This window comes from Lupinus angustifolius, chromosome LG04 (assembly GCF_001865875.1).
Source record: "Lupinus angustifolius cultivar Tanjil chromosome LG04, LupAngTanjil_v1.0, whole genome shotgun sequence".
Taxonomy (NCBI): domain Eukaryota; kingdom Viridiplantae; phylum Streptophyta; class Magnoliopsida; order Fabales; family Fabaceae; genus Lupinus; species Lupinus angustifolius.
Genome location: NC_032012.1, coordinates 8,089,008 through 8,229,903, shown reverse-complemented (window position 1 = coordinate 8,229,903; position 140,896 = coordinate 8,089,008). Strand labels below are relative to the sequence as shown.

Below are 140,896 nucleotides of genomic sequence, written 5' to 3'. Positions count from 1 at the left end.
CACTACAGGCAATAGTTGTGAGTCTGTGTCTGTGGTGATGACTGGTCAAAATCAACAGCAAAACCCAACACCTCATCAGCATCCTCAAAGGGATGCTAACAATCCAGCTGGGTAAGTAACTCCCTTTTTTTCTCTAAACATGTCTCTATCCGATATGTATTTTTTTTACTGATATGTTTGATTCATATAGCTGACCCACCCGATGTAATAAAAGGCTTTTATTCATGTTGTGGTTGTATTAATTATGGTGTTTTCACAAGTCCTTGAATTTTATGTTCTGCCAGTCTTCTCGCTATCGCCGAGGAGACCCTGGCAGAGTTCTTGTCCAAGGCTACCGGAACTGCTGTCGACTGGGTACAGATGATTGGGATGAAGGTACAATCTATTCAAGGCTTTGTAATAGTTGTAGCTCGTGTAAAATTTACATACTTATATTTTATATATATTTGTATGTCAGCATTCATTTACCTGGTTTGGTTTTGTTTGTTACCTTATAATCTGTTCTACATTGTGTAGCCTGGTCCGGATTCTATTGGCATTGTTGCTGTTTCTCGCAACTGTAGTGGAGTAGCAGCAGTGCCTGTGGCCTTGTGAGCCTAGAGCCCACAAAGGTTTGTCGCTTTCTCCATGTTGGATTATTTCCTCATTCATTAACAATGAAAGAATGTTTCTCTCCTGACTTAATTGCGTGATTATTAATCTTAGGTTGCTGAGATTCTTAAAGATCGACTGTCATGGTATCGTGACTGCCGATGTCTTAATGTGTTGAGCATAGTCCCCACTGGAAATGGAGGCACAATAGAGCTCATGTACATGCAGGTCTAGTATTTATTTGTATCATCAAATGAAGCTATACTCAAATTGTAATTAATTTCTATTCACTTCCTATGTTGTGTTGTTGACATGTAAAATTTGATTTTTCTTCTTCTTATCAGACTTATGCGCCTACGACATTGGCAGCAGCACGTGACTTCTGGACACTCAGATACACTAGAAGTTTGGAAGATGGAAGTGTTGTGGTACTGAGAAGACTGTACCCTGTTGTGTCTTATGCCAATGCATTACGAATCATTAAATGATTAATTCCTTTTTAAATTACAAAACAGTTTAACGTATTCACAATTTTATGCTGGCAGATATGTGAGAGATCATTGACTACTTCAACGGGTGGCCCTACAGGACCCCCATCTTCAAACTTCATCAGAGCTGAAATGCTTCCTAGTGGTTATCTAATCAGATCTTGTGATGGTGGTGGATCCATTATTCATATTGTTGATCATGTTGATTTAAATGTATGGAACACAATACGATAATTTTTTTCCTTTCAACTTTTGTCCCCAGTTTCCTTAGCATTGTTACTCGAATGCAGGTCCGGAGTGTCCCTGAAGTATTGAAGCCCCTCTATGAATCATCAAAAATATTGGCTCAGAAATTGACTATTGCTGTCGGAATACTTTCTTATTATATCAATTTCGCTTCCTTAACTACGTCCAAATTCGTTAATTAACTTTTTAAAATTTACAATATAGGCCTTGCAACATATAAGACAGATTGCACAAGAATCAAGTGGAGAAATTCAGTATGGTGGGGGGCGTCAGCCTGCTGTTTTGAGGAAATTGAGTCAGAGACTTTGTAGGTTAGGTCCTACCATACTTTGTGTCACGAATCAAACAAAGCTACAACATTTGAATTATTGAATGCGTATACTAACTTGATGTGACTAAGTTGTATTTGTTTGGCCAATTATTCGTTCACATTCTTGCTAAACTTTAAACCTATTCTTAATCATTGTATCTTTATTAAAGACGACTATTTTTTATTTACTTCTTTAGGGGGTTCAATGATGCTGTGAATGGGTTTGTTGATGACGGTTGGTCTCTGATGGGTAATGACGGGGTAGAAGATGTGACAATAGCCATAAACTCATCTCCGAACAAATATTCGGGGTCCAAGTACAATTCGTCAATGTTCTCGTCAATTGGAGGTGGAGTCCTGTGTGCCAAAGCGTCAATGCTGCTGCAGGTACTTCAGAATAAGAAAATTCAATGAACTATTCCTCATTGTATTCTTAAGGGGAAACTAACCTAGAATGTTCTGGATTTTCCATATATTTATTTCTTTTACTATGGTGGTATGCAGAATGTTCCTCCTGCTTTGCTTGTTAGCTTTTTGAGGGAGCATCGGTCCGAGTGGGCTGATTATGGGGTTGATGCGTACACTGCCGCATGTCATAAGTCTAGTCCTTATGCAGTTCCTTGTGCAAGGCTGCTGATTTCCCCACAAACCAGATCATTTTGCCTCTTGCTCATACAATTGAGCATGAGGAGGTACTAATCTTCTCAACTTCCGAGATTACCTTCATTCTGTATTTTCCTTATTATATTCTCATTCGTCACTAATGCAATGGTGCAGTTCTTGGAGGTAATTCGATTAGAGGGTCATGTGTTTCCCCCTGATGGTGTAACTTTGGCACCGGACATGTATCTCTTACAGGTAATGTGTGTGAATGTCTGAGCCATCTGTCTGCTTATTTTAATCGTGGAAGCTTATAGCTAAAGTTGTGAGTACTTCTTTCTGACGTTTCTATTATGCAATATGCTGTTACAGCTGTGCAGTGGGGTTGATGAAAACTCAATTGGGGCGTTGCTCAACTTGTCTTTGCTCCTATTGATGAATCATTTGCCGATGATGCTCCTTTACTGCCTTCTGGTTTTCGTGTCATACCATTGGCTCCTAAAACGGTTAATAAGTGACTTTTCAATAAATTTCGTGATTCTAAAGGAACTTCATTTTGAACTTTTGCCACTTTAGTATTTTCAGAGCATTGGATGTTTTCGCAAGCTGACTTACAAGATGTTGTATCTGTTTCTTTATACATCTCAGGATGCTTCGGCCACAACTAGGACATTAGATTTAGCATCAACGCTTGAAGTAGGATCTGGTAATAATCGTCCAGCCGGTGAACCTGACTACAGCCTTAGGTCAGTCCTTACTATTGCATTCCAATTTACCTTCGAGAACCATCTGCGAGACAATGTTGCTAGCATGGCTCGTCAATATGTGCGGAGTGTTGTGGGATCGGTTCAGAGGGTTGCCATGGCAATAGCTCCCTCTCGACTCAGTACCCAGCTTAGGCCAAATTCTCTTCCTGGCTCACCCGAGGCTCTTACTTTAGCTCGATGGATCTGTAGAAGCTACAGGTTTGCCTTCTTTTAATTTCTTTTGTTAAAGTAGTATTTTTAAGGGTAGTTATTAAAGTTTTGTTGGTAACATTCATCATTTGTAGGCTAGTGTTATCCATAATTATCTTAATTTAGTTTATGACAATTAGAAAGTTATCGGGCGTGTTCTTGCACTGATAACTTATATCTTGTATGTAGCCATATATATTTGTATGAATGATCATGCATTTCCCTGATATAAATTCATTTGGCCTAGAGGGTAAGAGAAATTGTTAGGTCTTATTGTTTCTGGACTAACACTATGAAATGTTTCTTTCAGGATCCACACTGGTACCGAACTCTTCAGAGTTGAGTCAACATCCGGTGATGCAATCTTGAAGCAACTTTGGCACCATTCGGATGCAATAATGTGTTGTTCTGTAAAAACAAATGTATTCACTTCTACTGCTCTTGAAATTTCATCTTGGTGAAATGAATAGTTTTGATTATATCAGAAAGTGCCTTTCTTTTTGCCAAATAAACTCCATTTAGTATTCTACTAAAACTACTCCCGCAGGCATCTCCGGCGTTCACCTTCACTAACCAGGCTGGACTTGACATGCTTGAAACCACTCTAGTTGCCCTTCAAGATATAATGCTTGAAAAAGTTCTTGATGAAGCTGGTAAGAAGGTTATTTGCTCTGAGTTCTCCAAGATAATGCAACAGGTTAGTTTTTTACTAGAGTGTTTCTACAAATGCTGAGACCGATAGCCGATGTTTGAATTTACAGAAGATTATCCTATCTAGAATTTAGTTAGTTTCGTTTTATTTGAATTTTTCTACGATTTATGTCTTGTTAGTTGTTATCTGGGTTATCATCTTATCATTTGTAGTGGTCTGAATCTTTCTGTGTTCAAACCATTCAATATTTTTATTTTCAGGGTTTTGCATATCTTCCATCAGGAATATGTGTATCCAATATGAAGAGGCCAGTGTCTTATGAACAAGCCATTGCATGGAAAGTTGTGAATGATGATGATTCCAATCACTGCCTTGCCTTCATGTTCATGAACTGGTCTTTTGTCTCATAGAGGATACTTACTATTATTATATCTATTAAAGTTATATTCAGCACTTAATTTCCAAATATTTCCACATTATTATATTATATTAAGAGAAAACATGTATATTAAAAGTGTTAAAGTTTTATACACTATTAGTCTATCGTTTGAAATTCAGATACACTATTTTCGAGCCTCTTGCCCTATTCTCCCACCCTACACACACTATCACTATTAGCTTATTTTTTAATTAATTTGTTTTCAATTTATAATCATACATATTAGAATCTCAGTGTTTACTATTATAGTTTAAAAACACAATTTATGGTATAATATTTGTTACACTTGAACAGTAAATATATTATTTCACCAAAAGAAAACTAAGATGATACTACCTTTATCTCACTCTTCACATGCACACGCAAATACACTTTCTCTCATACTCTATTTAACAACACAACAAATGAAATTACTTTTATTTTTATTATTTGGTCACTGTTTGGTTCCTTCAACATTGTTTAAGGTGTCAAAGATTTGGGATGATATCGTTTGTTCCAAAAGTGTCACTTCATATGCTACTACTTATAATTGACTAAGAAAATATTTAATTATTAAATTTTGAATTCAAATATATTTTTTACTAGAGTGTTTCTACTTAAATTTTGAAAAAAGTAGTAGTTCAACATTAAAAATAATATTTTCACATTTGGAGAGGTATTGAATCTATATATATATATAAATGATTTTTTTATGTTTATTGTTATTATACATTATTTTTATGGTTATTGTTATTAAATATATAAATAAAGTCACATATATAACCTTGTGCAATATTTTTTAAAATTGAGTCAAATAGTTCATGAACTTTAACTAAGCCGAAATCGAACTAAAAAGTAACTCATATCGAACTCGAATTGAGTTTTAAACTGAACAAATCTTTATCAAACTTAATCGAGCTAGAGCTCGATTTGGTTTAGCTTATTTTCAACCCTACCCATGAGTAACAAGGTCATTGTTTATGGGACAAAGTTAAAAAAGATATAATGGGGAGGGAGAGATGGGTTGAGAAAGCTAAAAGTGAATGGGCTATTTGACTTTGGATGGCCATTATAGTTGATTTTGGGCCCATTAGAAATTTTATATTTCATATCACTTACATTATTGTCTTTCCAACCATGCTCTCTTCAACAACCTCAATACCATGGTTGCCATAACTTGGGCTCTGTTTTGTTTGAACTGTCTTTTATGGTTTTAGTGGAAGGTGGTCTAATGTAGCAATACTTAATCTTATATTTTGTTTTCATACACAAAATAAGATAATGTAAAAAAAAGGTAATTTATGAATGGATGAATCTTCTATATTAAAGAGGAAAGTATATCAAAAGCAATAAGAAAAACAATGTTATGTGACATTTTTACCTCTTAGTTATAGTGATATGACACTCCTATCATTAAAATCAAGGACAAAAACAATTTTATTCTTTAATACTGAAGATTAATCTCGTTCTTACAAACTACTTAAAACTTTGTTGAATATTATATTCTAAGCATATGTTTACCCCTTTTCTCTATCTCATGGTATCCCACCATTTATTTAAGTCACAAACTTTTTATCTTATATTTGTCGTAATAAGTTTAATTTGACTAGCACCTAGAAAAGTGCCCTTTTAAGATAAATAAATTTTACTAAGTGCGCACCTTAACTTTTTCATAAGATTTCAGACATTAATCCCACAAGATAAAGCATAATATTTTAGCAACTTTTAGTTCAAGCCCTCAAAAGTGGAGAGATGCATATGCAATATTGGGTATGTTATAAAAAAAAATTCACTCCTCTTAAAAGTAGGACTTAGTTTATTATGTTAGAATCGACCTTAAAGATAAAAATGGAAAATGGGAAATCTAGCATAAAAAGTTACTATTTTAAACTCCAATTAGCAAATTAATAGTTTTTTGTACTATCAAGTATAATCTCATATTTTTTGGTAAAGAACTAATTCTTTTCGGGGTTCGTGATTGTCCCTTCCAATAAGTGTCACTCCCAAGATTAACCTTGAAAATCTAGTTAACCTTACACCACTAGACTAACGCCTTGTTGGTAGCAAATTAATAATTTATTATGCATATACATGTGATGTGTCAACTATTAATTTTATATCACTTGATAAAGTTATTTGCATTATGACTTATATATCATGAGTTTCAAATCTTGAAAACAATATCTTTATTTGTAATAGAGATAATTATTTCCTGAAAAAGATTAATTCTTTGTGTGGAAAAGTGGACCACTTTTTAGTAGAAAAAATTACTTAATTTACTATGCATACTAAAGAAAGGTTAATTAGGATGTGCCAAAAGAAAAAAAGTGAGAAATGGCAAAAGCGAATAATAAGTGAATGATTTATGCGGCAGGCATGTTTATCATCTTTATCTCAACTTGCACTTTATATCTCCAACCATATAAATAAATATATCCATATTTTACGTACTTTATTCTATTTCCAATTTTATACCCTTTTTGTACCCACTTGTTCATTATTAACATTATAAATATTACTTAATTGCTCTTTGGTACTTGTCTTTTCTGATATAAAAGTACGTACGTACTTTAACTATTTTTTTAATTTGCCCCATTTTATTAAGTAGAACTAAACTAAGTACTCCTTAGACAATATTATTAGCTTTTGCAGTGTTCTAAGCAAATTGCAAATTGCATCTTAGTACACCTTTTATGGCATAAGTTTGATTTGAATTATTGCTATATGTTATCTAAATCTTTCACCACTATCTCCCTTTTGTATTAGTTATTTGTTTCATCAAATAACACCCATTTTTATTTATTAGAAAAAAAATGTATGTACTGGTCGGTATATTATTCACTATTCATATTTAATTATCATTAATTTTTAAAATAAGTAATACAAATAAATGATAAATAATACAATGAATATGTATAAGTCTTTTTATTGATAATACATATATATTATATTCTATACCACCAAATGTTTTGATAAGCCTTTTATTTATATCTTATAACTTTATCATTTTTATGTTGTAATTGATCTTCTAGGCAGGAGAATCTTTTGTACTATTACTAATGTTTAATCACATAATAACAAAAGGAATAAAATATCTTCTTACACTAGAAGATAATTTATTTTCTTAAATCTATTCATTATTCGACATATGTATTATTTCTCTTCTTTTCATGAGTTTAATTTTAAAATATATATTAAAAGAAAATTAAGGCACATGTTAAACCTTAAATGAACTTAAGGAGATAAATTATATTGTGATATAACAAAATACTTTATTCTAGTAGACAAAACAGCTTTCTGCCAAAAATTAACATGAGGATAAGATAACTTTCTAGAAACTTAAACAAATCTGTAAAGGAGAAAGGAAATGGTAAGAGACAAGAGACCACTAATCTTAAGCACTCATCGTAGCTGCAAAAACATTTCCACATAAACATATAATTCTACATAGCAATCATTTAAAAAAAATATTGTATTGGTCTAGTAGTTAAGACCATAGTAAATTTTCCAGGAGGGTGTAATATATATGCATTGATTGTATAAAGATTTATACACAGACAATGCATCATTTTCCATACATTTGGATTACATTTTTTGAATAGTTTGATTTCTGGGAGCGATACTTGTTACGAATAATAATCATACATCCCGAACGGATTAGTTCCTTACTCAAGAGAATAAGAAAATACCATTGATAATACCGAAATTAAAAGAATACATGTATTATCTATATTATATATAAAACTAAAATTTGAAATAACTTCCCTGTGTAATTTTCATTTCCTATATTGCCCTTAACATTATTTAATTTTTACAAAAAAAACTATATAATCTCAATCAACTACCACCAATACATTAATTAACTATATATCTCACATTAAATTAAACATTATAATAAACAAAAAAATATAATATATAAAAATTGAATATGTAGTATCACACAATATTTATCTGTACACACTAGTTAGTATAAACTACATAGTTAATATAACATTCAACATATAAATTATGAATAATACATAGTATAAAAAACTCTTACAATTAACCATGCATAACATATCCTAAAAAAACACTTGAATTATTCAATTTGAACTCATAAACATTCCCTTTACACTCACAAGTAGTGAGAGAAGAGAAGAATGGCACCATCATGCACAAAGAAACAGAAACTCACCACAAGAAATCCTTCCTCCAATTAACTTCATCATTGCTGAAATAAAAGCCATCTTTTGTAACCATCCAAGAACACAACCTATAAGTAGCACACCTATTAGTATCTCTAGAAGCTTGAAATGCATCAAAACTCTTCCTTATATTTTCCCATTTCATAGTACACTTCATGTAATTACTGCTCCAAAAATTGAGCCTCATGATCCAGCTGAAATCATCATGTTCTTGTAAGGCTCTACCACCAAGATCTGTTTCCTCTGAAGAACACCAAATTACTAAAGGCAATGAAGAGTTCTCATTGAAACCATTGATAACTCTAACATGGTATTCATGTGTGCTGAATAAATATTGTATTTTTTCTAGTGTGGTCATTGATATCATAATGGTGGAGGCAAAGCATAGTATAAGGAAATAGCTTGCAATAAATTTCATTTTTGGATATTGAATCTCTTCACTTATGTTTGTGAGGCTTTATATTATGCCAGCAAGTACAAGTTTGTGGTGGGTGGACTTTATTTGAATAATATAAGAGAAGGTTATGATGAAAGAGAAAAATATCGTCATTAACTTTTCAAAAAGAGTAATACAAATGAACAATGATGTAAAAATATTATATCCATAATGAAATATTCTAGACAAATTGTTAGTACTTATAGTGATTAAAACTGTAGATGGCAAAACGATGAATGTCCCCGGCATGCCCATATAACCCATATTTTTTGTGAACAACGATCTTATTCCAAACCATTAGGATGGTGATGCTAAATGGCAAATATTAAATTTAACTCTAAATAAATGCAAAACTAAAAGGCAAACATAAGCCATTTTCGTTTCAATATAAAATAATTAATTTGTTGGTTATATTTAATCTAGCCTAACTTAAAATTGATCATACTAGAATCAATATTTCTAAATTTAAATCAACATTTAACATATATTACAAATTGATCATGTAATATACATTATTCATACTTTAAATGTCTCTAAAAAAACACTCAAACTTAGTAAAAAAAAAGTAGTCACAAAATGATCACCAAATTTATTGCAATAATGGAAAACTTCGCTTGGATGTAACATGTGAGAGGGTAAGTGCATTTCCATTAAGAATATTTAGTGATCTTAATATGCTTAAAATAATCAATGATTGATCCAACTCATATTCTCACTTTGTAAAACTCATCTTATCCCTCAATGAATTGCAAACAATAGAAAATTCAAGTACAAACAGAGAAACATTTAAACAATGAAAATAATCACATCATATGAACAAAAAGTTTGAGTTTGAGTTTGAGTGAACTTAAGTAAACAATTAAATTAGCTTGGGATGATTAGGGATGGCAATTGGTACCTAGATTTCCAAGTACCCACTGATAGTACTTCCAACAGGATCTGAGTAATAACATACCCAAAATCGTATGTACCAGACTCATAGTTGTGATGTTATATTCTTGTACAATGATATTATATTTATTAATCCAAAGTTATGAAGTAATATTATGGATGGAGACTGTGACGATTCTAAGATCTAGAGGTAGGGTGTGCAACATAGGTTAAAATTAAAATAATAAATATCATCAATTAAAAAAATATTGATGTCAAAATTACAAAATTTAAATATATTTAATCAAATAAAATATATATTTCATAACTAATCTCTATGTGATTTCATATTTTGAAATTGTTGAAATATATTTACTTCGTTGTCAATGTTGTTAAACGCTTCTAATCAATTATAAGTCACTAGATAGTTATTCATTCATGCATCTTCCATTCGATTACACAATCTATCTTTTACAATTTTCATAGTTGAAAAAACTCTTTTAAAATTGTATTGTTAACTTCAAAAAAAGATAAATTAATGAGAAACAATGTGTCTTCCACCTCTAATCAATCTATCTTAAGATTATTTATTCATTTCATAGAAGCAAATTCCACAGTATTATGTATATCAATGATATACGTCTCAAGTTGATTATCAAACATCATAAAATCAGTTGAACAAAAAATCATGTGGATAAAACTTTACAAATTCAATCAATTTTGTCATATCAAAACTAGAGAAGAAGTCAACTAGACTCAAACAAGACATACAAAGAAGCAATTGAGTATTTGTCTTGGATATTCAATTATGAAGTTCCTCGAGTTGCATATCTATAATATTATAAAATAATTCAATAAAATAATTCAATAAAATAATTCAATATAATAATGATTATTTATTTTTCACAAAGCATGTCATGTCATTTACAGAAGAATAAATTTTGGGCTTGTAGAATTTTAAGTATGAGTGTAATATATATGCAATGCTTAAATATTTATATTCATTGGATAATCTATCATTTATTTGACTTTTATTTTAAGAGTAAATGATGATTAAATATGGATAATGAATAATGCAATAATAATGTATAAAACTCTTACACTCTTAATATATAAATTTTTTCTCTATAAATAATATAGATTTTCCCCCCAAAAAGTTCTATGTAGGGAGATATTAGAGGTTTGATATGTTTTATTGTCTTATTCTAAATTATATGTTTTATTCAAAAGATTTATATTTAATTGACAATTTAAAATTACGCACTTATATTAATTATGTTTTATAATTGGTATTATCATTTTTTCTTTTTTTTATTGTCTAAAATAACATGCATGATTATAAGAACATGGCAAACATGTAAGTTGGTTTCATGTTTTTTATAAATATTTCCCGAGTTTATGGGTACCTTGAATCTGCTGGGTACTCAAGGACCGTGAGTAGCAGATCCAGTAGGTACCTACACGAATCTGAATTCCAAAATAGTTGAACATACGAGTTTGAGTAATGCACTATTTGACCTCATCCAAACTTATTGTCATCCCTAATCGTGATCCATTTTTTGCAAAGAGGCAAGGGTAGGGTTAGTGGGCTTTAGTTGCGCCTTCTTTGGAAGAGTCATATTTGTAGATATATTTTGGGACCCATATTTTTAAATTCAGACCACAACAATTTCTGAAAAATCCCATAACACTCTTTAGATGTAAGATACTTACATATCTAAATATAAAAAAATGATGAATGATAATATGACAACATGAAATTGGATACTTCCTAGCTTAGTCTTATTTATTAGTATGGCTCATTGTATTATTAAGTAAATATTCTTGGGAGCACATTTTTGTCATGAATTATAATTGATCAGAAAAATAATCAATAATTTTAACTTTAATATATTTTTCTCAATAAATCATAGCTCATAATACATGAAATAACCTATATCCTAAAACATAAGTCTTACTATTAATTTGACCTTATTTTTTCTTCTGAGTTGAGCATTAAAACTTATATAATACTCACATTTATGAGTATTTTTACTACATTCAATTTTAAGAAGCAAAAGTCAATGAATTAATGGCAGTAAATGTCTTGAGCCTGATAGCATTTCCATGCCCAAAAATGTTTGTCATACAAAAATTAAATTGTGACATTTTTATCACTATTTAAATTTAAACAATATACAAAAATAATACCCTTTTTAAATAATCAAGTCTATCCCCAAAAAAAACAAAAATTATCAATTTTAATATATTAACCTTCATTTGAGTCTAACTAAAATAGATATTTTGTAATGAAATATAATTAATCTATGTAATAATATACCGCCTTACCAAGAATTAGTAAACGCTAGTTTCACAAATGCAGACCAAAAATAATAATATTAAAGACACATTAATTAATTTCCCACAATTTTACATTCTAATATTCTACTCATAGTAATTAATTTCCAGCATATCTATCATCACAAATTATTTTTCTTTTAAAACACGTGATCATTTATTTCTGCCTTAATAAATAATGGCAGAACCTATTTAATTAATTAAAATAATTTATATATATATATATATATATAAATGAAGATGATGATATTCATCACTTTATTCCGCAATTTTGAAGCTGATTTTGCTTTTGATTCCTTTCGATTCGATCTGACTATAATTTTCCCTGATTCTACCTCTAGGTTTTGGTTTCTCTTCAATTTCCAAAAATTCATCCAATTTGATTTGGGGCTAAACACGCTAGGGTTTTGATTTTCTGATTCTTCAAGTAATTCATCATGTTTTGGCGTATGGCTGGCTTGTCTACCGCGTCTCCGGTCAGTTTTGAAACTCTAATTCTCGTTCCTAATTTGATTTTCAATTTAATTCACTCTATGTTGATCTTAGTAAAGTTTTTTAATTTTTAATTTTTTGAATTAGTCAATTTTTAATTCATTCTACGGTGATCGGAACTTTACAATGGGTTGCAGCTTTTGGCATTGTTGTGGTTCATCTGTGAAGTGTTAAATGAAATATGTTTTTGATACTAGTCTTCAATCTTATGTTTTTAATTGGTCATGATCATAGAGTGATACATTTTGATGTTTTTGACAGATTGTAGTTACTGTTTCATCAAGTTTAGAATTGAGAATTTTAGCAATCTTTGATATTGTAATGAAACTAATATTAGTATGATTTCAATATTTTTTTATCAAGGGCAATGTTGGGGACTTAAGAGTATGGAAATGATAATTGGAGCAGTCTAGTGGGCCCACGAGTTGTCTTGTTTGTGTCATGCTAGATGAGTGGTAGTGTGGTACTAATGTTTATCTGATCCATGTTGGTCATGGTTTTTAATGTTGTAAAAATAGGATAAAAATGCGGAGCTTCCATGTTTTAGTCAATAACTTTGATTTTTGGAGTGAATTGTAATTTTTCCAACCTTCAAAATGTTATAAATACAATTCCTTTTTGGTTCTAGTTTAAAAATTCCTTTCTTAGAGGCTTTTTTTCCACCTCTATCAGAAAATGGGTCTTTCCTTTCCTGTCACCTTGGAACATTTTCTCCTGACCCATTTAAAGGTTTTGTCGGCATAAGTAGGATGAGAACTTAGGGCAATGCTATGTCTGTGCAGTTGTATTGTGTATTTTGTTGTAGAGAAACACACACATTTTTAAGGGTGTCCATTTTTATGGCATGTTTTTAAAGTCATCTTGGCTCCATAATTCTTTTTTTTATATAAAATTTATAGTTAGGAGGACTTTCTAATCCATAGAAAAGAAAAGCACATTAGAGAAGAGGTAAATAAAAAAATAAAGTGCTCAATTCTTGTGCATAAACATGTGGGCATGTCCCTCATAATGATCCAATGGACTCGAAGCTATCTTTCACTCTTGTTCACGAAGGGTGATAGTAGGCTTCATTAGAGTAGAAGGACAGATATATTGTTTATTTTAATTATTTTGGAAAGCATTTGCGAAAGTTTTGCTAGTTGTCTGTGTAAAAATGCAGAGTAGAGATGTAGATAGATAACCGAATACATGAAGTATGAGACTATGTAGAATCTAAGTTAAGACTCCTGTGATGAATGATGGTGGAATCAATTGTACATGTAAGTGAAAGATGATAATTTGTCTTTGTTCCAAGTTTCCCACTATTTGAAATGGATGCCTGTGAACAGTACTCGTATTCATGTCGCGGGGCTAAGAATGGGAAATACTTGGTGTTTTACGACTATCCTGAATGGAGAAGGATTGGAAATAATGTTTTAGGATATTGTGGATTATGTTTGTTTTGTTTGATTGCCAGTTGAGAATGAGATATCAAATTAGTATTTTTGTCTGCAGGTAAATTGCATGGAACCTTGATTCTACACCTTTAAATTCTAGAGTATAATTTTGAAATACATTTTATAAACTGTTTCTTTTGGAGCTAAAACAGTTTTACATTTATTTGATTTAACTTCTAAAATGTAATTTAGATTCCTAGTTTTTGTGTGATTTTAATGTTTATTTGATGTTTATGTTGCAGGTGGAGACCATTTTGGATAGGGAGAATTTTACTTTGGATGACCTACTTGATGAGGATGAAATTATTCAAGAGTGCAAAGCTCTTAATAGCCGCCTTATAAATTTGTAATGCTCTACCATTTTCACTTTCAAGATGTAATTCTTATCAGAAAGTATTACTGCATATTTTCTAGTTGGTTTGCCTGTTCTGTTTTTGTCATGCAGAAGTTATCCCCATGGAAGTGAATTATAATAGTATTCATCATCCTAATTTATGATCTGAGCTTATGAATAAATACTCGAGTTAGTATTTGTAATAGAAATTTGCTATCCGAGTTTAGGACCGGCTATGCATAGCTTTGAAACATAGATAAAATAGGCAGGGTTTATGGATTCTTAAGTGGACAATTTCCCCCTGATGGAAGTAGAAACTCTGGAAATTTGTAGTTTTTTTATCTATTAAACACTAGAATATGTTTTTCTGCTCCCAAGGTTTAATTATATATCTCTTTAGCTTGGGTACTAGTTGCTTTGTTTGTTGGATAGCTTACTCCCTTGCTACTTCTTTTCAACCGTGGAATTATAATATTACTGACTGGGTAACTATACCTGTCTTAATTTATTTGGCATTGAATGAAGTATTATTTTGCCTGTTGCAGTTTGTCTGGAAGACCGCAGGTTGAACAATTGATACGATACATTGTTGAAGAAGCTCCTGCGGATGCTGAAAAGATGCGAACTTTCAAGTAAGTTGCTCAAATTAAGGATTGATTAAATTTGTATTTTGCTCAGTATTTACAGTTATACATGTTAATGCTATTATTCTGTAACAGGTTTCCTTTTATAGCTTGTGAGATATTTACCTGTGAAGTTGATACCATACTCAAAACTCTTATAGAGGATGAGGAAGTAAGACACCAGAACTTTTAATCCATCCTTTTTTACTTGTAATATTTTTTTGTAAGAGCTGACTGCATTCCTTCTTCGCAGTTGTTGAATTTGTTGTTTTCCTTTTTGGACCCAACTCATTCCCATAGTAACTTATTGGCTGGATATTTTAACAAGGTACCGATTTATTGAGATTCAATGTTCATGGCATGTTTGGCTATGCTGTAGAATTACTTCTGTTGTGGGTAGGATTGAGCTTGACAGGAATGAACTCCTTGACTTGAGTTACTTATGCTTTCTTTCACTCCAAAATTATTTGACTTCTTAACCAATTCTGTCTAAGTTAGTCAATACTTATGCTTTGTAATAAGAACTTAGAATTCTGTATAATTTTCTTTCCTTCTCTTTTTATGCAAGTGTATTCAATTTTTATTTCCTTTAACAAGTACAGTGACCCCTTCTAATTACTAAGTTCTCATGGTGCTAGGTAGTTGTATGCCTGTTGTTACGCAAGACAGTTCCTTTCATGCAATATGTTCAAGTAAGCCCACATCTACTTTTCAAGTTATTCTTTCAGAAACATCTTTCTTACCATGGCTCACATATGGTTATTACATTACATTGAACTGTACTGTGCAAATGATTTTTTCAGAACAAGATGCATTTTCATTTTACAGTGCTATTTAGTTGGACTGAAAACTGTAAATTTTCTTATTTTCCTTTTTTAAAAATGTATTATTTTATTATATAGTGAAAATTATGAAGTATCTGATATTTATTTCACAATTCAAAAGGTAAGGTATGAACTTTTCAGTGTTCTGTTATGCCTCCATTGAGTTGCAATTATCAGTTGGCTGATATTTTCTCTTCATATCTATCCAGACCCATCAGGAAATTGTGAGCAAACTTGTTGACTTGATTGGAATTACATCTATCATGGAGGTTGGTTTTTGACAAAATTTATTTCATAATTTAAATCCTGTATTCATTGGTTAATCTTTTCTCTTGTTTGCTCCATGTTCAAAATCTTTTGTTTTGCTTGTATTTGTTGATGATACACATGCATTGGCATTAAAAATGTTAAATCTTAAAAAACCATTTACTCTCATTAATGACTGAATTATATGTTTGCTTGCTTGTTTGTGTGTATTTGTAATTTAAGTCATATTTGTTTCTGTACTAAAACCAGGTTTTGATACGCCTGATTGGTGCCGATGAGCATATGTACGTAAATCATGTGGAAGCAATGCAATGGATTGAAGAGACTGATGTGCTTGAAATGATTGTGGACAAGTTCAGTTCTTCAGTAAGTATCATGTGGAAACTCAGATATTTTGTTAATATTTGTAAATTTAAAAACGTATTGCTCAGTTTTGATGGGTTAAATGTAATATTTTTTAAGATTATCTGTGATGTGAATAAGTAGTTTCACATGTGTATTTATACACCGTAGCTATGTTAATTTCTATGCTCAGGTGTGCCATATTATTTTTAAGCAAGTTTCATTAGTCACTGCCTTTTCCCCCTACTACTTTAGTTTATTCTAAACATTTTATGATAATAATTAGTGTTACTTGCACCATTCTAAATAATTATGGTAAAGAATGGGGAGAATATCATACCACAAGTCTATAGATTAAGATATCTTGGGTCAAGCACAAGATGATGGAGAAATTGACGGAGATGTGAATCACAGGATTCAAGTGGGTTATATGAAATGGTAGAGTGCTTCAGGTGTCATTTGTGTTAAAAAGCTACCATTCAAGCTTAAGGATAAATTTTACCGCACAACTTTAAGACCTACAATGTTGGACAATAAAATGTCACAAGAGAATACATGTAGCAGAGATGAGAATATTGTGTTGGATGAGTAAGCACATTAGACAAGGTGTTGGTTTAGTGGTGTAAGACCCTCCTAGATCCCCAGGATGACCAAAAAGTCAAGTATACGATTCCTGTGAGCGACACTTGTTGGGAGGGGCAGCCACACCCCCCGAAAGGAATTAGTTCCTTACTGAAAAAGGGTGAGGAGAAAACACTAGACAAGAGAGGATTAGAAATGAACGCATCAGAGGAAAGTTTGAGTAGCTCCTATTGTAAAAAGATGGTAGAGTCACGCTTTAGGTGGTTTCAATGTGTGTGGAGGAGGCCGGTAGAAGCTCTCGTAAGGGGAGTGGATCAAATGGAAGCTAGTTCAATTCCTAGAGGAAGAGGGAGACCAAGAAAAATCATAGGGGAGATGATAAAGAAAGACTTAGATCTTAATGCTTTGTCAATGAGCATGATTTATGATAAAGCATTATGGTATCGCTCGATCCATGTAGCTGACACCACCTAGTGAGATAAAGGCTTGATTGTTATAATATTTAACAATACTCTTCTTGAGTTATATACACCACTTATTTTCGAATAATGAAGTTATACCCTCATCATGTTTTTCTATATCTGACTTATATTCTCTTCAAGGGGTTAATTTTCTACTTGACAATTCTGTTTATGGAGTAATGGAATTTCATAAAAAAATTGAACCAAATCTCAATGTAGCATTGATTAAATCACAAATATATAAAATAAATAAAGATCAGCAAAAGCACTCTAATAAACTATGGAAGCATGCACAAAATCTTTACATTGAGAGCAAGCTATCATTTAGAATGAAATCATAAAGCATATATGCGATATGTCTAAACTGCCAGTGTATACAGGGGAGCTGTGAGTGACTGATTTCAGAGTTTGGGGATGTTGTCATTGATTAGTTTCAGTGTTTTTAATTGTAGTGAAGACTAAGAATATACAGCCTTGACAATAACCTTGTGTGCTCTAAGTGATGTATTTGGTTGGATTGGAATGCTCATATTTTAAGAATAGTTTGCCGTCAATATAGTGGTTGAGGTAGGATTGTTGTTAGGGCTTTTCTTCTCTTTGGTATTTTTACCACAGTTTAATCTATGCCATAGGATTGAATAGCTTTATTGCAGTAGTGAGCATTGTAACTCACTGTATATTTTTTGATCTACAGGAGGATATCCTCTCTTTTCATTATTTTTACTATTACTTTCCTTCAAAATTTCTCTTTTAAAACCATCAAATCTATATGAAAATATACATGCTTTAGGCAGCTCTGAAATTTGATATTTTCCTAGAAAACATTAATAAAAGAATGGTGCAAGTATAATATATGTAACCTTAATCTCTTCATAGAGAAGAAGATAAGGCCAGAAAATACATTCACTATACATTATTTTGGTGTGACTTTTACAGGACTGTCCAGAAGTACATGCTAATGCAGCAGAAACTCTGTGTGCCATTACACGATTTGCTCCAGCAGGGCTTTCTGCCAAAATCTCCAGCCCCAGGTATATCCCTCAGTTTTTTGGGGGGTGTAGGAAATACTAGGAATCTATCCTACATCAGTTTTTCATGGCCTAAAGTTGGTGCATCCTTTTCTTCTTTGGCTAATATCATATTCTATTTGCAGCTTTATAGGAAGATTATTTCGGCATGCTTTGGAAAATTCTCGCCCAAAATCCGTTCTTGTTAATTCTTTATGCGTATGCATATCTTTGCTAGATCCTAAGAGACATACTTCTGGAGCCTATCATACATATAACTGCCACATGACTATTGGATCCACAGTAGCTGCAAATCCTGAGACTGTTGAGGGCATGCTAGAAAGCCTAGGTAAGACTTCCTTCTTTGGCTAATATCAGTTTTTTTTGATGTACCAAAAAAAAATTAGATAGAAACTTTTACCATCTTGTTAGTAATAGTATTATGATATGAGTTCTATTTAATGTTAAATAGCTGCCATAGTGCCAGATTTCTGGGAAACCACCACTGCTGCCATGGTGTGGTAGCTTTCTCATGCCAGCTGGAGTATTCATGGTGGTTTTAGGAACTTAGGATACCGTGGGAACGGTAAAAGGGGTAATTGTGGTATAGCAGTTAGAGTGGTTATTATTTGTTAGAATACAATCGGGACATGAAAAATTAGTCTAGTTATAAAGGGGAATAAGAGGAATGATTTGATAAATAGGGGAGAAAGGGAAACCCTTGGAGGAGATTTCTCCTTGTTCTGTTCACTTTCTATTCATTCACTCATAAAGTTCGTTCTTTTCTTTCTCAATGTCTAAATTCTATTCTTGGGTTCATAACAGGTGACCACAATTAATGGTCATGTTGGGATGGTGATATGTTGCTACCAGAGCTTAAATGGCTGAGGGCTAAGATATAGATAGCCCTGTTTAGGTGTAGTTTGGAGTTTTATCGCCTCCTTTCCTCTATTGCATCTTTCCGTAATTAAAAAACAAAATTCATTCTTTTCAAGTAGATAGTAAACCATGCCAAAACGACGTTTACACTCACATCTAACATGTAAATTCATATTATACTGAATAGCGTGTTTCATTCCATATCAGTGGGTTCAATTCATAACTAGACTAGATTCATACTTTATGTTATGTTGCATTTTGATTCATGCGTGTTTGGGCATGCATGCTTGTAGGTTTTGTAACTTTGTTGTGGTTGTTTCAACCGGAGAAAATAAACACTGATCATGCTCTTATTCTGCAGGTGATCTACTGAAGCTTTTAGATGTTTCTTCTGCTGAAAATATATTGTTAACTACTTTTGGCAAGTTACAACCACCTCTTGGAAAACATCGCTTGAAGGTAAATTAATTATTTGTACTTACTGCGTTGCATTTATCTATTTGAGTCTGTTGGTAATTCCAGGATTGGTGCTACAGCTGTGAACATTTTTGTTGTAATACCACATCAGTGCCAGTTTAATATATTTAATATTCATTTTTGAAAGCTCTTGGAAAAAATAATATTGCAGTTTTGCTTTAATGTTAACCTTACACATGTTCTTTCAGGTTATAGAGTTTATATGGGTATTAGTAACTGTTGGTAGTGAAGCTGCTGAGAAGAAATTGATTGATCTTGCAGCAGTGCAAAGAATTATAGACTTGTTCTTTGAGTAAGTTTTGCAATTCTGTTATCTTGTGCTATAGTCATTTCATCCCATGCCCTGATGTACTGTTTCAATGTTGTAGGTATCCATACAATAACTTTCTGCATCACCATGTAGAAAATATTATAATGTCATGCTTGGAGAGCAAGAATTCTTCTCTCGTGGAGCATCTTCTCCGTGATTGTGATTTTGTTGGGAAGATTATTCAAGCCGAAAAGCATTTCACATTGGAAGCTGATGCAAACAAGGTACATGATCTTTTTTACCTTGAATTTATATCATTGTGAATTTATTTGTTTTTTCTTGTCTTTAATTTTTGACGATATCAATATTTTACAGTGTATTTTTTAGGATGGATAAATATTTCAATATTCCAATGTGTCTTTGCAATTTTTATGCAGGCAACAACTCTTGCTGAGGGAAAATCATCTCATCGAATAGGAAACATAGGACACATAACCCGTATTTCTAACAAACTTGTCCAGTTAGGGAATAACAACAGTGTGATTCAGGAACATCTACAGGTCTGTTACTATGTCTCTATCAAGTTTTGTGGTAGGACTTTTTGAGTGTTTAAACTTCTATTGCTGTACTGTTTGATACCTATTGATCAATTCTCTTCATTTTCAAACTTTTTAAATTGACAGGGAAACACTGAATGGAAAGATTGGTATGCAGATATTCTATCAAAGCGAAATGCTGTAGAAAATGTCTACCAATGGGCGTGTGGGTATGTTTTCTTAATTAACTAGCATCCACTTTCTACCTGTGGCTAATCGGCATTCACACTGTCTGAACGAGACCTGAAAATTACAACTTTGCAGTTCCTTTTGAATGAAACTGTACATTTTAGAATTAGGAAGTTGTTGTATACCATGGGTGGTACTGTAAGGGATGTGCTAGATACCTTTAAGACATGAGCAGAATTGCATAAGTTATATGCTTGCAGATTTGTCATGTGAAATACATGTTTTGAAGCAACAACATCCTTGCATGGGGTTTGAGCTTTGACCATAATCTTGACCTGTTGCTGCAAAAATCTCATCATTGTTGGGGTTATGATATTCCGTAGCAGCTTCATTAGTTGAGTCCAGGAATGGGTTATACCTCTTTTATGGATAACTTCAGTATAGCTCATTACATGTGATTTTGTATATGCTTTAAGAGGCTCATCTGATGACTTAACTTTAATTGTTTTGCAGGAGACCAACAGCATTGCATGACAGGAATAGGGACAGTGACGATGATGATTATCAGGATCGGGACTATGATGTTGCAGCCTTAGCAAATAACTTAAGTCAGGCTTTCCGTTATGGCATTTACAATAATGATGACATTGAAGAGGTACTTTCATTTTTAAGGAGCACCTGTGTATATGCTGCTTAACATGCCTTTTGTGTCTCATTTTCTATAGATCTCATCGTAAAAGTAGACAAATTTGGAGTTTCCATTGAGACTAATTGAAGGTTTATTTTATCAAACCTCAACTGTAATTGATTCCTGATGTGTGTTGCCTGTATAAGGCTTTTAAGGTAGATTTCGTCCAAATGACTAGTAGATATTAGAGTTTAGTAATACATTAGACTATTCTAGTTAATCCATATGCTCTACACTATTCTAGATGTTCTAGAATCTAGACAAAGCAAGTACCCGAAGCAGATCAGATTCAGTCAGTTATGACAATTTAGAGTTTTCTGAATTTCAAATCTCTCATTTCTCTGTTTTCCATTCTCACCTTACTTAATTTTCTCGCAAATTCTCTCATTTTGTCAGGTATCAGGTACTCTAAAAGAAGTATGTGAAATACTAGCAAAAATGAATTGTGTGGGGGTTTCTAGTATTAGAGGTTTAACTGAAAATGTAATGGCTCAGTTATGGGTTAATAATGACTTAAGAATGTAATATCTCAAATCTTTTTGTTAGGTAGTAAAGACCACTAACCATATCAGAAAGCTATTTTTAAATAACTTATCTTTGCCATACTAGACAAAAAAGAGTAAAGTGTAAAGCATGTAGTAGGTAAAGCATGTAGTCATGCTTTGGTTTTTTGAAATTTGCTTGGCTTTCAGGTGCTTTTATAGGGATTATGTTGCTTGCCTAATGTTCTCAAATTCTTTAACTTAAGCTGCTACTTTTTATGTCAATTTACTCTGCAAATTTTGTCCAACAAATAACCAATTTGTGTTTATTTGCACATTTTACTTACGGAGTTTGGTAACCACTTTCTTAGTGATCGGTTTTACTATCTTTGTTTCCTCATCATTTCATAACTATTATGTTTTGTTAATGAATAACCAATTTATGCTTTTTTTCACATCTTAGTGGCTGACTATGACTTTCCTCATCACTTCATAACTTTTCTGTATTTTTTTAGTAAGATCAATTTCTGATGGCTCTTGCCAATTTTAGGTTTTGAAAACTCTTTGATTATGATACTGTTTTATGTACTAATGGTTTGTTACTCTTTATTGCCATGATTGTCATTTTATGGTTTTAGTCATTGGTTCGCAATTCCTGACCTGTATATCTTATGTTTCAGGTTCATGGCTCCCTTGAACGAGATGATGAGGTAACCTTTTATTTTCCTCTTAATGTGGAGTCTTGGGGGAAATGAATTTATAATTGATGCGGAAAGTTAATTCTTGGGCAAATTTTCTCCTGTAAAAAACTTGACTGAAATGGAAAGAGTAATCTGATTACATTCAATATTTGTCTCATTAGTATACTAGTATATAAACATGATTTAAGATAGAGTATTATGATGCCGTTTGGTCCATGTAGCCAACCCCACCTAGTGGGATGAAGAATTGGTAGTTTTACTATATTAGTATCAAGAAGGATTCGCTTCACTAGTACATTGTTGTTGCAATATGCTGGCGTTAATGTGTGATCTGTTTCCATATCACGTGACATTAGCTAAAGACCACCTGTCCTTTCTAATGTTTAAATTTTTCTGGAGGGTTCTTGAATTGTTGTGATGCTTTTGATATAGACCTTATTCCCATAGTAAACTCTTTTCATTAAAAACCTTTTAAGAAATTCCTTTTATTGTAGTTTTCACTCATTGCTTGAATTAGTTAAGATGTTCATAATGATAGTGGATATTCTAAATCAGAAAGGGACTAAGAAGAAGAAAGTCCTAATTAAACTATTGTTCAAGGAATTGAATAAATTAGGAAAGGAACAGTATGCTATAGAATTAACCTTTTAGTTTCAAAGTGAAGGGAAATTGAGTATATATCTGGTGTTCATGAGCACAGGAGCAAGAGATGGATTTGATACCAGGTTCCCAAAGATATTTTGCCATCATCAATTTCATCTGTACAAATTTTGCAACAGGAACTACTTGTCTGCTTGATTCTTTTGAATGTAATATCACCGAGCGTTGTTTATGGGTTATGTGCATCCCCTTCATTTCATTATTGATTAATAATAGATTTTCTTATATTTTTGGTCTCCCACAAGCCCACTTGGGCGTGTCTGATGTCGTAGCCCTGGCCACAAGATGCTTTCAATGCCCCTACTTAAAAATTTACCCACATGAAGTTCAGGTTGCCAACATGAGCCACACCCTGTGGTTAGATGGTGTTTTAATCCAACTAGTCTGCAGTAGCAGCACATGATGTTTTTCTTTTTCTTTTCTTGGGTGATTTCTCGTGCTTATCTTTATCATTTATGATCATAATGAAGCATCTTATGTATATGTTCTGCAGGATGTCTACTTTGACGATGAATCTGCAGAAGTTGTTATATCTTCTTTGCGGTTGGGAGATGACCATGAAAGGCGAGTGGTGTCCCTGAAAGTTGTTATATATTCATGACCTCGTGTCTGTTGTAAGTTCTTTAATTCTTGCTATACATATACCTGATATGTTGGCTTGACATATGCAGTGGCTCTCTTTTCACAAATTCCAACTGGTTCGATTTTGAGGATGATAGAAATGAAGTAGCCAATGAACGCTCAACTGGTTCCGTTGCTTCTCCATCACCCAATGCTGAGGAGGAGGGTGCTATGATTGCAAGTGGAGATGGTGATGTTGTTACTGGTGGTGAAGATGAGGACTTAGCTGACACAGCATCATCTTCGCCCGAAGCAGAGCCAAAATTAGAACAAAGTGGAACTGATATACCGGTTGAGTGGGTTGAATGGAGGGAATCTTCAGATGCCAATGACCCTTCTGATGTTTTGCTCAACAGAGAACTGGAGACAGAATCAGAGAAGAATAATCCCGATACAGATGAACCATCATCTCCATCACCCGTTGCATTAGCAAAGGATGTAAACATTGTTGCTGAGCCATTAGCATCATCTAGTGTTGCCTTAACAAAGAATGAACCAGTTGCTGCTGAACCATCAGCATCCGTTAACGAGAACCCAAGTATTGAAACCTCTGAGCCAACTCACACAGGAAATGAAAATCCAACTTCATTTACACCCAGTTCTGCGAATGAGGCAGTGGCTCAAGTTGGAGGAGATGACAACAATGATACAACAGAGGTCAAAAAAGAGGTCGCAAATTAGTAGCAAATGTAAATTCCTGTGAATCCGCATCGGTAGCTATGCAACATATTAGCCAGGTGGGAAGATATATTCTGGAGTATGGCTAGGCATAGTATTTAGGACCTCTCTGCAGCTGGTTTATTTTCATAGGAACACTGATTTTTTACTCCCACCTACTTCTGAAGCTTTTTAAATAAGGCTTTAGCTCATGCCATTAGTAGCTACTGCCAAATTCTTCACCTGTCCATATCAATATTTAGTTTATCCAATTAGGTGTTACTGATTTTTTCCCTTGATGTTTAACTGTTTATACAAATACATCTCGTTGTTCCAAGTGTTTAGGTATGGAAATAAGTTCCTTGTCTGACTTGTTTGTTCGGTCGAAAGTAACCTGTGATGTTCCCTATTGAATGGGAAGTTCATTCACTATCCAATTGTTGAACTCAAACTCGGGTTATGTCGATTTTTTAGCATTGCAAAGCTTGATGGCATTGCTGATAGAGATTTGTTTCAAAAGGCATGCTGAAAATGAGAGAATAAAAATGAAAGGGGTGATTTGTAATTATGACTTGAGAGGAATAACATTTGTTACGGATGTTATATTTGACCTTCAGATTCTGGAACTTGTAGTTGTATTGATATCTTAAAGTATTGTATAAGTTTTTTTTCCAAATCAAATTTAGAGCAGACTATCTAGTACAAGATTTAAGGAGTAGCACTGAATACTCTTGCATTGGCGTTTTTTGTGTTGCAGCATTTCACAGACATGTTAACATTAAACAGCTGAACTCTAGGACCCTATAAACGAAAGAAAAGCATATAATACAAGTAATTTAGACGATCTTGCATTATTATTTCATTCCTAACTTCAACTTTTCTTGTAGTTCACTATTAACTATGCTACTTTTATCTTGCATCTAGCCACACAAATCAGACAATCATATTCGAGCTGAGATATCCAGCCATCCTGCTTTAACTAGTGCCACAATCGAAATGCTTTGCTACATGTAAACCATCCCACCTTCTCATTGAGGATGAGGACTCTATTGTAATGATCACTTTACAAATACTCAAATAAATAGGTGTAGTAAAATCTTATGAGTCTCTACTAATTTTCGCCTACGATCGCATTACATTAACAGTAAATGCCCGATGAACCATATGTAAAAATTACATCACCGATGAAACACAATTGTTAAACTTCTTTTCTTTTGTAGAGCATCACAGGTCTCATCATTTCATTGAAAATAAAAGCATTGGAAACTAGAATCCTGGTTAGTCGATCATCAATATGTTGTTGCTTGGTGAAGGAAAATGCTAGTGATCAAAGCTTGTGTTGGCATCTTCTACGCGTCCCTTTTCTTTTTCCCCTCTCCATGTCTTGACCGTCTTGGTGCTTCATCCTCGCTTTCACTATCTTCGTTCTGATCATCCTGATTTGCCTTGTATCCTTGCTGGTATTGCATGTCATCATCAGGTCCGCCAGTTTGACTCTGCATGTCCTGACTCCTGCCCTGCTCTGGTCCTGAGCCGTGCCTATCGTTCCGGTCATTAGTTCTTTGATCTCTTTTGGGGACCCGGTTGGCATTTTGAGGTGGGGGCGGGGGTGGGGGAAACATTGTAGGCATGTTGACTGGCCTACCACCTCTTGACGGATTTCCACCACCAACCCCCATTCCTCCCATAAAGGGAGGGCGTCCGGGATTCATCATCATCCCAAACCCACCACCAGGAAACATCCCAGGTTGTGTAGGTCGCCCACGAAACATCATGGCTGCTGGGGGCCCTCCAAAATCACCAGAGAACCTAGGACCAAATGGAGCAAAAGCACGGGGCCCCATACCGAAGAGATCTGGCATACCAAATCCATCAGGTCCATAGGGTAATCCATCACCCATCATTCCTGGGTTAAAACCTGGCATTCCAGGCATAGGTCTGGCTCCACGCCCAAGAGGCATGTGAGGCGGCCACATCATGCCTCTGCCCCTTCCTCTGCCTTGACTAGGTGGCCCAACACCTTGACCAAAGCTCTCCTCCTCTTCGTCACTCTCTTCCTCTTCTTCTTCTTCATTGTCTTCAAATGGTACAATATCTGGATTTTCTCCTCCATTATCTGGATTTACTCCCTTTGCTTTCTCTTCTTCTCGTTTAGACTCTGCTGCAATTGACATAGCCTGCAATTATTATGAGAAAGAAAGCTGAGATTAATCCAATTCTTAAAGCATTACAGTTGAATAGTGCAGTTTACTCCCAAATCCATCCATTAAAATAGTTAAGTCTTCTAAAAGCATTACAGGTCAATAATGCAGTTTACTCCTAAATCCATCCATTAAAATAGAAGTCTTAACAGATAAATAAACTTCACAAATAACCGAAGTTATAATAAACTTAAGTTGTGTCATTAGGACACTATTATGAGGTGATTAGGAAATTCTTTATAGTCAAGTTAGAAGTTACTTCTAGTGCACCCAAAGTTATAAATGTCTTCTCATAGTTTTAGCATAATTAAACATAGGTTTTAGTGTTTTGATTATTCAGAGTCTAACTAGTAAATATATTTTAGATTTTCCCTCTATATTTTCCCTTTTCCTATCCAACAAGCACTGGTGATTATGGAAATAATATAGCTTCAATATTTGACCCTCCACAACTTCGAGAAAGGAAGCCCGTACTAGCATCTGTTGTCCATACTCAGCATAGGTTAGTTTTTCAATCTGTGTTGACCAATATCCATGATATTAGTTGGCTATTAAGGAGATTCAGGACAATGCCCCTGATCTAGCATGTTAACTTTATCTCCATAAAATTTCTCTAACATGCAAAAGGTTCTACATAGATTTCTAAACCACAAGGTTGCAGCCTCTTTCTAAGAGAAGTGGCCTTGTCCCACAGCAAAGGAAGAAAGAGGCTGCTCACAGAAAATTTCCAAAAAATATACCTATGAGCTTTTACTTTTCATCTGTATTCTCATAGTTGTTCTTACTGCTCTCTTCTCTCACGACTTAAGGCTGACAGGTTTTGACAATATGCTAGTATTGTCACGCCATTGAACCTTTCTTAATGAGTGTACTGGGCAGAATTAAATGATGGTCACCAACTCACTGGTGACAATGTTATCTGAGCATTGTGCATCTTTTCAAGATGTTTTAATTAGCAGATCAGGTTAGACCCTCAGATTATTGATACCAACCTAATGATTACATTTTAAAAGTTTCTTAGCAAGAAAGCTTCACCGTATATAAGAAAACACAAAATCACAGAAACCCAGAGCTACTCAATTTCCAACAGCAACAAACCAAATCATTTTATTTTTCTCCATCCATAACTATCTCTAGCAGTTTCTATTCACAGAAACAAGACGATGATGATTCAAAGAGAACATACCATGAGCTCACTGTCTGGCTCCAGATAAAGCAAGGATGCTAATTGCTCACCAATAGAGGGCTCCAGCTCTTGACAATCTCTACTTATCTGCAATTATATAAGTGGAGAATGTTTTTAACCCAACATGGAAGCATCAGACAAGATAAGCAGTGAATTAGACAGACAATTTGGCAAATAAACAAAATGAACACATATATACATCAGATACACAAAATGAACAAAATGTGATGTGACTTCACCATTTGATATATCCCATTTTCTATATATAGTACACGCACACCTACACATAAAAATGGCATTTCTTCCATTCCTTGAGTAGCTATAAAATTTAGGAACACTAAAAAATGATTTGTTTGTTTGGTCATGTCATCTACTATCACTATCGCCTTTTGCAATTGTATGTCATTAAGATCTAACCTAAGTTTTTTCTAATGGTAAAACACCCTAAAAATTATTCGTTATTAGTTTCCATAATTGGCATGATTCCAAACTGAGTAGCTAGAAATCAATATTCTGTCGCATCACAACATTGGTAGAGTGGCTAGTTTAACTGAAGCATATCAAGTGAGAACACATGGTTATTGTGCAAAATGAGAACTAATCATGACCATTGGATAACAACTAATGATTGAGATTATTTCATTTATTAAAAAACCCATGTCAAGCCATTTTTTCCTCTTCCTCTGCATTTCTCTTTTCACTTTATTCCCCTTTTCCACCGTAAACCCCAACGCCAGTTGCAAAAAATAGGTTTGAGAGAAATCAAGGTACTGAGGTTCCAAATCAAAAGAGGAGTAGCCAATTGACTCATGACAACCAGAGAGAAATGAGTCTCTGATAACATATCAAGGTTCCATCTCAAAACCAATTGGCAATGAGAGGAATAACCCAACGTGTATATAAACTACAACATGTATCCAAACACACACATATATAGATATATCAACTCTAACTTGTTCAAATGCCAAACAATTAATAAACTCCATCTGTTTATATATTTAGGTAGAAGTAGGATTCCCTATTGATTGGTGATGCAAAATGGCACTGAAAAGAGCCAAAGTAGCAAAATATAAAATATTAACCAAGATAGTATGGTAAAATTCGAAGTATAGCTACTAGGGGAGGTGGGCCAGGCTATCATTTTCGTTAGGATCATATAAACAGCAGCATGCATCAAACTCTTGCTATACTCAAGAAGGTACCTAGTCAAGACTCAAGAACAAAGCAAAATAACAACTATTTCTACGCTTTAATTAGATAACATAATACCTTCACTGGTAAGTTCTCATTGTATGGATTCCGTAAATGGCGTGTTTTGTGGAACGACAGTTCACATAACTGCAAATAAGAATAAAATTAGACAGAATTTAATTTAATATACAAAATTTCCCAATATCATCACAGTTTTCAATACTGGTTCATGACTGAATTTCATCCCGTTACCTAATTTGTTGGGGGATAGAAAAATTATTATTATATAAGAAGAGTAAATAAAAGAAAGGACAAAGAAAACAAAAAGTAAACACGCCATAAGAAACCACCAGACAAACGCATCCAAAATAGAAAAAAGAAAAAATGAGACCACAAGTCAGTTACCGAAGTTAAGAAACAATGCTTGTAAACAGTTTCAAAAAAGGGACCTATTATACTATTACTTAGTTTGACAGCTGTTTCATGAGTTGTTTGAAAATGATTTCATTTGTTTTCATTTCAGATGAAAGGCTGAACCTTACTACTGAACGGAGTTACTGGCCAAAGTGTATTTTTATTATCACAAAAAAGAAAAAAAAGTAGAATCAAATATCTAAATGGCCATTAAGAAAGTTGGGAACCACATGAAAATGTGAAAAGCAAGGGTACATGAAGACAAAGTTAGAGAATATTAGTTTTTTTTTTCTTTTCTGTTACGGTGAAAGTGAATCACACGTTATAAATTTATAATGACACCTATGGGCTACAAAAAGAAAAAAAAAACTGAAAGAAAAAGAAATAACTGGAAAACACAAGATTCCACAACTTCTTCACCATATGAAACTATAAAAGTAGTAGGCCATGAGAGAGTAGATGGGAAAGAATACTTCAAACTGCAAACTACAAAAGTAGTACGTTTACAAAGTTTATGATCTAGGTTCTCACAAAATAAGTTCCCTGGTAGATGTTGAATAATAGCAACAGATAAAGGCAGGTAGTGGATGATCATTTTTGCAGTTAAGAGAATGATTTGGTATGAGACGTTTGATTAGGTAGAGGCTTGAATGATACGAAGTCAGCAAGACACAAATGCGCGGGAAGAATTTTGACAACCTTTATGAGAATAAAACTGCAACGTGTGCATAGAAGAGGGAAATAGAGGGTACAAAATTCAGACAAGAGAAACAGCTTGCTCAGTCAAAAGTTTCTTAAAGGCCATTGCCAATATTGTCATTCACAGAAAAAGTAACTCGTGAAAATTAATAGAAGTTTTAATACCTTTAACCATTTAACAGAGAAATTCCGCCCGTAATGTGCAGTTCCATGAGCATATTTCCAGTTTCCCCCGGAAACAGAACCACCAATTCTGGATGTCATCTTTGCACAACCCTGCCAAAATATAGGAAAATTTAAGTCAAGTGGCTTGGCCACACCCGAAGAAAAGACATGGAAGGGATCTGTTTCATTTTCTTCTTAAAAAAGTAGCTTTTCAGTCCTCCATTCATAAAGTTAAAAATGTTAAGTGATGACTGGCAGCATTTAATTATTTGTGTCAAACATAAGGAGTAATATATCCTTCAAGTAACGTATTAGATACACAAAATACAAATCTGAAATTATATGAAATGCCCTTGTTGTGGAATTAAATTATTAGCAAAATACCAATACCAAAATACCATAAAGGGAACATCATTTATTAATGATATTGAATAAGAAATTGTCACATTAATTTTTTAGTTCGTTACAAATAGAGTAGATCAAATGGAGGACAACTTAGATGAAGGACTAAGAAAAACTCTTGGTAAACCTATTAAAAAAATATTTAGGTCTAAATAGCCTCTCGAAAGATTTGTTTATTAATAGAGCATAGTGACATCATTTGATCCATGTAGCCAACACCACATGGGGAGAAAAGACTTTGCTTATTGTTGTTGTAGTAACCGAAAATTTATTAAGGGAAATTCTTTTAACCTGCTATTTTAAGTTTCACACCCAACATGTTTTCAGATAGGCCATCCGAAAGGCATTTTTTATTTTCGGATAGGCTATCCCAAATTTTTACACTTTCAGATAGCTCATCCAACGAGTGAAAAACATAAAACCCTGGGTGCGAAAAGAACTTCCCATTTATTAATGCTAACATTGGCAAGCGATTTCTTAAACCATAATTGATCATATAGTAAGCAACCATTATTCAAATCTATTAATTATTTCGACCCATGAAGTCGACCACACCTAGTGGGATAAAGGCCATTTCAAAAGGTGTGGAATATTTTCAATTCCACCTGTCATTTTGACAGCAATGTGACCCGTGATCTAAATCTGTAAAATCAAACAAACCTTGCCAAGTGATATGCAAACTACAAAGCATACCTGGAAATGTCGAGTTCGATTGACTGAGAAAATCAATATCACATTTTCCACAGAGTCAAAAGCTTCATTTAGTTTGGATTCGTTGCTCCTTTGAGAAATTCCGCCCGTAATGTGCAGTTCCATGAGCATATTTCCAGTTTCCCCCGGAAACAGAACCACCAATTCTGGATGTCATCTTTGCACAACCCTGCCAAAATATAGGAAAATTTAAGTCAAGTGGCTTGGCCACACCCGAAGAAAAGACATGGAAGGGATCTGTTTCATTTTCTTCTTAAAAAAGTAGCTTTTCAGTCCTCCATTCATAAAGTTAAAAATGTTAAGTGATGACTGGCAGCATTTAATTATTTGTGTCAAACATAAGGAGTAATATATCCTTCAAGTAACGTATTAGATACACAAAATACAAATCTGAAATTATATGAAATGCCCTTGTTGTGGAATTAAATTATTAGCAAAATACCAATACCAAAATACCATAAAGGGAACATCATTTATTAATGATATTGAATAAGAAATTGTCACATTAATTTTTTAGTTCGTTACAAATAGAGTAGATCAAATGGAGGACAACTTAGATGAAGGACTAAGAAAAACTCTTGGTAAACCTATTAAAAAAATATTTAGGTCTAAATAGCCTCTCGAAAGATTTGTTTATTAATAGAGCATAGTGACATCATTTGATCCATGTAGCCAACACCACATGGGGAGAAAAGACTTTGCTTATTGTTGTTGTAGTAACCGAAAATTTATTAAGGGAAATTCTTTTAACCTGCTATTTTAAGTTTCACACCCAACATGTTTTCAGATAGGCCATCCGAAAGGCATTTTTTATTTTCGGATAGGCTATCCCAAATTTTTACACTTTCAGATAGCTCATCCAACGAGTGAAAAACATAAAACCCTGGGTGCGAAAAGAACTTCCCATTTATTAATGCTAACATTGGCAAGCGATTTCTTAAACCATAATTGATCATATAGTAAGCAACCATTATTCAAATCTATTAATTATTTCGACCCATGAAGTCGACCACACCTAGTGGGATAAAGGCCATTTCAAAAGGTGTGGAATATTTTCAATTCCACCTGTCATTTTGACAGCAATGTGACCCGTGATCTAAATCTGTAAAATCAAACAAACCTTGCCAAGTGATATGCAAACTACAAAGCATACCTGGAAATGTCGAGTTCGATTGACTGAGAAAATCAATATCACATTTTCCACAGAGTCAAAAGCTTCATTTAGTTTGGATTCGTTGCTCCTTTGAGTTGCCCATACTCCTTGTTGCACAGATAACTCAAGATTTTCACGATTGCAACTTTTAACAATAAAATACCTAAGGTTTTTAGGGAAGAAGTATATCAGTCTAATTCATATATGTAAGATAATAATGCTTCAATTGAAGCAATACTTATATAGGATGAATACTCTAAATTTGAGCACGAATCCCTCATCAAACATATCCATCTTTCACTTCTGGACCAATACATGATAATGTAGTAATCTCATATTGGTAGCAGGCAGTTTATTAGAATCATGCAGTGGGTAATAGTATTTCACATTCTAGCCACAGAGGATCAATACCATAACAATATTTGTCAGTAATAGAAGATGACTTGATAAAAAGTGAAAAGACCAGAACACATATAATAACCTAAAAGAGTTATAATGTTAGTTATGAAGCTGCTCTGACTTTTTTAACCTTAAACTTGACAACCTTATTCTTTTCAGATACAAACTTCCTTCTCACTTTCAACATGTCAAACATTACTTTACTTTTTTACATTATGGACTGCAAATAATTTCCTGACAATAAATTTTATTCAACACTAAGCAATTAAGAACTTGATGCTTAGCTTGTCAAGGTATCATAGTTCCACAATGAATTAGAACATAGAAGCAAGAAGAAGGACTTTGTACGGTTTGTCCAATTAAGTTTAAATCCTTGAAAGACAAAATTAGTGATAAAGAACATGCAAGAAATCAAATAACATTGATACGAGTGAACAGGCAAATAACAACAGAATCAAATATATGTATTGACTGCTAAGTTGATAACAGTAATTTTAGGAGATACTAACTACACAAGGCAAATGTTGGCATAATTTACCAAATCACAATAAGTTTAATATGTTATATTCACCATGCTTATGGTATTTATATAACTGCATGGACATACTAACAACATATTTCACCTAGCCCGATTATAAACTACAAAACTCTGAACAGACCTAGATATTCCTTGAGGTAAAGGGGTTGCAGTTCTATTGGCTTGGTTGGTCTGGCCATTAGCAGGACTTTGCATTTGGCTCTGGTTGACCTGCTGCTGAGACTGTTGAACTTGTAGCTGCTGCTGGGCATTACCTGGCTCTGCTACCAATGGTTTTGCAGCCACGCCTTGATTTGTAGAATTAACTCCTTGAGGAAACTGAGATCTTTCAACTTGTTGATTATAGCTAGCACCCCTTTGTTGGAAAAATTTGTTGGGGCCATTATAATTATACAAATGTTGGATCTTTTGAAGGACCTCTTCAACAGGAGGTGGAGGTCCAGGAGATTTTGCATGTCTATATCGGCAATCAGGCCCATTGGGACAAAATCCTAACTTGTACCTGCCCATGCAGAAATATAAAGATATTAAGATCACATACATACATGTTGATAATTATATCATAAGCAAAGAGGCTAATGTCATACAAATAGAAGTAATCAAACATAGGATGCAAACATTTTTCTTTGATAAGAGAGGGAAATGATTAACAGAAGAGTGGGGCAAAAAGTAATTAAATGAACATAACAGCATAATAGCATGCCGTCCTAGACAACGCTGAAAAGAAAAAAGGAGGAGAGGATACATAACCCAAGCCACATCAAACATATAATCCTTCGAACCAATACTTTTGAGTACCCATCAAAGAAGCTCCCTGTAAAACTTCATTACTCGGAAACAAACTCATTCCCTCAAGAAAAATGCACCAAAATCAAAACTATCACAAACATTGTGCACAACTCTGCAGAATCTAACCTACCTTTCTTTCTCAAAACCCATGAAATAAGTCATGAAGCACCTCCAATTGTTTGGGCAAACCCACTGCTTAGAAAATATGCCAAAGATGTCATTCACAAAAAGTTAAGCATGTAGAATGGAATGCATACAAATAAGAATAAATATCCCGAACATTTGATCTCTTGCACAGACACTACTTTCCAAGACCCTATTGAAACTTATAAAATAAAAAACTGTCATTTACAATATCAACATCTTTCACATACCATGGTGAGTACTCAGCCTCATGGTATGATCTATCAACAAGGGGAAGTGAAAACAAACTTTTGATTCATGAATAATGACATAACTCACCAATGAGCTTGTAGCTCAGTTTGAAGTAATGATCCTCAATTTGCACTAATGAGGTTAATGACATAAATAGTCCTAGTGTATCACTAAAGCTTGTTGGCCCTGTTGATAATGAGCTCGGCTCCCTTAAGAAAGGCCCCAGATCTGAGTCTTGTGAAATAGGAAAAAAATGACTAGGAAAAGTTTTGCCCCCTTAAATGGGTTAGCCCGAGTCTAAAGTGGTTTCCACATAATCAGACCAAATAAAAATGGTCTTAGACTCTTAATGAATATGATGGGCAATTTGTTATAGTGCACAGCAACATCATAGAAATCAGAAACAAATTATGAGGTAACTTAAACATGAAGAGACAGAAAAATATTTTGTGCCAAACAACTTAAGAGCGTGTAATCCTTAATCCCTAACACCGGTCACTAAAAAAGCTCACAATCAAACAAAGAACAGTGCAAGCACATAGCGTCAGGCATCAGCCACACCACAACAAGAACAACAAAACCTTCTTTTCCTGAGGTAGGGTACATGGACTAAACAAAGTCATAATTTTCAAACTTTCTATGATTCTATAATAAATCATATCTAAAGATAACAATTAATATCTAAATCTCTCTTAATAATTTGCCTATACAAAGCTCTACATAGCAGGTCGTGAGCTTGGCTAGGTCAAGCAATCGACAACCAACCTAAAACTTCGTCGAATCTCGATACTCAATCACACAACAAAAAACGATTGAGAATGAAAGAGAGAAAAAAACATACATGTTACACTCCTTGATATCTTCATTGGTGTGTTTATAAACACAATCCTGCTCCCGGCACTCTCCATAAAGCCGAAAAAACCGGCACACCGGCATCCTCGCCTTATCATACTGATGAAGGAACCCGCACGCGTCTCCCTTCATGCACAGGCTTCGAAGCCAATGCCTGCACACCGTCTGCCGGAAGCTCCGCCGCCCTTGGACATTGGCGGAGGGGTGGTCGGAGGCAGAATGAGGGGTTATGGCGACGGCGTTGCCGTTGGGAATGGAGGAAGCGACAGAAGAGGCATCGTGGTGGATGAGAGGAGCGGAAGAGGAGGGGACGGTAGTGGTGATGGAGGGGAGAGGAGCGGCGTCGAGAGTGCCCTCGAAATCGAAGTTGAGGACTCCGTCGGAATCCTCCATTGAATTTGAATTTGGAGTGAATTTGAATTTGAATTTGGAGTGAATTTATTAGGGATTTGAAGAGAGAGTGTGTGTAAATGGAGGGAGTTTCTCACTGTGGGAGGAGGAAGGAACCCAACATAGGAGGAGTTACACACCTTTTACATTTTTATTAACAAATATTCATTATAACTTCACAATTATCATAACATTTATAATTAATTTTGCATTTAAAATGGTCTAAAACTATACTAAATCTCGGGTATTGTAATAAGACAAATATCGAAAAGGTTTGTATGTGAATGATACTTGTTTGAAAGGGTAATTGCACATACAAAAAATATGTTTTACAAAATTCAGATAGGTTTTCTATTAGAAATATTTTGGTTATTTAAAAAAAATCAGATATGTTTGGACCAATAATAAGTATTTGAAATCTAATTCAGCTAAACATTAATTATAAAAAAGTTTATGATAGAAAATCAAGTTTACATAAGTTTTGAGGTGGTTAGGAGTGTGTGAAATTAAATCAAAGAAGTTTCAACAAAATTGATTAAATGTGTTAAATTTACCTTTTTTGTAAAAAGTAATATATATTTTACTAAATTTAAATCATTGTTTATGTGATATAATAAGGTTAGATGGTTAAATTGCAAGATATAAATTATGTACATTGATGTGTAAAACGTTCACTTAATAAATTGATTTCTTTTAGTGTTAAAGTCTTAATAACAAGAGAAGTAATAAGACATGCAATTCTCATCATTTTCAAATACAGATTAGTTACATTAGACTGCATGAAAAGTTTACTCTTTTAAAGTCTTAATCCACTATTACAATTCTTCAGCAAATTAGCACTATCATCTATAGCAAATAGAAATACAGACAAATTGTATAACAAATGAATACTCAGAAATACATAAATTATCTCACATCACTACACAATAGTGAAATTACATTGTATAATCTGAATACAGTTGAAGATTCACCAGTCTATTCCCAGTTCTCTTGAAATAAAGAGTTTGTCAATGTATTGAATGAGTGTTGTAGATGCTGTGACATAATTTTGCATTTGGACTTTTGCTGATGCCTCTGAAGAAAAATATACCAACAAAAGGAATACAAATATGAGCATCATAAATGCATACAAACATAAGGTTAAACCTAAGACATGCAAGTCATGCAATGGCAAATTGGCAACTTAGGTACAAAAAATGATGAAATATTAACCATTCCTAATTCGCTGTAAGTAGGTTTCAAGTAGTCGTTTTCTCTTCCTCCCTGTCCAAGCAATAGAAGGCTAGGACCAACTCCGTTTTCAGGATTTAAATTTCGATAAATGTGAAATCGAACTTAATTCTAGACTTACCATCTTCATTGAGTTTCCTCAAAAGCTGTCCCTTTGTAGGAAGGGCATACATCCCAGCAGAAACAGCCTTCCTGATAGCCCAACCATGATAAGGTGCAAATACTTGTCCATAAGCCTTTGAAGCTGGAGCTTTAAGGGAGTTTCCCCTGTCAAAATATATACAACAACTCACCTCATTTACTATCAGGGCTAACAAGACGTCACGTGACATCCACTTCTGTATTTAACTTTTTTTATAAAAGAAGAAAATTCATGTGGACAAAGAGAAGATGAACACTAAGATGTTATGGTGACCTTAAGATAATGAAATGCAAACTGGAAACACAATACGGCACAAAGGATATCCACAAATGAACAAATTGTTCTGCTATTTTTTTTTACATTCTCATTTTCATCATAAATGTTATAATAACAATAAAGTGGCAAGCCAACAAGCTTGCAGATCAATTGGCACTAATCTCTATCCGAAGAGATTTAGGTGTGAAAACGTTGAAAGGTTTGATTCATTGCCAGGCACCTATCTTCTCCCTACCCAAGTGCTTATATCTCTATTGGTACAGGAAACAAGACTAACAAAGAAGTGGTAAACATGAAATTTCCATTCCTCTTTTACCAAGCAAAAAGAGATAATACCAATTGGCTAACAAGTGTTTTAAATTGCGGTTGCGGTCGCGATAGTGGTTGCGGTTATTGCGATTGCGGTCATTGTGACCGTTGCGATGCAGATTGCGACCATTGCGGTGGGAATTATTTTGTGAGAAAAAACATATTTTTGACATCGATGCGGTCTGATGCAGCCTGATGCGGTTCCGTTGCGGTCCAAATGCGGTCTAATGCGGTTGAATCGCGGCCTGTTGCGGTTGCATCACTGTGAATCGGGATCACACCGCAATTGCGGTGTAATGCGGTTGCGGCGGTCACCGCAACCGCAATATTGCGGCCCATCGCGCGATGCGGTCCGCAATTTGATACACTGGCTAACATCCTTTTCCCCTAGACTACCTGACACTGAAGAATGAAAAGTAACCTATCCTTTCCAATTTCCATCCATTTTTGATTGCTCTCTATTTTCAGTCTTGGAATTGTTCAACACATAACATAGAAACAGGCATGAAGGAAATTTAAACAGTGACCAGTGTACATACTCTGTAACCAGAATTTGCTGAAAGAGTACTCTGACCATGTCAAGTCCGCGCTTTACTCTGAGAAGATTTCTTGTATGGCTACCTGCGAACCTGACAGAGTTAGCTTGTACATCGAGCTCAATCATAGAAGGTAAGGTCTGAATGGACTTGGATGCTTCTGCTAGATCCTTAACCTATTATTATCACCAAACAATCAACTAGAAACCATGGCATAACACAGATAAACCATATCATGATAACAATTGCATGAAGCATACACTATTCTGATTTGATGTACCTTTGCTACGTAGTCCATCTCAGCGAACTTGAAAGCGATGCCCAAGCAACCGAAGAGAGGAGAGAGGAGAGAAGAAGCATGTGAGAAAGGACCAACCTCCACCGCCGCGCCGTTGTCGGAATCTGCTACAACGGTGGCGAGGGAATTGAATGCGTGTGAGATTTTGACAAGAGTTGTGTCTCCACTATTGAACTGTGCCATAGAACCTAAAATGAAGGATGATAATTCCAATTCCAATTCCAATTCCAACAGGGAAGTGCTTTTTGTGTGGCATGAATCTGATGCTCAACAAATTTGTTGGGTTGTTTGGATCCGTAAAAAAGATATTTAATCAAAAAGGAATATATAAGAAAAAGTTGGAATAGTTACATAGAAAGCATGATTGAATAAGTATAAGATAAAAGAACGTGAGTCCAAATTGCTAAAGTATCTGATTTACTAATTTCTTAGGGATATATATCACATATTTTCATATCATTTACAAATTTCTTGGTTTCTTTATGAATGTATATATTACACAAGTTATGGTCATTCACTATTTCTAATCATTAGATTTTGTAGAATAAATTAATATTGTGAAATTGGAGCTGAACATCAAATTGGAAGAGGTCCCGTATAAAACTTAATCGATTTAAACAGTTAAATCATCTGATCGAACTAAAAGATTTAATATATAATTAATAATATTTATCTATAATTATATAAATGTAAAATTTTATATATGTAATAATTATACTAAAATAATATCTCTTAATATTTTTTTGGACCGGAATAAAATAAAAGATTAGAATAATGTTTCATTCTTTTTTTTTTAATTTTAAGTAAATCATTATATTTACTTCCTGGGTTATTTCTGTTTAACCAGTTTTAACACAGTCAGACCTAAATTTCCCGATTCAAAGCAGTTTAACTCTTAAGACTAAATATAATTTGCATTCTAATTTTTGCATTATTACATAGTTGCCTGTATATAATGTGTGGTTATCAATAAAAAAAAGACTAAATATAATTTGTATTCTAATTTTTGTTGTGGTGCTCCTGAAATATTGGAATTAACAAAACAATGACATATCCATACACTTTAAATACCCCACATGCATTTTCTTCCTTCTCCAACAAAACTTTCCCATCAAAGGAGAACAAAGGAAGGAAAAAACAATGGGTTTCACCAAAAACATTCTCCTCATTGTTTCCATCTCTTCCTTTCTTCTCCTACAAATCAATGCCACTCGTGTCCCTTCACCCCTTCAAGATGGTGTCACTAAGCTTTGTAGTACTACCACTGACCCTGTCCTTTGTGTTAATACCATATTGCCACATTTGCATGGTGATTTCAATCCCTATAAGGCCCTTGAGTTAGAGATCATTGCAGCAAAAAACCAGGTTGTGAAATCTGTTGCTGTCATGGATAATTTGATTAGAAACCCTTCAACCACAAAGGAGACAAAGGAGTCACTCATTATATGCAAGGACCAATATGGCTTTATGATTGACTCCATCAATCAAGCCATTGCTGCGGTTTCAATACCTAATGCTAGGGAAGCAAATGCTAAGTTCTCAGGTATATTGTTTTTCTTCTTAGACAAAAATTTGAGAAAAGGGTTATGCAATAATACTGTAAACATTTTTACATGTTATCCACCATTATGATCTTAATAACGGTTAATAACGGTTGAAAGGTTAGAATGAAATGTTTAAGAAATAGAGTAAATGAATTTGTAGGTTAAATAAAAAGAATATTAACAATATTAACATTTATCGATAGAAAGAATATCATGTCAATTCATACATGTTAAAAAATTCCAATCAGCTATGGCTTAACATGTTTCTATCCACTTAAAGTTGACATGTTTTAAATTAAATGCAAAAAGGAATCCCAAACTAAGGTTTGGTTGTAAGTTAAAATAGTCATTCTTAACATAAGAGACTCTCACTTAGGGTTTATTTTTTAGTTAAGTTTTGAATGAGAAAGAAAGAAAATAGAAGACTTGGTCGGAAGATTTGTAAGATGACTCTAAGGTCATTTCCTTCCTCTCGAGAATTCAACTCTCAAATTGATCCTTAATGGAGTCTAGAGAGGTAGATATACATAGTTTTACCTCTATAAACAAAAAAGTTATCACCGAAATTTGAAACCACGACATCATCGTCATCAAACAACAACCGGTGGAAGTTGTTAAACAAAAAAGTAATAATTTTTTCTTTTCCTTCCCACAATGGCAGCTATATTTTCATATAGGCAATCTTGTGAACTAGCATTCGAGCCAGAGGTTCCTCCAGTTAGTCTTACAAATGAAGAAGCAGCTCTAAAAATTGTTGGAGGGAATGTGTTAGATATTTCAAAGGGCCTTGGAGACATAGAGATGAGCAAGAAAGGGTTGTTAAAAGATGCAATAACCAAGATTACTTCACCACCTAGCAAGTGTTTGCATGTGGTTGGATCTTGCAATGAATAATAAGTTATTCATTCAATTCATTATGACAATTAAGGAGAAAGATTCTTACTTCTATATAGAGTGATAGAGAGAATTAATTTCATCTCTCTCTCTTATGTTCATTGTAATGTAATCATCTCGCTTATTTGTTTTTGGTGGATATTGATCATATATGTGATTGTAATATCCAATTAGTGCTAATGGAGAAAGAAGAAACAATGATTTTTTTAATTCATTGTGCAACATTTAACTCTAAGTTTTGCTGTTTTACTTTTTTTTTGGTGAGCAATGAAATTTATTAATAAAAAAGAATTACGAGAACAAGTAGTACTTTTATCCATAAACATTTTAATTAATAATATAATTAAACAAGCAATTGGATGGTTGCATCACCCATTCCATATAAAGAGTAACTGAAATAATTAAAACAGGCAAGCTAAGAAAGATATTCCAAGAATGTAAAAAGATAAGATTCATCACCTCCTCAAGTTTGAACCGTGAGTTCTCAAAGATGATATTGTTCCTCACAAGCCAAATAATCCAAATAATGATAGGCCAAAGAGACAACCATTTTTTTTTACATATTTTCTCCAACCCAATCATATTCATATGAAGAAAGAAGTTTACCTTAATATCATTGTACTAAATGGAGGTAACACCAAATCGAGAGTAGAATGTTTGTCAAATAAGATAAGATTTTGAGCAAGGGAAAAACAAACGATGAATTGATTCCTCCTCCTCCTCACAAATAGTACAATATTGTGAATCATGAGCACCTAAGATTCCTCTATGAGTTAGGCACGACTTTGTAGGGAGTCCACCCAAAAATAATTTCCACACCAAACATTTGATCTTTGGTGGAACATTGCACTTCCAAAATTGTTTAAAAACTACATTGTGACTCCTTCTATTTTCTCGAGACAACACCTGATAAGCACTTTATTCATCAATGGCATCTTGAGCTGGTAAGGAGTTAGTAAGAACACTTAAGAGATTCGCGAGCCCTTCTTGCTCCTAGAGGAACAAACTCCGTCTCCATGTGAGCTTCCAGCACCACTCACCATTTCTCCAATATCCCAAAGAGGTAATTGTTGTATCTTTATCCAAAGACACCTGAAATAATCTAGAAAATGAATTTCTAAGAACACCCCCCATAAATCTGACCAAAACCTAATATATATCTCTTCTCGATCCTAATCTCCTACGAGAATCTTCCATCAAACAACCTTCATCAACTCATTTCTTTTCATTACTAAGGTTGCCCAAATCCTTCCACTAGGAACGAAGAATCCAACTTGAAGCAGTCTAGTTCACTAGTCACACCACCCCGATAGAACCCATCCACATATCTAGCTTACTGAAAACATGTCATCGTTATATGGATTGGTAGAGTGTTCCCCAATAAAGGGTTTCTTAGTCGTTTTACATTATTTTACACATATCAACTCAAATATTAATGGATAAGGATCTATTGTCCTAAATAGTGTCCCAAATTATGTCACAGACTAGTAATATTGAAGCAAAAATAGTAAAAAACTAAACATTTATTTTTTAACTGACATGATACATGATATGCTTTTTAACAGACGTAGTTTGAGACACGATTTAAGACAACAAATCATTTTCCCTTAATAATAACTTTATAAATATTTTATGATTCAATTACCTAACTAATCAAACATTAACTTTAAATCTTGCGTCTATTTTTTCAGTCGTCTCTTAACTTCTCAACTAGTGATGCCAAACACTCCATTTATATACTAGGTGATATATGTGCATGAGTTGAATTACCCCTTATACTTGTTTTAGTGATTTTTTTGGATCATGACAAAAGATGGAAAAAAAAGTTATTTCTCATCTACTTTATTTGCACTTGATCCAACCAGCTAGAAAGAATATTATGCATAGAAAATGATGTAAAAATTATTAATCAAAATGTTTTCACCAATCATATGTAAACTACATTGTATATAACATCATCTAAAAGTGTTGGTAGTAATAATGAAAGTAAATTATACTTTCAAACTTTACCTACAAAATCAGGAAATTTAAATCCTGAAGTTTGTCACATTGATAAATAAAGGGTTTACCTAAAAACTATTCTCTACCTACAGGTAGAAATATATATAATACCCAATAAGTAAATACAAAACCCTACATTACATGCATCATTATATACATATATATATATATATATATATATATCAATTATGATATTGTTCCAATTACGTTGACAGATGTAGAAGATGTTTGAGAAGATGTTGATGGCACAGGTAGGGTTGGTTCTTGAGGAGTCATAATTTTCTGCAAATCAGCAATGATATCTAAGGTGTTTCCTCCCAGATTGAATATGGCTTCAGAATATTTAGCAAAGGGACACTCAATATCTTCAAATGCATCTTTACAAGTTGATTGGTATGATATGACAGCACTAAACTTGAACTTGGCCTCAATCAAATCATGTTGAGCAATAGCATCTTTAGTTTCTCTGATAGCATCCAATATATTCTTGTATTGTTTCTTGCATGTCTTAATGGCATCAAATAACGATTTGTTAAGGTTGTTTTCTGCAAATAAATCATTGATTATGGAAATAGTTTTCTTGGTTTCATTCAAGGTGGCTTGAGCTTCAATCTCAAGGGCCTTGAAGGGGTCAAGATCATCATTGTGGTTGATGTGTGGCTGAATTGTTTGAGCACAGAGGCTAGGGTTAGTGGTGTGTTCACAGAAATTCAAGAGATCGGTGCGAATGTCATGATGAACAATGTGAAGAGGACGAGTTGAAGGGACAGAATTTGTAAGAAGGAATAGGGAAGTGAGAGATACAACAAGAATAAGTGTTTTACTCATCATGGAAGCCATTGTTTCTAGGTTAGTTTCTTTTGTCTATTTGAATTTGCATGTATTTTTGTGCATGGAAACTAGGTTAAATTTCCATGCAAATTATGATGAACATGGATATGGGAAATTAAGAGTTTGTGGACAAATTTATATGGTTGTTTAATTTGTTAGAAGACTTTTATATACTTTCATAGTATATAAACTATATATAACTTGTGGTTAATCAATAAAATAAGACTAAATATAATTTGTATTCCAATTTCTGAAGGGTTATGGTGTTCCTGAAATTTTGGAATTTGTTAGGTTCATCGATAATCAACCATCTTGAATCTCAAAAAAGAAATGGGCATTGAAATTTCAACTAAGAATAGCAAAGAGAGAATGATGGTGAAAACCACATTTGCAATTGTGGCAAATTAAATCATAACTAAAAACATAGCTCATATAAGAGGGAAAAAGAAGAATTTTTTATCTTGATAATATATTATCTACCATTTATATATATTTAATCACTATTAATTTTTAGATTTAAATAATATAAATGAATGAATAATATATTAATTGTGTATAATTTTTTTAAAATAAATGTATAGATATTATAGTCTAAAAACAAGTGTAAGTTGACACTTTCATAATCTATTGTCAGTTATCATTTAGGTTCAATTATTTGAACAAACAGCCACATATTATTAAACACAGTTTTTTGCTTTTAAAAAAAACACATGTATTCCTCATAAATAAGTATATATGGACTTGCATTTTTTACATTAAATATAGTATGCAAGACAATAGCTGCTAATGGTATATAATCATGCTTACATATAGATTTTTCTCATTTGCACTAATTTAAGAAGAAAAAATCTAGATAGACACTAGTGATCTAATTTATATATTCAATTTCATTTTCAAAATATTAATTTCTTATAAATTGAATATTTTTATCTTGAATGATTAGTGCAACCTTCAATGGGATCCTCTTCAGGATCCAGTTATAAAATATGAGGCCCATATTTATTTCATTATTTGTAATAAGTTTTTACCTAAAAATATTTTAAAATTTAAACCATTAATTTTTTTTTAAGTCCACGTATCATAATCTCATATAATATTGGACCTTCCCGTAACGGAGATGATACATTTTCTTCAATAGGAGACCTGATTAATAAGAATAGTAATACTCTATTCTCAATAGTTGGACATACATTTTGCAAAATAATTCCAACATAATATGAGAGGGTTAAATTTTATAATTATTGTGATTATTAGTTAAGGCCAACTGAAATTATATACTTAATAATTTCGACAAAATAACTTTAAGCTTTCTTGAGAAGTTATAGTAAAAATGATGATGAAAGTTAAATTCAGCTGAAATTATTTACTCAATAATTGTAAAAATCGCTTAAATTAAAAGTCACAACTTTTTATTCATCATAAATTTAGATTGTATTGTGTCAGGCGTTGTTGCTGCCTGCGTTCAAGGATCGCTCATTCATTGACAGAGAAATCGAAAACGAGGGTTCTTCTACACTCACTATGTAAGTCGCTTCTTCTTTCTCATTTTCCTATTTTCAGTGCAAGTTTTAGTCTTTTCAATTCGATTATTGAAACCCTTTTGGTGGGTGCTGAATTTGTTGTTTTTCAATGCCCCAATGCTTTGGGAAATGACATTTTATCATAAAGATGTCATCTTTTCTCAGATAAAATTCTGGGTTTTCTTCAATGTTGTTATGTTTCTTCGTATTTTCTTACTATAGGTGTAGGTTTGAGACTAAGTGAGGAGAAAGCTTGAATTTTTCTTATATGGGTGTTTCATGAACATAAAACTGGAATTGGTATTCAAATGGAGCTTTTGGTTTTCTTTTAGCTGTGTAATTATGTATTTGTTTTTTGGTAATTAGGGTTCATGAATTGTTAATGATTGCAAGTATGTCATCCCATGAATGTTCTTGATCTGAATTACTTGGTGACACAAAGAAGTGGTCTTTGGAGGAGAGGTGCATTTGAATATAGACAAAAGAAAATGGATTTATAAACTCAATGCGTCAGGAAACAATCAGGGTTATAGATGGATAGGGTTAATGGTACAAGGCAGTGAGTCCGGGATATCGGGCATGAATATTAATGCATGGGAGGGGGTCTGGGTTTGAAAATTTTAACATTTGATAATGTTGCCTTTTTATTTGAACTCCCTTTTGAGTTACAATTTATTTTTCTTCAAGTTTTAGTTGAGTGGATGCACTGTATTTATTGTTAGTTGCATTTAAGTTCTTGAGTATTGAAGTTGTACCAAGCTACACTGGAACACCTATTTATTACCAATAGCGGGTCAGTACTAAGCGAAAGACCCGATGGCCATCTCAGAAGACATTATTGACACCATATTAAGGGCTTATTTTCTGATTTATAGCCCTAAACTTATTCACTAAAGGAAAAGATTTTAATAAATTAAATGATTCAAAGGTTCTCTATACCTTTTACATTCTTGGATGAGTATCAGACCTTGTCAAGATATGTGTGTAAACAAAGAATTTTAATGATTATCAGACCCTGTGAGAGGTTCTGTATACCCTTTCCGTTTCAGCAGTTCTGTTATAATAGTCAAAATTGTAGGTATACACTATTCACTTATTTTTGTTCTTATGTACCCTCCAGATTCATCCTGATATATGATGTCAAAAGGTGCTAGGGAATTTATTTGCTGCGATGGTAAAGTGATGCACATTGCAGGACTCGTGACTGGGGAGTCTTCAAGTTATGTAGCAGCTGATAAAAGCTCCTCTGCAAGTTCTAAAGACAAGCAAGATGAAACATTAGGGTTCTGGTATATGTCTAGGAAAGAAATAGTGGAGAATTCTCCGTCAAGAAAAGATGGCATTGACTGGAAGAAAGAGACATATTACCGCAAGTCATACTGCACATTCTTACAGGAGTTAGGAATGAAACTTAAAGTGTGAGTTTGTGGATATTGAAGTTATTATGCATGCTTTCGCCCCAATTTCGAGTACTTCTTACTGTGTTTGGCATTGCTATGACGATTAAAACAAATGACTAGTTTGCTGACTTGTATGCCTCAGTGCTCTCTCTAAAAATGATTATCATGTGAGATCTGGTTCATAAAGAGTAGGTTACTTATTCTTGCATTGCAAGGCAGATTCTTTTCTTCGAAACTATCTGTACTGGGTATTTTGTGAAAATGAAAAAGTTTTCATTTCTTTGTTATAAAGTTTTTGGTAAAATCAAGGAGGGTAAATCTTATGTTGAATGCCAAACCCTTTAACGCACCTAGTTGGGGCAGAATGCTCACAGCTTTAAGGGCATCTTTTTTCCACTTAATTTGTTATCAGATAAGGGCTCCTTTTGGTGTTCTCCGGATGGCTGCTCAAAAGGAGTATCTATTTCAGATAGGCAGGGAGATTGGGGCATTGAGCTGCCTTGTCAAATTATTGAGCTTTTATGGTTCATTTTTGTATCTACTTTAATGTTTTGGGGGATATGTTATCCTATCCTTGCCGTACCTCCCTCTTTTCTCTGTAATGAGATTTCTTTTTCTATCAATAAACAAAGAAGTTTGCATAGGAATATTTTCTGAGAAGCTTCCTTGAATAATCAGTTGTGTATCTGTATGACATAATTGCATGTCCTTTTGTTTTATTTCTTCGAAGGTAATTTTATATAGGAAGAGTACATAGGGAATTACCTTTTATCTAAAGTAAAAACATTCTGTAAACTTTGTTATAGAAATTCATTTGGAGGTTGTCATATTGGTTATAACTTTGCTCCTTGCAGGCCTCAGTTAACTATAGCAACAGCCATAATCTTTTGTCATCGGTTCTTTCTTCAACATTCTCATGCAAAGAACGACCGAAGGGTGGGTTGTTGCACTTTATAATTGATATCGTGAGTGGCCTGTCTAGTAAGTACAGTCATCTAACATATCTCAGCATTATCTTGAATTCTTGACAGTGGTTTGTCCTGTATGTCTTTTTTCCTTAGGCTCTGTATGTTAAAAGTAGCTTATAGCTTTGAGTTTATGTTATAATTGTGAGATTGTAGCTTATCATTGTGAAGGTAGTTGAAAGCTAATTGAGTTAGAGTTGTTTGGAAAAACTAGCTATGTGACTACAAACTAATGATAATGCTGTCTAAAACAAAGCCACACTACAAACGTTGAAAAGAAATGTTATATAGAACTTTCAGCAATTTGTGCTTATTTATACACCTACTACATTATTTACCTGTTCATTATGTGCTGTTTTCTATGGTAAATTTTCCTTCAATGACTGAGTTTTTACTTTGTATATCTTAAGTTGTCTAATATACTATTTTTATGATGAAAATGTTTGGAAAACATTCAGTGTAGAGATTATTTCAAACATTCTAGAAATTATTTATCATTTACTACCATATACCATATTTTATCAGTTGCAGGCTCTGTTGTTCTTTAATAGGGATTTAAAGTCAAATATTTCTTGTCTCTTGTACAAAACGTTTATTTTTGGTGAGTTTTCACCTTTGTAGTATGTAATTCTGGTTTAGAACTTGTCAGTCTGTATCTAACTTTTTAGTTTAACGGAAACTTTTCTAATTCAAGGTGATGGGATTATCTAAATTTGAACTTTGGAGGTTGATTTTTATGAGTATTTTCTCTTTTACGACTTTTTACCACCTTTGTTGTTGTAATATTCATGTTTATATTTATATTCAAATTTTGAGTACTAGAAGTTTCTCATCAAAGTTTCACTCAAGACCTTCATTACCTTTTTAACGTAATACTAAATGTTTTGTTACTAAATACTGAACTCTGTTAAGTTAATACCATACCGACTACGGACTACAAAGTTATGGACTGGGAATTAGTCGTTGTAGGCCTACCACTTTCAGTCATGAGATGTTTTGGTTGGTGTCAGACTACCACAGTCTTAGATTTTGCAACTGCATGTTCAGTAGTTGGAGCCCTGTGACCCATTATACAACTCATATTTGTGCATTAGCGATTTAGCCTATTACCAGTGGTCGCTGAGCATACGGATCAAGTTAATGACACAGACACTGAAGTTCTGACCGAACTTTGTTTTAAGAGAATGGCAGATGTATAGGTAGTATAAAATCAAGGATTACTGTGACGGAATCTTATACTTCACTTGCTGAACATCTTTTTGCAGAACATTGCAACTGTCTGTATGTTCCTTGCTGGGAAGGTTGAAGAGACTCCTCGTCCACTAAAGGATGTTATTCTTATTTCTTACGAAATAATTCACAAGAAAGACCCCGCTGCTGCACAGCAGATAAAACAGAAGGTGTTCTATAATTATTCTTGCTTTAACTATTTCATTGTATACATCTTCATTCTGAATTCTAGATTTTTCAGAAATCACATTGCTGCTAGGTTATAATGCTTGCTCAAACATGGATGGGATTTGAAATTTGAAATCCTATACAATGTTTGGCTGGCTTGTAAATAGAACTGGTTGTCTGGAACTATATAATTTATTTAACGTTTTTACTCTGTAGATGCCTCTATTGTCTGTATCTCTTTATGTTTTGGCACTTTCTTTTATGCGTAACATTATTTTAATTTTTTTCAAGAAATATCGTAATCATTGCAGGAAGTATTCGATCAACAGAAAGAGTTGATTTTACTTGGAGAGAGGGATGTGCTTGCCACTTTGGGTTTTTCTCTTAATATTCAACATCCCTATAAACCCCTTGTTGAAGCCATAAAAAAGTTCAATGTCGCAAAAAATGCACTTGCACAAGTTGCATGGAACTTTGTCAATGATGGGTATGATTAAGTTGCCAAGTTTCGAATTTAACTATGTTCATTGCATTTTATTAATCTTTGTTCATTGTGGAAAGTGTCTTTCAGGCTGAGGACATCTCTCTTTTTACAATTCAAGCCACATCATATTGCAGCTGGTGCTATTTTCCTTGCTGCTAAGTTCCTTAAAGTGAAGCTTCCATCAGAAGGTGAGAAGGTATGGTGGCAAGATTTTGATGTCACCCCACGCCAATTGGAAGGTTCGTGTCGTCCTCTCAATTCATCTGTTTGCAAATAAATTGATCCAACCGAGTTGCCTTTTATATTCACATGACAGTTTATATCAAATGTTTCTTTAATAACATAATGTGTATTTGGATTACTTGCAAAAATAGATTTTTTTAATAATTGAATCAATTATAAGATAATGAGTTTTATCTTCAGGTATGTTTAATGAAAAACGATTTTAAGATAACATGTTTAGTTTGGATTGTGAAAAAACCACTTTTGTATAGTAAATTACAAATAGGATATGGAGTTTTTTGTAAAGACTGTTATGTTTTTTAGGTAGTTAGGCTTGTAGAAGAATGAAGGAAAAATAGTGATTGGTTTTGAAATAGTCTTAACTGTTTTTAAAGTAACCTTGAAACTTTCAGCTTCTCTTAAAACTTTTTTATTTTATTTTTATTTCATAAGAACCTCTTTTTGTAATTTAATCAAGTTTGCCAAACATATCAACTATCATATTTAAACCCAAATGCTTATAGAATTAATATGTACCAAATATGCTCAATGAAAGCATTATTGTGGCCTTTATGTAAGTGTTACTCTTGATTAAGCAAAAGAAAAGTTGGTAATCTACAAAGAGTTAAATATCTGAATGGTTACCCTTTCCTGTTTAAGTTCGGCATTTCATTAGAGAGAACAAAGCCGGTTTGTGCATATCCTTCTTAATCATTGTGGCTGTATTCTCTTGCAGAGGTTAGCAATCAAATGCTGGAACTCTATGAGCAGAATAAAGTTTCACAATTTCAAGGAAGTGAAGTAGAAGGAAGTACTGGAGGGGGAACACAAGCTGCTGCAAAGGCTCCTTCTGCAGATGAGGAGCAAACATCGGCTCGCTCTGCTGCGAAACACACATCTGCAGAAAATCAGGAGGTACCATTAAGAGGAATGGAAAACCAAATCAATGATGGGAGCGCTGAAATGGGCAGTGGCATTACTGATCACAAAGTGGACTTAGAAATCAGAGATAGTCAGAACCCTGAACAGCTGCCTAAAGATAACAAGGGAGAAGTGACACTTAGATCTAACTCTGCGACTGAACAGATAGGCACGGGAGACCAAGGTCATCGGGAATGCCTGCTTCGTTACTCACCCAAAGATGCAATTAAGATGATTGACAAAGACAAAGTGAAGGCTGCCTTAAAGAAAAGGAGGAAGGAACGAGGGGAGAAGAAGTTGAAGAAAGATGTAATGGATGAGGATGATCTCATTGAGAGGGAGCTTGAAGATGGAATTGAACTCGCTGTTGAGAATGAGAAAAATAAGGAGGGGAGACAAAGCTGGTCTGAACCTGATGATGCAGATAACGATAAGGACCATGCAGATGCTGAAGATGTAAAGCGTGTGAACATGAAGGGGCAGTTACTGACAAATGTGGATGCAGACAATGAACGAGAAGGGGAGATGATAGACAATGCTTCATCTCCATTGAACAATCGCAAGAGAAAGAAGGGAAGCCCACTAGCCGCGCAACCAGAGCTGAAAAGGCTGCTTGATTCCAGTCACTACAATAATCATGCAGAATAAGGAAATGGGAGGGCTGGAGTTAGATATGAAAAGTCGGCATCCGTGGAATGAACAGAGAGGAAAAAGCTCCTTGAGGTGATCATTTTATTGTGGCATCCTGATTAGGTAGTTGGTAGCGAGTAAAATGATGACTTTTGGATGATCTTGTTTGCCTGCATGGTTCAGTTTTGGTTGTGACATTATTAACTGATTCTAGTTAATACAAGGGAATAATACTAAAATCCCTACTATAATCTTCTGTTTTTCCAAATGTAATTGACAGTTTTGTTTATCTACTACTATCTTCTGACATGTTCACATTTATCCCCAACTATGCCATGACTCCAAATAATGATCTTAGGTCCTCATATTATAGTTGATTTGTTGTGAAATTTGGCATCAACTTCAAATATAATTAAACATGTAACAGCAAAAACATTTCCATGCAACCAACCATTTGTCATCAACAATCTAAATCACAACATAAACTTGTCCTTCATACAATGTTAAGTACTTAGTCCATAAAGTTTACACCATGTGTCATCAATGAAAACCTTTAACCAAAACTTATATTAATTAAGCGGGCGAACAGCCTCCGCCGCAGCTCCTCCACCACAGCAACCCACTCACAACCACCACCACCACCACTACTGCTCCTACTCTTACATAATGTTAAAGTGTAAAAAACATAGCATTTTTGTTTGTTTTTCCTTCATATGCACTACTAAATTTGAAGCTACACTAGAATTCTATTAGCATGAGTCTTGACTCATGACCATATTGAATCACTATAGATAGCATGGTCCACCACCATGTCCATATCAAAAATGGGCTTTGCATAGGAGCCCATGATCTTGGATGATGGAGAGCAACTATTAGTTGGGCTATTAGGGGAAAGCCCAAGATTGGAATTACATCTAGTTTGACGGGCCTTTAGGTGGACCACCTCAGCTTGGGCCTGGGCCAATTGGGTCTGAAGCATATGAATATGTTGCTGAAGAGAAGAGATGGTTCCTACACAGCCATAAACAGGGTCTCTGACTCTGGCATTGGCCTCATACACCATGCTGCTCACTGCATCCCCTCTTTGATGCATGGGTAGGTCCTACACATGAAGGGAAAAATTATAATATATTGTAGCAAAAGAAAAGGACAAAAAATGCATGTTTGTTGTTTTGTTATGTTGCAATTTGTGCTTCACATTTTCTTCTACTGGTATAACAAAATCTTAAATAAGAAAAAGGGTTTTTAAATAGAACTTCAGAGATCCAAAAGTTGTATACTAATCCAAACAGAGGTTGTCTAAATTGGGTAAATAACAGTGTTTTTTTCCCTCAAATCATTTAGTGAATTAAAATTATTATATAGTTTACTTGACAAAGAATAGAAATACCCTTACTCATAGTTGTATTATATGTAGAAACAAATTTCTCTTATAATATATGAAATTATTTCTATTTGTCACTTACTTCTTATCTTTTATACACACATTTCAACCAAACTTCTTAGAATACCAAAAAAAATACATAATTTTTTTCTCACTTGCTCACTATAATCCAAATCCAAAGAAAAAATGGAGGGACTTGTTGCATTTGTAATAACTGTAACATAAAATCTTCAGGCAAAATTAGTTTCACCATTATGTGTATTCATGGCTACTATGTACTGTAATAAAATATTGTAATTTAGAATAGAAAGAAAAAAGCCAGTGGAAAATAACTTATAACCATTGAGAATAAAAAGTTAGCTAAAATAGTAAATAAAACATGTGGGGTAATGAGATTAAGGAAGAAAATAAAGGAACCTGAAGCATCTTGTTAACATTGCTAGCACCAAATACTTTGTGCACATTTGCAAACTTGTGGGGTTCATTAGCTGGGAAATAAGGAGCAAAAACACAATCTTGGCCACACTTTCTCCTTAGAAGCTTGCATGCAGCACATGGTGTAACTGCACCATGCTTCCTACCACTCATCCCTTCTTTCATTGACCCTCTTCCTCTAAACTCCAAACAATGATACCTTACTTATAATAGAAGAATATGGCTTAATAAGACATAAGAAAGACACACTAGTACAATAAGTGAAGCATAAAATAGTGTGGATGGAAGTAGAAAAGTAAACAAATGTGTGAGAAAGAGAGAGGTGTGAGGTATATGAGGGAGTGCCATAGCATGCATTATATAACCTTTTATTATAAGGCTACTCATTTGCCTTTAAGGACACAATAGTCCTATTAATAGTTTTTCCCCCTATAAGTATTCTCTTTCAGAATAAAATATTTCATGATATAAAAAGATAAATTATCTTCTTCAATCACTAAAATCATGACATGTGTCTTGTTTAATCATCTTCTACAAAAATATTTCTAAAACTAAACAAAATAGTACATATGCCATATTTTCAGTGACTGGAGGTGATAAGTTATCTCGTGGTGTGAGGAGATGTCTTATTCTCTTCTCTTTAATATACACATATTAGAAAATGTTGTGTGTACCAAAAACATGTGAGAGTTTTTTTTCATTGTCGTTGCATCATTTAATTATCCATATTCGATCATTATTCACTTTTAAATCCAAATAATACAAATAAATGATAATAAGTATGAATATTTTCAATCTTATAAATATTAAATTTTACTCTAGTATATATGTATTTATTCTTGAATAAATTTGATGTGAGACCTATTAGCAAAGAAGATCTTTGATATTATGAATCTAACATTAATTATTTGAAGTCAACCATGTGGGGTCTACTGGTAGTTATTCAATGAACATATGCTAACTAACACTGACAATATAGGAATCCATGACTCTTAAAACCTTATATTCTTTCGGATCCTACACATTAATTAATGTTTATATACCTTAAAGGTGTCAGAAAATGATACTTCCTTCAATTCTTTATAAGTGGAGTATTTACAATTTTATGAACCTTTCCAAACATATTAATTATAGCTGAAAGTCCACATTGGCAAATCTTTAATTCTTTATTGACCAGTTCTATAATTAATGAGAAGAGTACTCAAAGATTAGTATGAAAATTGAAAATTTGACATTAGTATTGTGGATAAAGAAGGGGAGTACATATCTTATTCCGCTTTTTGTACCACTTCATGTATCATTACATCTGATTGATCGAAAAATAATTATTTAAGTTAAAATTGTAATTATTAAATATTTTTATGGTCAATTATATCTTCTGGCATATGTAGTAATATAAAGGAGTGATACAACATACGTGGACCCATAAAAAAAGGAGGCATATATAAAGGAAATTTTTTTTTTTTTGTGAAATCCTCGATTGTAAAAGAAAAAAAGAAAGAAACAAGAGAACAATAGTGTAATGATCTTGTTCAAAGAAGGAGTTTAATTTAGTCTATTATTTGAAGCAAGGTAACCTACCATCAATATTGAAGAGTGGCATTGAACTAATAGAATGATAGTAGGCCCTTTGAACTTTAGAGGGACCAAAAGTTATTCATAGGCATGTGAGTTAGGTAGAGTAATGATTTCATATTCCCCTTTTTCAAAGATTAAAGTGCTAACAAAATCTATCCCAAGTTGATCAAACTTAATTAGTGAAACAAATTTAAGTTTATGAGTGAGAATGTAGTTAATTAAATATTTATAAAACAAGCTTCCTATATTTTATATTCCGATTTAGTAAGAATTATCTCTTATATATTAAGAATTAAGTATTGAATCGTCTATCTCATTCTCCTAGATATGATTTAAATACATGTTGTATTATTATTTTTCTCGTTGCTGATTAGTTTTGAAATGAAACCTTAATATTGTGATGAATAGATACGATTCAGACAATGGGAACAAGCATGCATATATGCATGTGCATGCATGCAACAACTCTTGATGATAGAAAATGGACATTTTATGGTCAAAATGAGGAGGAGGACCGTTGTAGATAAAAACAGCTTTCTCTTTCGGTTGTTTGACCTAAGACATGAAAAAAAGGGAATGTTTGAAAAAAAATAAAAGGGATATCATCAAATTCAAAGCAAATGGGCCCCACTTTGAACAACATCATGAATCTTTTGTCTCATAGTATAACTTGATTACCTTCCACTTAACTTCATGAATCTTATAAGGGATGCATCAAGTTGGCTTATAAGAGAGCAAATTGATACAAATAAATTATGTGATAACCAAATTAATTGTAGAAAAAATGTAGGGTATATATTTATTAACATATTATCCATCAATCATGTAATAAATAATAATCGTTAATTTTAAATAACAATCAATGAATTGTAAAAGATTCCTCCAACATGTAGAGTCTCACTTTGTGTAATATGGTGAATTGGGTAAAACTAATTAAACCATATGTCATAATCCAAATAACCAATAAGATGTTGGTTAATTGGTGTAAGACTGTGTTAGATCGTCAGGATAACTATAGGGTCAAATTTTTGATTTCTATGGGTAACACTTGTTGAGAGTAGCAATCAAATAACTTGAAAAAAAATTAATTCATTAACCATAGGGTGGAGACGATACTCAAGATAGTAAGAAAGCCATAATCCAAATGATCATATACCTACCTTATTGGATTTGGATATGAGTGTAGCAAATCCTAACCATTTAAATTATTTACTTTGGACAAAATAAAACTTAGAAAATTGTAAAACCCTTGGATCATTGACTGCAGCAACTAAAACCAAATATTTAATTACTACAGCTGATCCAGGTATTATTTCTACCATTTCTTGTCCCCCCAAAGTTTGGAGTATCTTTAATCATGGGACAAGGATCTGCTGTCCCAAATCTTGTCCCAGACCAATCATATTATGTCACGTCACTTAATAAAAATTAAATATTTAAAACTTTATCAGTTTTGTTTCATTATAATTAGTCAGGGACGTGGTTGGGGACAGCAGATCGTCATCCTTAATCATGACCCTCCTAATCATGATTTTTTTTTAGTGTTTGGTCCACTCTTAACATAAAAACCTTATACAATAGGATTGATATGCCACCATATCTTACAAGGTTAGAATTTTTTAATTTTTTTTGGATAGTTGGACCTTTTTATTAATACTGATGGAAAACATGAATTTGACTTTTTTATTGATGTAATTACACTCATTTCTAGTGAATGATAACCAATGATATATATATATATATTGTGATTCATGATTATTTATAAGATTCATTTATTGTTCTTACAGTTTTTATATAAGAATTATTTTTACTTGAGTCATTCTCTTATATTATGAGTATGGTATATCTACAAAAAAAAAAGGAGTATTATATACAATTTTACTAAAACCGATAGAGTTTTAATATAATTTACTCAATGAATTTAGTAATATATAATTAAATGTGTTGAAAAATATATTTCTTTGAAGAGGTAGCAAGGCATGAGGGATATGTTGATAAGGGAAATATGAATTTGACTTTTGAGAAATCTCTCTTGCTTAGTGGTCTCTTACTTTAAAAAAGAATTTCAAACTAGACATGATATCTTATTAGTTTAAGGGTGAAATGACATGCTATTATTGTAGAAAAAGTAGAAGCTATTCAAAAGTGCCAATGCCATCAAATAACTTAGCAAATAAAAGGGGCAACTTTATGTAAAAAAGGGGCACAAAGTAATACAAAATGATATATTGAGTAGGTCCCTAATGTACCTTTTTGTCATGTCCTTCACATAACAAACAAAACATGAGATGGGTCACAAAGAAAACAAATTTTTGACAACTATCCTCAAACAATATTAGCCACATGAAATTGATTTTACCCATCATCTTACCTTTCTTGTCTTCGAAGGATCCCTTAAGATCCAAGGACAAGGGTAGACAATTCAATAAAGCACATTTTGATTAGAGATCACAACAAGAAGTTAGTTAAACAAGTATAAATCAAGTGACACATTTCCATTAGAGCGGGACATGAACTATTACACGATTTAGGATAAGTGATCTTTATCCCACCATAACATACTTAATGTATAAAATATAAATACAAACCTATTAAAATTGGGATCAGGTTGACATTGGCTCAGTGCTTATTCCTTCATTTATTATATAAGATTATGAGTTGATTATCATATAAAGGAGAGGGGAAAAACTTACATAAGCAATATACCCTAGTTGATCTCTAGAAAGATTTTTATCTAAGTTGCATTCTTCGAACAAGATTTCTATCTATCACTTATTACTTTAAAATAGTTGAATCACTGAACCATTAACTCTAATATAACTTGTGGGATTGGAGAGATTTTCACGGGATGAAGTATTTTTCTATGGAAAGGGTGAAAGAAGTGTAGAATTTGATACCACATTTTGATACAAAATCTTAACATATTATGTCTATAAGACTTCTTCACTACACTGAATTACACTTTGAATATGCCCAACAATATTGCAAATGTCTACAACTCAGATATTTGAACACTTAGAGTGAAAGCTTAAAAGATACCTAACAACTATGTTCATAGACGTACTTGTAGCAGTGAAGATAATTACTATGAAAGTGGAGTAGCATGCACATGGTGATGAACCTTATGAAAGAAGAAAGTTTTATGTAAACCACTTGTGAGTTCTTAATTGCCAAGCTTTTGGGCTGGAAGCTCGGGCCTGTTGTTATTGGGTTGGGTTTCAAGTTCATATTTAGTTCATTGGACCCATGCTGCAACATTGACTCGGGATATTGGAAGGCTTGAGAACCACCTCATAAGTGTATTCAAATGCTCTTAAGCCTTTCTCTCCCTTCCATTGCCCTCCAAAAACCAACCCGCAAACAAACTCTAAGAGTTAGTTTGGAAGTTGAATTTTGGAGGTGAATGAAGGGAAAATGAAGGCTTGAGAGCCATAAAATACACTTGTGAGATGACTCTCAAGTCTTCCATTTTCCTCCAAAATCCAACTCCCAGACTAACCCTAAGGTGTTAACTTACATAACAAAAGTCCAAGATTCTTGCCAATACCAAAAAATACCGACTAAAATCAAAAGTCGCTAAACTTTGGAGGCCAAAAATCTTATTTATGCCTAATTTCAAGAGTAAATTAACGCCCATGATTTTTAGTAAAACTACAAATTATCATTCCCTTTTTTAAATTTATACAAATCGCTCATAAATATACATATGTTATACCGACTATTCTTATATGAGAGACAAATTTAAATAGCATAAAAGTCAATGTCTAATTATTATTTTGGTTAATTACAACATAATATAAGAGTGATCTAAAAATCTCATTGGAAGTATTGATGCAATTTGTAACGAACTAGAAATAATAAATAAACATTAACTTTTATAATATTTTGACTTGTCTTCATAATATATAATATTTTATTTGACTTAATTACACTCGTTGCCATTTTTTGTGTAAGAAATTACACTTATTTCTCTTATATAGGTAGTCGATGTAATGCATATATGTAATAGGGGTGATTTGTATAAGTTTAAAAAATCAAAATAATTTGCATAATTTCAGTAAAATTTAGGAAGTGTCACTGTAATTAATTCTCGGAATTGTGTTTTCCATTTTAGTTTTGAATCCTTAATAGCTTTGTTTAGAGTGTGTTTAATTTTTACTGTGTTAATTGAGGCAAACTTTACCCTTTAATTGGATGTTATTTTAAGGATAATATATTTTGGAGAAATGCAACATTAATAAAAAAGTTTTATTGTATTATTTATTATTAATTCTCCATAAAAATAATAGAAATTAATGATATACTTTATAAATATTTACACACAATTAGATAGTTACTACACACTATATTTAATACTTTTAACACGTATATTTAACACAAACCATTAGAGGACACTGCCAAATTTGAATATGATTTCTCTCACTTCCACTACTGAAATATGATTGGATAGTTTCTTTTAAGTTATTTAATTTAAAAATAAATTAAAATTTGAATTATTAAAAATTTATATTTACTACTTGTCATGATTTAAACTACATACTGGCCTCTCCCTCATGAAATTTAGTGCAGAATTGAATAACATTATGATTTATTATTTTCACTTTATCTTACACTTACATTCAACGTAAAACCATACTGAAAAGATTGAAACCTATACAACTGAAAAAAAAAAAGGTTTGTTGCATGGAAAAAACAGTGTACATGAAATTTCCAGAAGCATATATTTGTGATAATTTGACTCAATATTTGGTCACAATTTGTTAGTGAGGCTAAGAAGTAAGTGAAGGAGTAGCATGGAAGGAACAATAACGCAAACACTTAGTGTGCGTTTTCCATTCACATTGGGATTCAGACGTTACTTTCCCACCATTTCTCATCCATTTTCTTCTTCTCCTCTTCTTCCTCCTCCACTCACTAATCTTCACTCTAATTCTTCTTCTCCGCGTTCGCGTTTCTCTGCGTTTTGTTCTTTATCCACACAACACAACCACAACCACAACGGCAACTCTTCTCGACAACTCGCTATCCTTCTCGAAGTCGAAGGGTGAGTGTTTCTTCTTCTCTACTTTGTCACTTATTATTTCAGTTAAACTGTTTTATTTACGGATTTAATATGTATACAACGACCGTGTAAGTGTTTTTACACTGTCAATAAATTATTCATCATTCATATGACTTTACACCGGTGGTGTATAGATTTTAAATTCTTTTATTTATTGGTTTTGTTATTTTATTAGGGTTCTGTTTGATGCATATCGTCTTGGAAATCGTCAATCATTCAATAAAGGTATTACCAATTGAGGTTGCTTGCTTCATATATGTATGGCTGTAATGTAACATACTTGTTTTTTTTTTTTGATATTGTGCCTTGTAGCATTTGAGAAGCTTGGCCTTGATTGTGCAAATTGGACTGAACCTATATATTCAGATCTTTTGAGGTGTGTGTGTATTTGTTTTTGTTTTAATTTATTAGATTATAGATTGTTCTATTGCTTATGCATGTGTTTATGTGTGGTACTGTGATTTTCTATTCATTGAACTTTTATTTAAGCCTCCTTTTGTCACCAACGCTATGTCTGGACTTTGGATATTTAATGACTGGTGGAATGGAATGAAACAGAACAAAGTTACCTTAAAATATGAAATGGAGTGGAATCAAATGAATGCAAAATTGTTTCTATCCTGTTCTATGATTTACCCCCAATTTGACAATTTGGAAGGGAAGAAAAATAGAGGGTTATTGGAATTCGTTCCACCAAGTCCATTCCATCCTATGTTAAAAGAATGGAACCTGGGATCCTTCTGTTTGATCCATTTCCATCAATCCAAATACAGCCGTAATGTCGGAATGTCTTGAGTGCTGCAAATCAATATGAATGAATTTCTATGTTGCCTGTAAATCATTTTCTAATAACTTTTCAGGAAAAGTGCCGGAGATGAGGAAAAGATGGTATATTTGTATTTTAACCGAGTAAGTTTTCCATCTATTATCTTTAGAAGAGGGGGATAGTATAAATAGGCTTGTTGGTAATTTCAGTAGTTGTATTCAATCTAAGCATTAGCTAAGGCATATTCTAGTGTCATTGTGATTTGTGTCTAACGTGCAGATTGGGTGGCCTGCTTCATTACCCACAAACGAGAAGGAACAGTTCACTAAGAGTGTTTTGAAGGAAAAGGTATTGTACTTACACTTGATCTTGATGAATTGTTATTTACTAATACTATAATTGTTTAGGAAGGGATACTTTAGTATTTTCTAGTGAAACATGTTATTTCTGAATTCTAGACTGGATCTTCCATTAATTGAAATAATATTATGAGTTATTGATGTGGTTGATTCTTTCTTGATACTGAATTCATGAGGAATTGGATTGTATAGCCTAGTAAGCTAACAATCCTTCCCCAAATAGTGTTCTGAATATGTTGAGCATCCTATTTAACTCTTTATGGTATATTGACAGGAAAAGGCATTGGAAGAGTTCGTGATGTCAAAAAATCTACCATTACGACCTGGTGTTGAACAGTGAGTTATCTTCCATTCATTGAATATGATTTTCTGTGGCATGTGCGTTTTCTTCCCTTTTAAGGAATGATCTATTTTTTCCCATTAAGTTAAGGAGAGCCACATGTATTTTGGTTAAGGAGGGAAATATCCTTAAACTTGAATCTCTCTGCTAAGTTATCATTCCTAGGCATCCTGTCACATTGTAGTTTTGTTTCGAGTCTCTTATTTGTATTAGTTGATTTTATTACCACACATGATTATTTGTGAGCTGAGAGAGAAATTTGTTGTAGACCTAGGAACGGGGATAATTTTGGTCAAGGCATTTTCCTGTAGAATTTTATTTGGTGTCTACTAATTAGGAACTTTAATTTGCTTGTAGTTCTTACCATCAGCTATTTGTCTCCATGTACAGATTTATTGATGACGCATATAACGAAGGAATTCCAGTGGTCATATTAACAGCCTACAGTAAAAGTGATGATAAAATTGCCAGGTACCTCTAGTCATTTACAAAGCTTTGCAAGGTCACTAACTCGGATGATATTATGATTTTTAGTACATTATCTAGGGTTGTTCTCGATCACTCTGAAACTCAGCTGCTGATCTGCTTACGAAATCATTCTTTGGGTAGTGAGGTTTGCTGAGGTTTCTTTTATTTGAAGCAAACTTGGATCTTATGATATGCGTACTCCAGCTTCTAGAGGACTATTAAGTGATTATATTTCAGTTTTTTCTTATAGAATTATAGAAAATAATCTTTATATGGAGATTGGAGACTGAACTAAGTTTAGTGCTGCATGGTATTTTATATGACTGTTAGTTCAAATGTGAATAGCATTCTATTTTAACAATGAATGTTCTTTGAGCTCTATAAAAGCTTCAATGATTGAGACCCAATCCTAATAGATTGATGCTTGTTCTTTGCATGACACTTTTTTTTTACCCAGAAGAATATGACTAAGTAAATTAATATTTCCTTTATTAAAAAATTTAGGACCATAATGGAAAAGCTTGGCAATGATCGAAACATAAAGGTAATTATTGTGGGAAATAAGGAGATTGAGCAAAGTTTATATGGCCAACTTGTCTCGGGAAAGGTAATTTCTTCTGGTTTGGATGAAGAGCTTGCCAAGGAAGCCAAAAGAGCAGGTATATACTTTTTTAATCGATCATTATGAATGTGTCCTCTCACGTGTGTCTGTTTATTGCACAACATTGTTTCTAAGGTTTTTCTTGCTGCCATTTTCATTAGCTTCTGCTGAGAGGCAGAGGTTGGCCAAGGAAGTAGCGTCAGTGCTAAAGTTGAGTGTGGACATTGATATCGGCTTATCTGAAAGGTTAGTTCATTTGTCTCTACTAACTTCAGCAAAATATCTTGGTCCTTTTTAATTGCAGCCTGTTAGAGATCCATACTCTTGTAATAGGTTTTATACCTTTGCTTCATTCTTAGAATTTATTTATACTCCTAAATTTGTTTCACAAACATCAGTTGTGTTTGGTTTTATATCTAACTTGACTTGGGTATTCCAATCAAAGCCATAATTAAAGAAATAAGGGAACATAAACTTTGAGGAAAAAATATGTCATTTTTTCCTCTAATAAATCTCCTTTTTCTATTAATGAAAAAAATTCTAACCAAACAAATCACACACACATATATATAAGGAAGAACTTGGACAAAAGTTACATTTGCCACACCATTAACTTTGCCGTTAAATTTTCACCCCCTTTGACCACTCAATTAATTCCTTTCAATATTTCATATTTATTTCTTTCAATATTTCAACATTTCATATTTATGTCTTTTGATTTCCATCTTCATATATGATTTTGTATTCAATCAAGTTTTTTTTTGAATGACGGTTTAAATATTGTGGCTCCTTAAACTCTGATGGGTTTCATTTAGGTTTATTGAATTATCTTTATCTGTCAATTCAGCTATTCTTTAACAGATTCTTTTAACTCCACTGGAAAATGTGCTCGTGAACATATATTTGCATTTGACTGCTTATCAATTGTCATATTATTCATTGATTTGGTAATTAATTGCATGGTCAATTACCATTTAACTTATTGATCATCTGTCCAGTCTAGATAAGATTGTGGCTGCGCTACGTGCGGGAGCCGAATATGCAGGGTTACCTGTATGCAACTGTGTCCTTGTTGCCGGAAGCCAATCTGGAGTTGCTGGAGCTCAACGGGTGGGCATGCCATGTGTTGTTTTACGAAGCAGGTGACTGCTTTGTTCTTTGAATTTGGAAGTTCAATGAGCATGTAATAAATGTGTTTACACTGTTTTATTCACACAGAAAATGTTACCCTAATGCATGGTTTCGTTGTCTTAATGTTACCCTAATGCATGGTTTCATTGTCCTAAGGTCATAGGCTAGAACCTCAGTGCCCACCATTGTACAAAATAAAGAGAATAATTCTGATTTTTTTAATTTTTCTATCTTAGAAATGAAAACAACCTCTCCGCTTGCAGGAGTAAGGCTGCGTACGCCTACCCTTCCAGACCCCACTAGGTGGAAGCCTTGTGCGATGAGCCGCTAATGTTGTTGTATCTTAGAAATGTTGCATATTTTTATTTGTCTCCTGCAGTTTGACATCTAGAGCTGAGTTCCCAATGGCAAATGCTGTAGCGGATGGGTTTGGAGGTGCAGATCTTACAATATCTAAATTGCGCAATCTATCCAAGAAAAATAAGCCAGAGAATTGAATGGTAAGTCCTTTGCTACAATTCCATACTTTTAAATGTTCTTTTACATGGACTAACATGTAATGATGCTGAAAATTTAAAATACATGTGCCAGAGTTCTATATTACTTTTCCTTACCCAAGAAATTTGCAGCAAAACATGATTGAACCGCACTTGCACTAGAATTGAAGCTTTTTCCTGGCAGGCAAAGGGAATGAGCCTCATGAAAGGGAGTTTAAGGATAAATGTATTCACAGACAATATTTGCTGGTATGATAAAATACTCACTTATGTTGATGTTTGGTACTTCATTTAAGAAAGTTACAATGAAGGCTGAAACAAAATAAACTTTTCCTTTCATAATTGAATGGTTTCACCTGTCGCATCGGTAAGGAAGGAAATACCACTACTGTTAGTGATTGTTTCTGTGGAGAAGCTCTAACTGTAGTTGCTAAGTAAATGATTTACTGTATATACAAGATGGTCATGTATATCTTTTCTTTAATACAAGATGAAGCACCTAAGAGCCTTATTGGTTAGTCTTAGCCCATTTATGTGATCATGTAATTGGTAACCTACCAATAATAATAAAGTTATTATTTAATGCTTAGCATAGAAATATTTATTTAAATCTGGTCAAATGATTTGGTGTTGGGTGAAGATTCAGGTTGACATCTTATGTTAGCTTTCAAATATTGGGAAATGTTGTGATAAACCCATCAAGCTCATGAAATGAAGAATAAATAATTACAGACGAAGTTTGTATTTACAATTGGTCTAGTGGCGTAAGGCCCTACTGGATCCTCATGGTCGGTGGTTCGATTCTCACTTGTTGGGGAGGGGCAGCCACGAATCTTGAAAGAGATTAGTTCCTTACCCAAAAAGGTGAGGGGATACCCTTGGTAGTACTAAAAGAATATGATATTCAATTACTTGTCTCTCAACTAAGACATGATAGGCTGAATGTATAATGGAGACATGAAAGCATCCATCTCCCTGAAAGTTGTGTGGAAAAGATGATTCATTAATGTGCACTTCCCTGCAAAAATGATGTGAAAAACACAATATTAGATCACAAAGCCAAATAGAGAGAATCTAAAGATAAGGAAATTGCATTTTATTGATACATTGTAAAATCAGAAATGCATGATAGTATCTCCAATTAGAATTGGAAAAAAGAGTTATTTTTTAGTCTGCCTCAATTGCAGATTAGTAGAGCTGAAACTAATGTGTGTATTATGCAAAGATCTTCACTTGCATCACAAGTTACCTAACCAAATCTGAACTCTGCAGAAGAACTTCCCAGGACTTCATTATTTAAAGTTTCTTCCAGTGGAGCCACAAACTTGAACATTATTTCAGAAAATTCAGTAATTCTAACCAGAAATCACAAAAAACAGTTACTTTTTCACTGTATTGAGATCACAAGTTAAATGGTCAATATGCTAAAAACCTGTATAGAAGACAATACAAGTATAAAGCAACTTGAAATGAAAAAGCAAATAATTATTTTGAATGAATGAGCTTCCAATTTAACAAATGATGAGTTACCACTACTTTGAGGACCCAATGGCGTTGAAGTCGGCATCTCCGCCGATGAGTTGGGTGGTGTAGAGGAAGCATCATGGTTAGGCATCAAGTTAAGAGTTGAAGTGAATTGAAGCAAATATTAGATCTCTGATTTGGATTGAAAGAGAAGAAGAGAGGGAAAGAAGAGTGTTGTTTACATGTGTCCTTTGGATATCAATACCCAATAATTAAATTAGAGTGAGAATTCACATACTCCAAAAATAAGTTTTTTGAAACCTATTTCATATTTTAACAATCAATTCTAGGGAAATCTATAAAATTGTATAACTATCCATGAAGTATTTTCTACTTTCTTCTTTTACCTTTTAACATTTATTATTTTCTACACCAATTCAGTAATATTTGGAAGTAAAATTGTGGATCATGAGAATTGGAAATGCTCTTTACAAATATACAAATTTGTAATAACCATCCACTCACTTGTTACATTTCTTTACATAATCTTATATGACTTGATCTCATTCGAGACATATTATCTCTCTCAATAAGTATCACTCATAAAATTTAAACTTTTAATATTTTGATTACGCTAAAGATCTAAACAAATAACTTGTTGGTAAAGTAACTTGTGCTTGTAATAATTTTAGTTCTACCCAATAAACATTATTGATTATAGAAATGAATGCATAAAAGTGCACTCTCCCCTTATGTTCCACTCATATTCTTTAGTCAATCACATTCTTCTAACCAAGTTGGATAGTTCTAGGTGATATCTTTTGTCTCTCCACTTATTCAAATCTAACAACAAGTAACCCTTTTTTAAAGTTACATTTTATACTTTTTACAATTTCATTTTAGTATATTTTAGAGAAAAAAAATATACAAACCAATAGTACATTAGTTTGATACAAACCATATTCTTCAAAATATTAATAATAATATAAATAAATGATGAATATTTTGATTATATATAAATTTTTACATATATATTGATTATATATAAATTTTTACTATATTAATCATATATATTATACTCTTACTTGAAATGCATACTTTACCATGCTAATCTTAGATCATATTTTTGTCTAAATTATGTTTTAGAACATCTTGATTCAAAGATGATCATGGATATTTGATAACGTGCGAATACAAGTTCTAAAAAAACACTAAGCAAATTTAGAGGGCAAAACTAAAACGCATTTGAGGTTTGGGTTTTTCATTCTGGATCTACAACTTGGAAGCATGCCCTTTCCCATTTCCCATTTCCCATTTCTTTCTCCCTTCCCATGGTTTTCTGCATTCATCAATCAATACTTATATAATTATGGGTTGCCCATGAGCTTTTAATGAATTGATTTTGGAGGACAGTGTTGTTCAATTGTAAATCTTAGTTAGTGATTGTAATTTCATTAGAAGATGCACATTATCTGTTTGGTAAAATGTCTGAACTAGTTGAATAGCATTGATGCTTGTGGTTTCATCAGCTAGTACTATTGTTGACAAAATTTTACTGCCACCTTCTCACTATGAGTCTTACTTTGGGCTTGTTACTATTTTGTTTGAATGGCTTATATTTGTCATTTGTTAAGTTGGAATTAAATTAATACCTTACATGTTTTTTTCTTAGGAGGAAGTTGTGTTTCTCTTCCAACTTTAACTAAAGATGGAAGATATCCCCAAGTCAAAACAGGAATTCTGTGTCGGACAACGAGTGCATGCATCTGGTGATTCACACAGAATTGGTACAGTTAAGTATGTGGGGCCTGTAGAAGGCTATTCAGGCACATGGGTTGGAGTTGACTGGGACAACGGAGAAGGCAAACATGATGGATCCATCAATGGTGTTCGATACTTTCAGGCAAAATCTGAAAGATCAGGGTCATTTGTTCGTGCTCAGAATCTGAGCCAAGGCATTTCATTGCTGGAAGCGCTTGAAAAAAGATATCGAAGTAACTCTACTAAAGACGAAGAGGGTATGTCTCTGCTTCCCTGGGTTCATTTTATTTGCTGCTAAAATATTCATATTTTGTGTCTCTGGAGCATGGAATAAATAGTACAAGTGATTTTATTTGCAGATGAAATGTATGTCCTTTCAACTAGCAACAAGCGAGTGTCTATTCAACTTTTGGGTAAAGATAAAATTCATGATAAGCTAAGTCGACTTGAGGAGTTAACCAGTGCATCATTGTCATGTCTGGGTGTTAGTTCCCCTGGGATTCCATGTCAAATCAATACTACAGTGCCAAGTAAGTTTATTTCCACAACACTCCCATTTCTTTGCCCATATCAAGATGAATGAAAAATCAACCTAGTAGTATCGACTATCCAGTGACTTTTGTTTTTGGTTTTTTTCGGTTTTTAATTAAATTTTAGTATTAGTGAATTTGTTACTTTTAGCTGAAGTTATCATTTTTGGTTAACCCAATTCTACCATGAGTTATAATTGGAATTTTGTTCCTTTGATATCTGCTTCCATCCTGTAAGGCAATTTGAATATAGGTAACTAGTTCCTTTGGAATTTACAAGGGAGCAGGTATAAATTAGCATATTAAAAAAAAAAACCAAAACTACCTGCCAAATTCATATGCTGAACCCATACCTCTTTTTTGGTTAATAGATTTAAAAGAACTTGACCTGACTTGGAACCTGCTTTCGGAGTGGAAGGTATGTTCTGACCAAGTTTCACTATTCTATCCTAGCCAATGCTGCAGCCTTGAGTCTACTAATTTTCAAAATGCCAAGCAAATTTTACGTGGAACTTTAAATGAGTAAGGCTGCAGATGTTTCCTTTTTGTTAAACTCAAATAGCTCTTTTTGGTTAGGATGTTTGTGATTACCAGGATTTAGTAATTTACAATGCATTTTCTTTTTGGGAGATCGTCTCATTAATTATTTTATCATCACTATTTTCGGTACAATGGTGACACCGAGGTTTTATGACCTCATGCAAACTATGCACGGCCCTCACCATTAATCCACTCCTAGATTTTATTGACTTCTTATTTTATTACTATGCTCTATTATTATGTCGTCGTTCGATCCATGTAGCCGACCCCGCCTAGGGGATTAAGGCTTGGTTGTTGTTGTATATCCCGCCTGAGTTTTATGTTAGAGCCTCTTGGTACATTTAAGTGAGTTTGCTGCATAAGATAAGTGTTCCAAATCCAAAATATGAACATGGTTGCAAGTTGCCTTTTTGCTACTTTTATTTGCTGATCTGTTTGCTTGTAACCAAAGATTTTTTTCCTGTTACAAAGGAGGTTTCAGACCATGTGTGGGGAGGGCAGGGTAAAGTGACATAAAATGGGTTTAGTGAGATTTGATCTCAAGATTAAACACTCCACCAAAGGGAATAGGTTCCATTTGTATTATGTACACAGGCTTATTGGAAGCTATATTTTACTTCGGTTGTTGTACATTGTTTTTAGGAGGAAAAAATCCTCTAAAGTGAGCTTGCTTCTAAAGTGGGAAGGGTTGTAGCCACCCTTGGATCATTTAGTGGGTTAAAATCGCGATACACTTTATAAAATTAAGGGTGGATACATCCTTTGTCATTCATTTTAGAGAAAAGCTCACTTTAGAAGAGTCATTTCCCTTGTCCCCCCTTCGGGAGAATATCTTAATATCTGCATAGTTTGTACTTGCCCTGCCCCTTTTCTCTCTTATAACCTCTTTTTTCTGTATTAAAAAACAGTACAGGGAATGCATGCAAAACTCTCTTTTACTTATTTTGCATGGCCTACTATCTTGTCAGTTATAGTTTATGACAAGTACCATTTAGCCTCTTTTCGATTAATCATTTTGCAGGATATTGTCACAATTTGTGAACAGTTACCTAATCTAGGTACTCTCAACTTAACTAGCAATTTGATGTCACCATATAAATCGGAGCTTCCATTACTGAAAGGCATCCGTGTTCTGGTTTTAAATAATACTAGTGTAGATTGGGAGCAGGTTACCCTCTATATCTTTTCCCAACTTATGTCTGGCTTAAATTCCCCTAACACTTAATTATGAATTGTTTAATATTGCCTTTTCAACTGGGCAGGTTGAACTGCTTAAACAGTCATTAACAGTTATCGAAGAGCTACATCTTATGGGAAACAGTATAAGCAGAATACTGGTATGTTGCCTTTTGTTAAATAAGCTTGTTAAATATCTTAAAAGGTGTGGCGTAGAAATGTAAAACAGCGCAGTTCATTTCCCCAAGTGTTGGTATTAGTATGGAAACCTAAATAAGTAGGAATGGCATTGCAAATACAGAGGGGATCGGGGGATAAAAAAAAGAAAGTAACTGAGCAAAGAGAAGCTAGTAAACATGTTTTCTGCATTCAAAGTAGCTAATTGTGATAAGCACGAAAGAGAAACATAAATATTGTGATATGTGTTGTTAGAATAGTAGAATATAGCACTCAGAATTTATATCTTGTACTCTAGTAGAAGTGCAGTGTTAGTATTGCACCTGCCTCTGCTGAGTCAGCAGGGGTAGTTAGGCTGTTAGTAGATGGTCACCAAACCTGAGATGACATGTATACCAGGCTCAACCTTTGTACTCGTTCAGTTTTTCAATAACAAAGATTGAGATCATTTCAGTTCTTCATTCTCTCTCTTTTCTGTTAAAGCCAGACATTGGAATTGGGATGCTTTAATGCTTTGTTGAATGTGATTCTCGTGTCTGGCTGGTAGGCTCCCTAGATTTGCTATGATACTTCTGTTTTGGCATTAAAGTTTAGGAACTTGGGTGGATAGAGCAGTGTGTTATTTTTATTCTTTAAGGATTGGCTTAAGAGAGTTCTGTTTGCACATAGGTTTTCACTTTCACAATTAATTTTATACTCCTCTGCAACTTTTTATCAACTGTATAAAGTACATTTCTAGCTTTAAGGCCTTACAATCTATTTTTCCTGTTCAGCCCATGTCGTCCTCTAGGGTTCAGGGATTTGATTCTCTGCGGCTGTTGAATTTGGAAGATAATTGTATAGCTGAATGGGATGAAATCATGAAGCTTTCTCAGCTAAGATGGTTGGTAATGACAAATTTTGTCCAGTTCTACAATACAGTCATGACTCCTGCTGGGACTGATGTCGTTTTAAGTTTTAACAACCTTTGACATTAATAACCAGATCTATTACCACAGCTGCATTTACCACTTGTTACTTGATCTAGCCACTTATTATTTCAGTCAATTTTTGTTGTTGAAAGTGGTTAGCAAATAGAGAAATTGTATAATTAAAGTGGAATGTGCTGAAACCACAGGTGGTATCTGTACCACTGGACTGGAAGTATTGATTTTATCTTAGAACAGGCCATGGTTATTCAGTTCCTTCCTCTTTTATATTTCTTATTCCCTATAATAATGCCTCTGCTTTCGGGTATCTGAGTTGCTAAATTTTCGAGTTGGTGTGTTTGTTTGTTTGTTTCAGTTTGGAGCAGCTTTATTTGAACAAGAATTGTTTGAATTCTCTCTTTTATCCTGATAAGTCTTCTCAGCGTGAATCAGAAATTGCGTGTTATAAGCCCTTTCAAAATTTATGCTGCCTTCTATTAGGTAAATACTACTATTCCCCTTGATTAAGATTATCATACTGCAATGAAATGTCGATTGTGGATATCAGCTGACTTATGTCTTTCAATTCACCCTTTAGGTGACAACAACATTGGTGATCTGGTTTCTGTTGACTCATTAAACTTATTTCCTAACTTGGTGGTAAGGTTTATACTGTGAAGTGTTTATTATGCTTGCATATTTTATTTTAGTTCTTGATTATGCATGGCATGGATGTCGTGCTATATCTATGAACTGTTATATTAAATAATCCATTCGGAAATGGTACATTGGGGATGCAATTCACAATTATTTTGAAGCTACTGTTACTCTAAGTATCTTATATTATGTGCAGGTCTTCCATATCACCTAATTATTTGATTGAGTTATTACCTCTCCTACTTCTAAAAAAATTATTTTTGTGTATATTGTACATTTGTACTGTAACTACTTTCACATGGATATGTAATCGAGCTTAGAATTCATAATTTATAATTAACCTCACATGGATATGTAATCTTGAGGTTTAGAGATTGAACTGAGAACCCGGCTTTTAAGAAAGTTATGGCTGTAGGCCTGTACCAAAGAAAATGAGACAGTTACAGATATAAAACTTATTGTTGCACTCTACTTTATATTAGAGAATAGTGATGTACAGGGGAGTAGGGTCGGGCGCCCTGTACTGAGAAACAAGAAAATATAAAGCATTGAAGATGTAAAAAGACATACAACAAAGCAAAGCTTGCTAGTCTCTCTGCATATCTGACATCCAAATATTTTTGAAAAATCAATTACTGAGCTCCATAGGTAAATCCCAATAAAGATATAAAACATTTTAGTTCATCGCAAGACAGTTGCAAAGATTCATCCTTAACTGCAGTCTACTTCTAGTTCTTGCGATGACTCAGTTTTTCCTGTGTGCTTTTTTATGTTATGCTACATATACTTTGAGCAGAGAGGGCCTTTACAAGTTTCCTTTGAGAAAGTAATCATTCTGGTTTCTAAAAAGTAACTACAGGGCCTATTCTTACCTTGGTTTCTCTTTTTCTCCTCCACTTTCTTTGTTTTTTATTTTCTTACTGGTTTATTCTGCTGAAGTAAACTTTAACAGACATTAGTGTCTATTCTAATTTACTTATCTTTAATACCAATAAAGGAAATCAGGCTTTCTGGGAACCCAATAACTGATTCTGCAAGAGGTGGAGTTCCTAGATTCGTTTTGATTGCTCGCTTAGCAAAAATTCAAATATTGAATGGAAGTGAGGTAAATGATGGAAGATCTCTCTGTTTTTATTTGTTTCATTTATATACTCTTTTATTCAAATGTAAAAAAATATCGAACTTACTTTTCAGATTACCCCTCGTGAAAGGAAGGAGTCTGAGATTAGGTTTGTTGTTCTCAAACTGTTGTGCTCTATATACCTCTTTGGCAGCTGAAACATCCTTTACAATCATCAATTGTTTGTACTGTTTATCAAGCATTTTATCTTGTTGCCTTTTTAGCAGTGTGGGTTGTTGTTGCGCTTTTAGTAGTGTGCTTCTTGATGTTATCTTATTGTATGCAATTCCTCCAGTTAGTATTTTTTCACACGGATTATTTGAACTGTGTTGCTCCTATGTTCTCTGATCATTTGGTTCAAGTATTTGGTTCATGCTCTTATCAACTAAATAGTTTTCCTTGGGGATGATTTGGCTTATTTGCTACCATGCAATTGAGTATAAAGTTTCCTTAATTTCCAGGTCATTCCATTGAGCTGAATGACCATTTTTAGCATTACATACACAAGGTGCTATTTCTTTCTTGGATAGTAAGTCATTTGTGTGATGCCTCTCCTTATCAATGCTGGTCATATGTCATACGCCATTTTGGATGATTCTCTTGCACATAACATAAATGCTTCTGCTTATTAACTTGCTCTCAGTTATTGTTGTAGAAGAGGGAAATTTTCAGGGAGCATCACTGACTCCATTATAGAAGTGATATTTTTTGGTTAAATTCTTCTTTGGGACTAGTCATTATGCCCTGTTTTTCCAACCTTGCTTACCTTTGGGTGTAGAGCTCAATTAAAGGTTCACATCTTAGTAGTGTTTAATTTTGTCTAAAGAAGTTATGATTGTGCCCTGTCTAAGTCTGACAATGATGAAGGTTTAGATGGTCTTCTTCTTCAATGGGTTAAGTGAATACAACATTAGTTGACTTGGCACCACATGTTGACTCAACCTTAAGTCATTACGTCTATGGGTCTTTCCATTTATATGTTGCTCAACTTGCCCAATTCTATCCAACATGGGCCTTCTTTATTTTCCAAAATAAGTCGATTGCGACGTCTTATTCTTATGCTAGATTTTATTACAATTCTTATGTAGGTATGTGCGGCTTGTTATATCAAAGTTGCATACTAATCCTGAAGAAGTTAAACAGCATCCCAGGTAAGTTCATGCCAAGTGGAATTTTTTTGGAACCTTACTCTAGCATTAGTGTTCAGAATGTGTGATGTGAAGTATATTGAAAGTTTGATGAAAAAGGTATTCAGGAATCAGTATCGCTAGGTTTTGATTGGATTAAGGGGCAAATATATAAGAGAATGGTTTAGGGTGTTTGTAATTGGGTTGAAAGTGCTGTCTAGTGAACATTTCTGATTGGGAATTTAATCAGTGGGAATCATAAAATAAAAAGGGAGAAAGAAAACCTACTTTTCATACCTGAGTCCTTTCGCATTATATTTACATCTAAGATATACATTGATTGTCTAGGTGGATCGTGTTCCTTTGAAATTATTGCAGGTTTTCCGAGCTGAAGAAATTTCATGGAATAGAGGATGAAAGACCTTCAGTTGGACCTGCTGGCCCGCAAACAACCGGATCAGGATTCTTGTGTATGGACCTATGGATGCTAGTTTTGCATGTGTTTTTCTTTCTGAACTTGCAATAGATTTATTAACTTAATATTGAGATTATTGCAGCTATGACTTTGAAGTGTGTTGGAGCATCCATGGGTGAGAAGCCACTATTGACAAAGAAGCTGCCAGCAACAATTACAGTTGAATATCAATATTTCCCTAGTCATGTAATTTTCACTGTTATTGTAGACTTAAAAAAGCCCTTCTGATTGACTTGTTTTTCTCAGGTTGGTAAGCTGAAAAATCTTTGCGAAAGCTTTTTTAAGCTCCGGTCGATGAAGCTAAGATTATTTCTTCAGGAAGAGGTTTGTTGGTGTTAACAAAAAAACTGCTACTTATTATTATCATGATTGCCTAATTCAATTTTACCTAAAGGGGAAGCAGTACCCTCTAGACAATATTGAGAAATCATTTTATTATTTCTAGATTGATGCAAAAAAAAGTCAAGTTGGTATGCTGAAAAACTTGTGGACGAATTAAGTTTGAAGTACTTTGCTATTTCTTTTGTTAAAGTAAATTAGTGTACCGAGATGGGAAAATTACTTGTGGAGAATAAGGGACGGAGGACCATAAGAGGTGCGGTCATATCAACACTAATGCATCAGGTCCCATCAGAACCCATAGTTAAGCTACTTGGACGAGAGTAGTACCAGGATGGGTAACCTCCTAGGAAGTCCTCATGTTGCAACTCTTTATAAAATAGAGGGTGAGTTTCAAAACAAGAGTAAGGTTGTTGCTTAGGGCCACGAGGTCACAGGTTCAAATTTTGGAAATATTCGATCTGTTTGTGGGAATAAGGTTGCATAAATCTACCCTCCCCGGACCCCATTAGGTGTGAGCAGGGCCGCCCTTAATTTCCCTCGAGATTTTTTTGTAAGATAAGGGAACTATGCAGGAGTAAAATGAACATAGTTTCTTGACTTAGTTACATGTGTTCAAACTTTCAGGGTTCTCCATTGCCAATGCTGCTTGACAATGACATGTCATCTCTTATGGACTTTGGTATTGGCAATGAGTCAATTATCCTTGTAGACGAAGAAAGTTGAAAGAGAAAGAGCTTGTCTCATGCTGAAAGTCTGTATCTTCTTCTGACTAGCTGCAATTAATCTTACAATATTGTGTCTGCAACCATGGCTTTAACATGAATATATTTCTAAGTAGTACTCCTGTTGTGTTGGTCACAAGATTTTATTTTGAACAAGTTGAAGTTCCTATTTTGTGGCTTTGAAATACTACTTAATTTGATTGTGTGTACCCTCTCATCTCCCATGCCACAACTGTTTTTTTTTGTGTGTGAATCTCCAGTGATTTTGATTCAATTGTGAACAGATTTTCCTCTTGTACTCCTAGGGAGTGGAATGGTTTGGTTTTGAAAGTACACAAATTTAGCAACCAATATAATGATGATAACACATCATTTTATAACTAAATGAGTTGTTTTATTAAGGAGAAAATAAAAGGAGTTGTGTTTGAAGTTCTTAGGAATTTGGTATGAAAGTGATCATATTATACATCTTACTATGTCTGTTAAAAGATTTCCAATAACCCTTACAAGTTACAACCTTTGATACTTATGGTACACTCAGAATGATGCTTAGCATAATTAGATCAGTTTATTATAAAAGGATTTGGATCTACTCCGGCAGTTGTTTGGAACACGTTCCTAAATCATATTTAATGTGAGATGATGTATAAATAAAAAGGTTTATGATACATATCATTCCCGATATGGGATCATGGAAGAAGATCCAAATCTATTTTGAAGGAAGTTTCTATATGTCATAAGGTCATGATCTCTAGATTCTTAGTTGTTCTGGTATAACATATCAAAGTTGTATCATTGCCTCATTTTCAGCCATTTCTACAACCTTTTTCATTGGTTATTCTTTTTGTGTTTGCTGTGATTTTTGTTAGAGTAAACTCTAACTTATTACAAGTCACACCAATTAATTTGGTTTTATAGAGAAAAACTATGAAAAATTCCCAGTTTTTTTGTCATATTTGTTTTTAATAACAATAAAATCATAACCCTTTGCATAAAAGAAATATAGAAAGAGATCATTTCTTTTATAAAAAATGTTTCAAAAGACTTTGTTAATATTGACATAAATTATTTTGATCATCTCTAAGCCTCAACCAAAATTACATTTTATTTCTCAATGCAAATATATAATTGCAAATGCTTTGATACCAATTTTACTATTTTTAACTCAGTAATAAATACCTATAAGGAAAATGGTAGTGTTTATGATGAGGTAAATGTTTCCTTTGGTTTAATAGGATAAGACAAAAAATATTTGAGAAAAAGTGTAAAAAAGAGAAAAGAGAAATAGAGTTGATTTTTTTGTATAGAAAAAAGAAGAGAAATAAATGTTTTTTCTCTATCATTCTTTACCTCCCATTTTCTCCTCATATATGAGAAGAAATGTAATAACATTTAACTTTTATTAATTGATATTATATATTTTTATTTGTTTGGAACACTAATTAGGATAATAAATTCTTATTAATGAGAAAAATATTTGATGGACTCTACTTCATTTTTCGCTATCTTCTTAAACTCTCTCTGAATCAAATGAAAGAAAAATATCATTTCTCTCTTCATATTCTATTTCTCCTCTCATTCTACTCTACCAAAAAAAAAAGCTTGGTAACATAAAATATATGTTTTGAACATTTGGAAGGTAAAATATGAAAACTGATTTGATTTGGATATTTTTAATTATTTAAAATTAGAAATTTGTCTTTATTTCATGAATGTTTTAAAGTTATTACTATAAGAAATGATAATTAATTTGATTTTTAGATATTTACAAATATTTTTTGCTTAAAAATTGAATGTATTTCAATTGACTTTATTTTTAATGATTTGCAGTTACTTTTTTCCTTAATTGTTTAATTACTTAAAACAATTTTAGAGTAATAAAATAAAAAATTAATTAATGTGCTATATAAATTTTATAAGAGTGTAAAACGTACACCCTACGGTGTAAAGATTTATACACATGCACTTTATCATCCACCGTTCATTTGGATTACCTTTTCTGAAAAGTCAACAATAATAAAAAATCAATGGTGATGATACAATGACAGTGTATAAAACTCATACATTGTCGGTGCATATATCTTTTTCTCATTTTGAGTGTAAAATATATACACTGACAATGTAAAAATCAATAGTGATAATACAATGATAGTGTATAAAACTCATACACTGTCAGCGCATATATCTTTTCTCATTTTTATAAAAGTAATTATTGAGAGAGATTATTGATGGCAATGAGTGAGACGAATACATATGAAACTTACATGTTTTCATATTCAGACTTATTTATTTCTACCTATGTGGGTAATACATATTCTAGATTGTCAATCATTTTTCAAATTTAATTATTATTTTAATATTTTATATTTTATAATAATCATTATATATAAAAATAGTTATTCTATAAATAATGAAATATATATATATATATATTAAATTTGTCACTTTTAATTACTAAAATTGACTGTGAAATAACAATAAAATAAATTATATATAATCTTAAAGTAATAAGAATTATAACATATAAATATTGAAAAATAATTTTATAAATATGAAATATTTACTCATAAATAATAATAGATTATTATCATAATTCTCATCATCACCCATAAATTATTATTTTTACAATCTCCATGAGTGATACTCATCACCTAAGTGGATTAATCATGCGCCCTTATAATAGGAGGAGGAATACGTTGGCTAAATTAAAAAAATGTTATAGACTAATTTAATTCTAAAGTAATATATCTTTTATACATGAAAATTAATTTAAACAAAACTTAATGAGTATAATATTGATGCTTCACCCTTCATTTGGATTACTTTTTTTGGAAAGTTAAACATAATTGAAAATGAATAATAAATGATACACTGACAGTGTAAAAAACTCTTACATTGTCTGTGTATACATTTTTTTCTCAAACTTAATTTAGATTGAATAAATATCTCAAATAATTCTAAACACAATATTAGGGACAAATTTGTACTTTTGAGTGTACTAGGTTTTATTGAAGTGGTTTTGGTGTTGTTTCTGTTTGAGAGTTTGTACTAAGCTACACAGATTCTGTTCTTTTTATTTTCACATTTTCAGAATCATTGTGTCTCTTCTGTTTCCCTTCTTCTCCTTTGTTTCAGCCACACAAATATGATATCTTTGAATGTTGTTCCATCATCATCTTCTGTCACTTTCATCAAACCCAATCATCAATGTCTCATAAATGCATCTCCAACTCTCAAATCAAATCTTCTCTGCAAAGTTCAGACCAACAAGAACCATTTACTTTGTCACAGAACCACTTCTCAGCTTTATGAACCAGGTTTCAAAAGTTCCAAACTTTCTCTCATACCCACATCTCAGATCCCAGATTCTGTCACAAAGTTAAGTTCTTTTAACAGATTCCTCTCACACCCTTTTGATGTTTCACCAAAACCCAATCACCAAATTGTGAAAGCAGCATCAGATGGTGCAAATCCTGAGGGGGAAACAGAAATTGTAGCTGATTCCAGTGACCCCAAATCTAAAAAACTCAAACTTGCTATAGTTTTTGGGCTATGGTACTTCCAAAACATTGTCTTCAATATTTACAACAAAAAAGCCTTAAACATATTCCCATTCCCATGGCTCCTTGCTTCTTTTCAGCTTTTTGTGGGGTCCTTATGGATGCTTGTGCTTTGGTCCTTAAAGCTTCAACCTTGTCCAAAAATCTCAAAACCTTTCATCATTGCTCTCCTTGGACCTGCTTTATTCCACACAATAGGACACATCTCAGCTTGTGTTTCATTCTCTAAGGTTGCTGTTTCATTCACTCATGTTATCAAATCTGCTGAGCCAGTTTTCACTGTCATATTTGCTTCAGCCCTTGGTGATAGATACCCTATTCAGGTTTGGCTCTCAATTCTGCCTATTGTACTAGGTTGTTCTCTTGCTGCTGTTACTGAAGTTTCTTTCAATGTACAAGGATTATGGGGTGCCCTCATTAGCAATGTTGGTTTTGTTTTGAGGAACATATATTCCAAAAAAAGTTTGCAAAATTTCAAGGAAGTTAATGGATTGAACATGTATGGAGTTATTACTATTCTTTCATTGTTCTATCTATTTCCAGTGGCTGTTTTTGTTGAAGGGTCTCAGTGGATTCCAGGGTATTATAAGGCAATTGAAGCTATTGGAAAACCAACCACATTTTATATATGGGTTTTGCTGTCTGGAGTGTTTTACCATCTTTATAATCAATCATCTTACCAAGCCCTTGATGAAATTAGCCCTTTAACTTTCTCTGTCGGAAACACGATGAAGAGAGTGGTGGTGATTGTGTCGTCGGTTATAGTATTCAAGAATCCGGTTAGGCTTCTCAATGGCGTTGGATCTGCCATCGCGATTCTCGGGACTTTCCTGTATTCACAGGCTACAGCTAAAAAGAAAGTGGAGAAAATTGAAGGTGAAAAGGAAGAGTAGTTAGAGGAAAAGAAGGGAATAAAACAGAAAATAAATGTTAGAGAGAAGAAAGCTTATTGATTGTTTTAGCATTTCTGTTAGCCATGCTAGATTTAGAGATTAAGATCATTTCTTGTCTCATTTGAAGTACTGCTATGGTTTCTCCATTGATGTTTTTCAAAACACTTTTTTGGTTTAATTTGTTTTCATGAATACAATTTCTTCTTGCTTGATTAGTCAGATATCAAAAACCGGCCATGATATGTTGATTATTCTCAATATTGCTTTACTCTTTTGCTTAGTGACCATGAGGCTACGGCCTACGGGTTTAAATCTTGGGAACAGTTTCTCCGCTTGTAGGGGTAAGACTGTACACGTACTTTTCGCAGACCTTACTAAGTGAGAGCCTCGTGCATTGGTCTGCTCTTTTATTGGATTTTCTTTTGGGTTGAACTTCCCGGTGACTGAAGTGAAGTTTTGTTACATCTGTCTTATGCAAAATCTTTTCCAATTTCATATTGGTCACTCCACTCTTGCTATCATAATCATAACTGATATTCTTGAACTATCATTTACATGCTTCAGAAATTTCAGTGCCAGTTAATTTGTGACCCCGAAACTGTCTATGTTGCCCTTTGTTGCAAATCTTTACTCATGGACAGTCCGAAGCCGAATAAAAGAGGAGCGTTGTGTTAGACAAATGACAACCAACATAAAATTACATTAAATCTTTATGAAACATTATCCTGCACTCTTTTGATTATACTACTATTGCTTGTTGATCATCAGAATGAGCTGAAGTGGTAATGTGAATTTCACAATTCAACATTCTAAAGCTTTAGCTATTTCTTGTTGAACTAATTAGTTCCTCAGCTACTATCTTTCCAATTTGTACTGTTATGCCACAACTTGCTTTTTGGTTTTAACTAGTCAAATATTTAGTGCTGCATCTATCCAAGGTTTTTCATGCATGTATTAGCTGTAACATAGATGCAATTGTTCAATATTAACAAACTATAAATCTTCATGAAATTTTAATAATGTGCTTGGAGATAGGCCTAGTGAAATTGTAGCTGTTTTATCAAGAATAACTTGTATGGACACATATCCACCAAATTGACCAAGTTAACTCTCACAATGTTAAGGGAATGTTGGTATTTAACACTTTGGCTTGGCTAGAGTTTGTTCTCTTTTCCCCCCTCCTAAACTTGAGCTCTTTTGAACCTAACAAGTTATGTTTTGTTCAATAGGGTTTGTAGTTAAAAAACCTCCTACATTACTATGTTTTGCTACATACTCAACCAAAAACAGAACACAAAAAACATAAATAAGAATAAGAAAACAAGTTACAACAGATTTGTCCTATGACTTTGGAGTGCCATAGTTGCATACACAGTGCAATTCTTTTCTTCATTGCTTAACATAACAGTAGTTGATAAAACTTCAAATATGTGATGATATGATGGTCTAGTCTATTATGTATAACATTTGCACTATAAGCAACTTTCTGGTTGAACTGCACCTAATGCTGTTCCACCTGCATGAATACATGAAGCTCTTGGATTTTGGTTCTTATAACTCAGCTTCACATTCTCCAACCTTATCTTCTTGCATGGCTGTCTCGAACTGCAATCAAATTTCACTGCTACCTGTGTTGCTGATGTTCCACTAATGTCTTTGTATGTTACATCACTAATCTTTATCCCAGAGGCCTATATAATTGAAATTAATGCCAAAATTAAGATGAATTAGATTACTTTATTCTTGATGCTACAAATTAGATGTCCTAGTACTTTAGTTTTCTTATCTTAGGACCAAATATAATGGAGGGTTAAAGTTAAAATTATACAATAACAACTTTGCCTTAATTTTACTATGTCGGGTCAGCTACATGGACTGAACGACATCGTGGTATTTAAAACTGACCTGACTAGGGCAGCCATTGAGAAAAGGGCAGTAATTTTGGTCAATGACAATGGGATTTTGGACATGAGTCATGAGTGCATGTTCAAAATGTATATCATTCACAAATCCATTGCTGGCTCTACCCCAAGACTTTATTCTAAAACCATTTTGTGTCTCACTGAATGTAGCCCTTCTAACTGTCACATTTTTCACACCTGGCTCATTCAAGTACCATCCCAAACTTCCAATACTGCAACAAAATTGAGTAAACAAATATACATTAGTACTATAATACCAAAAATTATATAACTAGGCCTAATATTCTAACTTGGAGCCACATTAATAAAAACAAATTGACTATACCATCATTTTCCTACCTCAAATTATTAGAATGATTTATGCAACATAAGTACTAAAAAAACTTCCATTATGTGCAGTATACTCAAAACAAATTGCCATAAATGAAATAAAAACCTGATCCCATGGCCAGGACCACATGCAACATCTTCAATCCACAAGTTATTGGTTCCAGGGCCAATGGATATGCAATCATCACCAGTGTGGATTCTGGGTTTGAGGATTGTGACATGAGAAGAGAATTGAATGTGGATTCCATCAGTGTTAGGACTGTTTCCAGGGGCTATGAGCTTCACTCCATGCACCTTCACATTATGGCTTCCAATCACTATTATATGGAAAAGTTGGCTATTAACAGATTTCAAACCAGTTATCACAATGTCATCTGAGTTGTTGAATGCAAGTGACTGCATACACATACAAAACAATAATCCATTAATCAATTGTCAAATAAGCAAAAACATTCTTATGTTCATATCAAAGATAATAACATAGAATAATGATCATAGAAAATTCCCGATATACATGCATGATCACTTGTCGCTTACTCTCTCCCACCCTTGATACATGAATATGTGTGAAACGAATATCCTTTAAGGGTGTCTGATTCCATGTCCCGAACCATCGGATATTGTCAAACATTTAAAAAACAAAAAGATAGAGAATAAGACACCCTCGAGGATAGGTTATCGCTATTCGTGTGAAACATACATACCGTGGCTCCAATTGGGCAATTAACTTTGGTGTTTGAGTTCTTGCAATCCCATAATGAACTACCTTGTCCATCAAGCACACCACCATGAATAGCAACACCACTAACATGATCAAAGGTTAACCAATACCCAGCATCTCCAATGACCCTATAGTCATAAGGAGCCACCAAAGTACCATGTATAGTTATTGAGATAGCTTTGTTATTACATTTTCCTCTAAAAGTTGTAGCATTTCCAATCAAAAAATGCCCTTTTGGGACATGAATACCTACAGGTTTGGTTGAGCCACAAGCTATGTTCCATGCACTAAGAAATGCCATAGTGGAATCTGTTATGCCATCTGGTATGGCTCCAAAGTCAACTACATTGTAGATGGTTGATTTGGCTAAGGTTGAAATGAACAAGGATGAACACAAGAGAATGTAGAAGAAGAATATTAATAAGGTTGTATGAGAAGGGTTAAGTGTTGTTGTTGTTGTTGTGTTTTCCATTAGAAAATGAAGGTTTGAGAATGAGAAAGAGAGAGTGTGAAAGATAGGAAGAATGAGAAGAAGTGGTGAAGAAAGTGGAGTAGTGGGGAATAGTGGAAACTTAATGGAACAGTTTGGTTTTTACACAAACTATCAACTATCAATTATGTATTACTATAGATATATATAGGTATATTTCAAGATAATTATATAATTGAATTGTAGTATAGTTTTGTTTACACGTACTAAATAAAATTGAATATTGTTTATATTATTAGTAAAATATAAAGAAAAAATAGCTCAAACATATAAACAAAATTAAATTCAAAAATTAATAAACAATAGAAATAAATGAATTATACAAAACAATTTTTTTTGTTTCTTATACGTATCCCAGTAGATATTTTTTTCCATCTATAAGACTCGAAACCAATACCTTATTTAAGAGGACAAAAAATGTATCATTTGAACTAACACCCGTTGTTTAAATTCTATTTATTATATGGAAAAAACTCAAAAAGTTTTTGTATTTTTTAGAAGAAAAAATTGTCACCCCTTGTTCTTGGATTCATCCACCTTTATTTTTATGAAAGTCTAACCTTAATTCTCACCACTCGAAACCAACAAAGCAATCACTTATTACGAGACACTATTCCTTTAACTTTATGATGAGTCCCAAACTTTAGTTTTGTCACCGACATATTGAGTCTCCAACCAAAAAATAGTGTCAAACAAATGTATGATTTTTCATAATAATACTATTTAGGAAGAGATTATTCTAAAGTCCATCTTAGGTACGCGCACAGATGTAGTCAAATCATGATATAGATTCATTAATTGAGTGTAGTAATTTTAATTATCTACTTCTATACTATATATAAAAGCAAAACATGAGATAACTTTTACCATGGTGTAATTTTTACTTCATATTTTGCCCTTCACATTATTTAATTTTTACAAAAAAACCGTGTAATCCTAATTAACCACCACCAACACATTAATTAACCACATCTCTCACCTTAAACTAAATATTATCAAATTAAAATACAAAGTACACTGAATACAACAAATATATTATAATTATAAAAAAATGAAATATATAAAAATTAAATATGTGGTACCATATAATGCTGACCGGCAGGCACGAAGTGCCTGTACACACTAGTATTCAATAATATAGGTTTATAGTTTATACCTTTAAATATAAAAAAATTGTTAATAGTAGGACACGACCCTACTCATTCATCCGATATGACCCAATATTTTTTGGGTTCGGATATGGTCGGATTTTGTCGAGTCTAGGTCAAGTTTGGGTTCAAAATTAGATTCAGTCAATATTTAGGACCGAATAGTGCGTAAGAGACAAACATGACCCGACGTATTCCATGATCACTCATTCATTATGTTTGTATGTATGTCTATTCAATTATGCACATAATGACAACTTTTTGCACGAAAGTATATTTGACTCTCTAATTTTTATATATATGAGAATAACAATATATACATATGTCAAATTACATATCCATAATAATAAATAATATTGAGAAGACTTTATCTGTCAAAAAAAGTATACATTATATTTAATCGAACCAATGATCAAATTCAAATTTAAAGGTTACTACAATCAACATTTAAAATTAGATTAACCTTAAATTTAGAGTCAGATTTGAGTTTAAAAGAAAATGTACCTAACATTTAGTATCAAACAAACAAAAACTCTTATCTAACTCATAATTACCCGCAGTTAATAGATTCACTTCCTAAATTTGGATAACTTAAAAGATTTAGTTTGTTATTATAAGTAGGAAATTCAATTAGTATACACAAAAAACCTTTACATACTTGAGTCGATATACACAACGCTTAATATCCATCGTTTACGGCTAGGACTACTGAGGTAGGTAATAGTTTGTGCCACTACAAAGTCTAAACCCTGAGTTGAGAGAAGAAAACACAACGCTATCAAAAACTGAAGCACATGGAGTTATGCACTCTTACTCTTCCATCACGCTATTCACTTCTTCCTCCATCTTTCTCCTCTCTAAATTACTCTTCTACCCTCTCCCTTTCTATCATTTCCCCAATTCCATTTCCACGTCTCAACTTTTCCGACAAAGGTTACTCTCTCTCTCTCTCTCAATCTTCACTATACCTAATTCTAATTGCTATTTTGAAATTCTATGTTTTTTGAAACTAAATTGTTAGGTTTTATGAAATAGGACGGTTCCAATTGCAACCCTTACTAGCATTTACTGAAGGATTTTCACCTTCTCAAGAGGGTGCTGTTGTCTCCGACGACGAGGACGAGGCTCGGATAATTAGGGTTTGTGATAAGCTTATTGGTGTTTTCATGGTTGATAAACCCACACCTACTGATTGGAGAAGGTTGTTAGCTTTTAGCAGGGAATGGAATAGTCTTAGACCTCATTTTTTTAGACACTGTCAGGATCGAGCACGTGACGAAGATGATCCCGCCATGAAGGAGAAGCTGCTACGCCTTGCAAGAAAGCTCAAAGAGGTTTACCATCAATGTCAATAACATACTTGTTGCATAGCTTGTGTTGAAGTAGGATGGATTAGAACATGTGCATTCTTTGTTCTATGTTTGGTCATTGGTGTACTTTGTAAATTAGAGCAGAATACAACATAAAATAAAAATGTAGAAGGTTTTGGTTCTATTAAAAAGGGTGGAAATTGAAGAGAACAGGACAAGTCAACTTTCATTATGTTTTATCCGCCTATCTAGCAGACAAAGTAGAATGAAATATTGGTATAGAATGTTTTGTCTCTTTGGTTCCATCCTTTTTAGTGAAAACAAAATGTCTCAGTTTCAACTGTCTTATACTGTTCTTTTCTATTTGTAAAATGCACCAAACATCCAATATGACTTGTGTGCTATGTTGTTTTGTAACATGTCTTCCAAACTTTACCTTGGTTACTGATTAAAGAGGAATAGAGATATGCAACTTCATTAGGAACTTCTCTTGTGCAGATTGATGAGGATGTGCAAAGGCACAATGATCTTCTTGAGGTGATCAGAAGGGATCCTTCAGGAATTAGTGATATTGTCTCAAAGCGTCGAAAAGATTTTACAAAAGAATTCTTTGTACACCTTCACACGGTAGCTGAATCCTACTATGACAATGCACAAGAGCAAAATGGTGAGACCAATTTTCACGAGGTTTTTGTTATTTGAATCAATGTTTCATAGAACATTTTGGATTCAGTTTCTGGCATTATACTGAAATGAATCTTGTGGTTTTGTTGTCTGGTAAATCACTGAACCATATGATGTTCATTGAGTTCTGCACTTTATTTAGTTTTTTTCCCCTGAATATAACCATATAATGGGGCTCTAAATTTTAGACTCACATGTATAAGTTTGTGGATGCGAAGTGCTTTCGAAATTGAAGCTTAATTAAAAAAAACCATCAGGACATTCTATTTTAGTCTGGGTGGATTTCTTATTGTTCGTAACTCGTAAGAGTATCCACAGTAGTTCACTAACCATTGTCCTTAAAATCTGAAGGACTGTCCATTGGACAGTGCATTTGTCCGTCTCTATTTTCCAACCATTCACTATATAGTGCCCCCGTCCTCAAAACAAATTGCAAGGAGAGTACATATGAGAAAATGTAATCAAATGCATAAAACATGGATAGGTTGTGGGGTCCATTTAAGAACTTCGGGAGTTGCACTATGGGAGTTAAATATTGGTTGAGTTGCTTAAATTATTGGCAAGTGTAAAAATATGAAATAAGTTGTGGGACCCATTTCAGGACAAATGATTACACCATTGTGGACACTCTTGGAATTCATACCCAGCCACGACCGTCTAGTATATTCATGTTAGAGAAATATGTAATATAATGGGATAGGTCACACTTGCATCTTTGATTTATTTGGTATTTTATTACTTAAAATGTGTGTTTTGTGTGTCAAGATCTGGCAAAGCTTGGAAATACATGCTTGGCTGCTGTACAAGCCTATGATGGTGCAACTGAAAGCATTGAAAAGCTAAATGCAGCAGAGTTAAAATTCCAAGATATTATCAATTCTCCCTCACTTGACGCTGCATGCAGGAAGATAGACAATTTGGCTGAAAAAAAGGAACTTGATTCGACATTGGTATTGATGATCACCAAAGCTTGGTCAGCAGCCAAGGAGTCAAACATGGCAAAAGATGAGGTAAATTGCTGGTGACCTCAGCACTTTCCTGTCTATGTGCTGATTGTATTTAACTTAACGAACATTGAGGCTAAGAAACTTTGGATAATTTTGCAACTTTGATATAGTTCCTTTATGGGGGAAGAATCAAGTGGATAACGTTGGTAATTTGCTGTTGTGCTTCTATTTTACAATGAAAACATAACTGGGAGTTTGGAACAGACGAACAGTATACTGTCTCCTTTACTAATACTTTTATTATGACTGAAATTTGACAGTTTTATAAGTATTTAATTTCCTCATCTATGATTTTTATTTAATTTTTTTAAAAGAAAATTTGAAAGGAGAGATGGGAGAAATTGCATCTTCTACTAAGTCTCTAAGAAGCAAAAGTCACACTTGCATGTTTATACCAAATTAAGGGAGATTGTGAAAAAGGATGAATGGTTCAGTGTTGCCAGCTACTTTTAGGTTTCAAATTTATTTCACATAAAATATGATGCTTTGGATACACCATCTGTTACATTATTACATAAGTTCAGTATCTTTCTGATTGGGTATAATTATGGGAGATCTCATTTGATCCTGTGCACATAACAAATGTACTTATTTTAGATTTATGTCCTTATGTCCTAGATAATATTGTGATTTTTCTCGAATTGTACATATTATACTTGCTATTTCCAACCATCTTTATTCGAGCTTGTAAAAGAAAACATTTATGTGCAGGTGAAAGATGTACTCTATCATTTATACAAGACTGCAGTGGGAAATCTTCAGAGACTTGTGCCTAAAGAAGTTCGAATAATCAAGTACCTTATTAAAATTGAGGATCCTGAGGAGCAACTGTGTGCCCTCCAAGATGCATTTACTCCCGGAGAAGAACTTGAAGGGAAGGATGTCGATAACTTGTACACGTATGTATTAGATGTCATAATCTAATCTAAAATTTATTGAAATGTCAATTACAACTTTATCATAAGTTCATAATCCTTTCTTGTTATCATTTTTAGGACCCCAGAGAAGCTCCACACATGGATAAAGACTGTGGTGGACACTTATCATTTGAGCACGGAAGGTACCCTCATTAGGGAAGCAAGGGATCTGTTGAATCCGGAGGTCATCCAAAAATTGGAGGTGCTGAAGAAAGTTGTGGAAAGGAAATTCTTGTGAATAGGAGGGGAGACTTAAGATTTATACTTAAGGTGGTTTTCCTGCTCTTAAAGGCCATGAGAGCACTTCGAGCATGAGATCCTGGATATCCACCTAATCACCAGCACACACCATGATTTACAATAGCATTGCTGCAGAGAAGTGTCTAAATTCTGGCTAGTGTTTGGGGTGTAGAAATTTTTTAAACTACAGAATCAGGTGAACTAGCAAACAAAGCTATTCGACTTGTCCTATTTTAGGTTACCTGTTTTTTGTTACAGTAGGAGGTTAGAAAGAACCTGAGAAAGTAGGGAAGTCATAAGTGTGTTATTTTCATGTGGGAGAGGGAAATATCACATGCTAAATGGGGATTGTGTCCCCTGGTCAGGTTACTTCCATTATTGTACTTGTTATTGTGGTTGCACCGAAAATATTTAAATACAGAATAACAGAATGAATATTGAAATCAACATACATGGAAAATTAAGTTCATTCTTCAAATAGGGTACATGAGAATTGCTCTAAGCATGATTAGGAGTCTTCTTATTTGTCCCCCTTTGTAAAATTTTCCACTAGGAATTGATGCCTTCCCGTTTTGAGAAATTTTCGTAGTTAAGAATTGGTTGTATGAACCAGAGCGTTCTTGAAATTTTGCCTTCTCAACTCTCAACAATTTGTGTTCCAAAATGATGCCATTGAACATTGTAATGATGATTTCTGCTTCTACAGCAGAACAAGAATCATATAAGAACATTCTTCAGGTGGGTCTTGTATACAATGCACTCATTGATTTAACATGCTTTTTGAGAAAAATCTCTTTGATCTTGTCTACTTGTATATCATCATGAGATTAAGAATTATCATATTACAATACTGTTAGTGCTCTATCTGCATGTGGTGCCATGATATTTGGAGCACGAAATTGACTATTAATTTAGTTTACTTCTGAGTTATATGGTCAATTCAACTTGTTTAATAAAATCTTCAACATTAAGCCAAACGGCTCTGTAATCTAGTTGGTGTTTTTTTAAGTTTAGAATAAGAATGTGAGTTTAATTTCTACTTCCCACTAATTAGTCTTAGATAAAATTAAAAAGCTCCAAAATTATTTTAATTTTTTTTTGTATTACCCAGATATTTCTTCACTTTTTTTTGCATAATGAACTAATCTCTTTCTTTCAGGATTCGTGGTTGCCTCTTTAACAAGTGTCGCTCATAGAAATTGAACTCCCAATCTTAAAGATTGGATATTACATCACTAGACCAATGCTTTATTGTTAAAATTATCTCAGTTTAAGTAGGTTAAAAAATACACAATTGGTGAATACTCATCCATTTCAGTCAAATTACTTTTTCATGAAAAAAGAAGGGGGAATTATGTAAAAATATGATACACAACATATACCAAGATGAGGATGGCCCAAACAGGTTTTGTGACAGTTGCTGAGAATGAGAATTAAGAAAATAAGATTTTTAGTTAAATAATTTAATACGTATATACTTATATACTGACAGTAAAATAATTTTTACCATTAATATGTTAATTAATATTAACTTTGAAACAAAAATGACTAAGAGTGTAAAAAACTTTACGTATTTTAAATTCTTGGTTAAAAATTCTCAAAAAATGTTGGTATTTATATGGGTTAGCCGAGTTGAAAGCAGTGATAATTCATGTTTGAGTAAATGAGGGAGTGATGGAAAGCGGTGAGAGACGAAAGAAAGGAAGAGAGGAAAGATCAGAAGAGCTGATTCTTCAACCACAATGGCGCCGACAAAACCCAAAACCTCCTTCTCCTTCTCCTTCTTCGGAGGTTTCTCTTCAACCCGAATGGAGAAGGCGAGGTTCTAATTCAACAGCTACTACCACTTTTGCTTATCCCTGGAACCAAAATTATACTTCAAATCTTAATCCCTACCGTAACAATTCAATTTCATCATTCCAAAATGGTACACATTCTACACTTACTCTTAATCCCTACCATTCTTCTTCTTCCTCTACTACTCATATTATCGTTTTTTCTTCTTCTTGCAGATTCTGCTCTTCCCAACATAGAAACATTACACATATCAAAACAATTACCTACTTCATTTCTCGCCCCTCAAAAGAAGGACAGAGTCTCACCAATTCCAAGACCTGATAACGGTGGCACATCAGCAATTCTAACTACCAGACTTCGTGTCAATCACTTCCATGTTAACTTCAACCCTGACACTACGATAATGCATTATAATGTCGCTGTGAAACCGATGTTTTCGTCGAAGCGTGGCCGGCCGCAGCAATTATCGAAGTCTGATCTCATTATGATTAGAGAAAAACTGTTTTCTGATGATCCTCTGAGATTGCCGTTGGAAATGACTGCACATGATGGTGCTAAAAATATCTATAGTGCTGTAAGGTTGCCGCAAGAAACTTTTACTGTGGATATCTCTGAAGGAGAGGATGAAAAGAGTGGTTCATATAATGTTACAATAACACTTGTTAATACACTCAAGCTTCGCAAGTTAATTGATTATCTTAGCGGCCAAGGGATTTCAATCCCTAGAGATATTTTACAAGGGATGGATGTGGTGATGAAAGAGAATCCGGCTAGGTGTACAATTTCCATGGGACGGCATTTCTATCCCATGGATCCGCCTTTGGTGATGAAGGATCTCCACCATGGCATAATTGCTGTTGGGGGGTTTCATCATAGTTTAAAGCCTACATCTCAGGGTTTGTCCTTATGTGTGGACTACTCAGTGTTGGCTTTCCGAAAGCGAATGTCGGTTTTGAACTTCTTGCATGAACATATTGATGGCTTTAATTTGAATGAATTTGATAGCTTTAGGAAACGTGTTGACGAGGCACTTATTGGATTGAAGGTTAATGTGACTCATCGTAAGTCCAGCCGGAAATACATTATTGGGAGATTAACACCTGTGAATACAAGGTATGTCACTTTCCCCAATGACAATGCCAAGGGATGGATTCTCTCAAAGGATGTTAGCCTTCTTAGCTTTTTTAGAGACAAGTATGGCAAGGATATTGTACACAAAGATATTCCTTGTTTAGATTTAGGGAAAGGCAAGAAGAAAAACTATGTACCTATGGAATTCTGTATTTTAGTTGATGATCAAAGATACCCAAAGGAGCGATTGGATGGCTTTGCCGGGAAGACATTGAAAGCTATGTCACTAGCTCACCCAAATGAGAGGGAGAGTGCGATACAGAAGATGGTGCAGTCAAGTGATGGGCCTTGCGGGTAAGGAGAATATTATTTCGCTTGTAACATTTATGAATGTGTGTGCCTTTTGGAACATGATGACTCATCGTAAATCACATTTATTAATTTTCAAATCATGTATTAATTAAATATGAGGACTCAACTGTGCAACAAATGCTATAGCTTAGCATATATGTAGAAGCAGTAAGAACACACATCCTTTTGTATTCGTTACTCTAATAGGTGGACGTTCAAGTTTATTACCCTTTTATTTTTGCTTATGGGCATGCTGGAACTGATTATAGTTGGAATATATGTAAATATAAGCATGTGCCATTTCTCTTATTGGTTTATTCATTTAATTTTTTTGGATATATTTGTGATTATATAATTGGTCCATGGTTCTCTAATTTGGTAGAGACATTTTGACTTGCACTGCCTTTATCTGCAGTGGTGGTGTCATTCACAATTTCGGAATGAGTGTCAACAAGAACATGACATCCATTGTAGGACGTGTCATTGGCCCACCAGAATTGAAGCTAGGTGATCCAACTGGCAAGACTATCAAGATAACAGTGGATATGGAGAAATGCAACTGGAACCTTGTTGGAAGATCAATGGTGGAAGGCAAACCAGTTGAGCGTTGGGGCATTCTTGATTTCACCAGTTTTGGGTCTTATAGATGCAAATTGAAAGTCAATGAATTCATTCAAAATCTTATTGGCAAATACAAAAAGTTTGGTATAGACATGCGAGAGCCCATTTGGTATGAAGAATCTTCAATGCAGATACTTGCGAGTAATGATTCGCTATCTGACTTACTTCAAAAAATTAACAACATTTGTAAATATAACCAAGGTCCCCTGCAATTTCTTCTCTGTGTAATGAGTAAAAGAAGTCCAGGTTACAAGAACCTCAAGTGGATTTCTGAGACCAAAGTTGGTATAGTAACACAATGTTGCTTGTCTAATAGTGCTAATGAAGGGGATGACCTATTTTTTACTAATCTGGCTCTTAAGATCAATGCCAAGCTTGGAGGCAGCAATGTGGAGCTCAGTAATAGGCTCCCTTACTTTGAGGGTGAAGGATATGTTATGTTTGTCGGAGCTGATGTCAATCACCCTGGTTCTCGGGACACCAGGAGTCCATCAATTGTTGCTGTGGTTGCAACTGTTAATTGGCCTGCTGCAAATCGTTATGCAGCACGTGTTTGCCCTCAGTACAATCGGTGTGAGAAAATATTGAACTTCGGGGAGATTTGCCTTGAGCTTGTTGCATGTTATAGGAGGAAAAATGGAGTTAGGCCAGAAAAAATAGTTGTTTTTCGTGATGGAGTCAGTGAGTACGAATTTGATATGGTTCTTAATGAAGAGCTACTAGATTTGAAGATAGCATTCGAAAGATCAAATTACTTCCCAACCATCACTGTTATTGTAGCACAAAAGCGACATCAAACAAGATTCTTTCCAGAGGGTTGGAGGGATGGGTCTTCCAGTGGCAATATTTTGCCTGGAACAGTTGTGGACACAAAAGTTATACACCCTTTTGAGTTTGACTTTTACCTTTGTAGTTACTATGGAAGCCTAGGCACAAGCAAGCCCACTCACTACCATGTCTTATGGGATGAGCACAAGTTTACATCTGATGAATTGCAGAAGCTCATATATGAGATGTGCTTCACCTTTGCAAGGTGCACTAAACCTGTATCTTTAGTACCTCCAGTATACTATGCCGACCTTGCTGCTTATAGAGGACGCTTATACCATGAAGCAAGGAATGGGACTCTGAAATCGGCAGCATATTCAGCTCCTAAAGGTTCTTCATCGGTTTCACCAACAGCTTCATTTGAACAGGGATTTTATAGGTTGCATGCTGACCTGGAAAATATAATGTTCTTCATCTAAAGGAAGCACTCACAACTTCTCTCCATATTCCACACTTTTATTCAGTCTAACTGCTTTTTCAGCTCAAAATAGTGAAGAAAGTTTGTGCACAGCATCTAATGGCTCACGAGTCTTGGAAACTATCTTGTGTGCTCTATGACATCAGGCATACCACAGTGAAATTCTTTATGGATTGTATGTTCAGCACACATTGGCAGGGGAACAAACATTAATTTTGAGTATCAATGTGCTTCCACTTCTTTTTCTTTTTTAACCTTCATTTGATATATAATATATAAAATTAAAATCCCCTCATAATCTTAATGATCAAAAGATTTCTGTCTTAGTCTCTTTGGTGGGCATTCTTAATTCCTTCACTATTCTAATATTGTCAGATGTCAATGTCTATAATTGAATAGTTGTATTTCCTTCCATGTATATCTTCTTAAATTTTTTAACTTGTAGTCCTTCTACTAAAAATTCAGCTTTGACTAGTTATAGCTGTAGGCCTTAGTACTTGTAATATTGACTGCTGTTCATTTAAGTTCCTCTGAGTCTTTTTGTAAAGAATGTATGATTTTACAATCAACACTTTGATTTGTTAAAGTCTCATAGATGTCTAAGTAAGGATTTTTTTTCCTTATGCTTGTATTATATGTTATGTATTGCTCTTTAACAAATAGTTAATGCCTATTGATTTAGGAGGTAAAGTTGGTTGCAGCTTTGAAGAAATTTGTTGGAGCTGATAGAAAAATTGTATTTGCCTTCCTAATTAGAAACTTTTTCCATATTATTGAAGTTTTGGGAGTACAAAGAAGGTTAAGGCATTTAGAATTGTGCCTTTCTGCTGGATTGTGTTATATTTGACTGAATAGTAGTTACCTTCGGGGATAGGATTCAATTCCTTGCCTCTTTATGTATTTCAGCTCATGACTCTATTCTCTTGATTTTATAAAAAAGAAAGGCTATTTGCTTGTGAATAGTTTTGTCCTCTTTTGTAGTAAAACTCAAAATGTTCTAGTACTTTTAATCCCATGCCATGCAATGTTTTTGTTGAATCTCCTTTTAATACTTATGCTAGATTCTACCTAAACCTAACTTCAGAATTTGTTTGGTCAAAAGGAGACAGTGGGCATTTTGGGGTGACAAAATATAAATGATACCATATTATTTGTATGCTTTTCAGCTTTGCAATGGTTAAAAGATAACAAATAAAAAATCTTGCTCACTGAACAACTATATTAAGATAAAAGCTTGTTTAATATGATTGAATTATACTAACTACCCATATAAATAGATATCACAGAAACCCCATACACATCCCTACAGTATACATATAAGAATTTGTCTCTCCTAGTATACAACTCATGATTTTACAGACCTTAATAAGCTTCATCAGTGTCATATTCAGTTTCACTTTCAATTTCTGAATATGTTTCACCTTCAGCTTCAGAATTTGTGTCACTTAAATTTTCAGAATGTTCTTCTGAGTTGAATGTGATGTTCATCTCTTTGGTAACTAACTCGCATAGGTCCCTCCTATTGCAATTTCTGAAAGCATCTATAATAGCCTTGAACATTGATTTACTTGGCTCCATTTCTCCATATTGTAGTTGGCTAAACATCCTTTTCACCCCTTCAACCATACCAGCTTTTCCATAACAAAATACAAGATTAATATCAGTTACAAAGTCTGGTTCCACATGCTCATCCTTCATTTTCATGTATATATTCAAGGCCTTGTTAATATCTCCAGCTGCAGCATATGCATAGATCGCCACATTATACGCAGATGAGTCAAGATCGACATCAGATTCTAGGAAAGTTCGAACAGATTCGAGCGCCAAAGCATGCATACCAACTAAAGAGTACAAAGCAGTGAAGGCTGCTTGTCGCGCATAAGGTTTCCCCTCTTTGTAAGACGACTCTAACTGTTCCACTGCTTCAATGGCAAACCCTCCCTTCTTTAATACAGTGAATAACACTCTGAAAGTTCCATCATTCGGTAAGAACTTCTGAGATATCATCTGATGTATTAATTCAGCACACTCGTATAGTTGGCCACTAGTGGCATAACACACTAGTACCTTATTGTATGAAACACAATCCCTCAGTAAACCAGACAGTTTCATCTCCTCCGCAAGCTCCATGGCCTCATCAATCAGCCCCACGCCTCTATAAAGAAACATCATTGTTGCATATGAAATCCCATCTGCCCAGCCTTTTTCTCTCAAATTATCAAAAGCTAACTTGGCTTCAGATACCAAACCAAGATCCGCAAAGAGACTGATCATACTATTACATGCAATTAAATCGACACCCCCTTCTATGTTCTGCATCTGCTGAAAGGTGGCTTTTGCTCCGTCCAAGTTCCCAACCTTACAATAAGACTTTAGTAAAGATGTTAATACAACTAGATTTGCAGACAACCCAGATTCTTCCATCATGTGGAAGTATTCAAGTGCCTCATCAAGACTACCATGTTCTGCAAACCCATTTATTAAAGATCCATACACAATCTCGTTTGGTTTTACTCCAGCTCTTAGCATTTCCTGGTATACACTGACTGCATCGGAAAGCTGACCAAGGTGAGCATGGCATCCAATAACGGCAGAAAAAGTTTGACAATGTGGCTTAAACCCCATTTCCTGCATTTCAACCATGAGGGCCCTTGCTTGGTCCAATAACTCAGCACCAGATAACATTTGAATGAGAGAATTATAAGTGCAATCGTCAGGCCAAATCCCACGATTTTTCATAACTTTGAAGAGAGAAACAGCTTCGTCATAAAGTTTTGCTTTACCATATGCTTTGATCATGACATTGTATTCTACAACATCATCCCTTGTCTTTCCTGCCGTGTTTCTTTCCCTATAAAAGATATTCTCCGCTTGAGCTAATAATCCCTTTTCGGCAAACACATCAATAATTGCAGCACATATAGTCGATGATGGTTCCCTATTCAATTGAAACTTCTGAAGAAAGTCATTTGCTTTATCAAAAGCCTCTTCGTTAAGATACATCTTCACAATACCAGGAAGAGAATGCTCATCAACAGAAACATGAGATTTCTCCATTTCATTAAGTAAATTTTCCACAGCTTGAACCATATTGTTTGCACATAATGCACCAAGAAGAGCTCTGTGAGTTACAACATCAGGGAAGAGCCCAGCCTCTCTAATCCTTCTATAACAACTAAGGGCGGCATCAATATTCCCGGCATCAGCATACAAAGACAATAGAATATTATAAGTTTTTGTATCAGGGGATATACTTTTTTCCTCCATTTTAACAAGCAAAGATTCAGCTTCTTCTAAATTACCATGACTTCCACAAACAAAGATCATAGTATTAAAAGTGATGGTATCTGCTGCCACTCCAGATTTTAACATATCAGCAAAGACATCAGCAGCATCCTTCAGCCGCCCGGCCTTGCCATACAAATCTATCATTGTGTTGTAAGTAGAAGTTAGCCGAGGTTTCCTGGGAGCATTCTCCGTATTCGATAAACTCATAATATCAGAAGCAGGAATTCTTCCACCTGTCTTAAAAAGCTCAGTAGAAAGGAAATGCTTGAAACTAATAGGCATCAATCGAGAATTCTTATCGAGTGTCAAAGAATCCAAATCTAGATCATCCAACTCAACCCTCCCAACACACCAATCCTTGAAAAACTTATCTGCCCTATCGAACTCGCCAACATCCTTCAAGACCTTAACAACAGTACTCATTGTAACCTCATCAGGGAAATACCCCCTCATTCTCATATGCTTAATCCACAAAAGGGATTCTTTTACAAGACCTGCTTTTCCATACACATCAACAAGCATACTATAAGTATTGTTACTAGGCGAAACACCGTTCTTCGCCATCTCTACCCAACACAACCTCAATTGGTCCCATTGTTGAGCTTTACCAAGAGCTCTAAGCACCACATTATAGTGAATTACATTAGGAACATAGTCTTCATGTGACTTAAACCACTCAAAAACCCTAACAACTCTTTCCCATTTTCTCTGTTCTTTAAGAATAATAGTCATTTCCTTTGGACCCAGTTTCTCATCAAATGAATCAAGGGCACTTTCAACATCATCAGTTAACTCTAATGACCTCAAAATTGAAGGCAAAAGACCACCATAATTTTTCTTCTTCTTTCTATTACTACTACTACTACTACTACTACCCTTTATGGAATATGAATAAGAAGAAGATTTGGTGGGCAAAGTTAGAGTCTTTGAATGACAATGAAGACGGAAACAATGTGACCTTATGTTGGGGAGGGGCAAGTGACCCAAATGAGATTTAGTGGAAATTTGAGTGAGAAAAGTAGAAGAGAAGGAAGATGAAGAAGAAAAAGAACTTACACCCAATATATTTTCTGCATATGACATGTTTGATGAAAAGTGTGTGTGGGTGAAGCAGAAGCCTCAAGGGAAAACAGCCAAATGAGGAATAGGGCTCAACTTGTATGTACAAAAGACTATGCAACAATCAAAAACCTTTATTTTTATGTTTCCTTCTTCATCACAAATTTATCTTTCAAAATATCTTTATTTTTTAATCACACTTTTTTTATGATGGATAACAAATTTTAAATATAATTTTAGATTTTAAATATATTTTATTTTTTTGTTAATCTATTAACAAAATCATATTATATCTTATTTATAAAAAAGTGATACTTTTTATTGAGATGAACTTATTTTTTATCATTTTGAAGAAAATAATATTTTTATACCAAATATTAAATTCACTATTATTTATTTATTATGTTTGATACATATAATAATTATAAATTAGTAATTTAAGTCCTACTAGATTCCAAAAACAAGATAACGTGAAGAATATATAGGAATAACAACAACCAGTATATTTAGTAGTGAAGTTCTACTAGATTCTGGAAAGACAAAAACGTTAACGGTTTGATTCATATAAATGATATTTACCCATCACTAAAAAGAAAAGATTAGCAAAATGGGTGTGTTGATGAGTGTAAAAGGAAGGAACTTGTGGAGACAAAAAGAATATTAGAGGGAGGAATGTGGTGTTTGTTATAAATCATCATTAAATGTTCTTTATTCTTTTATGGTTGTTTTGATAGGTATAGGTCATGGTGTTTGTTATTGAGCTTCATCGTGTGTTAGGACTTAAGCCCATCAAAAGAGTCAACCCGAAAAACTAGTTTATCATGACTTAAGTAACATGTTAAGTTTTGTTATTGAGCTTCATCGTGTGTTAGGACTTAAGCCCATCAAAAGAGTCAACCCGAAAAACTAGTTGATCATGACTTAAGTAACATGTTAAGTTTTGCTATTCTACTCAATGTGAGATTCTTAACAGTGTCTCAATGTTTTGGCCTCCTATGAATTGTTTATTTCAACACACACACATCATTTTTCTCTTTTTAATTCAATTGCATGCACGGAAAGTTAATAACATTGAATGTATCACCATAAACTGGAATCAAATTTTATTTTTTTAGCATCACAATTTCATAATATATATGGTAGTAGTGAAGGTTTTACTGCAATCAAGAACTATTGAGGAAAAAAGATGGCAACAATTGGTTGATTATGATGATTTCTTAAATCTTTTTCTAACGTGGTAATCTAGGATTCATCATTGCCATTGGTGTGCAATTCTCAGTTGAAAATTTGTTGTCATTCTCAGATTATATTTGGGCTTCAAAGATCTTGACCTGCTGCTTATGTGGACAAATTCACCCATATGGTACTGAAAAATTACTGTCTTGTACACTTTTTAGGAAAATTATAAAACTAGTGTAACTTTACTGAAATCGGCAATGGAAATTCCGATTTTAATTTTTTTTGTCTGACTCCCCCAAACTCAGCAATAGGGGGGAGTTTTATTTAAATCAATTTTTTTTTTTGCCTTCTCCCCCCTAATGAGGGGGAGATTTATATTTTTTATTTTATTTTTTTTCCTCCTCCCCCTAAATCAGTAATGGGGGAGTTTTTGTTTTTGTTTTTTGTTCTCTTTCCCCCTAAATCGGCAATAGGGGGAGTTTTTGATCCTCTATACTGTCGATATTGATCCTTTGTAAGTGATACTATAGTCCAAGTTCTTAGATTAAAACCAAATTTGATGCATGTATGTGTGAATGAATCTTAGATGGAACTGTTATCAAAGCTGTTGGCTGGCACTTTGAACTCAATAGCTTGCAAATACATGGTTTTCTCTTGTTGTTTTGTTACCTGAGCTAAAAAGGATATGTTGTTCTGAACCATGTTATAAATCTTGTCCCACATCAATGACAATGAAGCAAAAACTGGAAAAAAAACATTGAATGACATATTTTCATTAGTGCGGGATAGGATTTGGACATAATTTGGGACAACAGATCCTTGTTCTACTTGTGGACTCTTGCAACCTTCATTTCCTAGATTTGATGGAATTGAATGGAGCAACCTTGTATATATATGCAACTATCCCCCTCATTGTTAGGTTCTGACTTGGAAGGTAAGTTTTTGGAAGTTCCTCAGGTTGTGTGAGGATTAGACAATCAGAAGATTGCATTTGCAAGGGCTTGCCTTACTGCTAGAATGCTGAATCAAACCCTCTTGATGCCAAAGAAATTGGCCTTCTCCAACCTGTTTTGTTTGACAAGGTATTCGAATTCGACATGTTTAATACACTTTGCAGTGGATTTGTCCGGTTGGGTCGCTACGCCGATGTCTTGAATAGAACACAAGTGCTTGAAATGAAGAAAGGAAGTGGACAGGGGAGAGAGATTTGTTACAAGTGAGGGAGTATGGTAAAGGCTCATTCAATGATTCTGAGGTGATTAGGATTGTAGGAAAAAATCCACTCTTGTGCCATGATCATTGGCCTGCTAAGGACTATGCTAAAGTTTTTGAGTGCTTGGGTTTGATAGATGAGATTTCTGAAGAAACAGATAGAGTTATGTCTAGGATTAGAGAAATTGGAAGCAAGTTAAGAAGACAAGAAACAATGAAGCAGAAGAACTCAAACACAATATCACTTCTGATAGGTCTTTGTTTCAGCCTCTTCCATATGCTGCAGTCCACATACACTGCAAAAAGTTAGAAGACTCCGATTGTAGTTTATCTCGCCGTAGCTGATAAACTCCTTAACAACTCTTCCATAATGGAAGATTGGAAAGAAGGCTTTCTTCCTTTTGAGAAGAGTAAACTTCGTGTTGGTATGATCTATAACAAGTATCCATATCTAATTCAATCTGCAATTGACTATGAAGTGTGTTTACGAGCCGACATCATTATTGGAAACAATTTCTCTACATTTTCTAGTCTTATAGTTTTTCAAAGAACACTGAAGATGATTAGAATGGGCATTACCAGCATGGGTGGAAGTGATGTAAGATGGTCTTATTATTATGCTTACAATATAGCAGGAGAATCAAATGGCCCTATGAGATGAGTTACATATATGTCCGAATCAATTCTTAAAGCAATCAGCTATGGCACCACTCACATTTCTTGTTGATTATGTTGTATATATTCACTGCTGAAAATCTAAAATTTTGAGTAGATTAAGAGCCATTTTTTGTCTTGTACTAACATTTCCACTTATGGAGTTTGATTAGCACAACTCAAGAAAATTTTGATGTAGAAAATACAAAATGGCATGTAGTTGTTTGATCTGAGGTACAACCTATGATTTGGAAATATATTTTGAATGATTCATGTCAGCCTTGTTGGCATTTCATTTGCCTGCAACTTTTTTACATGTTGCAGCACTTTGTTAAGAGTTAAGACAAAAGAGAGTAAGTATAGATGTATCTACTCTGAATCTGTGATTAACTAAAATGAGTTAGTCTGATAAAAAAAAAACTAAAATGAGTTAGATGTTGATGCAGTATAGCTGATCAAGGATGATATATTCTTGTTCACTTTAAATTTGAACTAATTTTATAGGAGTTTTTTCTTCTTTTTATTAATATCTTCCTTCAAAAGGGTTGTTTTTGGTTTCTTTGTTGTACATTTGAGAGAAAACAAGGTTGACCCTCTTTTATTTTCTTTAAAAATGAGGTTCACTTGCATGTTGTGAGAATGCTGCAGTGAAAAACTCCATCTTTGGGAAGATTTTCAGGGAGCATAACTTCAACACAATCTTATGCATTTGCATACTCTTGTATAACCATGCTAAGGTTGTAGTTATATCTCATTTTGGGTGTTGCTGTTAAGATGATTTTCTTGTATTTAGGATCCTATGGATATGAGATTCCACAAGTCTACTTATGCATCATTGTTATTCAGTATCACATCATAATTATAGTGTTATGAGATTGTGGCAGTCACATCATGTGACAATGCTATTCACTTTAAATAAGTGTTGTTGAATGATGATTTCTTCCACCTTATTCTCTTGCTTTCATAAAGATATTGCTACCGAATAGACATAAAACTAGACAGATTACAACAAAATAGTGGCTTTCAAATATATTCATGCATGTTTGGACTTTTGAGAAAGGGATAACAGGTAAGTCCAAACAAAGTTTGCATTACTACATTCAACATGCAATAGGTGTATGTAGGAAGGAACTCTACGAATTTGAATAAAAAATGATATAAAGCTACGTACAGTGAACTAAGAGAAAAACTAAGAGTGAAAAAAGCAAAAGAAAAGCATATGATTATGTATATATTCTCATTGCAACAAAGTAATTATATGTTACAAACTTTAATTATTCTCATTCATCTCCATAATGGGACATGCAGAGGGGTAAATACACATGCAAGAGGTTAAAGTTGAAACAAAATGAAAATGGTAAAGGGTGAAATGGTGAATGAAGTGGGTCTCAGACTAAACAATGAATGAAACGTGGTGAAAGTATATATGATAGATGCTATTTGGGGTTCAGTTTATATTCATAATTTTATGTAACTCACTACATGCATTTCAAAACCCTTATCCTTTAATATCAATCCACCTATGTACCCAAACTTTATGAATATTATTTGATGATTTTCAATGAAAGGGAAAGAAGAAAAGAAGAGGCATTTACTTGGTGGGGACAATGCAGCATTGATGCTGATATTTGGATTTGTAAGAACAGTTTTGTGAGACAATAACTCATGTTTGCAGAACTGTACTAAAAGCATTAGAGATTATTATTGTCATGATCATGTGTTGTGGCCCTTGTGTGCTTTAAAGCCAAAACAACCACATCCTCTATACACATTCAATCTAATCAATAACTAGTGCCCACCATTTTTGTCCACATTCAACTTTTATATTATTTTCCATTTCAAATCAGTACTATTTTTCAATATGTATTTTGTTTCAGTTTCTCACCTATTTAATAGTTGGTACTATCATTTATGTATTTTTTTGTTTCATAAAAAGTGTAAAGAAATTATTAATAGATTTTTTTTTTATGAAACTGATTTAACCACACATAATTCTTATTTTTGTTCTGACTTGACCATATCTTTCAACATTGAAGTTGTAGACTGTAGTTGCCTTGAATATTAGAGTTTTATTGCTTCCTTTGTAATCGTATTGACTTAAACTTTTAATTACTCCATGTCCTATAATATTTGTATTAATTATTTATTAATTTTAATCCCACCAAAATTAACATTATTGGTCAATTTAATATCTCATCTTAATCCCTAATTGCTACATTAGCTTAGTAGTGACGACTTAATAGAGTTCATGACTATAAATCGATAAAGTCATCTATTTGAGTTATGAGATTCACTTTGAGTGGCTAAAATATTTAAGCTTAAAGAGTAGGATGATCAGAAAATTCATAATTCCATAAAAGTTACATGTCTTGACTACAGTGTTACATTTAAGTTAGAAAAAAGTTAACAAAACAAAAAACAATATTAGTTATTTAAGATGTACACATGCATGAGTAGAGGTCATCTCAATTACTAGAAAGTGCAATACTAGATAAAGGTCCTTACATGTAGGGGTAAGTGAGAATTGGTCGGGTTGGACTAAGGAAGGCTTGTTCTTTATCTGACCTTAAATGTTGGTTGTGTCATTTTTGAATTTGAGTATGACCTTAAACCCAAAGCTAACCCAACCCTAAATATTGACTGGGTCACCATTTGAACTCAAACTCGATCCTAGATTCGATTAAATATAATACATACTTATTTTAGATAAAAATATTTTCAATGTTACTCATTATTTATATGTAATTTGACATATAGAATGATATATGTATATATCGTTAATTATGTATATATGATGGAAAAAATTAAAGAATTTTTAATACTTTTGACCAAAGAGATGTCATTAAATGTACAAAATTGAATATAGACACATACAAACATAATGAATGAGTGATCATGAGACAGGTGGGGTCATGTTTTTTCCCTTCCACGTGACAAAGACTTGTTGTTTGATCTTATATATTTGGATTACCCAAACTTAACTTTCATCACCCTGACACTACCTAGCTGCTATAACGTAACCTTTCTGCTAATCTCCTCCTTCGTTTTTTTCTGCTATTCTTGGCTTCCTACATTCACATTTTCAACTTCCAATGCTCCTCACATGTTTCCATAACATCACTTATTACGTTCTCTTCAATTCAATCACAATAATATTATAATATAATAATATAATATGGTACATATATAGGGTTAACCATTGCCCTAAACATGTGTCTTTGTTCATATATCACTACTGAATTGTTGTGACGTTGTTCATAAACAAAACCAAGGTTATAACAATAATAATAGGACATGAATTTCTGTTCACACATATATATATTGGGACTGCTGAAATTATGTCAGTAATGTGTCTTATGAGGTGTCTGATTCTAATGTGTCAGACCATAGTCTCTCTACATGGCACATGCAGATGCACCATTACCATTATCTTTATAACCTCATATGTGTTGGATTGGACATTAGTCATGAAGAGAAACAATCAATATATGACAAACATTAACTGTGAGGCTTTTTATCTGATTATAATGATTCGAAGGTTATTTTCAAATTATGGCTATGAGAAAACATAGCTTTTGTATTAAAAATTATGGAGAAAAGAGAATGCATCTGAATGATTTCTAGAATTACTTTTCCAGATTATAACTTCAGAACAAAAGAAAAAGAATTTGCTTCTTTGCACAAGAATGGATTTTGTTCCAAAAAGCACAAAGGTATGGGTGGACTTGAAAAAAAGCATAGAATCAAAAGTGAATTGAAAAAGATAGAGTAAGGAGGATATTAGATATATGTGAACATTTCAATCATTCCATCTTAATTGGTAAGAGAAGTACAACTAAAATTATACTTTCCTTTTCTTTTTGGTGACACACATGTCACAAGACAAGGTTATGTGTATTGGGAAAAAGATAAAAGATAAAGTTGGGAAAGACAAAAAGATGGTACTTCTGAATATTTTGGTTTATTAATACACATGTGGGTCACTGAACCTATATTAATATTAAGTCATGACTTTAATAATAACAGCAATCATAAAAGTTTTGACCAAATAAAATACAAGATAGTGGAAATGGTATTGGCATCTAAGGTGATGCTAGGTTCATTCAGAAAATTAAAAATCTTGTGAAATTTTTGAGTTTTAACATTCAATTCTGTCTCACTCATATTTAGCATAGATAAGTAGTGGCCATTAACTAATCACAATGCTCTTTTTGAATTAGCTTAATTAAGAAAGAAAACTTAACTTTAATGTTTAGAAATTTTTTGCTAAAATTTGTATTGATTCCAACACCAATAATCCACTGTTATCTCTTTTATTGGAATACAAAAATATGTTATTGTCCATCTTAACAAATATTGTTCTTCCATATAAAATTCTAATATTTTGTCTTATAGTTGAATCTTATGATCTATTGTTATTAGTTCACCAAAATATATATATAAGATAAATTATTAGTTTCTTTTAAATCCAATTCATCATTATATGTAGCTAGAACAAAATAAATACAAGATTGATTTCTTTTATACCTAAGTACTTTATTTTAAGATAAAAAGACTGTTACTTTCTTGTATAAATTAGGGATAACAATAATAAATAGTTATTAATATTCACTATGCTTAATATTTCTTTTAAATAAAAGTAATAATGTTAAAAATGATAAATTAAAATGTAGTGATTGTGTTATAATTATGCATGTAAAATGCACTATTAGTCCTTTAATTTTTTTCTCAATTTAGTCTTTTATCTTTTTCTCAATTTTGTCTTTCTTATTTTTCTCAATTTGGTCCCCCAACTTCATTTCAATTATGATGTTAGTCCTTTTGTATAATTTTTTGTTAACATGACTCAACAAGAAAGAAACACATGACAACATAATAAAAGGACTAACATGATATGGAAAGCAAAATTAGGAGAGTGAAATAAGCAAAAGTAACATAACAAGTTGAGAAAATAAAATAAGCTAAGAGACCAAAATAACAGTTTCAGCTTCTTAAAAATAGTGTTTCCTAATAATTAGTCCACTAACATCTTATAAACTTTTCCGATCATCTTCATGATACTCATGTTTTACTATTTTTTTTTTATAATTTATAAATATTTACACACAAAGAATATCAATATTTTACTAAATTCAAAATTTCTAAGTTGTATATATCTATCTTATTTAATATTCCATATATCAAGTAACCAAAATTTACTAATGATGCTCTATTGTAAATGGGTATTAGTTCAAGTGGTACATGTTTGATTCCCTTTAAGTAATGTTTCGTGTTCAAGTCTTATGGATGAAAAATGCCCACGGAGAGAATTAACCTCACGTACCTGTAGATGTTTTCAGCTCGAACAAGATTGTATCCAGTGCGAGAATACATATGGGAAACCAAAAAAATTGTTTTAACTGGATAATAAAAGCTCCCTCTCATATTGGCTAGGTGGTGCAAACTTTTGGAGTATGGAGAGTGGGGACAAAGAACTATACAAAGAGGAATTGATGAGGTGGTAAAAGAGTGAGTATGAAAGAGAGAGAGAGAGATGAATAAAGAGAATTGAGAGAAATGGTGGAGGAAGCATCCAATTCCCATAATGGTGCAAGGCAATGGTACAAGAAACAGTGATGCTGATTTGACATGAGAAACTTTATCCTTTGCCCATGATGCTATCTATGATGCCCTTTCTTATACACTATACTCTTTTCCAGTAACAAGCCATCAGACTCTGACGAGGATCATCGGTCTCAAATTGTATCTTATTCTATGTCTAAGTTTATCACGTTTTGTCGCATGAATAAATAAAAAATTTAAAAACAAAAAACCACATTTTGATTAGTTGAGATATGGAATGAGACACCGTTTAGAACAGGTGATTTGAGTCCATCATAGTCAACTTGTCTTTTCTTTTTTCTGTCTTCCTTTTGTACTTGTTTGCTTTCACTTAATGGGGATTTTAAGTCTGCCTCAACTTTTAAGACTTTTGGTAAACCAAAATAATGAAAGCAAACAATGATATAAGCCATTTGAAGAATTGATTCCCACTTATATGGTCATATTCACACACCATTGGGGTGTGTGCAACCTCTATTCAATGTTCATATGCCCACACCACCGCCCCATCACTACTTTGGATTTCTCTTTCCCTTACAACCACCATTCACTCACAGGTTTACTAAATAGGGGACACATGCATTAGACATATCTCTTTGTGCTTTTCGATTTTCAAAATATAATATTCCATATAGACCCATTTGGTCATAGATTTAGAAACTATTCCTTCTCTTTCTCAACCTCTCATTACATTGTTAATGATGAACATAATGATATAGTAGTTGAAGGAAAGAATTACCTAGGATATCATATATTATTATTAATTAAAATATAATTACACAACAGTCTTCCAATTGAATTCACATCTTTTTTTAACTGGAGAGTCTAGTATTAAAAATACAAAATGGATAAAGATTTTGTAAATTTTAAATTTATTTTATTGAAAAATAATTTAAAATCAAGATTATTAGTGATGATCTTAATAAGTATTGAACCCTATGAGTTACTTCAGATTATAACATTAAACTCAACCAAATCCATTAATAAATAAATATACAAAATAACTTTAGAGGTATAGGTGCATGAATAAATTATATCTTCTAATAAACATTAATTATATTATATAATATATTGTATCTTCTAATATTTATTAATTACCATGAAACAAACTACTAGAAATGAAAAAAAATCACTAACTTCATATTTAGATATTAAAAAATCACAAAATTATACCAATAAGACAACAAATAGAAAATGCTCCATATAAACAAAAGAATTCTAAATCCCATTTCAATTTCTAAGTATCCTTTTGATAATTAAAAAACCAACTACTTTTTCATAGCCTAAAAAATCTAAATTTAATTTGTTCTAATGAGAAAGATTAACATGCACACTAGCATCCATGCCAGAATCACAAACCGGACAATTATGGATAGTGGACCCACAAATTGTGCAAAGGCTAAGATGCCTGCATGGAAGTACCAACACTATTGACTCCCTTACCCCACAATTCTTGCACATATTTCTTCCACCACCAACCACCACCGACGCCGCCGTGTCATCACCGTTCTCAGCCGCATCATTACTTCCACAGCTTGATTCAGCATCATCTGCCACCGCCACAACCACATGGTGGTCCGTGCTGACATGGGCTAGGACTTGTTCCAAATTGCTACGTAGGTAGTTGACTGTTGTTTCATTTGTTTGTGCCATCTCTCTCCAAAGTTGATTCTCTATGCATAAATTCTTCACTTTTTCTTGAAGTGCCATGTTCAGTTTCGATATTCTTTGAATCTCTTCATCTTTTTCTCTCAATTTCTTTGCTGTTACCTGTTGGATTGTCCCTAGTAACATCCTTGATTGTCTCATCTTTTGTTCCCTCAACTCCATTCTCACTTTCTCTGCCTGTTCAAATCCAAATAACAAAATACATTAATTAACCCACACAAAAAAACATAAAAATAATAAAAACCCATCATTATTTTAAGGTAAAGTTTGAAAATTTATCACACCCTTTTTCAGTTACTACTGATTTTTCATACTTGAACCGTTGAAACAGTTTTAGCTTTGACTCATAAAAAAACTTATTTTTTGAAATGAAAATACATAAATTTAAATTTAAATTTAAGGAAGAAAAATTACATGATGGGCAAGGACATGATCAATCTCAGATTGGTGTTGGTTCTGAATTTGAAAGAGAATATCTTGGTCTAGTAAAGATGATTGAGGTGAAAGCTTGTTTTTTTGATGAGGTGGGAGAGAGATTAACTCAGTGGTGAAGTCTCTAGATCTCTTTCTTTGAAGAGGCATATTATGGCATGTGAGACCACTATCTGCTTTGTTTGGATCACAAACATTGGAATGGTAAAATGGCATAAAAGGTTGAGCCATTTTTCCAGGTAGAACCATAGCAGTAGAATCCACCTGAGCATTGTATAGAGTAGAATTCAATAGATGGTGTTGTTGTTGATGATGATTCTGTTTCATGGTTTCCCTGCACAAACAATGAACAATCCATATATATCAGCAAACATTGAAAACAATATGTTAGCAATAAAAACTTTGCCTATAAAAAATGATACATGGAGGGTATTTTGTTTATACCTGTTAGTGAGTAATAGATTCATGTAATTAGAAGCTTCAACTGCCATTGGTATAGTTATTTAGGGTGAGATTTTATGTGAAATGATTTGGGTATGTGAGTGATGAAGAAAAGAAGAAGGGAGAATAAGAAGGAGATGAGGCAAAACATGCAATATATGTGGCGAGTACAAGGGATGCTGAATGAATGAATGAATGGGATATGGGTTTTATATTAGACTTTGGTTTTTGTGGATGTTTTCTACACATAGAAAGTCAAACCAATTTTGTAGACAAATATAAGTTTCAGCATATTTTTGGAATAAAAAAAAGTGTAAGAAATTATATTTGATTAAATTAATTTACTTCCATTTGATTTTTATTACCAAAAAAAATTAATTAGATAAAATATGTATTGTCATATTTGGTATATGGGGATTGGATTCTGTTGAACTTTTTTTTCAGACTGACACTAGTTGTGGAAACTAGTTCCCACTTTTCTACTATTTTGATTACAATAATGAATGTCACATCAATCATGTAACAAAATTATATATTAATTAATAATGCTGAATGAGAGCAAGTACAATGCTGAATTAGGGGTTGAATAAAGAAATAAAATATTCAAAATTTAAATATATTATTTTTAAATGTACTAAATACTTATTTTTTTATTATAAAATTACAGTAATCTATTTCCTTTCTATTTAAATATTATATTATTATCCTTAGATATTGATTTTAAGAAAATTTACATTATTTCATATGTTTCCTTAAGTTAAACTATTTATTTATTTCACATATGAATATCAATTATTTTCAGGGTACCAATAAACAACGGACAAATACTTTATGTTGCTTGTAGAAGTACAAATTCTTCTCCTAATAACACTTTCAGCAAAGAACAAAACAAACACATCCTTAAAAGCTAAAAAAAAGCACATTCTTAAAAGCTAAGAAAAAGCCTAAGCACAATAATCTCCAACTATTCCTTACCAAGGAAATTACCCTTCATTAAATTTCCATATTTTAAATGACAGCTTCCTCGTGCCAATGTCAATTATCATCTATTTAGCAAGATAATTATTAAAATCAAAAAAATCATATTCGTATAGATTTTGTATCCATAAACTTCTTACATGCTGGAATATTGTAAATAATTATATATGCATAATAAAATATATGTAACTCATTGGAGAACATCAATATTTGTTGATGATCCATAAGAAACCAGTATAGAAATTAAGAAAAAAGAGATACAATAATAAATGTTAAGTATCATTATTTCCTGGTGATAAATAAAAATTTAAACGGATTAACATATAAAGGATTACTTCCTTAATATGGAAATCTCCTTATTTATTAATATTAAAAAAAGGATTTACCTAAATATGATTTAGTAAGATTATAATTAATATCTGATTTTAAGCACTATTTGTTATATATTGATGTGGCACTATTTAGCGAAGCCACGTCATACTATTTCAAGGAAAAAAGGAGAAAACTTTATGTGGATCGAATATGTAGTATTTGGATATACATATATTTATGTTTAATATTATTATCATTTGGAATTAATTTTAATTAAAAATAAATTTATAATGTATTGTTGTTAAGATTTTATTAATTATCTTTATATAATATATTGTTAAGATTTTATCTTTATATAAACTAGTGTGTATAGGCACTTCGTGTTTGTTGGTGAATATTGCATCATACTACATATTCAATTTTTATATATTTAATTTTTTAGAATTAGAATGTATTTGTTGTATTTGATGTATTTTATATTATATTTTTATTTGTATTTATGATAATGTTCAATTTAAGATGAGATATGTGGTTAATTAAATTTTGGTAGTTACCTAGAATTATATAGTTTTTTATAAAAATTAAATAATATTAAGGACAAACAGGAAGTGAAAATTACATAATAATAAAAATTACACTATATTTTGCTTTTATATATAGTATAAATATTTCTCCATGAAAGAGTTCTTAGAGTATGAAGATAGTGAGAAAAAATTAAGTCCTTGAAAGAACAAATTATTTATTTATTTTTGTAATTAAAGTTCATCACGTTATATTTAAAGAAAGAAAAGTGTTACACTATATCCATTTTTCTTTGTTTTGTATGTTTTTTAGGAATCATTCAAAAAAAAATATTTAAATCATAAATTTAATTATTAAATATTTTTTTAATTAGAACTAACATGTAAAAGATAATACGATGACGGGACGGGGACCAGCGAGGTTGCACGTGCCTGGTTCGTGGTTCAAGGACAATAGTAAAGTTAGGTGACCCAAGGAACCACGTAGGTGGGACCCACGTTAATGGTAGCGGGACCCACTTATGTTGTGGAGCGGTTTCCCCGATTTCGCAACCTTTGTTATTGTCACTGTTGTTATCGTGTCTGTGTACGGACAAATATTGAGGAGCGAGTTATCCGGTGTGACGGATGAGTACTTTCTTACTTTTTTTTACTCTTTTTCCCTCATCCTACTTCCGTCAATTTTCATTATCAATAAACAACATTATTATTTTTTTGTTTCTTTAAATCTTATAAATTTTTGTGCAGAAATTTTGCAGTTTAATTGAATGTGAACTCTAGCTAGGTTAAAGAAAATTTGTAGTTTAATCGAATGTGCATGGGGTAGAGATTCCACCAAGATTATTATATATATTATTAAAATTAAATTAAAGCTCATGGTATAGAATTAATGGGTAGTTTTTTAGACAAGTAATCCATTGGTTAGAGCTTTTGACTAAGTTTATATTTTGACAAGCAATTCATTGGTTAGAGCATTTCACTAATTTATATTTTGCAAAGCAATCCATTTGTTAGAGCATTTGACTAAGTTTATATAAAGTATTTATAATAATAACTAGATTTATATATTAACTTTATACCTAAAATTAAAATATTAACACTACATAATTAGACAACATTTTAATATTTTTATCTTTTAATCGCAACAAAAGTGCAACTAAGTTGACTTACTAATATATTGTTAATAGAGGTGTTCCCGGTCGGTTTAGATTGATTTTTAGGTAAAAATAATATCATCAAAATATATAATTGACTTGCAATTGAGATTATTTACATTAAGATATCATATCCAATCTGATCGAAATATTATATGGGTTTTAGTTTAGTTTGGACCATTTTCTATAAAAGATTTATATTCTATATAGAGAAAAAAGTATCTCCTCATAGTATGAGATAACTTATCTCCTCTGACTAATAAAAACATGACATATGTATTATTTTGTTTAGTTTTAAAAATATTTTTATAAAAAAATGATTAAAACATAACTAAAATAGACTATAAAAATATAATGTCACAACTCAAAAATCATAAAACATAACTAAAATATTAAGTCTAATATAATTTAAAGTTCAATAAACAATTACAAGCTTATTGTATTATTGTTTATATAAACTATAAAGATATAATGTCACAACTCAAACACTTTATTTCTAACATTATGTTAATGTAAAATTGTAAATAAACAAACAACTATTGTATTAATAAATTAAAATATATATTCATAATGATAAGATTTTCTCATTAAAAAAAAAGAAACATTTGTATATAATGGACAATTGATATTGAATTATTATTTCAATGTGATTATATTGTATATGAGAATAAATCAAACTTAAAAATTATTTTTATATTTATTAAAACGAATATCATTTATACAATGTAGATATTTTAACTACACGTGAGAATATCATGGTAAGTGAGTTTTGCCACGGGGAGGAGATGAGTTTTAAAACGCTGCTACCTTGTTTATAATTTTAGAGTGAGGATACTTTCCATTAATGGAGAGATAATTGATCACTTTTATACTTATATATAAAGGTAAATATATCATCTTATTATATCTTAAGGATAAAATAGACAAATCATATTACATTTTTTTTCTTGTTTTTGGTCTATTTACTTCTCGATTAATGGAGATAATACTAAAGCATGCCTTCAGTGAGTTGGCAAAGAATAATTAGCCAATATCAACTTAAGATATTTACCTAGGGTGAATTGTTTCTCAATGTGTTAAAAGGTTAGGAGAGAAAAATGCAGATCATATAGGTTTTATACATTATCATTGTATTATCTATCATTTATGTTTAAGTACAATTAGTTTAAAAAAACAAGTTAATGATGAAGGATGAATTGACTGTATATAAATCTTTACATGAATAGTTTATAAACATTTCACTCAAAAATTAAATGTGTTAAGCATATTTTTTAATTCGCCCTTAAATGACAATGAAGAGAGATATCAACTTCCCAAGTATGAAATGTTACTAGATTCCACACATCTCGTATTAAAAGTGTCCTTGTGGTATTGTTTAAGAAATATAAAAAAATAGAATTGTAAAAACTAAGTTCAATATTTTAAAACATCATTTTTTAAATAAAATTTATTTTCTCCTTCCCTAAAGAATACGCTCAAGACACTTATCAATGCTCTCAAAACTGAACGCATTATAATTATAAAAAAAAAGTTGATTGAAGGGATTTTCCGATTAAGAATCTCTTTACTTTTATCTGATTTAATAATTTCAAACTTAATAATATAAATGTTCATTGTGAGTATATATGGTGTAGACACCATTATATTCAAAGATGTGAACAAATTAAAATAACTTTTAGTAATATTAAGGATATCTTATCACCTATAAGTAACGAACTAATTCATTTCAAGATGTATAACTGCTTCTCTTAATAAATGTCGTTCCTAGCAATCGATTCTTGATTTTTTGTTCTTTCGAGAAATTTAATGAAGTTTTATACTATTAAGTTAACTACTTTTGTTTCCTGTTCTATATTTAATCTCACATACCATAGTAGTACGTATCCTAGGTGGCTAGGTGTCACACAAGAGTCAATGTAATTATAATGTAAGGAGCTACGGTTGGAATTAGATTTTGATATATAGAAAGAGGTTATTGAATTGTCATTTTCATTGAAACAAAGAACGAATACCACCTCTCCTAGACAATGCAAAGATTGACATAATCAAACATTCAAGTTTCAACTAAGATTGAACCTGCATAACACATTCTGCCCATAAATTAAAATGGATTATTTTTGTGAGGTTTACATTCAAAATAAGGTTTTTCTAAAATGTCTATGGACTCATTTCTGATTTCCAAAAAAAATAATAAACACAAATTCTTATTAAGATGTGATATATTTATTATTCTTAAAACATGATATTTATTTTTCCTATAAAACTTGCTTTTATTAAAACTCTTAAAATATTCTGAGCATGTACACAATTTAAATTAAAAAAAAACATCCAAATTGATATAAATTTTCAATATCAAATATTTGATGAGTATATATAGGTTGAAGAAAAAGGAACACTCACCCACCTTATCCAAAGCCATCTAATCTAACATTGCCCAATTCTTAAACTCCCCCACTAGCACGCACAATGAATGAAAAGTTGTGTAGAAAAAAACGAACAACCTAACTTATTAGTTGATAGAATATATTTTTCCTTACTGTTAAGGGTATCATTTACTTTTTGGAATAAGAAACTCATCTCTTTCGGAATGCGTGATTGTCTCTTTTAACAAATTTTGCTCATAGGAATCGAACTCATATCTTTTGGTCAAAGATCTAGTGAGACCTAATACCACTATATGTAATGATTGTGGGGTATTCCAAGTATGAATACAGAAATCTCACTTTATGCAAAAATGAATGAATTAAAGAGCATATAAGTATATGAATTCATAAACCTAATACCTTAAGGTTTTGGGTCAAGATATGGTGTCAAACCCATTTCTATGCTTATTTCATTTAGCTCATAAAAAATGTTATATCCCATAGACGAACATCTCCCAACCAATATCATAACACTTAATTTTTTATTCTACTTTATATATCATGGATGCTACATATAAGTTATTGATTAGATTACTCCAATGCAAGCCAGCATTGTTGTCCTAGAAATCCTTAGATAAGTACATTTATTAAATTGCAATAGAAAATTTCTATAAAAGTATCAAAGTGAGGGCTTGAAAATTTAATATTATATATGCATATGAGATAATGAGAGTGAGATGCTAACCTAAGCAAACTTGTCTTTTTATAATGACAGCTCCAAAACCTAACTACATAGACAAAGTTTGGTTGCATTTGCTTGTTACATGAGGGTTTGAAAACACATATATATGGACAAAACCAAATTTCAAGTGTGTCCAAAATTTAATATACATGTACTTTATTTTGTATGTCCACTTCATCACTAACGTGGAAAGAACATTCACAACTTTTCCAATTAGCCATATAATAGTAATTTATAGCACACTTTCCTTATAGTTTCGAATAGCATTATTTTCTAATAGAAATGATGTACATTTTGCTTTCAACTTTGTAGAACCGTCAATTATATTGCCATTCATCAATAATTGTTCTTTCACCTTTTCTTTCATATCTCAAATAAATGTTACATTTATATGACAACCAATTTTGAAGATCATGTGGGGGATTCAAAAAGTTTTCAAAGTTATGAACCGTGTATAGAATGTGTACATTATTTTGGTGTTGAAAAAAAGTGGAGGGGATAATTGGGTTGATTTTTCTTCATGTTTTTTTGTAGATAGTCTTGAAGTAGCTTTTGGGTTTTCTTCTTTTCTTTGTAATTTTGGTGTTGAAAAAACATATGCATTATCTAATCAAAATAGTGAGGAAAATGATATAATTGTTCATTTGTCACAAAAGGAAAAGTAAGATATATATATTTTTGGTACTACAAAAGATATCTCTTTAGCCTTTTGAGTAAGGAACTAATTCATTTTGGGGTTCGTGACTGTCTCTCTCAACAAATATCGTTCACATGAATTGAATCCTTAACTTTATGTGTTTTTCTTCATAATTAATGAACCTCTATTACTTTTTCCGAAGCAATAATATTTTATGTGAAAATTAGCATCATGTAAAAAAAAGGTAAAACCCACATGTGCTTTTAGATGATAAAACAACATCATCATCATGTTACTTATGAGAAATAAAAAAACACTCTTAAAAGAAGCATGTATCTTCATTGGATCGTGTGTGAATTGGCATGTGAAAAAAGAGGACCACTTTATTTCTAAGTCATGATTTAAATAGTAGCAATTGATAGAATATCTTTGCATTTATAGCACAAACGAAAAAAAGGAGAAGAGGGGCCCTAAAAGCTTAAAGATTTTGGACTTTTGTTTAACTTATAATTATCCTAATAGAAAAAGAAAGAAGATCTAATTATTTTAATTGCAATTATTGACACTGATTTAACCGACATTGTTATTACTTTAATCTAAAGTTAATGCTATATTAATGCAAATCTTTGCTTTTTTTTAACCTTTTAGGTACATGTATATATCTTCTTTGCTTTTACATGATCAAATATGACCAATCAATTTTGTTATTTTGCTTCAGAAAGAAGATCATATCTCATTAATTAATCGTGCCATCCTCAATTTATGCTTAAATCTTTTCAACAAGTGATAAAATAAGGACATGCAATCCAATAATTAACAAACATGTGCACTGAATTTTTTGAGATGTAATAAACTTTTTTTTTATAAATGTAATAAACTTAATCTATAGCTTTTCATGCCCCAAACCCGGAAAGTTATGGGTGTTTGGGAAAGATTATACAAAATAACTTATTTTATTTATAAAAGAATATGTTTTAGTTTTGATATTGGGTCTTATTATAGTAAAAATATTACAATAACAATTAGACATTACCTTGATTTTTTAAAGCATGTAACCAAGTATATATTAAACAAAAAAGAAGTGTATTATTTTGGGGTAGTGTAACAAATAGTATATCCCTTAGTATGTGCAAGAGAATAAGAACATTAAATAGAAGGAGAAGGACAATTTGTACCCAAAAGAAAATGGGAGGGTCATAGAATCTTAAGCTTTTATTGTTCATGAACTCATATGTAGACACTCCATGAGTAATTATTAATGCTGCAGGACCAAGCTAAAGTCCAAACAAAATAAAGGAAAAGAAAAAAATGCTCTCTAATATATCAACAAACGATTTAATATACATATTATATATTTGAATTATTTTATTAAATACATTGCTCCTTCAACATAGTTATGAATATCTATAATGCTAACTTGAAGGCTCTTAAATGACCAAAAAGAGTGATTTGATTAGGGATTACAACCTCGTCGTTCAATTAGTATTTTTTTAGGATAAATATTTGTTTTTTATTTATTAATATTTTTGGACAACATATTTTTTTTATTAATCTTTTTAGGATAAAATATTAATTATTATTTTTATAACCATATTATTAGTTAGTTAATACAGAAATTAGATCACTGATTACAAATGAAACCCGAGTATTAGGCTCATCATGTGTAGACCTTGCCAGAATTGAACAATGATTTGTCGTCTTTCATAAATTTTCAAGACAAATGAATGAAAATATATAAATTTTATATACTTCCAATGCACTATTTATAATTTATATTATGTATGGATATTTATATTGGTATTGCAAAATATTACACTCAAGTTTTAAATACTAGCAAGGTGTTGACCCAATGATATATGGTTTCATTAGATCATCAGGTAGATTAAAATGTCAAAAGTTTAATTTGTAAAATGAAAACTTATTGGATAAACAATCACACATCCTAACAGAGATTAGTTCATTATCGGTAAGATGATACCTTTTGATTATACAAAAAAAACTTTTAAAAAAGAATCCACCTAAATAATCAAAATGGCAACTTATAAATAACAACAAGAAGAAGAGTAATTACTACTCTCTTCTCGATATTATTTATTCAATAAGATCACCTATTTACATGTGTCACATTACATATATATATAGATTGAAACTTGAAATTGCATAGGCAAAAGTATATATTAAAACTCCTATACTTTGCTAACAATTCCGGTGAGACATAAGAGTATATTTAATTGAAAGCACTATAAAGTTGGCAAAGAAATAATATTATTGCAATAGTTAAGAAACAAATGATGGAGATTGGTGTGCATCATTTTCTTGGAATTTCTCTTTTGGAGGCTGCTGTATGAGCACGATATCGATTAAATTGTGTCTATTATAAACAATTTTAATAGTAACAATAATTCTTAGTGTTGTCATGGGTCACGTACTTTAATCAAACTATTATATTGGACCACATTTAAAGGATAGGATTGGGACCATTCTTAGCTTAAGTCTCTTCTAGTGTCACATAGATAGATAATTGTTTTTTTGTCTTTTGTTTCTAACTTTCAAATAAATTTCTCAATTGTTTAGTTTTTTTGGTACTATCAATGATATTTTTTATCTTTTTGGGTAAAAAAACTAATCTCTTTTGAGGTCTGTGTTTTTAACAAGTGTTTCTCCTCAGAATCGAACTCGTAACATTTTTTTCATCCTAGAGATTAGCTTACACCACAACACATTACTGGTTACTTAAATTTGGTTTTAGTAAAGAATTTCATGTCATTCAAATTTTTTTTTATCCTTAAAGCACAAGTGGAAATCCATGAAAAATACACCACCCTGATTTTTGTTAGAATTGGCTCAGTTTATCTTGCAAGTCTCTTTCATAGACTAAGCTTAATATAAAAATAAAAAGTAAACCTTGTTCATTTGTTTAATTACTTTTATTGATGGGTTCAATTAATTTATTTAATTAATTAATTAACTCTATTTTTCTAGCGTGTAGAGAGAGCAACCACATCGTACATACCCATGCGTTTGTTTAATGTTTCAAAAATAAAGTAGATGGCACTTATATCATCAAATGCTAACTCCATCCATTTTCTTCTAACTTATACGTAAGTGCAAAGGTCATATATATTAATATATGTAACAAGTTTCGATGGTCACACATAATTTTAAAAAATAAGGAAGAATGCATTTTAATTCCGATATGAGTTTGAATCGTGAGAGACTATCTAAAGAAGCATTTAAGTTGAACGAGTTATATACTCAATAAATTCATAGACATAAAGAGTTGCATGTTAAGATCGATGTGTTATATTAATTTACCCATTCATATTCATTTGGAATTACATTTGGGATGATTGGATTCTTAAGTATCACCATTTTCATAAAATACATGACAATAAAAAGATTCATTTTTAATAGAAGGAGCAAATTCTTCCCATGATATCAGCAACATTATCACATAATATTTTTTTGCATATATGTTAGGTTGCAACCTTTCCTTCAGAAAAAGGGCATTGCAAATTATATATGCCAGGTAAATTATTTTATTTTTTGTATTGAGTGCAAATATGAGGCTTTTATGGTGTTATCTACCTTTTGTCCTTAATCATAAAAAATAAACAATAGTTGAAATATTTTTTGGTTTTATTTCATTTCTCCACAAAAGAAGCTTATTTATTGGTTAAGAAGCTTGTCACAAAGTACTATAGTTTTTAAGCAACAACCACTTGATTACTATTTTTACCTATAATTTTCATCAAAAACCAACTATTTATGTTTTCTTTGCAAGTAAACAAGGGAAGAAAAAAACATATTAGGTGCATGACATGTATGTGTATATATAATTGTGTCATTTTCAGTAACTGCACCTCATTTATTTAAACCTGATTTAGACCATTTCATGTGCTTCACCCATTTCACAAGTTATATATATATATATAGATAAGTCAATTGATAACAATTCTCATACAAAAATTGTGAGAATAATAAATTTGAGTCTTGCAACCAATTATAGATGATCGAGATTAAAAATTAGTTATTAATCAAATTAGTTTTTAATTTTGGTCGATTCAAATAAGATCTAATGATACGTATTTATTGTTTTGTTTGTTTGCAGTGTTCTCATCTATAAAAGAGTTAGTCTAACTTAGAAGCATGTAATCAAATTAGACATTTGATTAAAAAAAACCATTGTTAGGTGAAACATTGATATGAAGGAAAGTGACCATTGAGCCTTGTATAATGCCGTCTGAATTTATTACATAATTAATTTTTTTCAATTTTTGTTGTTATGTATAATTATTTTTAATTATAACTAAGATTATATAAGTCCATTATTTCTTGCTAATGTCTCTCAAATGTCAACTAATTTCAGTTATTCTTCTTCACATGACTTGACCCCATGAAGCAGCCAATTGAATGTTGACTTTCTCAAAATTATTTGAATTTTTCATACATGATGGGTACAAATCGATAAATGTACATATATATTTTTATATGGTATAGCATAAAATGAAAGTTAAGCATTGCTAAGTTTAATTGCTTGCTATTGCATCATTGAGTACAAATAAGGGATAGACAATAGTATCACAAATTTTTGGATTAAGGTAGACTTTGACTTACAAGGTGAATTATTAACAACAGAAAATAATATTGCATGCGTATGCCTTTTTTTAATATGTTCAACTATTTAAATATTTGGGTTCTACCAATAGTACCCTTTCAACTTTTTGGATAAAGAATTAATCTCTTTTGAAGTTCGTCATTTTCTCTCTCTCAACAAGTGTCGCTCACATGAATCAAACTTTCAACCTTTAGGATACAATAAGGTCTTACATACATCACTAGACTAACATCTTATTGATAAATTTTTGCATTCTCCTTGGAATATAACATCTTGGTGGAATATAAATGCATATTAGAATGCTTAGAATGAATTGTGTGGTTGAACTTAAGATCCCATATAATGCATTTGTTGAATTATTATTATTCATGAGTTTCCAAGTCTGGGTAGTTGCCTCGTGAAAAATCAGAAAATGCAACCCCGAGGTTATTGATAAGGTACTGCATTTTACTAATGTTATAGTAAATTACTTTTTTATATAACAAATGTAGATTTTGATTGAATTATTTAATAATATAAAAATGTTGTTTATATATAATGTCTTGTAAAATAAACAATGCAACTAACATAACTAACTCTCTAACAAACTAATAAACACATGCTATAAAACAATTATAATATGTGTTAAATGCATAAAACATGTCAATTACAAGAATTATTCAGTCAATATTTAATTTGATTTTCTAATCAATTAATCGATTAATTATATTGTTAATTAATTAACTCTTATTGCTGCTATCTTGTTTATGCTTGCTTTCTAAGGTAGCTTTATTTTATATTATTATATTAACATGTTAGTATATTAAATTAATGTTGTTTTGTCATATATATTTATTTGTTGATCTCGAACCTTTGAGAATTTGGGAGTAATAACAATTAGCTATGTATAAGATTGATGATTTTGTCACCCTAGATAAGGCCAATGGTAGATATATATAATTGTTCTACAAATATCAGAACCTACTACATAATATATAATTATTCTAGAGCCAACACAAACTGCATGCAACAGTAAACTATCGCTGTAATTAGAACTTAAGAAATCAATAAAAGACAAGACACCCTTCAAATTTTAAATACAAGGAACAAATGTTCACACAAACTATTCACATCCAATTAAGAGTTAAAGGTAGCAAGTTCATGAAAATAAACAAACATGTGAACTTGAATAATACTATATTTTTACTTATTAATAAATAATTTCATAATTAAAAGTATAGAAAATAAAAAATAAACTGCTTAAATTATTTCTAAATAGAATTTCATAATTAAAGTATAGCATTCCCATTTAAAAGCGTGGGAATTAGCTTCTTCACGTGCAAGCAATTTTCTAAACATTTATTGATTTTCTATCAAATACTAACATCTTAAATATCAAAGCATCCATTACCCCAAATGTCACCATAAGAATAGATAAAAATGAGTTTACCCTTGAAATTGAGCCAATCCATTGGACTAACTTTTACAAAACACGTTATCCCTTAAAACAAAGGATAACATCATGCATTCCTGGATTTAAACATGAAAATCATAGTATATGCAAATGAAATGGTGCAACAATAATTGAAGAAACACTCTTCCAGAACATAAATCTAATATCATAAACCATGACCATTAACCATTTCTATGAACCAATATAGAGTTGGTATAGTGATTGGACAAGACTAAGCTTCAAAGTATTATAGAAGGCCAAAGGTATGATGAAAATGACACTTATTGAAAGGGATCACTTCAATATCTCGAAACCCAAAAAAGATTAGTTTTAGGAATAAGGGGAATACCCTACATATAGGCGATGTCCAGTTGCAAACAAGAAACAATACCAACTAAGAGAATAGTATATCATTCCACCAGACCAAATAAAAAAACAGGAGTTTTCATATATCCACACAGAAATAAAGCATATATCGCAGGAGTTTTCATATATCCACACAGAAATAAAGCATATATCGCCCAAAAATGAAGGCAAACGACAATTTTCATAGTAAATAAATGAATCCCATTTTTTTGGGTCTGATCACACACAAGTTACAAATTCAACTAGATAGAAAGGACGATTAAAATGCCACTCAAAAGCAAAGGTTGTATAAATCACAAATCATAAAATACACTGGAATAAGCAAAGCTTGTCCAATGTGCAATAGACTTTATGCCACAAATTGGAAAATTGATACTTTGAGTCCATAACTAGTCAAAGTTGACCATCCCACAAACTATGGACATCTCCATATGCATAACTAAGGCTTAAGTGGAGCTAACTTCTCCATCAGAAAAGCCTACTATTCTTACTCATTTAGTTGGCACGGCTTTTGAACACATCGAGACCCATCTCAGTAGGATCAGTTGCTTGCAACTCTATTTGAATCCCATCCAGCTCCCTCTTGAATCTGTCTTTGGAGCTTGCATAAATCATCTTGCTTCTGACCCTTGATGTATCAGGGGACCTTCAAACAAAATCATCAAAATTAAGGCGACTAATGATTAATAGTAAAGCTTGGAAAGTTTTCAGCAAGCATAAAACCAAAGATTACCAAGCAATGAAAAAGATCCTGCTTTTGGGGACATTCCCTTCAGTCAGATACTCGAAGTCATAAACAGCATAACGACACTCATCAGCAGGAAGGCTAGCAGTGAAATCTTCATAGCCTTCGGTTGGCTCACCAAGCTTCTCAACGATAACTTGCTTCTGTTTCTCCTCAATCTTATAAACTATGAAGCGGTGTGTCCTTTTTGTCTTGAGCTCCATAAACCTTAACTTGCAGTCATCATTGACTGCCATACCTGATGCCGCATTGGCCTATAGAATTGCAGTTGCAGACACATCATTATCATCAAAGGCATGCACGAAGAATGTGGTCATTCATAAATAAGCTAATCCTGTTGCCATTCAAACTAAAACCCCATCGTAGTCCCTCAGATTATCAATTAGACCCCTTCACATAATTTTTATTAATTTAATACCTCAAAGTTTAAATTCTCAATACTCAATATGTTAGTTTCCCAATCAGAATAATGACAGTGAATAGTGTGTGGATTAAACTTTCAGGATCAAATTATTAAAAAAGGCTTTGTAAAGGACTAAATTGATAATAGGTGTAACTTTCAGGACCAAAATATGGTTAATTCATAAACTAGAGTAAAACAAAATTGGGTAATATAGAAGGGTTGCCTACTACCACAAAAGGGAAAACAAATAAACTTCAGCTTTAAGAGGTTTAACTTGTATATGATTGATAATAAACTGTTATAAAAAATTGTGGCATGCCAAGAAAGTGAATAATACTTATACACAAGCATAGTATAGTCCAAATCATGGGTAAAGAGAAAAATAGTGATTATATCCCTAATAAGTTAACATCAGTTAAAAAGACCACCTTATGTTTTGATCTTTGTTGTGACTTCTTCTAGCCTAAATCATTGTGTATCACTTTCGTTCCGAGACCGAGGTGACATGTATATGGAATACCACATGGGATGCATCTACAATGCCACGATCTCGATCTCAGGGACAAAAGTGATGCCAATTTGATGTTTAAGGATTTAGTTCGTAAGAAAATGAAGAAGAATATAGTCACCGAATCAAGGTTTTACTCTTTTCTTAATTAATAAAATCTAACATTGATAATAAAAAAAACACTTTAACAAAAATAAGTCAAATAATAATCTTTAATTAAAAACCCTCCCTCCCCGTAATGAAATTGAATCTAGAGTATTTATACCACAAGAAACGAATAAATAAAAATCTAAAATTACAGAAATGAGATCATAAAATTGATCTGAATCAGATCTGAAAGCAAAAGAGACATCAGATTTGTAGAATATATAATCTAGCTTAAACTGAGGTGAATAGTAAGAGGTGATTTGAAATTGAAATTGAAATAAAAGAAGTAGAAGAAACACTGACCATGATTGATGGTTGAAAAATGAAGAATAGCGGAGATTGTGGTGGAAGAGATATAGGAATATGAGAAATGGTAAAGTTATGTGTATGTGTATGTGGTGGAGTCTTATCAATTATCAAAATTATTAATATTCTCTTCTTCCATTTTGGGCTTATGGGCTTCATTCTATTCTTTATATTTTTTATGGTCGCATTTATACTTGGGAACTATTTTCGACAAAATATTGTTTTTCAACTACTAGCTTGGACTACTAAAGATTTGTAGTAAAACTAATGTTATAACTCATAAGTGATTGCATATAAGTTATGATTATCAACGGGTGTTGGTTCAAGTTGCACGTGTTTGATTTCCCTTAAGCAAGGTTTTATATTCGAATATTGTGGATAGAAAAAATATTCACGAAAAGAGTTAGCCTCACATAACTAATTTTGTGATGGTTTCAAAATGAATTAAATGTGATAATTTGATAAGGATTCACCACCAACATTTTTGTTTGAGAAAGTGACAAGATCTAACAAAAATGGCTCACCTAACCACCACCGAGTCCGTGTGCGTAACCGGAGCCAACGGGTTCATTGGGTCATGGTTGGTTCGAACCCTTTTACAAAACCCACGCTACACCATCCACGCCACCATCTTCCCCGGCACCTCCTCCTCCCACCTCTTCACCCTCCACCCCCACGCCACTTCCCGTCTCACCCTCTTCCAAGCCGACATCACCGACTCCGACGCCGTCTCCACCGCCATCCAAGGCTGCTCCGGCGTATTCCACGTGGCATCCCCATGCACCCTCGAAAACCCCACCGACCCACACACCGATCTCATCCTCCCCGCCGTACAAGGCACCCTCAACGTCCTCCAAGCCGCGAAACGCTTCAACGTGAAGCGCGTGGTTCTTACCTCCTCCATATCCGCCATGGTTCCCAATCCCACCTGGCCGGAGAACACGCCGGTCGATGAGTCCTCATGGACGGACGTTGAATACTGCGAGGCACGAGGGAAATGGTACCCAGTATCCAAAACCGCGGCGGAGAAGGCGGCGTGGGAATTCAAACGTGATCTTGGTGGTGCTGAGGTGGTGGCAATTCTACCGGCGACGTGTATTGGGTCGCTGCTGCAGCCGGAGCTGAATGCGAGTAGCGCGGTGTTGCAGAGGTTGATGATGGGGTCAAAGGAGACACAAGAGTATCATTGGTTAGGTGCAGTGCATGTGAAAGATGTTGCTAAAGCTCACATTTTGTTATATGAAAGTTCTAATGCTTCTGGTAGATATCTTTGTACCAATGGTATTTATCAATTTTCAACTTTTGCAACCATTGTCTCTCAATTATACCCTCATTTCCCTATTCACAGGTTTGTATCTTTTGTACTATACTTGTGTTATTTGAACATGATCTATCATATGTGTATGTTTTGGGAGTGATATTTTATTACCCTTCAACTTTATCATACAGATTTCCTTTCAAAGATTGTGTTTTTGCAATCAAATTGGTAGATGGGTTTGCAGAAAAAAGTGTTCATTTCGTATCCGTTCTTTTTATTTATGTGACAATATCTTATTGGTTCGGGGACAGAAAACATGACAAAGTGGAGATATTGATTTATGGGAAAACAGCTAATTGGAACTCATTTAGTTTCTCTCTGTTTTCTTACTTCTGTTATGGTAAAATTACATGCATGTATAGTATGCTAGTTCTCTGAACAAGAACCTACATGCAGGTTCCCTGAGGAAACTCAACCTGGCTTGACTCCATGCGAAGATGCAGCGAAGAGGCTAATAGATTTGGGACTTGTCTTCACTCCGGTTGAAGATGCTGTTAGAGAAGCAGTGGAGAGTCTTATGGCTAAAGGCTTCCTGCAGCAAACTCCGGCTACGAATTAGTACGTAGATTTCATTTCATTTTTCGTCTTAGGCGAACCAGTCATTGCTTTAAATTGATAAGTTTGAACAATGATGAATGCAACTATACCACTTTTATCCTTTCTGTTCTGCTGCTAGCTGTGTATCATTCTGCAACTTGAATTCCACTAAATATAATGCTAACTCATATTTGCATTAGAACATGGAATTCAACTTGTTAGTCCAAGGTTTTGTGTTTGATATGATGATAACATTGATTGTAACACCACTGATTGTGATAATTATATTTGGCATTGGTTACAAAATATATTGCAGAAAAGAAGTCACCTTGCCTGGTGTTTCAAATTGGGGCAGCTTGGGACTTGGACAAAATGGTGTTATCACCCGATTCGTGAAACAATCACATACCGGGTTCGTTATAAAAGAAGTATTTATTGTAATAATGTAAAAACTAACGAACCGATGAAGTTGTCCAATAGTTGAACTAGTTATGTAAGTGCGTGGCCAGATTATCATTCAAGTCTTGATATTCCTCATTCTATGCCAATGTGCCTTTACACATTGCTAAGAACTTTGTGTTTCATGAATCTACCTTGTCATTTTGTTCAAAAAGAGATCTTTCATGGCATCTATAGCCTTCATATGGTTCCACTATTGCACAGCTCGTAGACACATTTACCAAAGCTATAAGACAGTGCACAATTTCACTCTCTGCTTCAAAATATTCATGCACTAACTTCAAGAGGTAATAGGATCAATTTTAATTATATGGTTTGATTTGACAATGATTATTTACATATTTTGGATTTTCATCTTTTCACTTGATTAGGGATGACAATAAAAACTAAATATGTGAATACCTGCCTAAACTCAACCCAAATTTAACGTTACCCAATGATATTTTTCAGATTCGGGTTCAGGTTCGGTACACATTGTGCCCTACCTCAAACCCGCCCCAACACATCCTAATTAATAAATTGAATAATTTAAACAATCATTTTAACTTGGACAATGCTATGCTATTAACATAAATAAGCAAAGCTTATCCTTTTAGTGCATCAAAAAGCAACAATAGTTAAGACTTACCTACTCATAAAGCTTTAATAATCGAACGGGATAGTCTCTCCCTTCCTTTTCTTCTTGTGTGTCAGAGGCCAATCAGTATTTGTAAACAAATGAAAATTAATTCTTCAATTTAATTTAATTTTATAAAAATAATTTATTAAATATACGTGTCTAAATATAAGTGGCTTAGATAAGATTAGAGATACCAATTTGGGACAGGTGATCCCGTTCTTGATAATCAAGATTGTTTCACTTTTAAAAATCAACTTCTTATTCTTATTTTATTACTTTAGCCAAGTACTTTCTCTCTTCTTTATAGTTGTGAACAAGAAAATATATTGAAAATGAAGGGCCAAAAGAATTTGAGTGATTTTAGTTAAACACAAATCAAGAAAAATGTAGGTTATAATATATGAGTGATTTTTCGTGTTCTCACGGGTTCGGGGATGGTAATGATAATTTTAATCCTACCGATTTCGGGTTTTAAATTTCGGGTTAGGGGTTAGGTAAACACAAACCCAACCCCACCTTGTTGCCATTCCTAGACTTAACTCACATAGAGGAATCGTAGGAGATTTGTTTTGGTACCACTAAGGTATTCCTAATAATATGGGTAAGGAACTAATCCTTTACAAATGTCGTTTATAGAAATTAAACCCTTAATCTTTTAGTATTTCTAATAATTTAGTAGAATCTTATATCATTGGACCAACACTTTGTAGAAGATTTGTCAGCATAGTTTCAAGATACATCAAATACTTATTTTCATACTTTGTCTCTCTTGAATATACAAGGAGAATTCATTGAAATTGTTACAATACAATTAGTGGATATAGATGTTGTTGTATAAATTGAATTGAAGTAAATTTGATGAAGTGATTATAAAAAATACATGCTCTCAATCATATTACTTCATTTCATTTATAAGTTACTTTGTTTCTAAATAAATTAATAATCTAACTATTTTACTTGTTCAGCATTCACATTACTGAAAAGAAAATGATTAGATAAACGTACATATCTATTGACACAAATAATATTTGGAAAAACTTTACCCCATAACATTAAAGAAAGGGAAAAGAGAGTGTATTCCACCTACAAACCTTTGGTTGGAAACAAAAGCTTATATTATATGCTATGGAAATGACATATACTTCTACCATATTTAATAAAATGAATAAATAAAATAATATAAATATGAAAGCAAAATCCCAACCCACGTGACATTATTAAGAGTACAGCAAATGAAGCACCGACACTACCTTCTAAGGTACCGAATAAAATGTATGAAATGTATTATTTTTTCAACCAACCATATAAAGAACCACTTAAGTAAAATAATTAAACTAACATTAATCGTTAGCATAAAATGTTTTACACTCATATTTATGCATGCAACACACACTTCTTTGTACATACAAATGATGTTTAATTAAACGCCATAAAAAAAACATACCATACAAAAAAAACAGTTAAGTATTTATTTACATATATAGTATGTTACTTCCATAAGTCTTGGCATTAATTGAAGAATGTAACATTTCTTATATAACATGTAGCACCATAATTCACTAATTACTTAATCAACAACTCTCATCTAACTTCAATTCCTAATTTCCTAATCCTCTCCGATAGTTGCACCTCTCCGACTTTTCCGATAAATATTGAGATGATATATATCGTGAACCTTTTACTAGAAGATGATGTAGGAAAGAGTATAAAATATGTAACTTAGAGTTATATAAGTGTTCACTCACTCATGTTCTTCTCTCTCTACAGAGCAAATGAGTATGTATGGTAGGGACCCATGGGGTGGCCCACTAGAGATAAATGCCGCCACAGACTCCGCCACTGATGATGACCGGAGCCGGAACCTCCAGGAGGTAGACAGGGCGGCGTTGTCACGACCACTGGATGAGACACAGCAGAGTTGGCTGCTAGGACCATCAGAGCAGAAGAAGAAGAAGTATGTGGATCTTGGTTGCATCATTGTGAGTAGAAAGATCTTTGTTTGGACCATTGGAACTGTTCTATTTGCTGCTTTTGTTGCTGCTTTTGTTGTTCTTATTGTTAAGACTGTGCCACGCCATCATCATAAGAACCCTCCTCCTGATAACTATACACTTGCACTTCATAAGGCTCTTATGTTCTTCAATGCACAAAGATGTAAGCTTTTTTATGTCTTCAGACTACCCTTTTTGTGTTTCTTATTCTAGAATCTAGATTTACTTTCTTTTTTTGGAATTGTAGTTTTTTTAATCTATTTCTTATTTACTAAGATTTAAAGATAGTGACTTTTGAGTTGTTGTTGTTGTTGTTATTATAATTGAAGAGGAAGATCATTGATGTTGATGATGTGTATTGATGGCATAGCGGATTTGGATTCTCTTTGTTTTTTTATGAATGGACAAAAGATTTAGGAAATTGTGAGTGAAAACAATTGAGAGGATCCAAATCCTGGTGTAACACTAGTTTGAATTGTTGTTATGATCAACATGAGAGTTGTAATTGAAAGATCATGGATGTTGGTTACGTGTTTTGATAGAGTGGCACTCTTTGTGAATTGTGATGATCAACATGAAAACAATTTATTCTATTCAAATGATTGAGAATTTTTTATCTTTATTCCGTTTTTATATTATACCGTTGTTCGATCTATGTAGCCGAAAAAGACTTGTTGTTAGTTTCTGATCTGACTACAATGATGTCGTTTGATATATATATGGTGGATCTTACCTAGTAGAAATAGACCGGTTATTACATTTACGAATGTATCTTGTCTGATTTGAATTGTCTGTCTCTCTTGTAGCTGGGAAATTGCCTAAGCATAACAATGTGTCGTGGAGAGGTAACTCTTGTATGCAAGATGGGAAGTCTTCTGATGTCTCGTCTGCCATCAAGGATCTAGTTGGTGGCTTTTATGATGCCGGTGATGCGATAAAGTTCAATTTCCCTCAATCTTTTGCCATGACCATGTTGAGCTGGAGTGTGATTGAATACAGTGCTAAGTACGAAGCTGCTGGCGAGCTCGAACATGTCAAGGAGTTAATAAAATGGGGATCTGATTACTTTCTTAAGACATTCAATAGTACTGCTGATGCCATTTCGACCCTCGCTGCACAGGTAACCGCTATGCTTATGATGATGGCACTTATGTTTATTTTGTTAGGGGCAGTTTGTTATGTATTCTCAGAAAAGTGATTTCTCCAAAAGTTTTTGGCAGAACCGTTTCTGTGAGAAGCTGAAGTTTTTTGCCTATCCCAAGTTCTGTTGATACGATAACTGTTTTTAGTAAAACCCAACCAAACAGACACTAAGTAAGTTTTTGTTAAGAAAAAACCTAAACATACATGTCCTTGATTTTACTATATTGCATAAATAGGAGAATCTTGTAATACTTTAGAATGTTTGAGAAAATAGGATTAGTCAATTTTGTAGAAATCTCTGTAGTTTGCATATCATATATGGTTTTGTGCCACAGGTTGGGACAGGAGATACTTCTGATGGGAGTACAACTCCAAATGATCACTACTGCTGGATGCGTCCAGAGGACATTGATTATGACCGACCCGTAACTGAATGTCACAGTTGTTCTGATCTTGCAGCAGAAATGGCTGCTGCCTTAGCTTCTGCATCCATTGTTTTCAAAGACAATAAGGCCTATTCAAAGAAACTTGTTCACGGTGCCACAACGCTCTTTAAGTTTTCAAGGGATCAGAGAGGCAGATATAGTGCAGGTAGTTCAGAGGCTTCGATTTTCTACAACTCCACTAGCTACTGGGATGAGTTTGTTTGGGGAGGGGCTTGGATGTATTATGCCACCGGAAATTCTTCATACCTTAAACTTGCTACTACTCCTGGCATAGCCAAGCATGCTGGTGCCTTCTGGGGAGGATCTGATTATGGTGTATTTAGCTGGGATAACAAGCTTGCCGGTGCTCAGGTAATTTTGTAGAGATTCTTTGTTATAACATGATCGAGTTGACTCATTTTGTTGTTTGTATACTAATTAATGTCAACAACAACATAAGGAAGTTATAGTACTTTAAGCTTATTTTTCTTGAGTCCTCCTGCTATGTCATGCGTTATTGCTTTGAACACATGTTTTCCCCTGATTATATACAAAATCGGTGTTCGTAGATGTTTATGAACAATGAGGATGGATCAGTTTACATTGGCGTAAGACATAACATACGTATACCACCAAGTAACTTTTTATAGAATGTGATTTTATCAATCTAACTATTAAATTTTAACTATCCAAGACATTGATGATTTATGTTATCTTGAAAAGATTGAACATCAATAAGAACTGAATCAAGTTAGGAATGTTTTCTCCACAGTTTTACCTTTCTCATCATTTGTTTTCAATGTTTTCTCTCTTGGCCTCCTGTGGGTGTTTCCTTGCAAGCATCATGTGATTAATTTGATCTTGTATTCATGTGTTTAGGTTCTCCTGAGTCGTTTGAGGTTGTTCTTGAGTCCCGGGTATCCATATGAAGAAATATTAAGGACCTTTCACAATCAGACCAGCATTGTCATGTGCTCCTACCTTCCCGTTTTCACAAGCTTCAACAGAACCAAGGGTAACAATTTTCTCTTCAAACCTTTCCACTGAGTACCTCAGTTCATGATTTTCCAATATTTAAGCTGATGCAAATGCTGGTATTTTATGCACACAGGAGGCTTGATTCAATTAAACCACGGCAGGCCTCAGCCTCTCCAATATGTTGTGAATGCCGCCTTTTTGGCCACCCTATACAGTGACTATCTTGATGCTGCTGATACACCTGGATGGTATTGTGGACCAAATTTCTTTTCAACCGATGTTCTCCGTAACTTCGCCAAGACCCAGGTGTGTGATATTTTGATCATTTTAAATGAGAAATCTGTGATCTAACTCTTCCTCACAAAACTCAAATCACGACGAGTTATTTGGGCTAATTTTGTTTACCCTTTTGTGGATGTTTTTGCAGATCAATTACATCCTTGGGAACAACCCCCGGAAAATGAGCTATGTTGTAGGTTTTGGTGATAAATATCCTAAACATGTCCACCATAGAGGTGCATCAATACCAAAGAATAAGGTTAAGTATAACTGTAAAGGTGGATGGAAATGGAGGGACTCATCAAAGCCAAATCCAAATACAATTGTTGGTGCCATGGTTGCTGGTCCTGACAAGCATGATGGTTTCCATGATGTGCGGTCAAACTACAACTACGCAGAGCCAACTCTTGCTGGAAATGCTGGTTTAGTAGCATCACTAGTGGCATTGTCAGGTGACAAAGGCATGAAGATTGACAAAAACACAATTTTCTCTGCCGTTCCGCCAATGTTTCCTACAACTCCACCACCTCCAGCCCCATGGAAACCATAAGGCGCTGTGTCTTTTGCTATCTTTTTCCATCAAGTATCGCAAATGACTCGAGTTCATTGGTAACTTTTTCACATTTTCTTTCAACTGGAAGATCGAGTTAGTTTTGAAAGCAACAGCATGGAGCAGATGGAAGTAATGGAAAGTAGCCTGGTTGTAGTTGGGGTGGTTTCAATGGTGGACTCAAGATTAGCATTAAGAATTGATAAAGTGGTACTTGAGAGTGTTTCAATTTTTGTGTTATACTTAGTGTATATGTATCAAAATCAAATCTTTTATTCTTTAATCATGAAAACTGAACAGCTTGTAATTGTTTGATAGCTTTTCATCTAATGTCTTACAATTTTACTCAACTTTTTCTTTCCTTTTACCTTTATTTTTCAAAACTTCATTCTATTTTTTAAGACAGTATTTAATCTGTTATAAATGTACTGCTAGTAGATCTATGCATGCACAGTCATAGTTCTAGCTGCTAGAAATCATTCTCCTTATTTGGCAGGTAGCATACCTGAAATAACCTTTACTTTTTTATATGAACATAATTCTGACACTACAAAGAAAGAGACAAGAATTGCCACTAACTCATTAAATACAAACCCACCCTTCACAACATGCTTCAAATTTTCTTGTACCTCAATGTAGATTTCTCAGCAGTTTATGTTTCTTACATGTACCACCAAGAGTGTGAAGCAAGCTATCTTATTTTTTATCATTGAATTCTACACACTTGTTGTGAACAGTACTTTGAACCTGGTTCCACATTTTATGCCAACTTCATTTAGCTATATATACCTTGAGGCTTTTTGAAACATTCCTTGCTTGTTAGCATGTGATGTAGAATCAAACTTTATAGTTATCTAAATTGAGTACACTTGCATCTCAAGTCTGCAGAGTATTGTTTCCTTAACTCCCATCACTTTCAGGCAGAAATGCATATTAAACCAACAAAAGGAGAAAAAAAAGGAAATGTCATTAACTCATCAATCACTCTGCCAAACTATACTGCTAACAAAACATGGCAGAGGAAGTGAACCAATCTCTGGAATATACACCAACATGGATTGTTGCTGTTGTTTTGCTCCATCATTGTTTTCATCTCTCTTATTGTTGAGTGTGTCTTTCACTGGCTTGGAAAGGTAAACTAGCAACCTTCATCATTATTATATATCTTCATATTGCTGGTGTCTTATCTTATCCTATTCTTTTCTTCTCAATAAGTTTCTGGTGTTTGAGGTTTTGCATGTTGTAGGGGGATATGATACATAATGTTAGTTTTAATTGTAAGAATGTTCACCATCCTTTGAGATGAAGGGACCAGCAAGTACATATATTTGATTAGAACAAGTACACATATTTTCATGATGATGATTCACTAGCATGAGCATGAACTCATCATCATTCATTGTACAAGAAATAGTGTTCAACAATACAAGGGTTGAAAACAATATACACAAATTTAATAGATTTGGTTGGAGATTTGTCTGTCTAACTAACTTGGATTTTAGAAAGTTTATTGCAAAGCACCATGCACTAAGCTAATTTAAAAAATTCATTACAAGTTAACCTTAAGACATGACAAAATTAGTCAAAATTTTCTAGAAACAATAATTCACAAGTTTGCTCTTCAAAAAATGTCACATTACTTTCTTATTACTGATTGTGTTACTGTTTTTTCAGGTCAACAGAGTAACTGCTTTTGCTTTTCTATACCACATCCTCATTACAGTGATCAACAATTCACCATAGGGATAAAGGGGAAAGAAAGGGAAAATGGAAGGAAATACTATTATGTATGTAGTCCTAAACCAAATTTTAGATACATAAAATATACAGTGGCATGATAAACTGGATAAGAGGCATTTTCAATGGGAAGACTTCTGCATCTCAAAACTAGCATTCCCAGAAACAGATGTAGCTTCCTCATTGGCCTCTGCAATTTTGAGTTCATTTAAAGTCCTTTTTGCATAGACAGTGAAGGCAACAATTGTAACAACTGCAATGATGAAAGAAATAATGTTGTACACAATTTCGACTGTGGTCACGTGATGCTTCCCATTCTGTGCGTCTGCAAAGGTCCTTATTAATCGACCGCTGCACAAAATTGACCACCATTATTAGTAAATGAGAAAAATAACTGAGATGCAAACCTCTAGTAAACTTAAAATGTTGATAAAGAAAACAATTTCAAAGCTCAGTGACTCAAATGATATCTGGATCAGTTAAAATTGAGAAGTAATATCTGGTTCTCATATTAATGGAAAAGGGTCCTCTGAAGAACTATCTACAATGAGCAAGTCAGGGTGTATGTAATATTAGATCATTTAGTGGGCTGAGATCTCTATGCATTTCAGAGAAAGGTTGGGTTCTTGTTGAAAGCAAAGAGAGAGAGAGAGTACAACAAAATCTGAAGATTTGTCGAGGAGCGCAATAGAGAGCTTGATGCAAAGGGAGAGCAACTTAAATTGATTCAGACGCAGACTTGTGAATGTGAGAGGCAGCTGCCCTTGAAGCAGGAAGAATGTAACTGACAACTTCAAGCGGTTGAAGAAAACACAGAAGATAGAAGAGTGCAACAAGGATCTTGGCGTAAAGGCAACACAGCTTGCCCTACTTGAGGACTGGATTAGAGAGCACGGACAAGAGTTCAATCTTGTTCATAAATTAATTTCTGCATTGCATCCAGCTTAACTACTTATGCCTAAAGCTCCTCAGCATGTTCAGCAATTTTCATCAACAGAACCAGAAGTTCCTCTTCCTTCCACTTGAAAACTTGGTCAACATCACTCATAGCTTGACCAAATTCTGTATTTTTGTCTTGAGCTCTTGCTTGCACTCTTTAATAAGGCGTATTACCTTTGTGCCAAGATCCTTGTCCTGTTCTTCAATTTCCTTCTGAACTTCATCACTTTCAGTGATCACCTTCTGCAACACTAGAAGTTACCAGTTACGTTCTTCTTTCCTGCTTCAACCGCAGCTGTCTCTCATAATCACAAATCTGCGTCTGAATCAACTCTTGAATTGTTCTCCTTTTGCTTCAAGCTGTTACACTCCTCGACACATCTTTATATCTGGCTGTATTCTTTTTGGTTTCAACACTCACTCGAACATACTAGAATGTTCGACTCTGACCACTTTTCCCTCATACATACTAGAAATATATAAATAAATAAGTTTGTTTTATTTTCAAATTTTAATTAGAATTTCACAAAAATAGTTAAACACAAAAAGGAAAGTATACATACTTAAAGAGGAATTGAAATTTCAAAAACAAAGAGAACTAGCAAATAACACATGTCACTCATTGAAGGAGAGTACAAAAAGAAATTAAGACATTCTTGAGAAGATGTACTGTGATTTAATATATAGGGATGAGTTTCTCTTTCTTTTACTTTTCCATGTTATTATTTTATATTTCTTGCAAGAGAAGGGAAGACACTGAATCATTAAAAGGCAAAAATAGAAAGTAAGAACCTGTAGATGTAGAGGAAAGCTTCTGGCACCATCCCAGCTATTGACCCCCATAAGTAGGGCCAAAACCTCATATTTGTCACCACTACAGCATAATTGAAGATAGTATAGGGAAAAGGTGAAATTCTAAAAATAGCAACCACTCGAAATTGATGGAACGAGCTCCCTTCCCCAGCAAGCCTAATCATTTCAGCATTCCGGGGCCATCTCTTTAACAATTGCTGCATAATATAGAAATAAAAATCATAAATAGAAAGTAAAAATTACTTATGGTCCTATGAGGAAAAAAATGACTTACATGAATGCGGTCACGGAGCAGGAGTCCAATCAGGTAAGGGAGGACCATCCCAATGGTTGTTCCAACCATTATTATAACAAAGCCAAGGCCATAACCAAAAATCATCCCAGCTAACCACATGGAAGGGCCAGAAGGGATGAAGAATACCGGGAATAAAGCAAGAGAAGCAACAAGTACGAAGGCAAGAACTGGACGGCCAAAGGCAGTGGATTCCCACTCCATCACTGGGTAAAGAACCTACAATAAAAAGTTTAGCAAGATAAATCTTCAAAATTTTAATAAATAAAATATTCCGAGAATCCATTTGGCATGCATGCCATTCCACCAGAGTGAGAATACAGAAGATAAGGCCTAAGCTTGGCATATCCACATATGCAATAGCAAAATATCAATATTTTCAGTTTTACTCAACCCCCCAATTTCTTTGAGGTTATCACCATAAGGACTTTACCATGTCAGCAAACTTATGAAACGGGGAGGATAGGGAAGCAGAATTTCATGCTGATTTGCATAAAAGAGTTATTGTTATTGCTGTATTGAACTTCATCCATGAAACAACAAAATAATTACTTATCAAATCAAATACCAATGGTTATCATTCTAAAATCCAAGAAATTTTCATAGTCTAAAATTATGTCACAGTATTTCTGACAGTATGAGATCAGATATCAATTCAGTTCATTTAAAAATTCTTCATCACATTGGACAGAAGCATGGTAAACTGCAGTGCTACTGCATTATATCTTTAAACTAATTGGAAATAGCCAAATACATAAAAATCTGATGCCAAGGATGTTGCAGACACTAATAAAATTGTCATAATCAATATTTCAGTGAAAGATATTAGAAGCCTGACAGTGACATGAGATTATCATAATTTATCAACATCAATAAATCCAACAACAGTAGTGGTTAATTTCTGAACATGTATTGCAAAGCCCACTTCACCAGTGAATATACATTAAGAAAAACAAGTGTACTCCTAATTGTACAAAGGAATTACCTTTTCAAAAACAAATGGCACTCCCCATTTCAGAAGAAGAAGACTAATTACAACAATGACAAAGCACCATACGAAGGCTTTGATCCACCACCTGAAAGAATTATGTCTTGATTCTGCCTGAGGCTGCAGCATTTCATTTTCAACAGCCACCGGATCGTCTGATATGACCAGTCTAACATATTCACCCTTCCCCCTCACATGATGCCCTGAGTTTGCATGTCTTTCCAACTCATCCGATGATGATTCTTGTGTCATCATTGAGATGCCAGAAGGCTATGAAATGGAGGGGTACAAAAAAGAACATAAGCATCTAACTGATACTATAATTCAATATTTAAAGTGTGTATCAGATTCTACAAATATAAATTCAGCAAGAACAATCAGGTGGCACCAGCAAAGAATAACTTATCTCAAATATTAAGACCCAGAGCTCTCAAGTCAATTTACATGCAACTAACAATCACATTATTTGACGATAGAGATGACAGCTAATAACCAAAAAGAAAAAAACAAAGATGCTGAAGATATGGCACGTGGCTTATAATTATATGCAGGTGAAGAATTATGAATGACTTTGACAAAGGTTGAAAGTGTATAGCTTCAGAAAGGTGAAAGGACAAAACTTAAGTGAAAGTTCTTTGGGTGCTTGAGGTGTTGTTTTCAACTAAGAACAAGACATGTATAACAGAACATGTTATAATTCCACTGATGAGCTACTATGCTATGTTCTTATAGTTGAACAATACTACAAGTACCTAGAGAACAACGACAAGTTTTGTCCTTTCAGAAATCGAGTGGGTATCCTCTGTTTGAAGATATCAGAAGGCAAGGAGAAACAAAACTTAGTGAGCAGGCTATAGGAGTTACTAATTACTATATTAGTATATTTTGTAAAATGCCTTTTAACCTATGGGTGGAACTGAATAGATTTGGGATATTGTTTAGAACCTATATATCATCCTAAGAAAAATAGAATTTCTGCACATCTTCTATAAATAATTATCTCAATAAAAAACTGTTGTAATTATTATCCGACGATGGTTGCTGGTCAGAGTGTAAGTAAATTGCGCCCCCAAGCAAACTTTACCTGAAAAATCCGGGATTCAGTTTTTGGACTCGTTACTCCGGTAGGACTTTACCTAACCACCACACCCCCACCCCCACCCAGGATTAGTCTCAAGCTAAGCAGATGAAAAACCCTATCAAAGACAAAAAAAGGCAGCTCAGCGCACGAGACTCCGACCAAGTGCGGCCTGGGTAGGGTACATGTGGTCTTCACCCTTACAAGGGAACCCATGACCTTACCATGAGGCAAACAACCTTACCATTATGCTAAGCGCATCTACCGATGACAAAAACAGAGACAAAAAACTGTGCAAGGGAAATTTCAGATTATGATATTTATTTCTCCCATAAACTATTTTATTCCAATTTAACATATTTATAAAAGCAACATGTAAATGGTAACAAGAGAAAAAAAACTGCTAAATATAAATTATGCTCCTAGCTTTGTATTCTCAGCAAAAACCTCATAAACAAGACACTTTTGCATTGCAATAAATTAGAAAATTAAAAGATAAAAGCCCTATTGAAATTGAAATAAAACAGAATATAGTTACAAGTTAGTGAACTTACCAAGGAGAAGAAGAAGAAGCAGAAAGTGTATCTTTGTTGCAATAAGCTGAAAAAACGCAACTTTTTTTGTTGGGCTACTTCAAATGAAAGCCTTCACCAACACAACCAACTTTCAACAAGTGCTTATTTTTTCTTCAAAAACTTGAAATAAACCAAACAAAATAAATACTTTTATTATATGGTTAATTGTTTTTTTATTTAAAAGGTTCAATTTTTTTAATTAATTAGAAGAAATTGTGAAATTTGAAAAATGGATGGTGATGTTTGGCTTCTGAAAAAAAGTAAGGAAAAGTGGACAGTTGGAACGCTCAAAAGCAGGAATAATAATGATACACCAGTTGCCATACATCACCTATTTAAATTACTTTACTCACTTTTCCATATGTTATATTTAATTTCTTATTCAATAACACCAAAATGTTGGTTTGCTCTTATTAAACGTTTGATTCTTGAAAACGATATTTGTTGGAAAGAGAATTATGTATTTCAAAATAAATTAGTTTATTACCAAAAGGGTGTGACAATCATCTTTATTAACTAATCAAAAATTTAAATATTGAAAACAATATATATCATTATCCGATATAATATTCGGGAATCTAGTAAAAAATCTTGGAAGTATTCTTGTGTCATTAAATTTGACTTGGACTGCATTTTCTTATTCTTCTTTTGCTTTAATAACTTGTTGGAGTTTTTGTTTTGTTTTTGGTGTGTTGAATAGAAATAGAAGATGAGAAATATTCTTTGTTTCTACAACAAGGTACCAACCATATCTAGAAGGACATACAAAATGACTCATATTTGATTGAATTAATTAAAATAAAGATTATCTAGAAGTTCAACCTGATAGGATTGACTTTTCACTTTTCCTTCCCTAACAGCTTATCTGAAAAACTGGTTCATTTTCCATACTTTATTTTCATTGTGCATTTGGTCTTGGATTACACTTAGACTTTAACCCAAATATACAATAAAATAATGAGATGGTGCAAAGTTGTAATTTAATCATGGCATAGGATTAGGTTGCGCACGGGCCTAAACTTTCCAATCTAAGCTAAGAGCAGCTACTAGATTGTAAAAGTGAAGAGGGAAAAAAATCAATTTTTAGGAAATATAATAATAAGGCAAAAATATTATTTTAATCTTTTATAATATTTGTATGTTTTGATTTAGTTTTTGTAACAAGAATGTGACAAATTGGTCCTGTGTTTTTTTTTTATATTTGTTAGTCTTACCTTTTGTCACAACAATTTTATATTTGCTGATAAGAAAATTCATCTTGGTACTAATGAAACTGGAGTATGAGGATGGGTTTTGGTTCCTAACCTTCTACTTATCAACAACCAGAAATCCCCAACCACACTTTATATGCAGAAGTGTAAGAACTGATGTAAAAATTCATTTATATTACTTTTTTATGACTCAATAATATAATGACAGTGTATAAAACTCATATTCTATTATCAAGGTATACATATTTTTCTCAAATTATTATGGAGAATAATATATATATCGAAATATATTATCTCCTCAAACTCACTCAATGAGGGACACTTGTCATATTTTTTTACTTTAAAAATATGACAAGTGTTAGTCGAGTTTCAGGAGATAATCTCTATCCTGGTACCAGTATCTACATTATTCTCATTATTATAAGATAATGAATTTCTAATTAAATTTAAGCTATTTAGACCAATTCTTACATTTTAGAATAAAAACGATACAAAGTGTGAAACAAGTGATTGGGGAGGTGCAACTAGCCTATGAGACCATTGTTAAAATATAATCAGTTTAGTGAAAACAAAATATATGGTACTTTTCTTGTTCCTGCAAGTCCAGC

General features: G+C 33.1%; 19 protein-coding genes, 1 long non-coding RNA gene and 2 pseudogenes across 39 annotated transcripts; 13 read left to right on the top strand and 9 right to left on the bottom strand.

The window, feature by feature from the left end:
- LOC109345510 overlaps window positions 1-4,308 on the top strand; it is a 5,433-nt pseudogene extending 1,125 nt beyond the window's left edge.
- Window positions 12,336-25,136, top strand: LOC109345507 (serine/threonine-protein phosphatase 6 regulatory subunit 2-like). 2 transcript variants are annotated; one of them, XM_019584559.1, is made up of 19 exons: window positions 12,336-12,564; window positions 14,259-14,362; window positions 14,896-14,982; window positions 15,070-15,145; window positions 15,227-15,301; window positions 15,612-15,665; window positions 16,007-16,066; window positions 16,314-16,430; window positions 18,386-18,480; window positions 18,603-18,805; window positions 19,697-19,794; window positions 20,001-20,104; window positions 20,181-20,346; window positions 20,500-20,622; window positions 20,746-20,828; window positions 21,301-21,442; window positions 22,638-22,667; window positions 23,812-23,882; window positions 23,990-25,136. In XM_019584559.1, the coding sequence occupies exons 1-19, from the start codon at window positions 12,526-12,528 to the stop codon at window positions 24,618-24,620; spliced, it is 2,358 nt and encodes a 785-aa protein (XP_019440104.1). In that variant the 5' UTR covers window positions 12,336-12,525; the 3' UTR covers window positions 24,621-25,136. The 2 variants fall into 2 exon arrangements, with proteins under 2 accessions (XP_019440104.1, XP_019440103.1); XM_019584558.1 differs by having other exon boundaries at window positions 12,336-12,573.
- LOC109345509 lies at window positions 16,438-17,400 on the top strand. Its single transcript, XR_002107420.1, has 2 exons — window positions 16,438-17,012; window positions 17,172-17,400. It is a non-coding gene; the product is annotated as an uncharacterized LOC109345509 (long non-coding RNA).
- Window positions 25,672-36,178, bottom strand: LOC109345508 (30-kDa cleavage and polyadenylation specificity factor 30-like). 2 transcript variants are annotated; one of them, XM_019584561.1, is made up of 8 exons: window positions 35,661-36,178; window positions 33,777-34,157; window positions 32,719-32,881; window positions 31,659-31,734; window positions 30,453-30,487; window positions 29,253-29,321; window positions 27,984-28,070; window positions 25,672-26,773 (listed from the first exon to the last, which is right to left on the bottom strand). In XM_019584561.1, exons 1-8 carry the CDS (start codon window positions 36,062-36,064, stop codon window positions 25,946-25,948), a joined length of 2,043 nt encoding a protein of 680 aa, XP_019440106.1. In that variant the 5' UTR covers window positions 36,065-36,178; the 3' UTR covers window positions 25,672-25,945. The 2 variants fall into 2 exon arrangements, with proteins under 2 accessions (XP_019440106.1, XP_019440105.1); XM_019584560.1 differs by lacking the exon at window positions 31,659-31,734 and adding an exon at window positions 31,548-31,635 and having other exon boundaries at window positions 30,453-30,563; window positions 32,807-32,881.
- LOC109345506 (accelerated cell death 11-like) lies at window positions 36,813-39,175 on the bottom strand. Its single transcript, XM_019584557.1, has 4 exons — window positions 38,835-39,175; window positions 38,558-38,730; window positions 37,413-37,558; window positions 36,813-37,135 (listed from the first exon to the last, which is right to left on the bottom strand). Exons 1-4 carry the CDS (start codon window positions 39,033-39,035, stop codon window positions 37,029-37,031), a joined length of 627 nt encoding a protein of 208 aa, XP_019440102.1. The 5' UTR covers window positions 39,036-39,175; the 3' UTR covers window positions 36,813-37,028.
- On the top strand, window positions 39,936-41,512 carry LOC109344821. Its single transcript, XM_019583564.1, has 2 exons — window positions 39,936-40,395; window positions 41,058-41,512. The coding sequence occupies exons 1-2, from the start codon at window positions 39,993-39,995 to the stop codon at window positions 41,288-41,290; spliced, it is 636 nt and encodes a 211-aa protein (XP_019439109.1). The 5' UTR covers window positions 39,936-39,992; the 3' UTR covers window positions 41,291-41,512.
- LOC109344820 lies at window positions 43,446-44,258 on the bottom strand. The gene has a single exon (XM_019583562.1). The coding sequence runs from the start codon at window positions 44,129-44,131 to the stop codon at window positions 43,478-43,480; it is 654 nt and encodes a 217-aa protein (XP_019439107.1). The 5' UTR covers window positions 44,132-44,258; the 3' UTR covers window positions 43,446-43,477.
- On the top strand, window positions 45,565-51,941 carry LOC109345502 (cyclin-T1-3-like). 2 transcript variants are annotated; one of them, XM_019584543.1, is made up of 8 exons: window positions 45,565-45,645; window positions 46,009-46,104; window positions 46,763-47,060; window positions 47,897-47,978; window positions 49,273-49,407; window positions 49,717-49,892; window positions 49,977-50,128; window positions 50,848-51,941. In XM_019584543.1, exons 3-8 carry the CDS (start codon window positions 46,777-46,779, stop codon window positions 51,678-51,680), a joined length of 1,662 nt encoding a protein of 553 aa, XP_019440088.1. In that variant the 5' UTR covers window positions 45,565-45,645; window positions 46,009-46,104; window positions 46,763-46,776; the 3' UTR covers window positions 51,681-51,941. The 2 variants fall into 2 exon arrangements, with proteins under 2 accessions (XP_019440088.1, XP_019440089.1); XM_019584544.1 differs by lacking the exon at window positions 46,009-46,104 and having other exon boundaries at window positions 45,568-45,643; window positions 46,762-47,060.
- Window positions 52,191-53,808, bottom strand: LOC109345505 (LOB domain-containing protein 4-like). Its single transcript, XM_019584555.1, has 2 exons — window positions 53,464-53,808; window positions 52,191-52,764 (listed from the first exon to the last, which is right to left on the bottom strand). Exons 1-2 carry the CDS (start codon window positions 53,644-53,646, stop codon window positions 52,429-52,431), a joined length of 519 nt encoding a protein of 172 aa, XP_019440100.1. The 5' UTR covers window positions 53,647-53,808; the 3' UTR covers window positions 52,191-52,428.
- LOC109345504 (haloacid dehalogenase-like hydrolase domain-containing protein At3g48420) lies at window positions 59,815-70,116 on the top strand. Of its 7 annotated transcripts, none has more exons than XM_019584550.1 (13): window positions 59,815-60,103; window positions 60,297-60,346; window positions 60,434-60,497; window positions 60,982-61,030; window positions 61,167-61,235; window positions 61,521-61,582; window positions 61,977-62,057; window positions 62,559-62,713; window positions 62,817-62,901; window positions 63,654-63,797; window positions 64,166-64,286; window positions 64,417-64,445; window positions 64,624-64,872. In XM_019584550.1, the coding sequence occupies exons 1-11, from the start codon at window positions 59,853-59,855 to the stop codon at window positions 64,281-64,283; spliced, it is 1,128 nt and encodes a 375-aa protein (XP_019440095.1). In that variant the 5' UTR covers window positions 59,815-59,852; the 3' UTR covers window positions 64,284-64,286; window positions 64,417-64,445; window positions 64,624-64,872. The 7 variants fall into 7 exon arrangements, with proteins under 7 accessions (XP_019440095.1, XP_019440093.1, XP_019440098.1 ...); XM_019584548.1 differs by having other exon boundaries at window positions 64,406-64,445; XM_019584553.1 differs by lacking the exons at window positions 64,417-64,445; window positions 64,624-64,872 and adding an exon at window positions 70,106-70,116.
- On the top strand, window positions 66,874-75,565 carry LOC109345503 (tubulin-folding cofactor E). Of its 2 annotated transcripts, XM_019584545.1 has the most exons (16): window positions 66,874-66,997; window positions 67,420-67,765; window positions 67,868-68,038; window positions 68,410-68,456; window positions 69,600-69,746; window positions 69,841-69,915; window positions 70,705-70,814; window positions 71,216-71,340; window positions 71,438-71,499; window positions 72,494-72,601; window positions 72,691-72,725; window positions 73,705-73,767; window positions 74,122-74,213; window positions 74,301-74,377; window positions 74,465-74,542; window positions 75,185-75,565. In XM_019584545.1, exons 2-16 carry the CDS (start codon window positions 67,456-67,458, stop codon window positions 75,281-75,283), a joined length of 1,599 nt encoding a protein of 532 aa, XP_019440090.1. In that variant the 5' UTR covers window positions 66,874-66,997; window positions 67,420-67,455; the 3' UTR covers window positions 75,284-75,565. The 2 variants fall into 2 exon arrangements, with proteins under 2 accessions (XP_019440090.1, XP_019440092.1); XM_019584547.1 differs by lacking the exons at window positions 66,874-66,997; window positions 75,185-75,565 and having other exon boundaries at window positions 67,426-67,765; window positions 74,315-74,377.
- LOC109345501 (xylulose 5-phosphate/phosphate translocator, chloroplastic-like) lies at window positions 78,342-79,993 on the top strand. Its single transcript, XM_019584542.1, has one exon. It carries the CDS (start codon window positions 78,428-78,430, stop codon window positions 79,733-79,735), a length of 1,308 nt encoding a protein of 435 aa, XP_019440087.1. The 5' UTR covers window positions 78,342-78,427; the 3' UTR covers window positions 79,736-79,993.
- On the bottom strand, window positions 81,054-83,288 carry LOC109344819 (polygalacturonase-like). Its single transcript, XM_019583561.1, has 4 exons — window positions 82,692-83,288; window positions 82,094-82,383; window positions 81,641-81,869; window positions 81,054-81,426 (listed from the first exon to the last, which is right to left on the bottom strand). Exons 1-4 carry the CDS (start codon window positions 83,178-83,180, stop codon window positions 81,208-81,210), a joined length of 1,227 nt encoding a protein of 408 aa, XP_019439106.1. The 5' UTR covers window positions 83,181-83,288; the 3' UTR covers window positions 81,054-81,207.
- On the top strand, window positions 85,083-89,009 carry LOC109345499 (uncharacterized protein At4g37920, chloroplastic). The gene is made up of 6 exons (XM_019584541.1): window positions 85,083-85,279; window positions 85,382-85,680; window positions 86,155-86,323; window positions 87,106-87,350; window positions 88,059-88,246; window positions 88,343-89,009. The coding sequence occupies exons 1-6, from the start codon at window positions 85,141-85,143 to the stop codon at window positions 88,500-88,502; spliced, it is 1,200 nt and encodes a 399-aa protein (XP_019440086.1). The 5' UTR covers window positions 85,083-85,140; the 3' UTR covers window positions 88,503-89,009.
- Window positions 90,164-93,836, top strand: LOC109345498 (protein argonaute 2-like). The gene is made up of 3 exons (XM_019584540.1): window positions 90,164-90,431; window positions 90,517-91,726; window positions 92,139-93,836. Exons 1-3 carry the CDS (start codon window positions 90,179-90,181, stop codon window positions 93,589-93,591), a joined length of 2,916 nt encoding a protein of 971 aa, XP_019440085.1. The 5' UTR covers window positions 90,164-90,178; the 3' UTR covers window positions 93,592-93,836.
- On the bottom strand, window positions 94,814-98,055 carry LOC109345497 (pentatricopeptide repeat-containing protein At1g73710). Its single transcript, XM_019584539.1, has one exon. It carries the CDS (start codon window positions 97,959-97,961, stop codon window positions 94,953-94,955), a length of 3,009 nt encoding a protein of 1,002 aa, XP_019440084.1. The 5' UTR covers window positions 97,962-98,055; the 3' UTR covers window positions 94,814-94,952.
- LOC109344598 lies at window positions 99,624-101,055 on the top strand (annotated as a pseudogene).
- Window positions 107,844-109,320, bottom strand: LOC109345496 (E3 ubiquitin-protein ligase BOI-like). Its single transcript, XM_019584538.1, has 3 exons — window positions 109,128-109,320; window positions 108,666-109,017; window positions 107,844-108,428 (listed from the first exon to the last, which is right to left on the bottom strand). The coding sequence occupies exons 1-3, from the start codon at window positions 109,172-109,174 to the stop codon at window positions 107,892-107,894; spliced, it is 936 nt and encodes a 311-aa protein (XP_019440083.1). The 5' UTR covers window positions 109,175-109,320; the 3' UTR covers window positions 107,844-107,891.
- LOC109345495 (actin-depolymerizing factor 3-like) lies at window positions 122,410-124,530 on the bottom strand. Its single transcript, XM_019584537.1, has 3 exons — window positions 124,354-124,530; window positions 122,981-123,246; window positions 122,410-122,893 (listed from the first exon to the last, which is right to left on the bottom strand). The coding sequence occupies exons 1-3, from the start codon at window positions 124,513-124,515 to the stop codon at window positions 122,743-122,745; spliced, it is 579 nt and encodes a 192-aa protein (XP_019440082.1). The 5' UTR covers window positions 124,516-124,530; the 3' UTR covers window positions 122,410-122,742.
- LOC109345494 (tetraketide alpha-pyrone reductase 1) lies at window positions 124,829-126,732 on the top strand. Of its 2 annotated transcripts, XM_019584536.1 has the most exons (3): window positions 124,829-125,704; window positions 126,071-126,232; window positions 126,528-126,732. In XM_019584536.1, coding segments are annotated over exons 1-3 (996 nt in total). In that variant the 5' UTR covers window positions 124,829-124,871; the 3' UTR covers window positions 126,529-126,732. The 2 variants fall into 2 exon arrangements, with proteins under 2 accessions (XP_019440081.1, XP_019440080.1); XM_019584535.1 differs by lacking the exon at window positions 126,528-126,732 and having other exon boundaries at window positions 126,071-126,401.
- LOC109345493 (endoglucanase 25-like) lies at window positions 129,038-132,970 on the top strand. Its single transcript, XM_019584533.1, has 6 exons — window positions 129,038-129,443; window positions 130,087-130,400; window positions 130,759-131,220; window positions 131,728-131,863; window positions 131,960-132,132; window positions 132,254-132,970. The coding sequence occupies exons 1-6, from the start codon at window positions 129,062-129,064 to the stop codon at window positions 132,653-132,655; spliced, it is 1,869 nt and encodes a 622-aa protein (XP_019440078.1). The 5' UTR covers window positions 129,038-129,061; the 3' UTR covers window positions 132,656-132,970.
- On the bottom strand, window positions 134,276-139,234 carry LOC109345488 (transmembrane protein 64). Of its 9 annotated transcripts, none has more exons than XM_019584529.1 (6): window positions 139,057-139,231; window positions 138,460-138,620; window positions 137,422-137,705; window positions 136,419-136,655; window positions 136,124-136,341; window positions 134,276-134,743 (listed from the first exon to the last, which is right to left on the bottom strand). In XM_019584529.1, exons 3-6 carry the CDS (start codon window positions 137,677-137,679, stop codon window positions 134,515-134,517), a joined length of 942 nt encoding a protein of 313 aa, XP_019440074.1. In that variant the 5' UTR covers window positions 137,680-137,705; window positions 138,460-138,620; window positions 139,057-139,231; the 3' UTR covers window positions 134,276-134,514. The 9 variants fall into 9 exon arrangements, with proteins under 9 accessions (XP_019440074.1, XP_019440067.1, XP_019440068.1 ...); XM_019584522.1 differs by having other exon boundaries at window positions 134,448-134,743; window positions 137,422-137,697; window positions 138,428-138,620; window positions 139,057-139,234; XM_019584523.1 differs by having other exon boundaries at window positions 134,448-134,743; window positions 137,422-137,697; window positions 138,456-138,620; window positions 139,057-139,234.

Coding starts and splice junctions, on each gene's coding strand:
- LOC109345499 (XM_019584541.1), top strand. CDS start 85,141: ATGGAGTTATGCACTCTTACTCTTCCATCACGCTATTCACTTCTTCCT. Junction 85,681..86,154: donor TTGCAAGAAAGCTCAAAGAG/GTTTACCATCAA, acceptor TCTCTTGTGCAG/ATTGATGAGGATGTGCAAAG. Junction 88,247..88,342: donor GATGTCGATAACTTGTACAC/GTATGTATTAGA, acceptor TATCATTTTTAG/GACCCCAGAGAAGCTCCACA.
- LOC109345501 (XM_019584542.1), top strand. CDS start 78,428: ATGATATCTTTGAATGTTGTTCCATCATCATCTTCTGTCACTTTCATC.
- LOC109345498 (XM_019584540.1), top strand. CDS start 90,179: ATGGAAAGCGGTGAGAGACGAAAGAAAGGAAGAGAGGAAAGATCAGAA. Junction 90,432..90,516: donor AATTTCATCATTCCAAAATG/GTACACATTCTA, acceptor TTCTTCTTGCAG/ATTCTGCTCTTCCCAACATA. Junction 91,727..92,138: donor TCAAGTGATGGGCCTTGCGG/GTAAGGAGAATA, acceptor CTTTATCTGCAG/TGGTGGTGTCATTCACAATT.
- LOC109344820 (XM_019583562.1), bottom strand. CDS start 44,131: ATGGCTTCCATGATGAGTAAAACACTTATTCTTGTTGTATCTCTCACT.
- LOC109345497 (XM_019584539.1), bottom strand. CDS start 97,961: ATGTCATATGCAGAAAATATATTGGGTGTAAGTTCTTTTTCTTCTTCA.
- LOC109344821 (XM_019583564.1), top strand. CDS start 39,993: ATGGGTTTCACCAAAAACATTCTCCTCATTGTTTCCATCTCTTCCTTT. Junction 40,396..41,057: donor AGCAAATGCTAAGTTCTCAG/GTATATTGTTTT, acceptor CCACAATGGCAG/CTATATTTTCATATAGGCAA.
- LOC109345507 (XM_019584558.1), top strand. CDS start 12,526: ATGTTTTGGCGTATGGCTGGCTTGTCTACCGCGTCTCCGGTCAGTTTT. Junction 20,829..21,300: donor GTCTACCAATGGGCGTGTGG/GTATGTTTTCTT, acceptor ATTGTTTTGCAG/GAGACCAACAGCATTGCATG. Junction 21,443..22,637: donor ATAATGATGACATTGAAGAG/GTACTTTCATTT, acceptor CTTATGTTTCAG/GTTCATGGCTCCCTTGAACG.
- LOC109345495 (XM_019584537.1), bottom strand. CDS start 124,515: ATGAAGCCCATAAGCCCAAAATGGAAGAAGAGAATATTAATAATTTTG. Junction 123,247..124,353: donor TTTTTCAACCATCAATCATG/GTCAGTGTTTCT, acceptor GCAATTCTATAG/GCCAATGCGGCATCAGGTAT. Junction 122,894..122,980: donor AGGATCTTTTTCATTGCTTG/GTAATCTTTGGT, acceptor TTTTGTTTGAAG/GTCCCCTGATACATCAAGGG.
- LOC109345506 (XM_019584557.1), bottom strand. CDS start 39,035: ATGGCACAGTTCAATAGTGGAGACACAACTCTTGTCAAAATCTCACAC. Junction 37,559..38,557: donor CAGCAAATTCTGGTTACAGA/GTATGTACACTG, acceptor ATATTTTGACAG/GGGAAACTCCCTTAAAGCTC. Junction 37,136..37,412: donor GAGGAAACTCAATGAAGATG/GTAAGTCTAGAA, acceptor ATTTTTCTTCAG/AGGCATCAGCAAAAGTCCAA.
- LOC109345504 (XM_019584553.1), top strand. CDS start 59,853: ATGGAAGGAACAATAACGCAAACACTTAGTGTGCGTTTTCCATTCACA. Junction 61,236..61,520: donor AGAGTGTTTTGAAGGAAAAG/GTATTGTACTTA, acceptor GTATATTGACAG/GAAAAGGCATTGGAAGAGTT. Junction 62,058..62,558: donor AGTGATGATAAAATTGCCAG/GTACCTCTAGTC, acceptor TAAAAAATTTAG/GACCATAATGGAAAAGCTTG.
- LOC109345496 (XM_019584538.1), bottom strand. CDS start 109,174: ATGGCAGTTGAAGCTTCTAATTACATGAATCTATTACTCACTAACAG. Junction 109,018..109,127: donor AATCTATTACTCACTAACAG/GTATAAACAAAA, acceptor TTGTTTGTGCAG/GGAAACCATGAAACAGAATC. Junction 108,429..108,665: donor ATCATGTCCTTGCCCATCAT/GTAATTTTTCTT, acceptor GGATTTGAACAG/GCAGAGAAAGTGAGAATGGA.
- LOC109345503 (XM_019584545.1), top strand. CDS start 67,456: ATGGAAGATATCCCCAAGTCAAAACAGGAATTCTGTGTCGGACAACGA. Junction 68,039..68,409: donor AATCAATACTACAGTGCCAA/GTAAGTTTATTT, acceptor TTTGGTTAATAG/ATTTAAAAGAACTTGACCTG. Junction 74,214..74,300: donor AACCGGATCAGGATTCTTGT/GTATGGACCTAT, acceptor AGATTATTGCAG/CTATGACTTTGAAGTGTGTT.
- LOC109345502 (XM_019584543.1), top strand. CDS start 46,777: ATGATGTCAAAAGGTGCTAGGGAATTTATTTGCTGCGATGGTAAAGTG. Junction 47,061..47,896: donor TTAGGAATGAAACTTAAAGT/GTGAGTTTGTGG, acceptor TGCTCCTTGCAG/GCCTCAGTTAACTATAGCAA. Junction 47,979..49,272: donor ATGCAAAGAACGACCGAAGG/GTGGGTTGTTGC, acceptor ATCTTTTTGCAG/AACATTGCAACTGTCTGTAT.
- LOC109345494 (XM_019584536.1), top strand. CDS start 124,872: ATGGCTCACCTAACCACCACCGAGTCCGTGTGCGTAACCGGAGCCAAC. Junction 125,705..126,070: donor CCTCATTTCCCTATTCACAG/GTTTGTATCTTT, acceptor ACCTACATGCAG/GTTCCCTGAGGAAACTCAAC.
- LOC109344819 (XM_019583561.1), bottom strand. CDS start 83,180: ATGGAAAACACAACAACAACAACAACACTTAACCCTTCTCATACAACC. Junction 81,870..82,093: donor GGTCCTGGCCATGGGATCAG/GTTTTTATTTCA, acceptor ATTTTGTTGCAG/TATTGGAAGTTTGGGATGGT. Junction 81,427..81,640: donor TCAATGGCTGCCCTAGTCAG/GTCAGTTTTAAA, acceptor TCAATTATATAG/GCCTCTGGGATAAAGATTAG.
- LOC109345488 (XM_019584522.1), bottom strand. CDS start 137,679: ATGATGACACAAGAATCATCATCGGATGAGTTGGAAAGACATGCAAAC. Junction 136,342..136,418: donor TGCTCCGTGACCGCATTCAT/GTAAGTCATTTT, acceptor TATATTATGCAG/CAATTGTTAAAGAGATGGCC. Junction 134,744..136,123: donor GCTTTCCTCTACATCTACAG/GTTCTTACTTTC, acceptor AATTTTGTGCAG/CGGTCGATTAATAAGGACCT.
- LOC109345505 (XM_019584555.1), bottom strand. CDS start 53,646: ATGAAAGAAGGGATGAGTGGTAGGAAGCATGGTGCAGTTACACCATGT. Junction 52,765..53,463: donor ATGTTAACAAGATGCTTCAG/GTTCCTTTATTT, acceptor CTTCATGTGTAG/GACCTACCCATGCATCAAAG.
- LOC109345508 (XM_019584561.1), bottom strand. CDS start 36,064: ATGGAGGATTCCGACGGAGTCCTCAACTTCGATTTCGAGGGCACTCTC. Junction 31,735..32,718: donor ATCGAACTCGACATTTCCAG/GTATGCTTTGTA, acceptor ATATTTTGGCAG/GGTTGTGCAAAGATGACATC. Junction 26,774..27,983: donor AGCCAGACAGTGAGCTCATG/GTATGTTCTCTT, acceptor TAATAATTGCAG/GCTATGTCAATTGCAGCAGA.
- LOC109345493 (XM_019584533.1), top strand. CDS start 129,062: ATGAGTATGTATGGTAGGGACCCATGGGGTGGCCCACTAGAGATAAAT. Junction 129,444..130,086: donor GTTCTTCAATGCACAAAGAT/GTAAGCTTTTTT, acceptor TCTCTCTTGTAG/CTGGGAAATTGCCTAAGCAT. Junction 132,133..132,253: donor GTAACTTCGCCAAGACCCAG/GTGTGTGATATT, acceptor ATGTTTTTGCAG/ATCAATTACATCCTTGGGAA.